This window comes from Chamaea fasciata, unplaced genomic scaffold (genome assembly GCF_029207755.1).
Source record: "Chamaea fasciata isolate MVZ Bird 193981 ecotype frontalis unplaced genomic scaffold, bChaFas1.0.hap1 SCAF_7, whole genome shotgun sequence".
NCBI lineage: Eukaryota > Metazoa > Chordata > Aves > Passeriformes > Sylviidae > Chamaea > Chamaea fasciata.
This window is the reverse complement of record NW_027094092.1, coordinates 22,702,244-22,846,422: the sequence shown is the minus strand read 5'-3', so window position 1 is coordinate 22,846,422 and position 144,179 is coordinate 22,702,244. Positions and strand designations below refer to the sequence as shown.

The 144,179-nt window shown below is 42.8% G+C and overlaps 3 protein-coding genes and 1 long non-coding RNA gene across 6 annotated transcripts; 1 reads left to right on the top strand and 3 right to left on the bottom strand.

Moving 5' to 3' along the window:
- Window positions 1-41,863: 41,863 nt before the first annotated feature.
- On the bottom strand, window positions 41,864-52,200 carry LOC136292341 (astacin-like metalloendopeptidase). The gene is made up of 13 exons (XM_066187912.1): window positions 52,106-52,200; window positions 51,855-51,879; window positions 49,570-49,586; window positions 49,168-49,192; window positions 48,233-48,304; window positions 47,284-47,418; window positions 46,535-46,652; window positions 45,607-45,785; window positions 45,397-45,481; window positions 44,886-45,013; window positions 43,805-43,920; window positions 43,164-43,389; window positions 41,864-42,141 (listed from the first exon to the last, which is right to left on the bottom strand). The coding sequence occupies exons 1-13, from the start codon at window positions 52,178-52,180 to the stop codon at window positions 42,107-42,109; spliced, it is 1,236 nt and encodes a 411-aa protein (XP_066044009.1). The 5' UTR covers window positions 52,181-52,200; the 3' UTR covers window positions 41,864-42,106.
- An 18,637-nt stretch (window positions 52,201-70,837) lies between these two features.
- On the top strand, window positions 70,838-84,244 carry SYT13 (synaptotagmin 13). 2 transcript variants are annotated; one of them, XM_066187908.1, is made up of 6 exons: window positions 70,838-71,020; window positions 74,918-75,140; window positions 77,039-77,173; window positions 78,757-79,070; window positions 82,916-83,045; window positions 83,768-84,244. In XM_066187908.1, the coding sequence occupies exons 1-6, from the start codon at window positions 70,838-70,840 to the stop codon at window positions 84,070-84,072; spliced, it is 1,290 nt and encodes a 429-aa protein (XP_066044005.1). In that variant the 3' UTR covers window positions 84,073-84,244. The 2 variants fall into 2 exon arrangements, with proteins under 2 accessions (XP_066044005.1, XP_066044008.1); XM_066187911.1 differs by having other exon boundaries at window positions 77,021-77,173.
- On the bottom strand, window positions 80,898-82,961 carry LOC136292342 (uncharacterized). Its single transcript, XR_010721889.1, has 3 exons — window positions 82,893-82,961; window positions 82,708-82,789; window positions 80,898-82,505 (listed from the first exon to the last, which is right to left on the bottom strand). It is a non-coding gene; the product is annotated as an uncharacterized lncRNA (long non-coding RNA).
- Window positions 84,245-97,715: 13,471 nt separating the features above from the next.
- Window positions 97,716-142,071, bottom strand: PRDM11 (PR/SET domain 11). 2 transcript variants are annotated; one of them, XM_066187906.1, is made up of 8 exons: window positions 141,771-142,071; window positions 124,476-124,594; window positions 123,995-124,098; window positions 122,866-123,128; window positions 121,986-122,053; window positions 107,493-107,680; window positions 103,735-104,385; window positions 97,716-102,901 (listed from the first exon to the last, which is right to left on the bottom strand). In XM_066187906.1, the coding sequence occupies exons 1-8, from the start codon at window positions 141,993-141,995 to the stop codon at window positions 100,737-100,739; spliced, it is 3,783 nt and encodes a 1,260-aa protein (XP_066044003.1). In that variant the 5' UTR covers window positions 141,996-142,071; the 3' UTR covers window positions 97,716-100,736. The 2 variants fall into 2 exon arrangements, with proteins under 2 accessions (XP_066044003.1, XP_066044004.1); XM_066187907.1 differs by lacking the exon at window positions 141,771-142,071 and adding an exon at window positions 141,093-141,363.
- Window positions 142,072-144,179: the final 2,108 nt, after the last annotated feature.

The following is a 144,179-nucleotide window of genomic DNA, read 5'->3' as shown; positions in this document are numbered from 1 at the left end:
CACAGGGAGTTTGGGATATGGACACCCAGGCTACATAAATTGTCACAGAGCATGTAGAAAGCATGAAAAGGCTGAACTAGTGTCTTTCTTCTCCTTGATCATTTAATATGTTGTAGTTAACAGCATTAAATTCTGTCCTAGTCCTTAAACTCACGCCGTTCTACTTCATTTAAGCACAACCATTACACTTCCGTTATTCCAGTTTCACCCAAATGTCTCAGATGGAAGGCCTTCCATATCCTATTTCACAGAGCACACAATACCTATTTATTCCAATCCAAGGTCAGAAACTGGAACTGCAAAACTAGAGGATAAGGGTTCAGAAGATTTCCTCTTGATTGGAGGAATCACTACCAGCAGAATGAGCTAGAAAAACATTTTACTGTAAGCTGCCAGAAGAATAGGGTTTCAGAAAACGAAACCTTATTCCATGCATGTTCTGTGCATGGCACCTGCATGGAACATAAATCACATCAATTACTACAAAAGATTTGAAGCTGTAGTCTTCATCTTCCCTGTAATTAACCTAGCCTCTATATTCTAGCAGCAGGCCATTAGATTACTATGAGCTAGAGAATATTTAACTGTGTGCATAAACCAAAAGAGTTTTAAGAGAAATACTTGATAAAAAGAAATTGACTTTTTTAACTAACTGCTTTTTCCAGTGGAAAAAAAAGAAATCACACACAAAACCCCAGCACCTGGTAACCTTCAACTAGCATTTGAATTCCAGAATAAGACTGAGCATTTTACAGAGCACAGTTACTCGCTACTGATCTCTTCCAAACTAAATATGATCAGTAACAACAGTTCCATTTAGCATTAACAAGAATTATTATGCAGATGTGGTATAAGCATTTCTAGTGTACCATGGCATTTGGCTAAAAGCCTGATAATATTTTTTGTATTTATAGGGCAGAATGTGAACATTTTTTTTTCTATCTTTCACACTTTAAATTATTTAAGCTTTATTTCTTGGCCCTGGAAAATAGTGCTATCCTGGGCTGCCATCCAAGAAGGGCTTCTTAAAGGACTAACAAGTTTGGATTGACTCTGTAAGATATGAAGTCACTTGATGTTATTCCAGAAAGAGAAATGAAACAGAATTCATATCACTCTAGTTTCTCAATAAACATTTCTGTGGGTGGAAGTGCTTGGTGGTCAGTCTAGGAGAATTGAATTCTCACAACAAGTGCATCACATGCACCTGCAGAGATGCATGTCCCTGCTTAGATTGGATTCTTTCAGGAGGAATAGGAAGTGTAAAAGGCACAAAGAACCTTTCCTCAGTATACTGCTCCACTTCTTTTGATCCATCCTGACACTTTGTTATAGGTGCTGCCACCACAAGCTTATGATTTCTGTGCTAAACTCATTAAAGATACAGGAATATAAAGATAAATATAAAAAGCCAAGGCAAGAAGGATGGACAAGAGTGTTACTATGGGTAAAAAATGTTTGTTACCATTGGAACCTGTAACACTTCTTAGAAATTTTTATGAGATAAATTACAAAAATCAAAGACATAAAACCCTCACTATTTTATTTCAGATTTTAGCAAGTTTTAGAGTCATAGACTCATAGAATATTTGTGTTTGAAGAGGCCTGAAAGGTGATCCAGTTCCAACATCCCTTCTACAGGCAGGGGCACCTTCCACTAGACCAGGCTGCTCAGAGCTTCATCGAGCCTGGCCTTGAACACTGCTAGGAATGTGGTATCCCCAACTTTTCTGGGCAACCTGTTCCAGTGCCTCACCATCCCCACAGTAAAGAATTTCTTCCTTATGTCTCATCTCAATCTGCCCTCTTTTTTCTTTAAAAATCAATCTTTTGTCACATCGAAACAGCCCCTGCTTAAAAGTGTTTCTTAAAATCCATCTTTAGGTACTGGAAGGATGCAATAAAGGTCTCTCCAGAGCCTTCTCTTTTCTGGACTGCACTACACCAACTCTCTTAGCCTGACTTCATAGCAGAGGTGTTCCACCCCTCTGATCATCTCTGTGGCCCTCTTCTGCACCTGCTCCAAGATGTCCATGTCTCTGTTATGTTGGAGGCTGCAGGACTGGATGCAGCATTCCAGGTGTGGTCTCATAAGAGCAGAGTGTAGTGGGGGAGAATCAACTCCCTCCACCTGCTGGCCACACTGCTTTTGATGCAGCCCAGGATATGGTTGGCTTTCTGGGGTGCAAATGCATATTTGAGTGCACTTAGGAAAGAATCCCTATCTAAATTCTATGCAAATGTCACCATAAACACTACTTTTTCTTAGGCATCTTCATCATCTGCTTGTTCTAGAGCAGCTCATTTCAACAGCAAGTGAAATTGTTTCTGCCTGCAGCAAGTGGGATCATGTGCTGTGGTGCTTCTGAGTAGAACTGATCTCTGCTGATGTGTACCAGCTGGGGTTCTGGGGACAGCTCCAGCCGAGGACTTTGGTGCCTGAGGCAAGACTTGACACAGAAGCAAGCTCCTAAATCGAAAGCCACAATCCAGAATACACAGAGAGAGCTGCATTTCAAGCTTAGAGGCATTAAACTAACCAGCTATCTCCTTGTTTAACCTTAAAGTTTCCCAAGTACTTAGAAATCTGTGTGTCTGCATGTGTCCTGGAGTGCCCCAGCAAGAGCAGCTGGTCAAGCATTTTTTATCCCTCTGTCTTTCAGTATCTTACTGTGGTAGCAGATCCAGAGGACATCAACATGCAGGAACACTTCCTTTCACAAAACACAGTTTCTTTTTTAAAATATAAACAAAAAAGAGGTCATGCCTGTCTTCTATACAGCATCAGTGTCGTTAGAGTACTTGTGCAGATATTGGGAGATTTTGATTGACTTCCCAGTGTGGGGGAGGGTTTGCCAGTTACCATGCTGGGCAAGAGCCCCCTCTGCTATTCCTCTCAGAGCTGTGATGGTACAAATAGTAATTAAGTATTCATACAGTCAAAAGAGAAAACTACAAGGTTAAGAATTATGATTTGTCTTTATGATCCGTGTGTGTTTCTCTTCTTTTTTTCACAAGAGACAGATCTTTGATTATGTCTTTCCTTGGGTCAAGCCATTGTCCTACCTCTACTAACATGACAAAGGCTCCCCTAGGATGACAAGTACTATGCAAGTGTAAATATCCTTTTGTTATTCATGTAATATGAGTTGCATTCTAAAACTAAGAGCCAATTAGGTCCCAGATGGGTAACCATTAGAAATCTCCCTCTGAACCCTGGTAAGGGAATTATTCAGAAAGGCAATGGAACTGCTGAACAACAGCAAGATCTTTGAATTGAATTCTTCGAAGAACACAGTGAAAGACATGGTGTTCCCTTGCTGAGAAAAGCAGATATTGCAGAAAAAGCTCTGTGTAAAATAAACCAAACCAGATTAAAAGTGACAGACTCAGTTTTGCAGACTAGACACAACCAAATACAGCCAACAGCAGCAAGTTACATCTTTATCTCCCCCAGTGACGTGTTCAATTACTGAGACAAGGTTCATGCAAAATGAACAGCACAGTAAGTAATTAATTGTAGTGCAGATACTTTGAACTCCAAGAGATGTGTTATGTTCTGGCTGTCACCACTCATTCTGCAAAAATCAGAAGATTTCACATGTCAACTTTTTTGAAGACAGTTTCTTTATACTTTCCAAATGAAACTCAGAAAGAAGCAAGATGTACTACAAATCTCAGAAGTAATTTACTCAACATTTTATACCAGCTTTATAGGTGTTTTAGACAACTCTGTACAAACATTAGGTAATTCATCAGCTGGGTTTTGGTGGCAGCTGTATCTAGGCTGTCTGTCAGGGGTAGATGGCATAAAGGCATAGTGGATGGGGAAGGAATTACACGTGGGAAGTTTCCAAAGCAAAGTGGGATGGTAGCTTTTGACAAGAACTTACGGGTATAACACTGCAGTCAGACATGCCTTTCTGAATCTTTGTTTCAAGGCTATGAACCTCACCTCCTGATCAGTGCCTACCTGAGAGAGCCTTCTGCTGTTCAAATCATAGTTAACTGGTCCTCATCACCGCCTCTTTTCCCAAATTATCGTCTCAGTTGACAATTAGCTCAGAGCTGCTGTTCGACTACACAGTAATAAGTATGTCATTGCACACCTTCCATATACCCTCTACGTAAGCAAACCAAATATGCAGCAGACACTAAAAATCAACAAATACAGACTAAAGTTCTTGCTGAGTCCCATTGCAAACTGTACTTAAGACCCTCGCCTTAGTCTTCTTTTTGGAACATAAAAGTCTTGTTCAGTTTATGTCCAAGTATAGATTTCCTCCTTTTCCAGCAGCACCTGTCTAAAAATTTCAACCATGGCAGTGCAGTTCTAAGCAGGATTTCACTGGTCTTTATTAAGAGCAAAAGATGTATATATAAAATGAAGTCATAAGATGAATAATTTACAATTATAGGATAATTCACATTGAAAGGGAATTCAGGAGGTGAATGCTGTTTCACTGAGAAATCCTGCACAGAATATCTCCAAGAAAATGTCTAAAAAATTCGCTAACCATGTTTTGGAGTGGGTTTAATCAGTTTCTCCCCAAAAATGGCCCAAATTATATCCCAGTGCCTATATGAACTAAGCTTATATTGTGAATTTCTAATCAGTTCTCATAAGAGAAATATCTATCTTTCAACAGAATGAAAAGCTCCATTTCAAAGTAATTCAAAACTTCATTTGTTTTGACAAAGCTGCAGATGCTGAGAAGTTTTCTTTTGGTGTCAAGAAATAAAAAAAGGGAAATTCTTACTGTAATTTGTTGGAAACTAATGGAGCACATGGATAAATTATTTTTGTTGAATCACCTGAGCACCAGAAAGCAGAATATTTAGCAACACGTTTATGCATGATGGAGAAAGTAATTTATCAGCCTTACATTCTTTATTCTCCATGCCCAATGTTTGTTTTGCTCTGTGCAGCATGGAAGACCTGGATTGTGTGCTCATAGAAATTGTTCATTTTGAAAACTTTCTATCACATTTCAGCTTCCCTTATAGTTAAAAAGTAACAAGACTGCTGGTAAATGGCCACGGTTATAGGTATGTTCTTTGTGGGATCTCAACTAAAAATCTTTATCTGTGTTTCTTTATTTGTAGCTTATGGCACTTCAGCACTGTTTTTCTTTAGTAACAGTTCTACTTATTACTTTATTTATCAGTTTCAAAAGATCTTTGTCTAGATAGATAACTATACCCTCTTAGTTGTGTAGAGTGTTAGGAACAAGCAACCTCCTGTGTGGTGCTAAGTTCCTGGCTGGGGTCAAATCATCATAACAATTCTACATGCTGAAATTTTTATACCTTATTCAGCACCTTAAATTCTGAAGGTAAACCAATATTTTAGAATCCAAATTTTGATATTAAAAGAAGAAACAATAAAAGAAAAGAAAACATGCTTGACCATGATGTTGCAGGGAAAAAAAATTCTTGAAAGTTTGTTCTGTTTTTAAGAACTAATGAATGAAGGTCTACTTAAGTTATTTTAATGTTTGGAGTTAGCAGCATTACCCTCTTCATGTGAACATCTGTGCCCATTTGCAGTCTCCCTACCTGAAACACAGCTATTAAGTCCCACGCATGCTGACATATGTTTATGTAGAATTAAAGGGTGAAGCTGCTCAGCCTGCAACGTATGACTCTACTTTTGGAGATCCCTGGTGTCTTTACAAAAGCAGCACTGGAGATGGCTGGAAGCAGTTTTAATCCTTTTCCTTGTGCTGCTGCTGTTGCTAATGGTTTCTGGCTGCTACTGCAAGGAACTGTGCCTCCTTCAGGGGTTTGTTCAAAATGGATGAGGACTCCACTGGAGTTTTGTGGGAGGGCCAGTAGATCAGAAATGGGAAATAGGCTTCTGATCTTTTAATTAGAGCACGGAGGCGTTCACATATAGCTACTCTATTCCTTGCGCATCTGTAACATATAGTGAACTCAGGAAAGTAGATCTGCTGAAACTTTGTTTATATTCTGTCAGACAGATGATAAAAAGAAATCTGAAACCCATTTGAGGGAAGTACACTGCTGTCTGGTCTCTGGCAAATTAGTTCAAATCACACTGTTTCAGACCTAGACAGGGAAAAGGCAGATGGGTGTAGGTCACATTTGACTAGGTGCCTTCTGTGCTGGTTTTGGTTGGGGTAATTTTCTTCACAGTATCTGGCCTGTATGGGCTAGAAACATTGCTGACAACACAGGGATGTGCTTTGCTACTGCTGCTGAGCATTGCTGACACAGAGTAAAGGGCTTTTCTGCCTCTCACCCCGCTCACCAGCGAGCAGGCTCGGGGTACACAAAGAGTTGGGAGGGGAAACAGCTGGGACTGCTGATCCCAACTTACCAAAGGAATCCTGACCACAGACCATGTGACAATATGCTCAGCAGATAAAGCCGGGAGAAGAAGAGGGAAGTTGAAGGTTGTTTTGAGTGATGGCATTTGTTTTCCCCAGTAACCACTGCACCTGATGGAGCCCTGCTCTCCTAGGCATGGCAGAACGCCTGCCTGCCCACAGGAAACAGTGAATTAACTCATCAGTTTCCTTTGCTTGCATGTGCTGCTCTTGCTTTACCTCTTAAACTGTCTTTACTTCAACCCACCAGTTTTCTCACTTTTACTTTTCTGGTTCTCACCCCCACCCCACCAGGAGGGAGTGACGGAGTGGCAGTGTGGGGCTTAGTGGCCACCAGGGGTTAAACCATGACATAAAAGTCTAAATCATGTGGTTCAGACTGGTGAGGTTTGGGAATCCAAAGAACAAAGATTATTCAAGATATTTTTTTATATATTGTTTGATATTCAAGACACTTGCCTTTACCAAGACATTGTCCCACCATGGTCCTCTACTTCTAGCAGAGAAATCCTCTGCTAGAAGTGCTGCACATGTAAAAACTGTTTCTGACTACTCATAGTAATGAAAAATCAGGAAAGACATCATGTCAGCTTCAGGAGTTTCCTATCCTTTGCAACCCAGAAATACATTTCTGTAATTTTAAGTGTTTACACTGCTATCTACACTGCTCTTTACTAAGAACTGCAATTTAGGGATACTCTCTTACCAATCTTTCCCAGTCTAGTACAAATGCAGTTCATTTTCATTACAGATACAGAAATATCTGCAATGTCGTGCAGTTCCAAAGCTCTTTAGTCCTTTTGGATGAATATTTATGGGGTGCAAGTTCTGCTTCTAACAATCTCAAATTACACAGATCCCGTGGAAAAGAAAGAGAAATTTTACAGCATTTTGTAAGCTCACATTCTCCCAATTTTTCATCTAATTACCTAATTATTCTCTCACTGATATAAGCTTTGCACAAAGAGTACTGAACAGGGCTACAGAAAGGTGATAGCAATTAATTACTAACAGTAATTGTCATTTCATAATCACATTAAGTTTTAATTTGCTGCAGCCAGCTTGTTAAACTGCCAATTACACATCTCTTTCTTTTATGTATTAAGAAAAATAGTAATCATGCACTTACTGCTTTTATAATTCCTAAGTTAATTTTGCATCAGCTTGAGGTATGTCTTCAGTACTCTGCAGCCATGCTGAGCTCTTTGAAGAGTCCAGTGAATAGGAAATTAACATTCTGAAGCAGCCTCATTAGAACTAAATAAAATGCTCATTTGGAACACTTCAGTCTCAACCATTGAGAAATATTCACTGAAAGGAGACACTAAATGACACCACAGCTTCAGAGTGCACACCAGTAATCAACATGATGTGATTTTTTTTTTTTTTTGCGGTATATCTTCCCTTTGTGGAAGGGGAGAGGAGACAGACAGCTTTGTATTCTCCCTATTTGGTTATGGCATGAAGGTTCCTCTGCAGGCACTGAGCTGGGGATGACAGTGCCAGCAGAGGGGCATGCAGACAGTGTATAAGCTTGCAAGCCGCAATTTCATCCTGCAAAACTCCAGGTAGAAGCACTTGTCCTGAACATTTCCCCTGATACGGACAACACTACAAGCAATCACTGCAAATTGGATGTCAGTCCAATTTCCAGTACCATAACCATAGGATTATTCACAGTTCTTTATGGTTGAAATCCTCAAAAAACAAGAGTCATACAATTCCAAGAGATAAGGACTCTCTTTCATATTAACTAGAACAGACTTCTGATATTGAATATCAGGATTCTTTTTATTCCTACTGTTCCTTGATATCATTACAAAGGTTACATACAAACACACACTAGCATTTTCAGATTTTGTTTGTTGGGTGAACTAACCCCTATGTCTCTCAGCAGTTTCCAGGTCAGATGGATCTGGCTTCTCTAAAAGAAAGGGAAGGTATGGGAAGGGAGGGGAAAAGATAAATATTTCCCTTCAGTCTTTCTAGAGCCCAGCAGCCTGGCAGAAACTTGATTTCAATACAATATTGCAAAGAGTAAAAGCCACTGGCAAAACCTTCTTGAAAAGAGTATAAGAGCAGTTGAGGTTTAATGAAGGTAGGAGAAATGCTCAAAGGAAAATTTTGTTATGAAGAAAAATGAATAAGATTTTATTGAATAGAAAAGACATTGGGGAAAGAAACCCACTGAGGTACTTAGCAATTGTGACATAGCTGCAAATCTCTCCGATCTCTTCATTTTACCTCTTTCTTTTTCTCAATGCAATGCAGAAGAAAATAAGGCTCAGCTAATTGCTCCATGTATGTCCCATCTTATATTTGATGATTCTTTTATTTTCTCTCTTATTCTGCTGATGTTTTGTAAATTCTATTATTTTTTTACACAGTCCAAAATAACAAGTTCTATCAAAATGAGCCAAAAGAAATACATCTCTGCATATTTCAGTTTCTTGGTTTTTTTCTCTCTCTCTGTTTTTTTTTCTTTTTTTGTTTGTTTGTTTGGTTGGTTGGTTAGTTTATTTTTGCATTTTGCATATTTTGATGCAGGTAAAGCAAAACACCCAGACTATTTAGGTTGAATATCACTAAAGAATTTTGGCAGGGATATTTACTGACTTGTGAAATATTGTCCCATGAAAGTGTCAGAGCCTTCACTTTAAACCATTCTTACAGCACTCTAGGGAGCAAGGCAGCACCAGCCTCCAGAAGGCAAGTTCACAATATACTCAGTCTTTCCTGCTCATAGTCCAGAGAGAAACACCATCTTGCCCTGCTTTAGCATTTTGGTAAATTCAGTTCTTCCACATTTAGGAATTACAGAGCTAACCACATAAAAATACTTAGAATATTTTTACCAGAATTTCTCTGAGTGTGTGCAAATTTCGGGGTTTTAGTTCTAGTTTGAGTAGGAAGAAATATTCGGGTCAGTTCTATTTAGTCTAAGAAAATTCTCCCATTCTCAATAAAAATTGTTTTCCCTACATGAAATTATTGCAGAATTACAGTTATTTCCAAAGTATGCTTTATCTCTGTGGCTAAAGTTATTAGAGACTACTGACTGATAGTACTGGTGCCTTTTACCAAAACATTGTGGACCATATCTTTTACACAAGTAAATCAATATTTATTGAAACATACTGAAAAACGAGATGGAACCTTTAGAACTGTATCATAAAGCCTACTTTTTAAAAACTTGATTATTAATTAAAACTTGCTAATTAATTTAAAAAATTACTATTAAAATTACCACTTTCTGTACGCATCAGTTTCAAAAATCTTCAGGATGTCTATTCAGTATAATCCATTTCACTTCATTTGGAAAGTTTAGACATTCACATTCAAGACTTTTAAACTGTATCATTATTATTACTATTTGTCATTAGTATCACAAAGATAACAATATTTAGGTCACCAAGAAGTGGAACTTTATGAAGACACAGCAATGTATTCACTAGGTGCTACAACATTCAACCTGATTCCTTGGACTCATCAGGGAAAACAGTAATAACAGACCCTATATTGATCATTTCCACCAATGCAATCTGACTCTGTGACAAAACACATAGCTAAATATTTCTTCTACAATACTTCTCGACAATTTGCCTGGGATTTTCACTAACAGTAATTTTCCTGTTTTTCTGTGGTTATGAAATCCAGCAATCATCAGCAGGAATTGTTATTTCCATGGTGCTCAGAGGCTGCACTAGGCCTCTGTGAGCAGTGGGCCACTGATGTTTACTGTGTGAGGCTGATCCTCTCTGGGTTACTGTGCACTCATAACTGCCAAGATCAGGGGCAACAAACCATCAGGGACAGCAGTACTAACATATTCTCAAGTGAAATTGCAATGGAGAATAGGCTTCTGAAGTAAAATGACTGACATGGGTCTTTTTTAAAGAAGAGGTCTGTCTAAGATAAAACACTGGATGTGCTACAGTTCTACTTAAGTGCTCTCCAAGATATTCAAACACCAAAGTAGTTTGAAAGAGCAGATCATTTATTCACCAAAGTCTACCATGAGAAGCCATCACTTATCAATACATAACAATTTCCTCAAGCAGAAATTGTGACAAGTTCCTGCAAATCTCAGTTCAAGACTCTTACCTGCTCCAATTGCAAGTGAAATTTTTAATGGTACCCGTGCACTTGAATAATACTCAAAAAAATACAATATGAAGAGAGACAAAACTATTTACAAAATTAATTCTTTTTTTTTAAGTCCTTAACTTGGGTAAAATAGTTTACTAACAGTTTGTTGCGTTTGTTTTACAATCTTAAATAATTTCCCTTTGTTCAGGCTTCATGATCTAGCCAGTAGCTTTTTTCAATATAACAGGAATTTCTTGGGTGTCAGTAGGGGCCATGCCATTTTAACAGTGAGTATATGATACAAAAATCAGCCTGCAAAGATAAATAAGACAGTAAAATATTAAGGAGCTCTTACCTGTAGTCAACACGGCAGTGAAGTGATGATGCTCTCCCTTTGATCTTAAGCAAGTTGTCTGGAGCACTGGTGGCAGTCTACTTCTGATATTACACATCTAAGAGGGGACTATAAAAAACAACAACAACAACAAAAGGATACTTTGAAATATATTCTAGCATTTAGAACCATTTTGGACCCTATGTTAACACCAGCACTTTGGCATCAGAGCTGCAACTACTAAAACTGCACAGACTTACACATCTACCACAGTAAATGCAACTTTAGGAGAGTGCAGATGCAAAATTAAATACTTTCAGTGCTGCTAACAGGGTCACACTTGTTCTGTTCAGATATTTTTAGGTTATATGGCCCACTAAAATCATTTTTTTTTAAAATCTATCACTGAGTGGCAATAAAAATACATTGGATAAAACTTCACCAGGTTTTTAAGCCAGGCATCAATTCAATTATTGTACAATATGCTTTGTCTAGAGCCAAACTTGAATGAAATAAGCAATGAGGTGTGCTTTATTACTGTTGATATTTGTGTCATGAGACTCTCTAGTTCAATTTTAGAAAACAAAATATTTAGCCTTTGATTTTGCTGTGGCCCCTGTTTGATGAGAATACATTACAGAAACTCTGTTTCTCCTGAACATCTAGTACCCAGCGCTTTTGTACTTTTCCTTTTGTGAAAGGACACTTTCTTGGCTTAATCTGTAGGAAGATCTGTTATTATTTTAATAATGAACATATTACACTCTCATACCAAAGCAATGCAGATGTTTGTGCTTTAATATCACTATAGTTGACATCAACAGGAGTTACAGTTTTGCAATCAAAGCAGATCATATACTATAACATACGGAAAAAAAGAAAACAAGCCCAAAAACCTCATGATAATATTACTAAAATCTATGCTTGGCAAGTGTATATTATGCCATCTATATTATAATTTATGCACTCATGATAAATCAAGCCTTCCTATAGAACTTGGCCGAACAAGCTTCCTAAAATTTGAGGAATTGACTTTGAAATTGTAGGTTAGTTTAACATTATTTTAAAAAATTTAATACTGAAGAAAGATACATAGAGGAAGATAGATGTATATAAAAATAGAGAGAGACACAATGAATTAGTCAAAATAAGGAAGAGTCGCAGTTTTCAATGAGCCTGTTGCAGGCTCAGAAAGCAAAATTTGTGCCACTTCACAACAAATTTATACCCAAAACGTTACCCCTTTCAATCACCTCAGCTCAAAATCTCTCCTTTAGTGAGCAGACACATACTCCATGTGCCCTGTGAGCTACTTAAACACTCCAAGTACACAATATCCAGACTATGAACCCAACTATGACATGTCTAATTTGGACCTTAATTTTGGGACCATGCATGAGTATCAAAAATTGCATTGTTCTGCTTTTAACTGAGGTTTCTTTGAGCTATTGCTCTCTAAACATTTAGAAACAAAGAGAAGTTTCCTGTCTGTGCAGTTTGCCCTACATCCTTTGTCGCACTGTGCTTAGTTCTTTAGGAAAATTCTTGTAAGGACTGCTCACCTGCCTTCTGAATCTGAAAAACAGCATTTTGGATTCTGTTCCCTGTATGTAACTTTCTTTAAAGGCAGAGCCTTTGTCCAGGGAGCTACTCTGGACAATCCTTTCATTGGTTACACAAAGGAATTTCAGGTTTCTCAGCCAGCACTCTGAATGGTCACTTAGAAAGAAGCCTTTGCTTTGCTACAATCCAAGTCATCCTATGCTCAGATGAAAGAAAGCTGTCAAAAGCCTGTTACCCTTCTAACAGACAATAGCTGAAGAAAGGTCAGTGACTTAAAAACGTAAGGTATTTCTTGTTACATCCAGGAACCCAAAGCATGCCTTCCCTGCCAGTCAGTGGCATCATTAAAACTCTTGACAGTTTTAATGATTAGTCCAACAGTTTCTTACCTCCTTTGCAAGCAAAATGCCAGAGGAGACAGTTTCAGCCATTTGCATAGTTGTACTGCATACTGTTTTCCCCAATGAAGCAGTCAGTCACAGTCCTGAGTCTCTACACATTTTCATTGCAAAAGGCTTCCCATAACCCAGTGATGGTGATGCCATGGTAATCTCTACATGAAGTCTTTTAAGGTCCATTATAATATTTCATTATTATCTCAAACTTAGTGTTAGATCCCCAGCTACAGGAATAGATACGACACTTTACAAAGGCACAGCAAGACAGAAACTAGATCAAAACATCTTACTAGATAAAATAAACCTTTGAAAGTGTTATATTTCTATGAGTTCTTAGAAGATTTTCTGAATGGTTTCAAATGATGTAGGATGGGAGTGTAATTTCCCTAGGGAGAATTTCTGAAAATAGTGTGATACAACATTCCTTTTCAGATATTTAGTAATGCAGTAATCGTAATTCCAAGGACTAAAGTTGTATCAGGTAATAAAATCTATAGAATCTAGCACCCAATAGATTCTCATGTTTCCTACTCATCATACAACTCACATGGAAGGATCAGTGAGACTGGCAGAATATGATTAGATGTGAGCTCAGTAGTGTAAACAATATCAGAAGAAAAAAGTGGATAAGTCCTAGCTCTTTCTATAAAGTCTAGCCAGCAGGGAATGAATAAATTTTAAAAGGAATTCAAATTTTCTAAACTAATTATTATGCCACAGCTTATCCCATTTAACACAGCTAAAGAACAGCTACCTCAAAGGCAGCTGCTGTTCACACCATGATTCCAAGCAGTGAGCAAAGACAGGTTGGGCTACAAACTGCAGTTAATTCCACCGTGATTACCAAGGGACACACAGCGTGATTCAAGTGAAGATTTCAAAGACCTGCAACATTTTAGCAAAGAAGAGCCCTTTGTTGTTAAAGTCTTAACAAGAAAAATCAACACAGCTCATTGTACAATATTCTCACTTCTTTTCTAACAGTCGAATTTCTTTGAACCACAAATAAGTTAAGAACAAACAGATGAAACAGGTCATAAGTAAGTCTGTTCATTCCCCACCAAACCATCAACAAATAGTTACTGTACATGCACCAACATGCCTTTTTTTTGTGTACACAGATGGCTTTTGAAAAATCCAAATAATCTGATAAAATATAGGCAACAAGCAACCCATTTTTTTCTCACATGTCAGAACTAAAGCGCATACATATGGAGACCAGTTTTTTTTCTTTGAGCTATTTTGTGTTTCTGTTGCAGACTGTCACCCAGACCAGAGAAAACTGTGTGTGAAAAACAGTCAGTGGTAGAAAAAAGTTTTCATAAATTTCCATCCTTCAAGTTTTGCATTCATTTCTTAACCTCCTCATCCTTGAAATTTGATGCAGCAAAAGCATCCAACAGAAAATAAGGATTTTATGGAGATATCTCAAAAATAGTGGTCATGACTAAGCAGTTGAAAATAAGACCTCAGGGTCCAGATTCCTAGATTTTCTGGGTCAGGAATTGTGCTGGAACAGGCCACTTTCAGGCCTCCATGACAGGACTGGTGCATGGCTCTCCCAGAGCTCTGACTGCACCAAAGGCCATCATGGCCCTGAGCAGCCACCCCTCGTTGGCTTGGGAGCTGAGTCTGAGCCCTGGTCTGTGACAGAAAGAATTATGAGCATTTTCCCCTTTTGGTGCGCAGTCTCTTTGCTGAAAAAAAGCCTGTTACATGTTAATGTCTGACAGTAAATGGATGAATTTTAATGTTTTACAAAGAGTAAAAATTGGGCATTTAAGTCTCAGTGATCCTTAAGAGCAGGGAAAGAGGGGAAGCTACAAAAGACAGAACACAATGACACATTTAGTAAACAGCATTTTCAAACCAGAATGAACTGGAGAAAGAAGGTATCTTACATGTATGCCTATAAAAGGTGAGGGTTATTAAGAGTATCTGGGACCAAGGAAGATTTAATGGTGTCTGGGAGCCACATATGTTCTGCTTTATCTGTCACTACACAGGAAACAAAATGCACTGCAATAATTTTACAATTATACACCTAACAATGTTAGGTGTAACCTAACACTCTTAGGTTACAAAAAGCATTTTTGTTTTAAACCATGATGAAACCAGAAAAGTGACTTGTAAAGATATATCTTACTATTCTCCTGATAAAGGTTGGTCACTAACCTAGAGTTAAAAGCCTCTAATTTTTTTGTTTTTCTTATCATGTTATGATGGTATCTCCTTATGTGAATAACTAAGAAAAAGAATTGCCTTTTCTTAAACATATTCAGTTGAATCTACCCTTTCAACCTTTGTTTTTGCATTGTATTTCTTATTCCTCCACTGATACTGCAAGCATTTTTCATTTTTGAAACAATGGTTAGTTAATTCAAAAGTAGAAAGCATCACGTATTCATTGAAATATACGTGCAAAACTAAATTTCAGAAGTAGTTTTGTTGTTTTACTAATACACAGCAAGAAAACTGACATAAGATTTTCAGTCCTAATGATTAATTTTTAAAACACTGAACACAATACATAATTCTACAGACTTTTGTCTGATACAATTGAATTCCATTTCAATAATCTTTCTCCATTTACGTATCTCCACTGCAGGAAGTTAAATAGGAACAAGAAGCGATACTTCTGCTTGTTTCAACTTTACTTTATCAGAAGCTTACTACTTTTTTTCCATTATTGAGACAGAAGTTGTCTTCTACTGTAATGAAAAGCACATGCGCTTTACAAAAGAATAAATCTGAAATCTCTGCCAAAACTCAATGAATGAAGCTATATTAAGAATTATTTTCCTTAGTAAGCTTTCTTTACTGGTGTAATGTGATAAATATATATATCATATTGCTGTAAGAAAAAAACAGTACTCATATTCAGATAACTTTCTCCAGTGCTAAAGTATCCTGTATGTATCCTGCATGTACCTCCCCTGAACAATTTGTATTAGAAGCCAGACTACAATAAAGGCACATCTTTTCTTGACTGAAAGTGAAAGCAAGCATTGTGTAAACACAAATTCAATCAGCATATTTGGTTTTGTTTCTGAGACGATCGCGAATAACTTGTCTGTCTTACACAGTGCATGACAGCAAATAAAATCCATGTAACTGTGTCATTCAGAATTCCTCACACAAGCATGGATTTACTGTGGCTCAGTAGATAAAATCCCCCAAGAAGTACTGTAGCTTTTCAGGCCAGAAGACTCTTTGAGTAATCTTGCCAAACTTTGCCTCTCAGAAACCACTGAATTTTATCAACTAAATCCTTTAAAAAAGATACGTCCTCCAGCAGAGCTGGATGTACATTCTATGTGAAGATCTCGTCTATTTTTAAAGGCCTCAGGGAGATGAATTTAGCACATTCATGAAGAAGTTTTTCCAGCAGTTAATAAACTTTGGTAGAAGTTTTAGTCTAATTGCTGTCTACAGTATAGCTTTCTCTGTTGGATTGCAGAGCTCTCTTATTCTAAGATCATACTTATATAAGGCAGACAAGCCACCCAAAAAGTTCATTTTCTTTTGTTGCTTTTTGTCATACTAACAACACTCTATTTATGTTGGTTATTCCGCTGTAGATATGTTACAAATTGGATTTTTGCCTCCTTTGGGTTACACTGCATAGTTCTGAATCATGTTCTTCACTGCTTTCCGAAACAGAACTTTTCATTCTGGTAGTCTCTTCTACATTCTTGACTCCAAGATTTACTGTCTGCAATTCTGGTGTATTAAATTCTGAGCTCAAGGGGACTCTGTTTATCAGGATATTCAGAAAACTGTAGAGCTGCCGTGTGTCTATAATTTAGTATGTCACCATATATTTCTGTCATGGGTAACTTTCTGAAGCTTTCTGACTTGTATTTACACTTTTATTTTAGGACCTTCAGAGCTAAGACGCAAAGAATCAATAAATTTTTAAAATAAAAGTAGATAGAAATTAGTCTTATTAAATAAATCCTCCTCTGCCACAGTGCAACACATCGTACTTAGGCACTGTGATTTAACATGGGCATGATTCCTTTAAGTTCTATTCCTTCTCATTCTTTTGCAGTACTTCCTTTCCTTTATGACATCCAACTCAGTCTCAGTGAAAAAAAACCAAATACTACACTGTTCTGTGTATATTTTTTTTTAGGTTGCCACCCTCTGAGAGGTGCTGTATTCCTGCTTCCCTGACCTACTTCCGTTATGATGGTCCAGGCTAGAGTAAACATGTTTAACTTTGGATGGATGTCTCAGACTGAACTCGGTGAGGGGGAAAACACACATGGTTTTGTCACAGATGTGAAGGGAGAGTAGGTTCCTGCAGCACAGGGAAGGGGACCTGCAGGCAGCAGCGGGCAGCACACATCTCAGCTGGTGACTCCCACCTCAGTTCACTGCAGGTGGTTACACCATTCACTCTGCAGCATGAGGGTTGCCTGTACTTCAGCCCATAATTTATGTGGTACTAGGAGTGTTTTCTGCTCAGCTGCGAATATTCCAGCTTTACAATCTGTTTCAATAGAGCTAGTTCATATTGCTCACTGAACTTTTTGTGACATTAAGTAGGAATACAAGACATTCCTAAGTGAAGATGCATTGCATTTATCACCCATGTAAATGTGGGCAATAATGAATTTATTTATTACACAAACTCTCTTGGTGCAAGTGTATAGTTCCGTCCTTGAATTTACTTCAGCTGTAACCAGAAAAACGTGAGTCTGTAGAAATTAGCAATGAATTCTGCAGTTATCTGGTCCTATGTTCTAGAATTTTTGACTACTATTTCTGTATACTGAGAGGTACTGAAATAGAACTTACAGCAGAAAAAGATTGGGTTTTCTCTTTGGAGAAATGTCTTTTGGTTTTACTTGGTGAAAATGGAATTCAGAAATAGAGAGTATTTTTGAAATCATTCAAAATGCATGAGACAAAAAAAAAAAAAAAAAAAAGAAGGTGGAAATTGTGACAGGAATAATCCTTAATTAATCAGAGGCAGAACTCAGTAATTGGCTTGGTCTCACTTTTCCCTAATTTGTTCGATAAAGATTGCACTTTCTACTGAACTTTAGACATATCCTGGAGCAGAATATCACAACAAAGTATCATCTGAGGAGCTTGCCTAGAGACTGGACTTAGGGACTTTGCATTCTTCATCCTCTGGAGTTTTTTAGAAGAAATTTTGCTTCTTCTCCTCTAGCTGTCCCTGGGATATCTCTCAGTAAGATTTCCAGTGGTACAGAACAGACTGTTGTACAGTGATTGTCTTTCTCCTTGAACATAGGACAGGGACCATCACAGTCTTTCCCTAGCTTGTTCTTTCCTTTTCACTGTCTTTTGTCTCCCTCTCCCTTTCTCTCCTGTTCTCCATGTTAGCCCATAGAATTAGGAGATCTGGAAAACACAGTGAGTGTTTCACTGGCGCACTCTGGACTAGCTACTGAGCAAAGAACAGCACAGTGGGCTCCTGCAGCAGTTCCTCCAACAGCTGTTTCTGCATCCCACTTGTCTGCAGAAACAGAACAAACCCCAGGAATTAAATGGATAATCCTCTTGTGGGGAGCGGTAAATAAAAAAATGTCAGGGGAAAAAAAAAAAACCAACCCTGCATGGGGATAAATTACTTCGAGTCATACAATCTCTCATTACAGCAGATTGTCCAACTACTGGGCTATGTGCTGGATGTTTCTAAAGGGTAGAATATTGATACAAGTTGCTAAGAAGGCTGACAACCTTGAGTGGGATAGAAATGTGAGACAGAGGTCTGAGCAAGCAATTAGCATCCTTATTGCTTCTGTCTTCCTCAATAACCTTAACATCATTAAAGGGCAATGAAAAGCAGATAAGTGTTATCCTTTGAAGAAGCTTAAAATACAGGAAGAATAAAACAGAGTGGAGGAGTGACTACTTTAGTTTGCTTTGCACAGAAGTTTGTTTACACTGAATAATTCACATTTGGTGCAGTCACAACCTTTTCATCTCTCAGAAAGCTTGCACAGCCTGCAAACAAGCCCATTACATTAGAAATTCTTGACACCTTGAAACTGAAAAGAAATCAATGCACTTGGGCAACGCATTACATTACAAAGTACAAGTCATATATTTCATAAGCTCATTATTGGCACAAGACCCATTAAAACATTTGGTAAACTTATCATGAGTACAGACTTTGCAACTGACATTATTTCAAGTAACAGGCTATTTTTTAGGCAAGGACTAATTTCTCTTGACAAATTTGTCCTATTGTTACTTAGCAGTGAAGGATTTAGGGGAGTAAGCTTCACCACAAAGTTCCTTGTGTACACAAAATAACACAGTCAGTTTGTCTTGTTCCTTAGGCCTTTTAATGGCTTTCCTGCTGTATCAGAATGCAATTCCGAAATGCTTCCACAGGACAAATTCTTCTAGTAAATCCTTGAGTTTGCTTAATGGACCTTTCAAGAATGACAACTTTCCATCCTATTTCTAAGTTTTTATTATGCTTCCACCCTTATGAATACCAAAAAATGCTCCTCTTTAATTCCTACTCTCTTAAGTTTACTTTAAGCAATCTATTCAAAGCCTAACTTTAATTCAGAGGTTTAGAAATTAACTACTTGTTCATTCTAATTTTGATCTAGATAGACTTGGACTGTGATCTTGACAAGAATCATTCTCTGCAGTGTATATCATTACAGCACAGTGTTAACCTTGACAGTCCTGTGGGGAATGTTGAGCAATGTCCAGTATGAGGACCAGGGCAAAGTTAGGCATGTAAAGACAGAAAAAAAATTCATCTGGACTGCAACTTAATCTGTGATTGGGGGAAATTATGGGATTCTCGGTGGTTACCTCTTGATTATCAAAACCCTTTAAAACTCCATATGTATCATAACTTGTTCCATTGTCAAGTGGCATAAACAGTTCAGACATCTTAAGGGACTCAGTGACAGACAATTGTCCCTTGAGTCTACGTTTGATGGACTGAGGAGTTCAGGGAGATGGGAGGGTAAAGTGACAAGGTTTCAAAGAAATCATAGAATTTCATCTTCAGGCTAAGATGCACACTCCTAAGAAGGCTGAAAATCTCTTGGCAGAAAGCAATCAGGCTAGAAAGAGGGCAAACCTGACAGAAATGCCCAGTGAAGCTGTCCTCTCGCATTAACCACAGCCTTCCAAAGGCTGAGATCTCTGATAAAGGTCTGTTGGAGTCTGTGTCACTTGGAGACACAGCACTCAAGGAAAACAGACAGCACTTTTGTGATGCCAGAAACAAATGTGTGGCACTGCTCCTGCCAAATTCTACACAGTAGTCTGGGGGTAGATTCAGCACTTAGGGAATATGGGAATATATATAAGAGAGGGAAGGGCACGTCAGGTTCTAGACTCAGAATGAAAGCTGTTAGGAAGTTTTGAATATTTCCAAGGAAGGAGACTTCACAACCTCCCCAGGAAACATCTTCCAACGCTCAGCTACAGCAGAAAAGTGCCATATTTTACTGTCTCATGGTTTGTGCTTATTGCTTCTTGTCACTAGGCACTAAGAAGAGTCTGGGTACATCTTTTTAACACCATCCTTTCAGATATTTATATATTTTGATAAAAATTTCCTTGAGTCTTCCCTTCTCCAGGCTAAACACTCCTAGCACCCTTCCGCATACAAGGATGCCCTTGATCATTCTTGTGGCCCTGGATGAATAGTCCCAGGATGGCCTTTTTCTGGCTGGTTGGATAATTCAGCTCATCAAACCTGTGTCGTCTTTACCTTTCCTGAAGCACTAACAATTATAAAGTGATGTCCCTACTAATAGTAATTTCTCTGATGTTTAGCTCACAAACTTGAGATTTAACTCTTCCTCATTCTGATGATTAGAAAGAAATTTTATCACAGGTCAGAGTGATCAGAAGATATTTATGGGGATATCAGTTGAACCAAATATTTACATTGAAAATATCTCATAGACAGACTGTACTCAGAGAATTGTTGTCTTTCTTTTTAAAGAGAAGTTCATGTTACATGGTAACACTGAATTTTAGTTCTTGTTACTCTGTAGAAACCTGACTGCCAAACTACTGTATTTTCATGGAAGTAGGAGGTATTACTGTAATTCCTTTAAACTGTTTTACTTTTGTCTCTAATGATAATTTTAAAGTAAAGTTTAAATAAATTTAAATAAAGTTGATGCGAACAGCAGCTAATCTCAAAGAAGAGAGCATGACTGTAAGCACTGCTGCAGGCAGTAAATCACATTTAAAGCAAATTAGTTGAAAGTGGGGCTAAGTGACCCTCCTCCATGTAAAACATCAGCAACTGTCAGAACTCTGTTTATTCTAACATTTTCTTCTCTGATGTTTCTAGCTGAGCTCCTATATTGGCTTGCCTATACTTAAAATTATTAAAATGGGAATTAAAAACAATTGCTAATAATAATTGTTAGTATAAGCTAAGAGCTATTACAAGCCCAGGTTCTCACCAGGAATTATTCCAGAACATGTGTGTGGTAAGATGAAGCTTGTAGACAAGATTAGAAAAATTTAGCAAACCATTCTTAAGAGACACACTCTATCTAGTGTTTTCATTTCCTGGAATATTCTTGCAGAGGAAGATTTTGTTAAATAAGAAAAATTAGCATTGCCAATTTACCTATGAAGAACATAAAATAAAATTAACCCCAAAACCACTGCATATGTGTCAACCATATATTTCATATATTCTGCTGTAAAACAGAGCTGCATGTGGCTACAAAGGTATGTCTGGTTTTCAGCAAATGACTCATTCCTGCACTACTGTAAAAGAGGAGTTAACTTAATTTTTTAAAAAATTAGCTTATCACATCTTAATTACTGTGATACCCCAGAAACTGTAGTTAGAGGGAAGAAAAGTCTGAAGTGGAAGCATAGTTTTGAACTTATTATTTAGAGACTGAACTGTAAGAAACTGAATGTTTAATGATCAGTTTTGTGGTTTTGTTACATTTTCACCTTTTTGGTTAGAACCTGCTAAGGTAAAAAAATCACGAAACCAAGAACTCAGTTTTAGAAATGTTCCTTCTCAATTGCGTAACTGCTTGTCTTATCTTGTCAGTTTTCTTGTCAGATTCAATTTCTTTGCACTAACAAGTCCCCATCTGAAAGCTGCAATGAAAAAAGCATCAAGTAACTGAGATGTGCATATCAAATGGAGAATTGTGTAAACCTGGACAACAGTTCCACAATATTGCATCTTGGAAATATTTGAAGGACCAAAGAAAGACAAATTTACTTGAGACTAAGACAAAAAGACAGAACTAGAACAATATGAAGGGCTGGTCTAATGCATCTGGGCAGTAAAAAGGCCATAAAATCTTTGCCAACTGGTAAGGAAGAAGACAAAAAAGGATAGTGGCAAACAAGAGGAACAGTCTAGTTTTAATTGAGACAGATCATCTCAAAAACTGACCAACCAAATAAAAACAAACAAAACCACCCCAAATATCAAAGATGGAAAATTTCTATAATAAGGAAAAGAATTCCATAGTGCCTGTATGTATCAGTATTTGGTGCCAATTTGTCTGGCACAACCTTGAATAAAATTAATCACTAAGGTTCATTATTGAGTTAAATCTGGTAAGTTCAAGCCATTCTGGGAACTTTCCTAGACTGACTAAAATTCTGAACATTTTGTCTAGGCTTGCACCACATACATTGTAAAACCTGAAATTAATTCTTCAAGAGTCTGCCTACTGCCATTGTTCTAAAGCCATGTTTAACAAAGGGGGAAAAAATGTACGTGTTCCTAAGGATAGTTAAATCCCTAATAATTATGTAAAAGGATGAGATGTATGAGAGAGGGAGGGAAGTATGCAATTAGCTGTTCTCTGAATTATCCTAAGCAGAATGATTGGAACTGGAAGACCATTGTGCAGCACTTCACAGTTCTCCTCAGTAGGCACAGGGCAGTGTTGCGCTATGTTCCACTGACAGTCTGGCCTTAAGGACGGTGTCATGCTGTGCATGTCCCTGTGCCACAGAAAAACTCATCCAGCTAATGGTAACAGGGGCCTGTGGGCAGACCCAGCTCAGCAGCAGCTACTGCACCACCTGCCTGTCCTTGCCTTTATCTGAAAAGTGAAGCAACAAGTTCTCATGAGAATGATGAATAGAGTTGTTCTCTTTTGAGAAAACCCTGCAAGAGCTCAAAGGCCAAAATGCTACATGATGTTTCCATGGATGGGATCTGCACAGTGTGCAGTGTTCTGATCGGAGTTCTATTGATGCTGTGCAGCTCAGGGTTCCCAGCATCTAAGGGGATGTAAAATTATCTGTACCATCCTCTTTTTCTTGTGCTAGTGCAAATAAAAAGAGTTGTAAGAGAAACATTGCAGAGTCTGACTCCTTTTCCTACTGGGATCATATTGAAAACCAGCACCTCCTGGGGAAAAACCGTAAGAATACATCAGTGAGAAGTGATAGGTCAGCAAGGATAACAGGTTTGTTTAAGGATTCATTGTAATATTTATCATAATGCAATATTACATTTTAATTAAAATTTATATCTGCCTTCAGGATAGCTAAAATCACTTCAGGGAGGTGACAAGATACCAACATTTCTCAGTTCCATGTGGAAGTACTCATGGTTTCATCAAACCTAATTCTCAAGTTTTGCTTTGTTTAAGAAAAACTTTATTTGAAACTCTTCACTAAAGTGAACTCTTCACTAGACGATTGATATTAGCTCAATCAGGAAAACTACAATGCATATTCTCAAGAGAGAAGGAAGGAGGCAGACAGCCTTTGTCTCTGCTGCTTGTGAATGATCAGCTCAATGTACTAGACTCCACTGAGGATGGCACTTCAGGAATTAAAAGATACCATGTTTAACAACTGGTTGCCTACAGGACTGTGTTCCATGCTTCTTTCTCAGTGGCTCTGTAATTTCCTGCCTGTGCCTTTTCTGCCCCAGGCCATATTATCCATTTTTCTTTTTTTGCAAAGTGATGATATAAGACTCTGTCTTTTGATACTTGGAAACCTTCTGTACATGCCTGCAGCAGCAAACCTGAATATGTCTGCCAGAAGATACAAGGCAAAAGTGCATCTGTTCCTCAGTTATAAAGTGGCTTCTTTCAGAGGGATTCCCAATACCAGCTCATTTCTGTGTCAGGTTTCACATCCCAAAACCTGCAGCAGTTTTCTTCCCACCAGATATATTTTAAATAATTTTCAATTTAAACTGGTGTCACTTTAGCATGATGAATACTTTCTTTTCTGCTCACAGTCATTCATTTTATTTTAAATGTTTTTCAGCCCGTCCACTTTTATGCCAGCACGTTTTTTCATCAAAAGGTTCCATCAAATATTTAAGTATCCTAATGATGCTAATGCAAGTCTAGGAAGATGTAGGTAATGCAATTGCTCAGTGCTGTACCAGAGCAGCATTTCAACTATGTGGTTCAGACAAATCTTGCGCCCCTTCCACTTGACAGCAGCTTTCAGAACAGAAGTCTGGGTCTACATCAGTTTTCTAAGTGTGAACATCACCAAACTTGGCTAGCATTTGGATACAGGATCTTCTTTGGATCCAGCAGTTTCTATCTTAGTACTGAATTTGTCAGAGCTCTGAAAACAGAGACTCATGAGCTTTGAGAAATGCACATCAGACTAACAGTCCTGTAATTTGTTTGTAATTCTGTATTTAGTGAGAAGCGACATGCCCTTAGTGAGTAACCATATGCCCTTTCAGAAAGTGGAACCATCCACTGGACATAGCCCTCCTTTTAATAATATTTACATTACAGCTTTTGTAGCTTTCCATATGGCCACCATCAGGGTCACCTGTGTCTCTTGGGTTGGAAATGTACACCAAGAACTGCTTCCTCAATGGATTTTCTTTCTCATTATTTAAACAGCCTACCTCTTGTCTGTGAAATCAGCTCCTTGACTACCTCACCAAAAAAAGAAGCTTTTCACACACTTCCCCCAAAATAAATTCTAGATATTCTCAGTCATTTAAAAGAATCACCAGATCACTAAGTTAACAACAGTGTTGTTTCTTTGCCCAGCAATAATTTTCACAATATCTGTTGCTGTGCACACTAAGTTGTGCTTCTGAGCTGGTGCACCTGTTGGAGCCAGTCACCATTGTAATCCAGGAGGCTTCACCCATAATTTTTAAAATCACAGATAAAAAATATGCACTTTGATATTATACTCTTGTTCTTCATTTCTCGATCTCAGCTTTGAATGTGATGCCCTTTGAGGCTGCTCCCAGTTATTTTACAAAATAGCCAGTGACAGCAAAGTCTCTCTCTATGTGTAAGTATACACAAAATCACATCTACATATATATACATACTATATGAATATATAAAAGCATATTTTTACATATAAAAGCATACCTTTTTACACAAATATCTAGATGCAAAATTTGACTGTGGAGGCTTTTCAGAGACTGTCTCAGATCTTTGTGTATTTAAATACTCTTTCCCACACTGACAGGTGGTTTCGAATTAACATCTTCAGACCTTGCATTACTACTGGGTATACTTGCAAGGTGTTTCATTTCCTCAGGATTAGATTAAACACTTTGTTTGGAGACAGTAGAAGCAAGTTGTGCTTCCCCTTGAAAGACTTCTGTTGTTGCCTTGCTGCATCATGAATTTTTTGTTGCTCTGTACTGGTCTACTCAACTCCCCAGTGTAAAACTAACCAATCTATCTAAACTCCTTGTCTGCTCCTTCCACCTTTTCACTTGAAACAGGTTTTTACTTCTGCTATAAACTGTGACCAGTTTTCAGTTCAGGCAGCTGTTGTATGATATCTTGATCACAGCATGTTTTTTATTTGCAGGGGTCTCAAATTCTACAGTTTTTCTAATTTTGTATTAATTGACTGATTAATGGGTGAGTATTCAGATTTGCCCAAAGGTTAGCTGTTGCTCAGAGGTGGTACTGATGCCTTCTTTTGAGTCACAGTACTGGTCCTATGCAGATTTTCAACCACAGTGAGTATGGTTCTGGTTTTTGTTTCTTTCTCCCTGCTAAATTTGGGACAAAGTGGCTATGATGTAGTGCAGTGTTATGTTCTCTCTGCCCTTCACTGTCTCTCACTGAACAGAAACAAACTGGAAACAATTTTTCTATGAGTCTGGATTACAGGATTCCAGAAAAAGTAAGAAGCTGTGATACTTTTTAAATTATTATTATTACTATTAATAGTAATAGTGTCCTATTTACTCAGTAGTTTTGTCATATAGTGGTATATTTCTTTTAGCAGCTTCTCTCTTCCCCTTTATCCTGTCCCCTTATGCTCTTCCTGAAGTTAAAAAAAAAATAAATAAACGAACTGGGAATGCCCAAGAGAGTCATGGCACCAATCCACCACTATGGGAGAAGAGATTTGCTGTAGGGGAAACAGACCTGTGGTAGGAATGAATCCACGTGCTCCCGTGATGATAACTGAAGTTATTTTCAGCAGAGCTGTTTCTCACATTACTTCTTTGCTGTTTTGCCATTGAGGGCAGCCAGCCACGCAGAGGCATGGCATCTTCTCTGGGTTGTTATGAAAACAGCAGATGCCACCACTGGTTTTCCACTGGGACTGAATGAAGTGTTCAGTAAACAGAATGGTCCTACCTAAGGCAAGTTATATAGTATATTGAGAGGTAACTGCCACTCCTTTCCTGTCTTTCATCAGTTCACACTGTGTGAAATGGTAAAACTGCCAACATTTTACATAACATCTTTCATCTAGAAGCATCCCAAAGTCTTTACAGAGATCAGCTTTCCCTACTGTTAAAACACGATAATCTTTAGCATCCAGTAACATTGTATAAAATTCCAGGACAGGAAATGGAACACTAATAAAAATCCCATACCCAGACTAGGCAAAAGTTTACTGTTTTGGAGAAATAAACCTTCTGAACAACCCAAGAGAACTGTCCCATCCATATGATTCAAAATTCTATTGAGACATCTACGGTTTGGAAACAAAAACAAGTTCAAGCATCATAGCCTATGCTTACTTAGCCTGCCAGAAAACTCTTTCATACTTTGTCTTTTTGATGAGCCAGCCAGGAAACTCTGTCAAAATAGACAGCCATTTGCTAACAATCCATCATTCAGTCAAGGATGATATTCAGGCACTTTGGACATAAAGTAAGAAGACACTGTCATTGCCCTGAAAAAATTATAATATAAGCACGGAGATAAAGCCATGCCAGTGGAAACAGAGGAGGAATGGCCAAAATATTTAAATGCGGCAAAAATGTAATAGGTACCAAACTATTCCCTAAAATTTAGAGGGACAACCACAAAGTAAAGACATTATAAATACACGTTTATCTGCACTAGGCTCTATTTAATCATTACTCTTGTGGATTGTTTCTATCTTATTAAAACTGAATGTTAGAACTTGAAAGGAGATGATGAACATGTAAAGATGATTGACACAAAACTACAAGATGGATTAGCATTGATGAGAAATTAGGAAAATAAAAAAAAAAAGGTAAAGACATTTGAGCAAGGAAGAAATAGCCCATGCATCATGACAGGCTCAAGAAATCACCTTAGGACCACAGAGCTAGTAAAGGGAAACAATATCTCATATCCAAGTAGGTTAGCAGGGATACCTTTCCATCTGTTTGAACTTGTCTGTTTATTCTGTTTCTGGGGCAGTGTCTTTAGAACTAGGTATTTGCCACCTGAAAGGTATTTTTAGCAGTCACTTAAATTTTGCTAAGACTAAACTGGCTTTTATAGAAGTATTAGTGTGCTATGCTATTCCAATTCAGCTAGGTCATACTTTTGCTCTAAACCTAAAGGATGAAAAATATCTTGGGAAAAAAAACCACAAAACCAAAAAACCACCACAACAACAAAAACCAAAAACAAACCAAAAAACAAACAAACAAAACAACCAACAAAAAAAACCAAACCCAAAACCACACAAAACCCCTCCACCTCCAATATAAGAAACAGAGTAATAGGAGATGTCTGCATTGGGAAATTGGAGTGAATCCAAAAGGCTTAAAAAACATCCCTCTGCTATTTGATAATTATGAAAACTTTAAAACAAAGAGGCATCAATAACATGCTGACGACTGACAAAACGTATCGCTGTAATAGTCCGCGGAAATCGACGCCCCCATTAGGGGATTGTGTCTCGGGCTGAGCCTCGCACTGTGCCTGTGGTGCTGAAGTTTAAAGCTCTGCTGCCATCTGCAGGGGTCTGTCCTTCCCGTCACTGCAAACTCTGAGTGTCCTCTGGAAACGTCCCCGCCGGGATCGCTCCGCAATCGGTGTGTCAGACTGCATCACCACTGCTCTTTTGTTTATACCACCCTCACTTGGACCCGAAAAGGCCAAAAAAATTCAAGGTTAAACTGTAAAGAAGTCTAAGATAAATTGGGTCTATGCTTAGCAATTTATTACAATTGCCTTTTTCTAGATTATGTCATTTCGGTAATCTTATTTCTAGTATGGCAAAATATGTCATTACCATTTATGAAAAGTCTGCAAACTGATCAAACAATTAAATTATTTGAACCTCTGCTTTATAGAGAGAGGTGTGATTTCTTCTTAACATGGTACAATCCTGCTTTCGGCCAGGTGACCATCTTCAACAAGTATCAGCCCAGTGTTTTCTTTAGACCCCTCCTCTTGCTATTGGCATACTTTAAAAAGCCCTTCATATCTGACACAACACTGACCAGTTTCAACTCTTATTGACCTTTGGCTTTTTAAGTTTTCACCCTGCCTATACAAACCACAGCTCTGAACCACATATTCTACAGATGTCTGGAAAGAAAAATAAAGAGTTCAAATATAGAGATGAGGATGATTTTCAGATTTGATCCCTCTGCATGTCAATTTTAAGAGCAAAATAAACGAGATAGAGTGAGCACACTCCTGCATTTGCAGAGACTAAGCAAATTTCTACTTTTCTTTTTACTTGAAAATGCTGGCTCCTGAGGTACTCTTTTACCAAGCCTGAGCAACAGTACTGGAGACAAATAGATTTATTGCTGATTCCATCAAAGTTCTGACTCACCTGTGGCATCTAACAGATTGACCTGTTTCTAATTTGGAGGGTTCAGTTCCAGGTCAATTCCTGATTCCTCTTGATTTTATTTATTTATTTATTTATTTATTTTTAGCAGGGTTCTCTGTACTACATTCAGAATGAGATCACTTTGGTAACAGAAATAGTTAAATATTTAGGATAGACAAGATGTGGACCTTTAAATTTGTTTTGTTTGGAAACTGCTTTGCTTCTAAAAATTTCTGATTCCATGAACAGTCTTGTGCCTGACAAATGTCAACCTTGAAAGTATTTGAGGCTAAAAAGACTTAGAAACTAGCACTGCTGTTTTATTTCCAGATTTGTTTTTTGTGATAAAATCATTAGATGCTACAGCCTTGAACCTGCTGCCAAAAAAAAAGAGACTAGAATCATAGTAAACCTCATAATGTTTCCACTGTATTGGTAACATGAGCTGTAGAGCTCCTAAGTGACTGACATAAGTCTAAAAGTGTCATTGTTTGGCTCTGAAGCCCTCAGCCTGAAGAATGCGCAAGTTTCTCTATAAACTGTTACCTGGCACTGTAGTTAAAAGTGAGCATGTGCTCTGATGTGACCTCCACATCCTGCAGTTCCTTCAGGAACATCCATCTGCTCTGCTGTGGGTCCTCCATGGACAACAGTGACTGTTCTTCATAAAGCATCTCCTCTGCTCTTGGTGTCCCCTGTCTTGTTCCTCACTCCTTCTGTTTCATTCTTCTCTCTCCATTTAACATTTTATACTCTTTCTAAAGTACATTTCCACAGAGGTGCCATCAGCTTGGCTCAGCTGTGTCCTGGTGTGAGTCTGTGCTGCAGCTCCCTCCACAGAGGCCACCCCTGCAGCCTCTCTCTGTCTTGCCACCAAAAACCTTGCCACCCACGGGCAGCACAAAGTGACATTATAAATGACATAAAATTAGCTTCAACTCATGTGCTTTTTGTTCCTCGTCCCTCCCCTCTAGAGACGGGCTAAGGTTATAGAATGAAGGAACAACTGCAAGTGAGGCATTTCATGATACTTGTTAGAGAAACTGGCAAGCAGATAGCGCTGGAAATGGGCTGAGGAAAAAGGGACCTATGATTTGAGCAGTTGTCATAAATGAGTGGTTTAGGTTGTTCAAAGAATCACCAGCAAAGGTGTCAGCAAAAGCAGGTTTAATATTAAAGTGAAAGCACAACAAAGTTTGTTGGCAAAACCCACTCTATTGCTTACTAGATAGTTAAAGGACATAGAGAAAATCTGGACTGAAATCTAAAAAATCAGTAAATCTAAACCTAAAATCAACAAACAGTTATCTATGCAGACCCTGGGCATGGAAAAGGGTAAGGATAGAAATGCTGAAGGATGAAAAGGAGCAAGGAGACCCTCCAACTGAGTCACAAGGTTCAGGGTAGATCCCTTTGCTGAACTTTGCCCTGAACTTCACCAGTGGTTTAGGCATAAAGGTTTTAACAGCACTTCAATCTAACACCACTCAATTGACACCTCAATTTAAACAGTTTAGCAAAATATTCATATAAAATTTACTATAGCACAACAGTAACTCACTGTTATGAGTGAGTTATAGGTCTAAGTTACTTACATATCTAAAGTTCTAAAGAAGGTTAGAAAGCAACATTCACAGCACGTTCGCTGCAGCATATTCACACCTGCACACAGGCAGAGACCTAAAGAAGTATGCACAAGGTATGTACCTGTGAAAATTCGCCTTGAGTTCAGGAAAACACATCAGATGTCTTTGCACCTTCTCCATGGGCAAAGGGTTGAGCCTCTGGGAGTGGGGGTTCCTGCCCAGGCTCCGTCATAGGCGCTCAGTGGCAGCACTCTAGGTATAGCAAATTTGAGAGTTTGCTGGTTCTAAGGGTTGTCCCACTGTGGAGAAGGTTGCTGGTTGCAGCCCACTTCAGTCTAGGACAGCACAAAGGTTCTCACTCTCAGGACCACTGCTTATAGGGTTCCATGACAAATGGCTTTAGACACAGTGATTTTCCATCCTGACCACAATTCACACTGGTAACATTCTCTGAAGGCTTGACAACAAAAATGTTATTCCACTAAGGCTGTTATTCAGGCAAGAAAAATAAGTTTCCAAGGCTGTTTGTCAAGAAACAGAAGCTCTGTAGCTCCCAAGTTCCTGTGAGCAGATGGTGTTTCTGATAAGCTCAGAGGAGTTCAGCACAGGTGCTTCTCATCAAGGCCAGACCTAGAGCATTTCTGAGATCATGGTGTGGCCTGAGGAGAAGGTTGGGGTGTGTTGCACCACCACAACAGTAAAACTGCACTCTAGAGAAAGAGATTTAATCCCAATCTTTGCCATAAAATTTCTAAACAGTACTTAGCAGTTCTTTAAACAACGACCAAGTTCTCTAAGGCAGGGAAGTATTTTTCCTCCAACACTGTTACTCACAACTAACAAATTAACTGAATGAGCAATCAGATCTTTAGCCCCAGAGGCAGATACCTAGAACAAGCCAGGTATTCTAAGTATGACAGGAGATAACAAGGAACATGGCATAATCCTGAGAGGATTTACAGAGGGTGAGACCAGGCAATTGCTAGCTGAGGTCTACCTGGAGTTTTAACCACAGGCTAAAAATGCACACACTGCTGAGCTGGCCCCTCCACAGCTCTGCACTACGCTGCATCAAAGCTGACAGACTCCGTAGACCTGAGCTGACTCTTCACAACTTCTGAACTAATGTCTCTGCATCCTCAGCATCATTAATGTGAGACCCAGATAAACCATCCATATATCAATAACAACTGCACAACCAAGGAGGCTCAATTGATTTCCATATCCAGGTTGCTGTTTCCAGAACCTTCATTTTTCTACACTCTCTCTCTGCTGCACAAAATACACACACTCCCCTCCATGTCCCAACGTGAGACTACATTTTCTACTACCATACATAAATTTGCAACTAAAAGGTACTTGTCCAACCTCATGCACACCTTCTCTTGGACAAGACTGAGAATTTAAATTTTGGGATCAGGTAGCTCACTCTTGCTCTGGAGAATTTGCTTAAAGTTTCCATTACGTCCTTTAAAAGCTGTAATGCAATTAAAGCATTTTCCATTTTGCAAGTCAGCAGCCAGGACATCTTCAAAACATTAAATGGTTAGTTTAAATTAAAGCACTTGTTCTATGCTTGAGTTTAATGCTTTATACCAAAATCAATATGAGCACAATTCAAATCAGGTCAGAGAATTTAAACAGCTGGAGAAACTTAGTTCTGCTTTTCAAGACTACAGACTATTTAGTAATAATTTTCTTCTAAGGAGTAAGTCGTATTTTTCCAGTAATTCAAGGGAAAATAGATCACTCTCCAATCTCTGCAACTGGAACAGGCCCTGTCTATTTTAAGCAGGAGTAGCTTGAGGATATTAGATGGAATTCCCAAATTTTCAATTACTGAAATAATATCACCTATTGGCTCATAAAGTGCAGTGTTATTTACATTACTTTCAAATGCAAATGACAATGCCTCTTGCTGAAAATTCGTTCCAAATCTGAGATCACTTACCATTTTCCAGTCAACTTAAACAAGCATGCTTTTCAGGAAACTCAGTTGTTTATTCAAATCTAGGTCTGGATTAATGATTTCAGGACAGTTTCCCACACCCAGATAAAAACATTCAGATACTCATACCTGATACAAATTTTCTGTAATTTTTCAGCAAGTGTCAAGCCAATTCCACCCACCTCATTCACAGCAAAACCAAAATGAATACTTGGCAGCACTTTATTAATCTCTCCCTGCTGCCTATTTTTTCCCCACCAGGGTGGCCCCGCTTCACATCACTGTTAGCTTAACTTGCTGTACATGTAAGATATCCATTATTTTTTCTACATGCCAAGATTACTGTAAATGTGCTGCAGTAAATTCATAAAGAAACTCAATTTGTACTACTTTTTGTGTTGCAGGCGTGGTAACTCAGCAACAGTCATGCCTGCTCTTTCCTCTGCAGATGCTTTGCTGATTCACCTACTCATTGATACAGCAGCTTCATTTGGCTGTGCAGCACCAGTGCATACATAAATATAGCATTTACTTCTCCTTCTGTGGAGCACTGGACTATGCAACTTCCAGAGGATGAAATATGGGTGGGTTTGCCTTTTGCTGGGCATGTGCTGCTCTGGGCCCGGGAGGTAGAATTACGTTACAGCAAGCCAATGAGTGCAAGCTGTCAAGTCAATAACCTATGAAGAAATTTTTTGGTTTTGTTTCACTTCTGGCAGCTGATGTTCTATACTTTTCTCCATAAACAAGCAAAATTCCCATGAATTCTTTACAGATCATGTTATGCCAAGCACCAATAACCATATAAGCTGTTATTTGAAAAAGAGTTACTGGCAGTAAAACACTGTAAAATGACCTACATGGATTTTAGTAAAAATGTATATATTTTAAGCTGTAAGTTGGGAAAATAAGAGCTGTCTCAAGCTTTTAAAAATAGTACTTTTTTTTGGAATGCCTTTCTAAAATTACATCAGTCACTAAAAGAGAAGATACAGCTCTGCCAGATAGGCCACACAAAAACACAAGAACAGTGAAAGTTATACAATACAAATGCAAAAGAGTAAGTAGCATGCATATCCTATTTTAATTTTCACTTTTCTTTTAGGTTTCTTCCACTTTTCAATGTTTCTATTGCTTCTGCTACTTGCAATTCTTCATTGCTTCTGGTAATCTCAATAACTCTCTTTGTGTCTTAATAGTCTGTTCAGTCAATGGAAAAATTAAAAAAAAAAACCAAAAAAACCCAAAAAAACCCCACCAAAAACAACAACAACATCAACAACAACAACAACAAACCAAAGCAAGAATCCCAACCAATTGAATCAACTGCAGAACTTTTTTCGGATCACACTGAACTGAAAAAAGAAATAGCAGATTTAAGAGGTTAAATATAACTAATTAAATACCTCCTTATCTTTCAGTTATGTTAATTTGTAAATTTGGCTTATTAGATATAGTGTCTTTATTCATCAGATGGCACTTGCCAATTCCCATACCATAACCATTAATACGACACATTCTAGTACAGCTGTCAGCTTCTCTCTCTCTGACCTCAACTTTTCTCTCATATGAAGGATGATGAAAATGTCTGCAATATCTTTTCATCCCCTGAAGAAATGTAAGGACTGCTCTCCCGAACAGCAAACTAAACTGCCCAGTGACATCACTATTTGGATGAGATTGCCCTAGACAACCATACCCAGGAAACTGCTGGAGTTCTCATTTTTGTCTTTGTGGATTTTGCACATAGAGAAACAAAAAGGCAGGAGAAGTATGATATGCATAAAAAAGAAATGAAATTCCAAAAAGGAAACCACAAGAGTACAACAACAACAGCAACAAACCTCAAATACTGCAAAGTACTACTTTGTGGAACTCTTAAAAATAGTGAGGTGCATTGAATTGTGGAGTGCAAAACCAGATTTGAGCCAGTGCTGGAAAACAGCTATCTGGGGCCAATATTGGACCAACTATGGTACAAAGAGGTATATGTAGTGCTGAATAAACGAGTAACCGATGTGTTGAATGTATTGGATTAATCTCTAGAACCAGGAGAATGAGTTCTTGTATGTCAGTTCTTCATATACAACTGTTATAACTTCCTTATAATATTCCTGTAAAGAGCACAAGACTTAAGGATTTCAACAGATATTTGAGGAGTTGTGTGCAAATGATTGTTTGAAAATCCTACCCCTCAAAAATGGCAGTAAAAAATTGTGTCATATCATTCTGTAAAGAAAGCTAAATAATTTCCTAAAAAGGCTGTGGAGATCATCACCAAAAAAAAAAAAAAAAAAAAAAACAAAACCAAAACACAACCTTTCTCTCTATGAGCATACAATTTTCTGTGGTGGCTTACATATTTACAGTTCTGGGTACAGATGGCACACCTATGATGAATTTTGGAAAACAGCCAATATCCCAGTATTCTGCCCTTTAAAATTGGCTGTTGTGTGAGACAATTCACAGAGGCTAGGCTTTTAGACCAAGAGAAAAAGAAAGTGCTCCCTGGAGAAAATGGGTATTGGATAGTGCCACTTCAGTTTTGCCCAAATGCAGTTTGAGATAGCTGCTCTTCCTCCAAGAATTGATCCTTTTCAGACATTGTAGAATCTCTGCAGTAAGATTGGCTCTGTCCCTGGAATAAGAAGGTGGATCTCATCAACAAAAATCAGTGTATTTCTACATGTTCGGGAGAAGAATATACAACTTCTGTACTTACAGAAAATGTTACAGTGAGAAATTTCTCCCACAGTCATGGAATAAATAATTAGTCAATTAAAAGAAGTGAAATTATGTATTTGTGCGGAGCTTGGCAACATGCCCAGCTCTGCTGTATAAATGTGAGATTCATAAACAGCTATTTGATCAAACTGACATTACCCCCCCAATGACAAGAAGAGACAGTAAATACGTCAATTGATATGTCAGAAGAAGAGATTTTGATCAAGGATTGAAAAACCCCATTCATCTAGCCTACAACAGGTCTGATAGTACTCTCTGATGTTTTTTCTGCCATAATATCCAAAGTGAAGTAATCAATAACTAAATCAAATAATCAATCTCTCCAAATCATATTATACAGGAAGAAAACATATTTTTAGTTACTGGACGCTACAGAAGTCGAGAAAAAAATGAAGTGAAGGGAAAAGGCTGTACTCAACTGAAACTGCTGAAACTACAGGGGAAATCTAGGTCAGCACAATTCAATTACAAGAGCTGTGTAAGCAATTGAAAAAAACACGCTAATATTCATTATAGGAAAAAAGGGCTTACTTTAACTTTCAAAAATAAATTTAAATTTGAAAGCTTAAATAGTGACAAAATAGATGTTTGAATGGGATTATTCACACTTTAAACCCTAAATGGGAAATGTGCGGGTAAGCTGCACAAGTGACAATTACAATGCAGAAAGCACACTACTTAGGCACAGAATTAATGCTATAATTTGAATCATGAATATCCACAACAAATTGTTCATAAAATATTCACGGGAAAACGTTTACCAAATAAATTTACAAACTCAGGCAATAAAGTTATTGTGAGGATTTTTCTGAGCGTTTTGTCAACAGAAGAAAGAAACTAATGTACTGAATAAATTATCCTCCAGAAATAGCCTCTTATTTTGTGATTACAGAGTAGATTGGCAAAAGTAACAAAAACTTTATTGGAACTGAGTATTAACATTTCATTGAACAATTTATTTTAATGGGAGAATTTAAGGATTTTTAAATTGCTGTAACTTGCAAGTCTATCTCATTTCAACTGCAGTTTATTTAGATGTAGTATTACCACACTGGGATAGCCTTGTCCTAAATAATGCTCTAAGGAGAGAATTGAGAAGAATTGAGATAAGAGGAAGGGGATATTTTTTCTGTTTTGAAAACCACTTGAATGCTATTATCTCTATTGGAATAGATTTTCTCACGTGTCAGTTAAGATATTGTGAAATCCAAATGTCAGTCACTCTATGAAAAACTGGCAGAAATAGAACCAGATAACAGACTTCAGACCAAAGCAAACTAATGCATTTAATTTTGCAAAGATATTTACTGGCAGTTCCATTTTATTATGCGGAGCACAACTTAAAAGATTTTGGGGTAATACCAAAAGATTTGGGGGCTGAGTTTAAGTAGACTGTTAGTTTTCTTTCATTTACATTATTTTATAAATATTTGTTCTCAAACAAAACAATGTTAGGTATCATTTCCCATGTATCTGGTGTATCATGCACATATCCAACACCCACAGATGCTAAAAATGAACATTACTAGCTGATAGACTCTGGGACACTTTAAACTGGAGTGTTGTCCATCAGCTGAGATCTTAGGTATAAAACACAACTCTAGATAGCTGTTAGAAATGGCACATATTTGGCTAAAAATAATGTCTTCTGGAACCAATGCAAAGAGGAGTCTGAATCCTATTGTATCAAACATACTTTGAGTTATAGCTGTAGAAATATCTTGCTACATACCATGGAAGGAGGTAGGATCAAAACCGCAGCAGATTTAATGGGCTATTTATTCTGTTTGTAGAAAGACCAGTGATTTTACTGCCTGTAAAAATTACAACTAAGTTTCATTCAGAAAGGCATATTTTAAGCTCTCTTGCACAGCTTCATTCCAGTGAACAGCTGTTTTAATTCCAAGAGATTAAAAGGATTACATTTGGGAGTTTAAGTGTAACCACAGCGTCCATTTTTTCTCCCTTTGGGCATTCAGTGTTGCACTCCTGCGAATGAGCCATGTGACAGGTTCTAATAATATATCTCAAGCCTGACCTGTAACACCTTACTTGAATCAGGTTTTGGGGTTTCATACAGCTTTTCACGTTCCTGTAAACAGCTTCTACTTTTATTCCTCTCACATAATATAACCCTGAGCTTGCAGTCAAAATGTAGTGTTGATGGTGGGTTTCCACAAGCCAGGTCTATCAGTTACCTCTAACTTAATACTTCTACTCCAGAGCCCTATGCCCTCATGCTATTTTACTTCAAGTGATAATTTACAAATGCGATAAATTACATCTAAATGTATTAGGAAATCTAATTACCAACACTCATATGTGCATTTGAGAGGTGGAGCTATACAAGCTAGTGAAGGCAAAGTATAGGACAAGGAAGAACCATTGATATTTAGAAGTTGAGGGCTTTGAGCTTCTTTTGGCTTACAGCTAAAAAAAGATAATTTTGAACCTGTATATTAAGACGACCATGAATCTTCCTAAAACACATAAGATTCTTAACTCCTTTTGGCTAAACCCAACTGAAAATTTTCTCCAAGTTTGCCATGTACAAGATGAAAAATAAAGTATATAGCAAATGGAATCTCAAAAGTCAACTGAAAATGTAAACACATATCTCCTTGTGTGAATATTCTCTCTGAGTTTACTTCTTTCAATTTAAATTGATTATGGAGAGACAAAACAACTGAATCCAATCATTACAATCCCATAACACAATGAAGTAAAAGGTAATGGCTATAGATTAAAGCATCCAAAAACATGTTCTAGAAGACAACTATGTAATGGAAATACACATCCTGCACCAAGACAGAGGACTGGAAAGAAAAGCAAAAGATTCTGCCATCGAGTGGCTTGAGATAAGAGTCAAAACAAATAAGATTGATTTGGACACAAACTGCAAGCAAGACAAGGCAGCAGCAAGATCATGGAAGAAACAGACATGGCCTATCGATGTACACATATTAACTCTCACATGGAGAGGTAAAAAATACTCATATAACTCCTATCATATAGTTACTGACTAAGACCAGGCCACAAAGCTCTGGTCTGTAATTCAGACTGAGGCTTGAGAAGAATGGAAAGCATTATAATGAATCAAACAGTTACCTAAGCATCCCCTAAGATTAAAGCACTTTCATTGTGCAGATGGTCTGACAGTTCTATGTTCATGAGTCTCTGTGGTACTTGCTCTCTGGTTACCTTGGTACCCACTGCAGAACCATCCTAAGCCTGTCCTAAACCACTGGCTACCTAAAGAACAACAACATTTTCTGACATCATTTTATTTCCTGCTCGCAGATCCCTGAGTGCAGGGAGACCTTAATTGCCCTGATCAGCTTCACCCGGGACCTCCTTCCAAGCCTTCTGTTCATGGGCCTGGGAGCCTCACTGCAGCTCAGACCAACACCTTCAGTCTCTGGGTAAGCTCTATGGGAGGTGTGTCCCTCTCCAGTGTTGTCACAGCTGTGCCTCCACTTGGCTATGAACCCTATTCATTCTGGCCTGTGGAGCAGTTTCACTGTTTGACCTAGGATGTCCCTTGTCACTGTGAACTTCCCTGGTGGTCACTGGGCTGCACCTACCGATTCCTTCTGATAGTGGCTGTACAATTTTCCTAAAAGAGATATAAAACAGGCAAATTCAGGCAACACCTATTTTGCCCATTAATGCTAAATAAAAATGCTTTCTTTTCATTTCCATTGTTTGGTCTCTCACTCTTATATCCATCACTTCATGTAGAAGGACAAGCATTCATTGAAGATGTAGAATGATATTACCATTTAATAAACTTCTGATGGTGCTTTGAGTTGTAACTATTTTCCTGGATTCTCCTGGTCAAGGATGATGTCAATTGTTTTAAAGCTTGAATGAGATTCAGAATACTTGTTATGAATGACTGTGTGCACTACAACCGAAGGGTAAAAGAGAAAGTTGTGGGTTTTGGTACTTTTATTATTTTTAACTATTCAAACTGACTAGTTTGAAAACTGACTAGCAGAAAAAGGCAGACTAAAAGTTACTACCTTTCTCTGAAGCAAAAAACCCCATTATTACTCATGTAATTGCCCAAGTCTGTGGAGTGCCTAGTGAAGAAGAATTCAGATTGTGAGGGGGAAACATATTGAAATAAGAATTGGAATAAGAGCCTTCTGCCTCCACATAGAAAAGCCTCTCATGTTCAAACAACCTGTTTGTCATTGCTGAAAGGATGCGTCTTTTTTCTTGATGTGGTAATGGGAAAAAAAGGAAGGCACGGTCAGGAGCTGAAAACTTGCTGGCACATGAGTGCAGCATTTTGCACTGACAGGTTTTCTGTGCTGTTGCTGAATGGGGTATAAACCCTGTGGTCATGCCATAAACACTGCATTCCTCCGGGATCCTCCTGGGTGCTGTGTCATGGGAATTATGTCGTTTGTTATCTAAACAGGCTGTTCTTGTAACCCTCGTTTGGCTGCTTCTTCCAATGATTTCCTACACATGCACATTTCCATCTCCACAGCATTCCTGGAAATCTTTGTATTTCATTCCACAAAGGCTGGCCCAGCTGGATTGCCGTGGATGTAGTCTGGGGAAAGAGACAGTGTCCTAAAAGAGGAGTTCTGCTGCATCCCTGGGAGGCTTTGCATACATGAAGTTCTCCACATTCCCAAAGTGGTTTTGGTTCAAAAGTCTCATCTTCACACCTCTTGGGTAGCACCCCAGAAATACAAACTTGCAGGGGAGCCTCAAAATGTGCCTGGGGCTCTGTCCTGCCACTGCAGCTTCCAGAATAGAACTGCCTGAGGGAGAAGCCCACTACTGTCCCAGAGAAGATTGAGCACTTATCTGCATATGGGTTCAGGACCATTCCCATCATGATTTGTGATGCTGGTCTCCCTGCTGAAATATTCTCTTGCTCAGCAGGTATTTCTTCAGTAGAAGATGGTGCCTCTGAAGATGATGGTGCTGCATTATCTGATATCTCTTCTGGAGATAGTCAAGGATGAGGAAGAGGATGCAGGCATATCTGTATGTTTGTGTGTGTGCGTGACAATGAGTGAAGAGAACTGGGCCTGTTCAGTGGTAGCCTTGTGAAACCACACCTAGACTGACACTCAGGTAAGTCCTGCAGCCCTGTCTGTGAGGCTGTGCATGTCCCTAGAGCTGGAGAGAAACCCCCACTTGCATGGGGAAAATGTTACACTTTGCTATAGGGCAGTAAGTAGAGATGTGGTCCCACTGAACAGGGTGGCTTCTACCCTCAGGTTGAGACTGGGACAAGGGGCATTTATGGTCACAGCAAGGGGATGTTAAAGTCCTCAGGATAGAAATGGTTTTCAGACACAGACAGGCTGCCGGGTACTGCTGTCCCTGTACCTTCCAGCTGATGGCTGGACACCAGGTCAGGTGGAATCAGTGACTGCCTGGGCTGCTCACCACATCCTGAGCTGCTGGTATCTCATGAGAGTGGTCCAGGGGCAACAGTGGTCACATCTTTGGGCTGAACCTTGGCTCTGTTTCTGTGACCAGCTTTAGGCTTGTTCTGTGAAATAAGGATCAGATCAACTCCACACAGACCTGGACTTGACTGCATCTTGGCAGGGAAGTGGCTTCTGTTCCAGTGGAATTGAAAGGAGAAACTGCAGGCTCTTAACATCAACTGGGTCTAATTTTTTCTTGGCACAGAATGCTTGGTTTTCCTAAAAAGAAAACTTCTTAACTATTGTAGCAATTTCAGCAATACACAGATGATCTCAGCCTTATTAATTTCTCAGCCATTGCCAACAATATTTCAGAACTCTTACTGAAATAATCATTCCTCCTTCAAGGGTAAGTATCTGAATCACCTGAGACCACCTTTTCATCATCGTGTGGAACACCGTAATCACGCCTGAAATTCCTTTCTAAAAATAATGCCAGGATGTTACTCCTCACCCACTGGCTTTGCAGCGTTATTTCTCCATTTTGTTTGGCAGGGGCTTAGGAATCAAAAGTGGCAATTTTTTTTCTATACCTGCATTTTTAACAGCATTTTAGAAGGACTACTCCTTTTATGATGTGTTGATAACAACACTTGATTGCTCAGAGTAACTCAAACAACACACCAGAAGCTGAACCCGCCCTGCAATGTCTGAAGAAATGCCTCTTCTAAAGCAGACTCAAGATCGCTGTGTTCAGAGGCATCTGCACAGCCTCATATATTTAACTATCTCTCTATTCTACAAATTAAAACAGCAGCCTATTTTGTTCTCAGATCTCTTACAGGCTTTTCTTGGTCAAGAGAATATAATTTTTGAAGTGTGATCGCAGGCAAGGCTATAAAATGAACACTCAGCAGCTCTCTTATGAGATCAGAAGAGAAAAGCTTAGATACTTTCTTGCCAAAAAGTTCATCTTTGAACATGTGCGTGAACTCTGGTAGCATTATCTGGTCCACCTCTTGCCCTGTGATTGGCTTAATCATCTCTGTGGAACAAAAAATGGCTTGTGGCTAAACAAACACCCTCAGCTGTCCCTTGCCTGCAAAAACTGTACAAGGAAAACTGCAATAGGAAGTACCAGTCCTTTCCTGGAAGTAGATTTTTCTTGGCCATCTTTCTTGTGATGAAGTCATTTTTGGAGGCTGAAGTGTTAGGCTGGAGTAGGACTCTATCCAAGACCTCTTCGTGCTCAAGACTGTGAAGATCATAAAATGACTTTTTAAAGTTTGGAGCTGGTCTCTTTAGCCAACTAACTAAACCCATGTTGATGTCAGTGGTATGCTTAAGAGACATTCCTATGACTGAATGAAGGGGCTAAGAAATCAGACCACACTGATAGTGTGTTTGGCTGGAAGTGAGTACTGGAAATGCGAAACAGAAACTCTTTTTTAAATGAAGCTTTTTATTCAATTGTTAAATTAAAAGAAGCAATAACTTAACTGTGCAGACAAAAGAAGGAGCACACCAGATGTATAGAATTTGTACATTTATATGGCTTGGGGAATAAACTTTTTCAGGAACATGAAAACTTTGATTCTTAATAGAATTAAATTTTGTACTGATCCAAGCCGAGATAGGAATGAAGTAGGAAACACATAATTTCAATATTCACAGAATAAGTTCTTCTTCATTAAGTCACTTGTGGATGCTAGCTCTTCTTTGGGTCCTCACTGTAAATGAAAAGAGAGAATAATTAGCTTTTGGAGGTCTCTGAACAAACTGTAGCAAAATATGCTCTATAATACGTACATAGAGTTAAAATATGTACATGCTAAATCACATTTTATCTGGTAGCTAAGATTGCTTTATATTTGTGGACACATCAAAGTGGCACAGGGAGTTGGTTTTGGGGGTTTGTTTGTTTGTTTGTTTGTTTCCCCTTCCATAGCAACAGTAGACAGAAATAGGTACTACAAAGAGACAATGCAAAACTGCTGGTTTGGTTTGGGTATATGGTGAAGTTAGTGCATTTCAGTGGATTCATGTAAACTCTTGTGTATTTGTTCTTATCCCATGGCAGACACATGGCAGGTACGAGGCTGCTGAGCTTCCTTTCCCACCAACACAAGTTTCACAATTGTGCAGTTGCTGTAGGCTGCAGTCACATGCACAGGAATTCCTTTATTCCAGCTGCTACACACTAACTCAGAAGCCTGTGGTCACTTGATTGTTTAGTTGTGGCCTTAGTTCTTAATTAAATGGGACTGAAGAAAATGTGCTCTAGCTGGAAAGATTCCAGGAATCCTGACCATGGAAATGGTCATGGAGCTGGGTGACCTCATTCACTGAAGATCTGTCTCACCCTCTGAACTATGTGATTAAAAGCTGCACTTTTTCCAGGGGAATGACATATTCAAATGCTGCATTATGATTTATTGCCTTTCTACCGAGCTAGTAACAGTAGCAGTGTCATTAAATTGATTGCCCTTATTGGCACATGCTTTGGAATGGCACATATCTGAGAGGGAAGGTGAACAGTGAAGCACCTGGCTAACACCACTTATCCTGAGTGTGGCCCCATCTGCATGAATGAATAAATGGGGTCAGTGTAGAACTGATCCCTTATGTCAAAAGCAAGGAAGGAAGTGATGACCCTCATGGAGAGCAGTTTTTCAGTGTTTTTCTGAGTGAATAGAAATGTTGATTTGATAGGGATTGTTTTCCTTGCCATTCTCCTTGTTCTCAGACTTACCAGCAGTAAAAGTGGCTTGAAAACCAGAAGCTGTATAGGCACTGTCTGTGATGAACTCTACAAGCATAAGATTACCAGAAGCAACTATGCCACTGGGTATCTTTGATCCACAGGTCTTGTCCATTAGAACTGGAGAAGACTTGCTGGATCCATCATAAACTTTAATGTAGTCACCCTGACAGCCTTTAGTTTCCTGCAGATGAAAGGCTTGAAAGTGCAGGGAAACCTGGAAAGGAAGAGAAAAATCAGCTTTTGATATATAAGTATACTTCTTTCATGGAATGTCCTTTAAAACAGACAGAATCTAAACTGTAGCCAAGTGTGGACTCACAGACTAGAACTGCTTACCCAGCTTTGCCTCTCTTCCCCTGAAGTTGTGGGGTTCAGATTTAATCACTGAATGTTCCCATGCTCAGGGAGCTTTGTCTTGATTTTGCAAACCTGAAGCCCAACATTTTTCAAAATCACAACTCTGCATTGTCTTTGCCTATACCTGGCATAAGCACATAAGAAGTAGAGACTAGTCTGAAATTTTTCTCATGAAGAAGATCTTATCTGGCAACTGCTGTACAAAGCACAAGACACTGAATGTAGAAAAAAAGTTCAGTCATATTTCAAGACCACTATGAAGCTGTGGTTACCTTTCTGGATCGGGTTCGGAGGAGCCAGACACAGTTGGTGTTATCTAAGTAATTCCTTGGGTAGTTGGCAGATCTCAGGGACCCAGAAGGTCCATCAAGAATAGTGCTGCAGCGACCTGAGGAAAAAATGCTTGCTTCAGGATCGCAGAAATTTTCAGTCATTCACAACTACCATCTCTTCAAAATGGACTGATCTCTGTTTCCTGAATGATCTGTCAGCATTCATTTCAGAGTACTGGTACATCTTGATTAAAAGAAGGAATATTGTCCCAATTTTCACATAATGCATCAAAGAGGAAAGTAAAGGAGTGCTCTGAAAAGCATTCAATTTTTATTGATTAGCCCTGTCTTTAGCAAAAGAGATCTCTTTCTGCAACTCTTTATAGAGTGTGAGAGGTTTCAATTCCCTGCAGTTGGTGCTACTGTTTTCCATTGAGAAGGGGAAGTTAAGTGATGTCAAAAGAGCCGAGCACAAATATGATGCCTCTGCAATGCTTAAATTCTAAGCTTAGGAGGTGCAACTGGAGTGCAAGAGGTAATACTTTCATCAGTTTTTTCCCTCTGATTGAATAAATTTCTGTGATTTAAAAATTTCTTCTAGCAGAGGTTACATATAAAGAGTTTAAACATACAAACTTAAAATGACAAACTTGAAAACTGGACAAGGCAACGTGAAACTGTTCAACTTCAAAGGAGCATACAACTGTTTTGTTTTGGCTCAGGTCTTAAATACCAGCTGCCATGAGGAGCGGTGAGGTCTGGCTCTTTTGGGATTTATAGTTGTCTGCTGAACTGTAAGAAACCAAATTACTCCATTGAAGTTTAAAATGTGATATTCAGTTAGTCCAGTTGCACAGCAGACACTTATGCTAATAGCAAATGTGTTTTAATTAAGAGACAGCTTCCATTTTCTCGCTAATCACAATGTGCCTCCAGCTTCATTTTTGCATTCCCTCCCAGAGTAACCCGAGTGGGTACCAGGAATTCATGACAAATGTCTCACAGTGTGATGAAAAACTGCTGTCTATGCAATGTGCCCAAATCTGAGTTGAAGATAACAGGGCGGCTTTGAGATACTCACTGCAGTTGTAAAGTTTGTTGATTTTGGCCACATCCAAGTTGCTCATCCCTTGTCTCTGTCCAATATGTACTGATTTGTCAGGAATTGGTACAATAGTTGCTTTCCCAGTGGTATTGCTGAATGTGTATCTGAAAAGACCCATGAGAAACAATGTTCTCTAAGCATCATACCATCTTTCAGGATTCAGTAGAATGTTTCAGAGGGAGAACAAGAATTGCATATAAGCTGTTGCTGTGACCAATAATGTTGTTTAAACAGGTCTGATTGAGATGTCCACCAGTAAGCAGAGTCAAGGTCCAGATGCCCTCCTTTGCTCCCAAGCCCAGCAGTGGAGGGCTCCCTAACAGAAAGCTAAGGAACAGTGTATCCCAGTCCTAGGGAGCAGCTTGTCTGAACTGACCCACGGTGTTTTTTTCAGAAGGGGAACTGGGGAAACTGGTAGTTAAGAGTTATGATAGAAACTAATTCTAATGTAAGATTTGAGCTCCTAAAATACCATGCTGCTACTTACGGGCCATAGTGCATTACTGAGGAATAGTCATATGGAAGACCCAGGTTATTGGAGTTTTCAAATTTCCTGAAGTCTGGTCTGTCAGCTGTAATATATGATATTGTACTTAGAGTATGCTTCCTACCTACTCCCTTCAGGGGAGAAAGGAGAGCTGGGAGCAGTAGGATGTGTCTGCACCACTTTCTACATTGAGGAGTTCAAAGTACTCACCAGGACTGATGTACTCCCACATGATCTTTACGTGTTTATCTCTGTCACTTCGAGAGTGTTCATGCAAAAAGCCCAGAGCATGCTCCAGTTCATGTTGAATTACTCCTTTCCACATGCAGCCTCCTTTCATCACAGAGACAGTCTGTCCACCTCCTACTCTTCCATAGTTGGACCAGCAGCTGTGAGAGGTATTGAACAACAGCAGAAGACCTATGGGATTTTTATTGGCAGGCAGGAAAAGAGGCAGAACAGAGAACCTCGCTTCACATAGCTCTGGTGGGAGTGGAAGGATTCCTTTCTCTCCACTGTGATAGTCAGTGTGTACAGAGGCAAAAGTGACCATATAAAAGAACAAAGCATATGATCATTGCTACATCTTTCTGGAAGACTTTTGTTAGCACAGAGCCTCCTGAATTCTGACTTTACTGTTGTTTTAATTCCCTTGAAGTAACAATTAGTTTTTTTTTCAAAATGCTAAAGACAGTATCAGAGCTGGAGATTAGATGGAGATAAAAATTTCAAGCTAAGTGTTGAACGAACAATTTTCTCATAAGCTCTAATTCTGAGCTTGATGGCCAAGAGTGTGATTCAGAGAACTGTTTATTTCATAAATTGAAATTGGTTTACTTCTGTAATTAGGACCTACAGTATTCAATATATATTGTGCTGAAGTGTGCACTATACCACACAGAAAATGTGAGCTTAGACATTCTTTCCCCTTAATGGTGTTTTTCCATGACTTGTATTTTTTCAGCGTCTGCAGTGAGTTCATGATGTACCTGATGAGCCCTTGCACTACTAAAGTATCCAAGGAAGATACCTTGGAACTGTGATAAAACAAAAGCCTCCCTGAGGTCACACAGAGCCAGTGTAGGCAAGGATTGAAAAATAAAGTAGAAATGATTTGTTAATTTATCATTCAACTCACCCATCAGCAGATCTAATACTGAGGTAGTCACGTTCTGCCTTGCGCTCCACAAAACTAATACAAGTCAGTGCTTCAAATTCTGCCATAGCATCGTGAATCCCTTTTACATGGCTCTCCTCTGGGGAAGAAAGGGTTAATTTCAGAGGTCACAAGCAGACATTAGCAGGTGTCAGCAGAATCTCACATATTCCCAAAAGCAGGGTAAATGAGGGACAGAAACATCAGCCTAAGTTCTTTCTTTTTTTTTTTTTTGCTCAGTACTGAATTTTGCTTAAGATTTTAACAGCCTGGCACAAGATCCTCTTTATCCAGATATTTGTCCAAACGCATTCAGGCACCTTTTTTTTCAACAACTTGTCTTAATTATAGTGGCGATTTTTGATGTATCTTATTGGACCCTTGGAGACAATTATGGGAAGCGGTTTTGCTGATGAAAAGCAGACCACTGAAGCTTCACTGTTATAGTCATGAAGTTTATAAAGGCAGGTATTCTGGAAGAAAACATTGGAGGGAATGGTTATTGTTGTCTCCAAGAGACTGTCGCAAAACATTTTGTAGGTGAAATGTCTCAATGAATTTTGATCTATTTCTGGTTCAGATTCTTGAAACTTAAAATTTATCTGTGCTTGCACAGCATAAGAAAATCCTTAGAACTTATTTATTCAACTGTTTGTGTGCTCACTCAGTGTTTCTCTCTGAAAAATATTGGATAAAATTCATTTAAAAAAATAATTGAAATTTAAACCCACCATAAGTTGGATCCAATACATAGGGAATACGAACAATCCCATCACTGGACGGGGGCCAGTTGCAATGGCGACAGTTGATGGCACTGCGACTCCTTCGTGGAACTATGTCACCTTCCTGCAAGAACTGAGAGCTGTCTGGTGAGAGAAAAAGGGTGGAAACCTTTCAGTCATAAATTGCTGGACACTTGCCAAACACACTTGGAAAAACAAGCAGTAACAATAATAAGAGTGATGTTTTACTCTGATACTATTTAATCATCCATCACGTAACACTGAATGAATGGCATCAAATATCTCCCCGGGAAGGTGCTGAGCAAAAGCAGGAGATGCCAATAAGGAAACCCAAGAAAGTGGGCAAACCAGAAAGAGGAGCATTTTCAACAGAAAACTGTAGGAACATTTGGTGTCTCTTTCTACAGACTACTTTATTTCAAGTAAAGTCACTTGAATGACTCTTGGAGGAGAAAATGTGAGAAAGACAAGCTGATAGATCAGGGAATGTTTGGGATGACCCGGGAAGAGGAAGTCTGGAGCAGCAAGCATGGAACTTGACTGCAGCTTATCTAGGAGTCTGTACTGCAAAGCTGTATGCAAGTGATGCTTCATTCAAAGAAAAAAAAGTCAATTAAACAACAAAGCATAGAAATACCCACATTTTCTCTTTATGCCCAAAGAATGACAAAGATGTTGAAAGCTAAAGGTGAAGAAACTGTCTGAATAGTTTCAGTTGCCTCCACACCTGGGAGCATCTTCAGTACTAACACAATAGTTTTGAGATGCTATAGGGCCTCAGCAGACTGCACCACAATCCCAGAGGTAACTCTTACACGGTGGTGGGTAAAATGGGAAAAGCATTTGCTCAGATTGTGGTAAGACATCATACCTCCCACATCACCCTAAAAAATCAACAAACACAGACCCCTTTTGGACGGGAATTTGGTGGCATTACCTTTGTTAACTTTCAGAATTTTGTTAAAAATATCGTCATCCTCCTCATCAGTTTCTGTAGGCAAAGGAGATTCTGTGCAGAAACACAAGAGTATCACTTTCTCATTCCCAGGAAAAACATGAGTCCTAGGTTTTTAATCTGTTGATGTGTGATTTTTCCAGTGACGCATGTAAAACTTACAGAGACTGTATGGATGTTATTTAGGGACTGGAGGGATGTTCAGTCAAGGCGAAGTTTGTTCACTGACACAATCTTGAGAACCTCCCAGCTGTGGTCATTTTGGCTAATTAATCTAGTCCCAAGAGCCATTCTCCTTCAAATTTTTCATTCTCTCCTTATTTTTCCTAGCTATCATAGTTTTAGGCCTGAGATGGCAGTTTTATTTCTTTATGAACAACTGACACTCAAAATCCCAACATAAGATACTGGAAACAAAAATGGATGGAGAGCAGTCCTACTACTTCTTGCTGGACATGATGCCCTCTTCAAAAACCCTCAAAATCAATGAAATTGGAACTGCATTCCTGTTCCATGGGTCGGACTGATATCCCTAGCTAAGCCCAGCATCAGGGACTCATAGGCCTTGCTACCAAAATCAGCCAACTCTGTGCATTATGCAACAAGTCTTGACATCGATAAAAAACAGAAACATGTGACCTTTGTGCTTCTTCTAACCTTTAGAAGTGACTTAATTCAGGACATTACTTAAGCAGAGCTATTCTTAGCAAAAGTAACAGCTGAGGTTTTTAGCAAGGCCAAGCAATTAACCAAAACCAAGAGACTTTGCTTTGTATGAAACATTGTGGTGAGGGCATTCATTTAAAATTCCTCGTAAAGGTTAATTTGTGTTAAGCATGCTATTTTCTGGAGTAAATGAGTAGGTAAAAATCAGTGTGTCCCCTCAAATATGTACCTGTAGATGGAGTAATACATACCATATATATCCTCTTGCGTAGTAACCTGCAAGATTGATACATTAGTATTTTCTCACAATTCATAATATAACATTAGATTAAATAATGTAGCATATAAATTATCAACAGTGTCTAGGCTACCACTGGAAGTATCTTTCACCAAGGGAGCTTTTATATACTGTGCCATGTGTAAAGAAGAACCATGACATGGTAGATACTTTTCTTTGGTACCTTGGCAAATAGGGATATCATAAAGGCAATGCAATATGAAGTGTGGAATAAGTTTCAGATACACTGTGATGCATGGTTGAGCAGAGAAGACTTTGCTGCACAGAGATACAAGTGGAATACAAGAGTCCTAAGCTTACTTTCCACTGTGTTGAACCCCAAAGTAATCAGAAGAGCTGAATTAACTTTCCTTACCTCAGTAGGTTCTGTTGCTGCAAAAAGAAAAAAAAAAGAAAAAAAGGAAGAAAAAAAAGCAAAAAAAAAAAAAAAGCATTAGATTCTGAATGCAACTTCACAGTGTTCAACAGCATGGACCTCAGCCATGGGAATGACTTTGGCAGATCCCTTTGAGTGGAGGGGTATGGTGTGCACTAGCTGATGCACAGGCACAGAAATTGAAAAGATATTTAATCAAACAATTATGAAAATTCCTAGTGGATTTTGCTGAGGAACAGAATCCTGATCATTTATCATCTAAGAATCAGCAAAGCATTTTATCAGTTTCAGTGTGGAAAATTACAAAAGAAACCAGTGACAAAAAAGTGCTTTCTCCCCAGATTTCTCTGCTACTGGTGCAGGCTAACCAGCTCAAAAATATCCACTGGTTTGACAGTGTCAAATAATAACGTTATAACATGTGGTGGAGACTATAGCATGGGGAAAATAATCTCAGCTTCAGTATGTACCTGACAGCAGCTTGGTACCATTCTGAGTCCTAAAGTGCCTTTCTACTGTGATGTCTTTTGATTTTTACCAAATATGAGATTCTAGATACAAACCAGAAGTGAAAATCTGACCTGATGTATACATTTCTATCTTCATTGTTATAATATCAAAAAAGTTTAAAAGTTGGAAGGACCTTCAGAGGTCATCAGTTTGTCTGCTCTCCCTAAGGCAGAAACAGGTTTATCTGTATTATTCCTGACCATAGTTTGTTTGACCTGTTCTTAAGTATGATGGATATGTTGCAAGCCTATCTGGCAATCTCTTCCAGTTTCCTAATAATTGCAGTCTTTCTTGTCAAAGTATGAAACAATTTTGGCTTTCCTATTTAACACTGAAACAGAACAGTCATGTAAACAGTTATAATTTCCAGGCCCATCTGTGCCCTAAATTTTACTATATTTTTTTTTCAGTAAAAGATACACCAAGCTCTATCACACCTTGCAGCACCATTCACTTTTCATAATTATTGCTCAAACGTAATGAGGACATGTCTTCCTTTTCAGACTCTATCTAGCACTCGCAACAGAATTGCTTTTACAGAGCCAAAAAGACTTCAGTCTGTTTTTTCACACTGTTACTTCAGTTATATGGCACTGGGAGTCCACTGAAATGATGGTGGTTTATTACAGAAAAATTCAGTCAGCTCCCCCCAGGTGCATCAGAGAGATCCATGGCACCTAAAAATATTCTGCAGGGAAGAACATTTTAGAGATGAGTTGACCGGATCCAGAATTTATGCACCCAAGAGGCACTAGATTAATTGAGTAGTCAAAGTCAGTGGAAATTAGGCTCCAGATTCCTAGCCACATAAAACCTGCAACTTCTTTTTAAAACCCAAATGAGATACCACAGAAGGCATCTGCCATCTCCTTGATGAAATGAACATCTGGTGTGATAGGGCTTTCAAAATTATACAGCTCACATTTTCCCTACACTCTAAATACTGAAAGATGTCTCAAAAGGCACAAAAAGCAGTAACAATGATAAATTAAAACTCATTGTAAGCATTTGTCCCAATAAACCTGCAACTTTGGGTCTGAGCAACTGACTACCTTGAACTTGAGCAAGCGTGTCCCTTGGTCCCTTCTAAATATACTGAACAGTAATTTTACAACATCCCTTTTTTCCCATAAATTACAGTTCAAAACCAGAATTTGTCAATTTTCTTTTGTGACTGACTTGCTCTGACTATGTCAAGCATATTTTTCCAAGGTGTCTTCTTTTTACACATATTACATCTGGCCTGTGAGTTTCTTGCTGTAGTTAAAATCTGCCTACAGTTTTCTTTCCATTGACCTTTGAAAGTCTGCAATTATCTCCTTGTGTTTTGCAAGTTAACAAAAGCTGTTCAGCTAAGCCTGTTCCAAACCAGAACCAAGCAAAGCTTTCTTTGATGCCTGACATCTCTTTCTCATACAGCTGCACTGAGGTAGGCAAAGAGGCAAATGATTAGCAGTCTTATTATAACATTCAACTTAATGAAAAGGTATCAAGATGTCTAATTAAAATTTTATTTTCAAGGCAGTGAAAGCACATCTAAATTAACCTAACAAACCATACCCCAAAAGTCTGTGTAAAGCACATCTTTGTAAAAACACATCTGCACTCAGGTCAATAACAAGTTATGAAACATAGCCTTATTCAAAATGCCTGTCAGTGCTTTCACATGCTCTAAAAAAAAGTCAAAACCAAGTATGCAATAAACAGTCAAGAAATAACAGTTGTTTTTAAAATACACTATAAATCCTACTTACTTGTTGTGCTGTTTTCATAGTTCTCCTGCAAAACCAACAGGTAAAAGGCATTATTCTTCCATAGCTGACAACTGCAGCAACAACAGTATCAAAATCAGGATGAGCGGAGGAACTAAATCATTATATTGCCTTTATTTATTTATTATATTACTAACATTTTTCTTGCAGAAAATTTATCAAAGTGGGCCTTCACAGCCTGACTGCAGGAAGAACAGATAAGACGGAGCAGAATTGCACGGAGGTGCTCTCACCTGAATAGGGAAGGCCAGGGCAGCGTGAAGCAGAAGTGCGGTGAGGACGAGGACCAGGGACCCCTTCAGCTCCATCGTGCCGCGGGGACAGCGCACCGGGGCGAACCCTCACCTCTGCCCGCCTCGCAGCGCTACATATACCAGCACACCCTGCCCTGCCCGGCCGGGAAATCCTGCCCCGGCCAATGGGAATCTCAGCAGGAAGCAAACTTCTTTTGCTGCCTCAACAGCCAGTTTAGCCCCTGGGCATCTCCCGGCGCTGCGCTATCGCTGTCACCGCGATCTGGAGCATCCCTAGGCCACCCACGGTCATTCGTGCTGCTCTCTAGAGCTGGTTCAGCCTCATGCTTGTGCTGCCATGCACTTCCTCTGCTTCTTGGAGGATCTTTCCTGAAATGTTCAGTCTGACTGTTAACACATAGGAAGCCTTTGTTCCTGGATAACTCTCCAGAGAACTGGATTGTTAGGATTTCAGAGAGTGAGTGACTTTTTTCTTTTTGTCACTGAGATTACATTGTGCTGCCTTGAAACACAGAACACATGGCTACCCAGTGAGCTTATGACTGTGTCTTCCCCAAGACAGCCTATGGATCTATAAGCACAGATTTTTGTTTTTCCCTGTGTGTTTCTTGATGCATCACCACATCAGGAGCATCTCCTGTGTTCCATTACTTCTGGCAGTCTGACAGTTATAGGTGCCCTTATGAGTTTTGTGACCAGCAATCAGAGAGGGGGGAAAGAGAGCAGCAGCATAAGCAGCACTTACTCATTTTGAGAATGATTAACAGATTTGCTTTGCTGAAGTGCACTTGTCCAGAAGTGGAGTGCACTTGTCCAGAAGAAGCAGACCTAGCAAGAAATGCTTGTAGGAGACAAACCAGCAACAGCTGAGCCTCTTATCACAGCAACCTCTTCTCACAACAATGCTCTGCTAAAGTGAACAATTTGCTGAAGCTGCTGAAGCTGCTGTAGCTGGGAAAGTGTCTGGTCTCTGATAAACTTTTGGTTTGTGTCAGAGTACATCTTCCATGCATGGAAAAGAAAACTGAATTATAAAATGCATTGATTCTGTCTCTAGACCATGCTAGTGCGCAGATACCTTCAGACTAAGTTTTAAACCCACTTATTCCCTATTTCTGTATCGAATAAGATATTCTAGAAATTCTCCATGTTGGTGAATGAATCAAGAAGCAGCAGAAGGCTTTTTCATCTATTCATCTCCAAATCATACCCAGTCAAGAAGTAGAAATCAGATGGAAATGAAATCTGAATTGTGTTGAAGGGGATTACTCTTTATTTTAGTGATGGAAAGTTCACAGTGCACACTGCTGACTATTTTAAGAAAGTCTGGATTGACAAAGTCCAGGGATAAACTTTTATCACCCCCACAGGGAGGCAGCATAGGGGGATATTATTTTTCCTTCTGTGTCTCTGCACACTGGCTGAAGGTCTGCCCTAGGTTAGTAAACAGCAGGGTGGCACATGGTCATTGTGACCATGAAAGATCATCAAGCAGCCATTGTCACCATGTTAATCCTATTGTGTGTCCTTTATGCACATAAATGTTCTCAATAAGCAGTGCTAAGTGTCTTTAATATTTGTCTTTCAGAAGGATGAAAATCTTACTTGTGCTGAAGCAAGGCTGTGCAACTCTGCAGTGGGAGGATGGTTCTCCATGTTTCTCACTCACCACAAGGACAAAACAGAAGTCCACGATGCCAGATACCTTGCTTGACATGCCAAAACCATACTAAAACACACTGCAACATGGGGGTTGTGCATAATCTGCTTTTATTAGAGTTTAGGAGGGAAAAAGGAAAAATCTGACCACTTTCAGAGAAAACCAGTCTAGGAGCAAAAGGAAGGATCAGAGGTAGTTAGGGCATAAAAAGAACTTAAAATGCAAGATAGGAAGGTTGGTAACCTCAGCATCTTTGTAGCATGTTATTGGGAAAATACTACTCCTGAATGACTGATATGCTGCCTGTGCTCAGGAAAGAGTGAGGCAAAAAGGACGTTTTATCCTGGACATGTTACTATGCAGACATACTGAACAGTTCATGAAATGGATTGCTGCATGCCACAATTTCCATAAGCTAACAAATAGTGCTGGTCGGGGAGGTGGCTTTTTGGGATCAAGGATGTGGTAGTAACTGTTGCAGCTGGCAAAGCACACACAACAGAGCAAGGGGGAGTGCTGGTACTCATGGTTCCTGCAAGTTCTGAAGATCTTATCACTTTGTGCCTGATATTATATTCAATATTTGGTTATTTTCCACAGTGTGGTACTCATGGGGGAGGTCATTGTCAGCAGACCTCTTTTCACTAATAAAAAAACACTCTAATTTTTTGATATATTACAAAAACAGGACATAATTTTATTAGATACAACAAATCTGGTACCTCTAGTAGAGAAAATTCCACAGAAATTGTTTTGAACCTTTAGGAACCAAAAAAGGACTTCACAAAGAGAAGCTGTCTTTGCATGCATACAAGAAAAGCATGGTGGAAGTTTTGTCAGACCCGAGTTCTCCTGTCAGTATATCCCAGTTTCTGGTGGACAGTAGGGATTCCACATATTTTGAAGATGTGAACAATTATTAGCAGATGTCCAAAACCAACAACAAAATGTCAAGAACTATTTGAACAGTGTCATAGTCCACAAGCACTCTCAGCAAAAAATAGCACTGCTCCTAAATGACAACTTCAAAACTTGGAGTTATGCCTGAGGACATAGACTTGTTTGCAGAAATCTCTAGGCATAACCAAGAAAATAATATGCAGACATACCACTTAAAAAAAAATATTTTCCCTTCTGTTGATGTGGGAATTCACTGCAAGTATATATAGTCAAAATCAAAACAGCAGATGCATGAAAGGTACAACAATTCTGCAGAAATCTTTCAGATTTTGCTCAGTCATATGTCATTTAGTCATACGTGTTATTCTCTTTGGAGTTTTTCACTGTAAACAGCTCCCAAAATATAATGTAAACCATCAAGATTTAATTATGGAAAGAAAATGCACTAATCGCTACTAATTGCTGTACCATGAAATGCAGGAAAAAATAATTCCAGGAACTAATAGAAACCTTTATGTTGAACAACTTGTGGAAGTTATGTGGTAGCTACTGTAACTGATTCATGGTAAGATACTAACTAATCTTGAAAGTTTAAAATCATCTCTTTACCAAAATCAACCATTGAAACGATGGTATGGACCACAACACATAACTGAAATTGCTGTGGATTGGAATCACATGGATAAAAACCACACAGTTACAAATGCAGTCTGGGGTTAATGACAAATCTAAACCAGAACTATATTATTTTAGGTAGAATTGTTCAGTATAATTTCCCAGGAATGTCTGCTTTGTGTAGCATTTCAGTATTTTGGCTCACTTTCATTAGGAAAAGGAATTCTGTTTTCCACTGAGCTCTGGATTCATGAATTCTGAGCCCCCATTGTCTGGCCAGTAAATCTGCTCCTGTGCAGTGCTTTCAGCTCAGTGCTTTCTGTCTCCCTCTCACTAATTCCAAGTGCCCTAATCACACAGAAATTGCTTCCTTTTCTGTGGTGTCTTTATGATCAGACACTTTTCAGATTTAAATCAGTCCTCACACAAGCTTTTTCTGTGCTGGCTTAAAAGACTTTCAGCCCTTATAGTCTAATAATTCCACTCTTCTTGATTCTACAATTATATTTTCATTCCTTCAAAGTTGCCTGTACCTTTTTGGTAGTGCTGTGATTAGGAGTGGACAATTTCAGTGGAATTCATGCCAGCCAGTACTGCACTTTGCTGCTTAAGAGTATGATTGAAGTGCTGGCAGCTCCTGAAGGTTTCACAAGTAACCAGCATAGATTTCAAGTCCCTATATTGAAGACTGATGTGCGTTATGAAAGACAGCTCTAGACAAGTCAAAGTGGAGTTAGAAGCTGTTTCCCAGTTTCTACGACCATACTTGTTGCATTCATAGATTTACTTGTCCTTCATGTCCCTCTCCACATTTCTTCTCTGGATCCTACCTCCCAGAGAAGACCTGGAGTTGTTCAGGTTCCTGTTCCACTTTCTGTTTTGCTTTCCATTTTTGCCACTGCTAACACCATCTGAAGCAATGAATCCACATGATTTGCAGGTTCTTTAGTAGAACACAGACATATCCTCCATGATATTAATGACTAGCTCCAGCTGCAGTCCTAGCCCTGACTGTTTATTCAAAGAACTCAAACCTAAAATGATGAACATTGCCTTGCTATTGGTTAGTCACTTTTTTATTCAAAGAGCCAAACCTAGAAACTTTGAACTTTGGTCTGTCAGAAGAAGAAGAAGGACAACGAAGAAAAATATTGTTTTGTGATGTATTCTTCTTTACAAAAGAAAAATATGGAGTTAGGAAAAAAACAGAAAAAAAACAAGCTGGAATAGTAAAAATGTTGTAACTTCTCAAATAAAAGTTGAAAACACGTTGATTTTATTTTCAAAATCAGATTTCAAGGCCAAATTTAGCAAAGCATAATTTAGCGATTAAACAAGCATTTGTAATGATGTGTGAACCAATGGCTATTTGGGTTGAGGGAAGGAGAATGGAAGTGATGAAACTGGAACTTTAATTTGGATAATTCTAGTAATGAACTTCTGATTGCCTTGAAAAAAACCAACAAATTCCTTTCTTTTATCAGGAGAAGCCATCTGATTTGTCTGCTGCCCTTAGGTGAAGAAAGGACGGATCAAAGGGTTTACACGATGTTTCCAGCCTGCAGAGCAATGTTATGCTGATTGCAAAGGAATCCATGTGATGGGGTAAGGTGCAAGCTGTTTGAGCAGTGCCTGGGGTCACTTTTGGTCTCTCTGCCCTCTGAAGGGAGACACCCAGTGCTGCCCCAGCTGGGAAGATCTCCTTGTGACAGATTATGCAATGCCAGCCAGCTTCCCTGCTTGGTTTGATCTCCTGTGAGCAGAAGTGTCCTTTTGCCTACAGGGAACTTTTGCTTACAGTAATCATGCCATGAAAGTTACCCTTGTGAGTGCTTGCTTCGCAATTTAACTAAGGCAGAGGAAATGTCTCATGTCTGCCTCTCAGATGAGTGCATGGGAGCTGCCTGTGTGTGCTGTAAGTGGAAAGCACATCTCTGCCTCTATGGGACACAGATCTGCCTGATAAAGACTCCACTGGTGACTGGACATTGTCCCTCGCTCAAGTATCACTGCACTGACTTCTTTTTCCTTTGTCCCTCAGCAGAAAAGCTGTCTGTGTTCTCTGACTGTGCTGCTAGTCTCAGTACTTGTCTCATTACCTTAGTTTGTTATTCACATATTTGCTTCCCAGTGTCCTCTAGGCAGAATTTCTTAGTATTTCCGTGGGAGACTCAGGAAGGCTGTTTCACTCCTACTCTTTTCTAATACCAGTTCCCTGCACAATGTGAATTGCACTCATTCACCAGGTTAGCTTATGGATTTGCTTCCTCTTCTGGGAGGATAATTTGTAGCTCCTCTCATGTCTCCTGAGCAGGTGAGTTTGGACACTCTGCTACTTCTGGCCTTATCTGGATCCACAGAAAAGTGCTTTAGGAAAAGTTAAAGCTCAGCTCTTACAGCCCCTGTCTTGTTTTAAGCGAGCTGCTATCCAGGCAAATACTAGTGATTAAACATTAATACTGGAAAGATTACCTAATAATAAACTTCAAAGTTATTAAAACAAAGAATCTGCTTGCTTGTTCCAGGTGTCTTTTGCCACCAAAAAAATCATTTGTCCCCAGAGAGGCATCTAGTGGTCTCTGAAGCTTTGGACACAATTGATGTAGCGTGGGTTCCCGGGCACACAGGACAGCCAGCAGTGTGTTCTGCTTGGTGTCTGTTGTGAGCAGGTAACCAAAGCTTGGTGGGGCTCAGAGAGCCACACTGAGGGGCACGGTCTGGCCTGGGGGCTGAGGGTCCAGGCTGGAGCAGCAGGGTCTGCCACCCCACCAGGCGGGACACAGCAGAGCTGGGGATAGCAGGGTGATGCCTTGGGAAGGCTGACCTGAAAGAGAGTCAGCTAGAGAATAGCTAAAGAGAATTAGCTTTAGCTAATGTCTTAGAATGAGAACGTCTGAGAATGTCTTTAGCTATAGAATTCTCTAGCTAAAGACAGAGCTAGAGAATAAAGCAGGTATTTACTGAAAGGCCTTTAGGGTATACCTTGGGCAGGACAAGAGCCTGACCAGGGCTACACTCAAGGTGGACTTAGAATAGTCACAAAAATGGCTGACCAGCCACGAGGTCTTACACTTTTATAAGTTTTGGTCCATTTGCATATTGGGGTTTAATTGTCCAATTACATCTTCAGGTTGAGGTCTCATCCTTCCCTCTTGTTTCTCTCTTCAGTCCACTGTTTATACTTTTGGGCCTGAAACTTGTACTTGTTGTCCTTGGTCTTCAGCAGGAAAAGGATTTGTTTTGTGTCCCTACTCTGTGAAGAGACCTTAACCAGCACTTAATACGAGGCTCAGAACTACACCCCTAGGCAGCATGGAATCTGAAAAACAAGAAAGCTTAAACTTAAGGCATCAAGGGAGAGTGACTGGATAAGCAGGTTTGATGCAAGGGATGCTGGAGCAGCACCAGCAGAGCTGCAGTGTTTAGGGGAGGAAGAGTGGGAGGCCGAAGGCTTTCCTGCTTTATGTTCTCAAACAGTGGCCGGGGTGGCTTGCACAGCACAGCCTCAGCCTGGGCTAACCACCCTGCCACCTCACATGCTGTGGTTTAGTTTTTACAAGGAAATAATTCAGGTTTTAAAATCTACCACTGAGTCTCATGATTTAACCACTTAACAAAAAAGACACCTTTAATCCCCTCTTTGTTTCTGAGGGATACCCATTCCTGCCTCTTTCTTTGTGTCATGCTAGGGCTCCTGTTTAAAGCTCATACGAAAAAATGCACCATCACGGATTTACCCTTCCAGCAATTCCATCTGGAAAGGAAATTTTTTCCCCTATTTTGCAGCAGGAGGAGCTGAATGTGTACATTTATGTCTGCACCTCTCTCCCCCTTTCACTACTGATTTCATTTGGGTCACCAGGAATTTCAGGATTTTTACCATAGGGTCTGGAAGGAACCTGGAGCATGAGAGTGCCAGTCTGTAGCTTTCACCATTCCTTTGGGGAAGAATGGAACTAACAGACAACAGGGGGTGGCTACTACCCAACCCATGAATTATCTATCCATGGTGCTTCCCCAGAGAGCTGTGGCTACATTAACCTTGGCTTACAGCTGTGATTACATTAAAGGAAAAGCTTCCACAGGGGCCTTTCTTCTTCACTCATCTGCAGTGACTATTCCATTAGTTACTGAACACATTAAAGGCACACTGACACATTACTTACAATTACAATTTCTGAAGTCCTTACCAGGATTCCCTCTGTTGCTCAGTGAACACATCCTCTCCTCAGAGTAGGTGCAGTTGAAATAAATTAGAACGGCTGCCTTGAGATCTTCTGCTAAAGAGAAAAGCCTATCTATGCTTTCATATATAATTTATTCTAGATTTATCCAACTAGCTGATAGAAATATGCATAGCCAAAATTTAATGTTAGGGCCTTTGAGTCTAGCCTTTTGGCTTTAGATTCATCTTTGTCAATAGTTTCAGTTCTCCTCAGTGGACTCAGATTCAGCTCTCAGTTCACAAGTTTGTATACAGGAAAACCATTTATTTGTACTGGGAGATTTGAACTGCAGCTCTTTTTTTTAACAGCGATGGTTCTCTTGTAAATCTGCACATGATGCAATAAGAGTTCAGCAAAAAATCAAGGTCAAGGCACTATGAGAAATCTTCTATTTAGAGGTCTGCTTCCATCCTTTGCACGTGTATTTGCCTTCTATCGCTGATAAGAATGTCATAAACAGGTTCTGTGTGGACATCTGTATTCCTCCTTTAAATAAGTAAGTTCTTTTTGTAGGAAATTGATGCAGTGTATGATGTGAAATATTCTAAGTGGTTAGTCTCTGCAAATGAGAGAAAGGTGGAGTATTTATTACTATCTTTATTCTGATAATCTCTTCTGATCTTGAGGAGAGAGTGGGCCATGTGATACTCATTTTGGACCGTCATAAAATGGAGAAGAGAATGTAGAGCTCGTCTCTCCAAGAATTTATGAGGGTCATAGAGGCATTCTCTGTGGCCTGCCATTAAATGAATTATGGCTGTAGCCTCAGACCATTGCAATTCCGATATCTTAAGATCTGTTGAAAGAACAAGGACTAAGGCACTGGTTGGTGTGATGACATAACTGTAACAGTACTGTAAAAGAACAGTAAAATGCAAATAGAAAAAGAAATACATATATCAAATGGTCAAATCAACCTTTTTACCCAATAAACCAGAAAAACACTCATTTTTTGCCCAGTCATTAAACTAAGTGGGCAGCAGACTTGCTGACCTACTGGTCTTCACAGGAGCAGGACCACATGCATCTCTGATCATGAGTGTACTTGATTAAAGCACTCACAGAGTGAAATGAATGGGGATGCTCTTTGCTGTCACTGAAGATACCTGACCCAATTGATGAGCTGTTAGGAGACAATGATATTTTTTCCATAATCTAGTGGTTACTGCAGCACATGGTTATCCTCGGGTGATTTAAAGAAGCCTTTCATTAAGCAGTATTTCCTAAAATGCAATGTGTGTGTATATGTGGCACCACATTTGGCAGGGACTGGGGTCTTGTGCCTTGTCTTTTCTCTGGCTGTGACATTACACAAAGCGGGTTTGGGAGCTTTCTTATGTATGGGTCATTAGTATGACCCAGTAGGCACTGTGCATTCCACTGTGTCTGGAACAAAGTTACCTAGATTTTCAGGATGTTTAGACCATCTACATGGTTGTTATAAAAAAAGTGAAGTATGAATCACAGTGTGGCTTCCATGCCCCCATCATTTCCTGATCTGTGCAGAGAAAACCAGACTGGGTAAGATGTTGTAGGCAGTCATTTCTCCTACACACCTGCCATGCAACCACTGAAGATTACACAACTGTCCCTGTTCCACAGACAGGAGCCGACCTTTCCCTCCTACTGTCTGGTACCAAGCGTGTCACAACTTTGAACAGAAATTTTGACACAAGATTCATGTATTTTGCCACAATTCAGGTGAAATGCAAAATTTAAACTTTATTGGAACAAAACCTCTTTCTCTTCTAAAGCTTCTAAAGCACAGCTTCAGTATGATTTAAACTTTATCACACATTTTTGTCTGATAATGCCAAGAAACACCTTCAGTGGAACTGGAATTTCAGAGGAGTTAGGCTGTACAGGCAAGAAGAGCCTGACAGTGATGAAGAAAGTGCAAACCGCTCCTGATGTGATATGTGTAGGCCATGCTGGGGACATCCAAGGTGTACAGGCTTGAGTGATGAGGGTTTTTCATAAATAGTGGTGTGAGAGAATATGTTGGACAGTAAAGGCAACTTGCACAGGAAAATTGCGAGTTTTATTATGACCGTGTTAGGCTTAAGTTCATTTGAAGTCTCTTAGGAGAAGACATCCATGTCAGCCTGAGATTTCACATTGTAAGAAAATAAATGCTGGTATGGAATCTGTAATCTATTTATGAAATATGACAGTGGGAATGGATCAGGAAAAGACTAAGTGGAGATAAGGTACAGCAAAAGAAGAGTCATCTATCCCCTTAATAGACAGTGGCTTCTCACAAGGTGAGGGAAAGGGAAGACCTAGAAAATGAACAGATAAAAGGAAAAAGAGGAGGAGTGAAAGGTTTACAAAAGCAGAGGGAGGATACAACTGAGTTTGAAAGTCACAGTTGTGTCCAGGAAAAAAAGACAGAGTGAGCTGGCCAGTGTAAGCATAGCAGTGAAGTAGAGACTGTGGAAAATAGTGTGGAAACAACTGAGTCAAGTAAGGGAATCTGCACTAAGTGTTTTACTCTTCATCACTACTGTGTCAGGTTTCCTACACTGTACCCAGGGAAGAGCCTCTGACCCACTTTGCAGATTTGCAGCTTGAAGATTATTTGCTCTGCAGTTTTGACAGCAGCTAGGGAACAGCTGAGGACACAGGGCTTCAACTTAGTGAGCCCACTGGGGAGAGGACAGTCTTCTGAAGTGTAATTTGGGCAGTCGTGAAAATTAAGGAAATAATTCCCGAGAGCTACTGAAAGGAGCACACGTGGGAGGGCTCCTTTCAAATTTGGATGTAACTTTTTCAGTCTTATGTTAGGGGAAGAATTTGCCCCTATGACTTTGAAGATTGAAAGCCGTGCACTAAGCAAGTACAGCCCTCTGGGGCGACCATAAGCAATGCCCCTGTGATTTCCACCACAGAAGTGCCTAAATCCTGAAGGTGGTGGCTATCTCAAGATCCTTTAGATTAGGGCTGACTGCAAGCTGTCAATAACTGTGCTGGCAGTAGTGTGAAATGTGGAGGACTTACTGCTCTATTTCTCACTGGACAACATCAATCCTGAGCAGCAATCACCTATCAAACTTGACCAGGACAAGGACAGATCTCACTGCAATCACAGTCTAAAAAGCTAAACATAGCAAATATTTCTACAAAAATCAAAACCAATTCCTTGGAAAGGAAGGCATGGAGGCCAGAGAGATCACAGCAGTAGAGGAGTAAGGATACAGTAAGCACAGATCCATGCCACTCTTGCACTTAACTCAGTAAACTCAGAGAAAGGCATCTATCCTAATAGCTGGAGGCTGTTTTCTGAAAAGGCTGCTTTTGTAGAGGGTGTTTTTCTCTTGACTGGAAGGTCTGGCTTCACGGTCTTATGTGCCAGCTCATTTTATCAGAGTGCTGGCTGAAATTTGCATAATAGCAGTGTCATGAAAAATATTCCAAAGCCTGACAAAATCTTGTGGACCACAAGGAATGGCTAGAGGTGAACGTGAACAGAATATAATTTCTTGAGTTTGGAACTAGAAGATGTGAATCTTTCTTACCTTCACTTATTTCCTCATCTTTGGTCTCTGTGTCAAGGAACAGGATAAAACAATATCATCTTAGGGGAAAATGTTCCTGTACTGTTCTTGATATTATAAGGGCTAAAAGTGATTCACCATTAGACATCAAGAATTACCACTGCTGAGGTACTTGCAGCTTCTACTGATTGAGGTAGCTCCAATAAACAAAGTGAGTGACTACATGGAGCAGATCAGTTCTGCACAGTCTGTTCATTGTGCCTTCCTGCCTGTGTCTCTTTGACAGATGGAGGGTATACATGAAAACTTTCACTAAGACTCAAAGGAAACCTGGAAGGAAACAATAAGAGAAACAATAAGACCGACAGCTGCTGACAAACTGCAACCTTACGTGAGTTAGTGACTCAACATTTCCAAAAACCAAGCTGATTCTCAGGGTTTTACCTAAAAGTTGTGGAAATTAAATTTGTATGGCATGTGATGTCTGCTAGAATAACCACAGGCTTCTGTGACCCTGTGGCCTCTCTCTGGCATGGGCCAAAAGTGGCTGCCTAGAAAAGCAGGGCAAACATAGAGGGTACTTCTCCCTTGTTTTGAATATGAGTACTGCTTGAATTTTTCCATGTAGTTCTTATACTGGAATTGGGAAGCTGATCCCTAGGCAGTTTCTCCCATACACTCAAGATTTTAGAGACCTCTTTCTTCTTCCCTTGCAGTATCTCTTTTCTGGGCTGAGGAGTTGTAATTTGCTCTTTCATTCCTTTACAGAATAGAACCAGTTCCACACCTTGAGTCTTCTGTTCTGATCCATCCATGAACTTGATTTTGACATCTTATTTTAGAATGGAAAGGCAAGAGCTGCATGTAAGACTTAAGGGAAAAGCAATCTGCTACAAAACCGGAATTAACTGACACTAAAGCAGATGCTGCTTTGGCCATTTTGTTGCTAGTTTGATTCTTGAAGTGCAGTGAAAAATACAACAGCCTTTTTTGGTGGGTCTTCCCTATCTTTCTCTGGAAGTTTTTCTGCAGCGACAGTGATATCTGCAGTCTGAGAGGCAGTGGGATGAGGAGCCAGATGTGGAAGACAGAGCCTCCAGGCTCTGCTGCAAGTCTAGAAGGGCTGCTTGCCTGCTTGGGCTTTTTCACACAGTGGTACCTCTTAAAGAACAGTTGGAGGTTACTTTTTTTTTGCTTAATATCACACAGTGCTGCTCATATTCCAACACAACTTCCATGGAATTTTGCTACGGAAATGATCACACAGATCTTGCATAAGTCAGGTGACAAGTGCCACATTGGGTGTAAATCAAATGAGAAAAACTCCATGTAATTATGGTGTATATTTCTAGCTGCTTCAACTGTAATATCAGCCAGTAATTTGGAAAAACATTTTTCTTTATCTACTTCTTTGGAGGGAGACATATAAAACCCAGATGTGTTCAGTATATAACCCTGATTCATTATCAGAGTGCATCTTATCAGCAAACTATTCACAGCTCATTTTGCAAATAAAATGGTGTTATCCTGTACTTAAAGGTTTAAAGACAAGGCTCACATGAAAGTGGATAGAGCTAAGGCTTTAAAGGCAACCATAATTCTTGAATTTCCTGGCTTTGCAGCCTTAACATAGCTGGAGGTATAATTTTAACTAAAAGTACGAGATCAAAAGGTTTTTCTCTGCAAAGTATCCTTTACAGCAGTGGTGTTGCAAAAGGTTGAAATTCTGGCATGTCATAAGCTCCAAACAGAAACTGTAAGAAAAATATTGTCACCTCTAGGAGGCAGCCGTTTATTGCAAATACACAACGTGCACTCTGGTGTCTGGCACTACGGAAGGCTTCTCAAATCTCCTGTGGTAATTAAAAAAATCCAGTGGAAATAAACGTACACTTGCTGTGGAACTACCTGTCCAGAAATAAGCTCTGCTTCTCCAGTCAATCAAGAGCCAGTTCTCACATTAAAATGAGCTAGGCACAAAACAAGCTCTATTTTCCTGGATTTTCAATAGCAAATTAGCAGAGTTCAATGGAGAAGCAGGATATCTATCTGCGTTATCTGCTCTCAGCAAGATACCCTCCCCCATATAGGAAAGCATTTACTCATTTGCTTAACTTCACCTGCTAATTGGGCTCACATTTAATCTTTTGTCTGCCACTTTACCCAACAACACTCTACTTCCAGTTGCATTTTCAGTGATACATTGTTCTTTCTTTCTCCTGAGTCTGTCCTGAGCTAGAACTGACATTTTCTTTCTGAATCTGCATTGCTGAGGTGTTGAGACACCACACTAATGCAATTCACCTGGTAATGCACAGATACTGTTTTTCTGCTGGACTATGTGCTATGATGTGACCTTCTAAATTCGTTTTTCTCTTTGCAGCTGGCCCTTTGGTGCTCTCAGAGGAACTGTGATTTTTTGAAAACTTGCCTCATACAAGAATACTCTCTTCACATCCCACGTGGTCCTCATGTACATATGGAACAACACAGCACAGCACATCAGTTGTGTCATTGGTGATTCAACATCAGTATAGACCACAACTGGAAAAAAATAGTCCCATAAAAACAATCTGCACAACACTAGTCTTGATTTCAAAACTACCCATGATGGATGACCCTCTGCAATTCCTCAGAGATAGCTCCCACAGAAATTATGCCTGTTGTTGGAAATCTGCAACGTTTCCAGTTTATCTGGCATCATCTTCTGGCCATTAGCTCCTGGTAACACATTGTTAGCTCAACAGGAGAAAACCTCTGTCATCAAAGGTTTATTCCACAACTGGGTCCTTCAGGATTTCAGCCAAGACATCCCTTAGCGTTTTCATCGATAAAGAGACTGACCTTCTTGAGGTTCATTCTGATCCACTGCCTCACACCCCTTAATTCATTCATGTGGCGCTTTCCTGAACTCCCTCTAATTTTCCTAATTGTCTAATAGTGTACCATCTAGCTACAGCAGTCACACCAATGCCCAATTCTCATGTTACAGACTCTTCCTATTCCTCTGCCATGTTTTCTTTTACCCTCATGTAAAGCACACTATCCTTCCTGACCATTTTTGCTCTTTGGTCCCTTCTCTTTACTTTCTGGTGTTGAGTCTTCCACCCTCCGGCAGTATTCATCCAATGTTGCTGCAAGGGATGCAAGAGATGTACAACAGTCAGGCTTACAGTGGTTGCTGGTGGCGGGGTACATGGCAGCCTCCTTATAGAGGTAGACAACCATATTTTTTCCATAGATCTCCTGAATTCCACAGAGTTTCATCTCAGGACAGTGTAGTGTCCCGGTACAGAATCATTAACCACAAACCCTACACTACATACATGCAACTAGCTGGACCCTCCACAGTGCTAAATCCTTATCATCATCCTGAGGGCAGAAATGTGGCAAAAGATTGCACAAACAGCTGGCAGGTGCTCCTGTAAGTCTGGAGGTTCCAGGAGTTCTAAATCCATTACCATCAGATGAAGCACCACACCCTGAAGCTCATTTTGTTGAGGTTGATCATTGTATAGCTTTCTTTCAAAAACTGATTCTTTGTTCTTCCTTTAATTACTTAATTTACTTGATTTAAATCTATAGGTCTGTTTCAGTAACAGTGATGGAGGGACCAAGCCCACATTCCTCTCACAGATCTTCCTTCTTTATTTTCTTTTTCCAAATGAATATGTAGAGACAACTGCTTTGTCTTAATAGCGCTGCAAAGGATTATTTCAGTGGTTTGTTAATACTTCACCATCTGGTGGAGGAATATTTCACCACTTGGAGGAAGACAGAATGCCTTTCTTAAAGCTTTTACATCTTGAGGCAACAGCACACAAAAGCATAAAGAGTTATATGCAGTCATTGCAAGCACAAGCCCTTTACCTTCACTTTTGTTTTCACAATGTTTCATTTACTGATTAAACAAAATGCATGACAGCCTTATGTGGTCCTCTGTTACTAACTGACTATTTCAGTGCCCGAAGTGAATGATATAAACACCTTGCTATGATCTGGAGAGTTATTTTAGACCACTAAATACAGTTCTGTCCAAACTGTTCTATTTCCATAGCACAGAATCACATAACAAGTCAATACAAGTGAAAACACGAGCTTACACCTTTAGGCTAAATCTGACTGTCAAAAGGATTTCCCTGGGAGAGAAAAAGAAAAAGAAAAAAAAAAAAAAAAAAAAGCGCCTGAACAACTTAACAACTTTCTTTCCCATTTCCATCTGTTAACTCACACTTCTGCCTGGTGAAACGCCTCAGTGAGAAACAGAGTATCTCTGACACCAGCCCTTGATGGAGTGGAGTAGGCTGAGTCAGGGAAAGTAGTGTGCAAACATCTTTCATTCAGATGTATGTCAGCTTTTCTGTCTGGATTCTGGAACTTTAATTTGTATCTTCAATTGTCAAAATAAAGGTTGAAAATCCCACCTGCTTATTCAAGTAGTTGGCAATTATATTAAAGGGCTTTTTTTTTTTCCTGTTAAAGTATGAACTATAGGTAGGCAATGCAAAAACTCTTGTAATTCTCCATGTGATCTGTACTACCAAGTTTTCATTCAGAGTCAGCCTCTTTTATACAGCCAATGAACAGAAAGGCCCAAAATGTCAGCAGAGGAGCTCACAGCAGGAACAAAGAATCTATAGGCACTGAAGGTTTATTGGTACCTTGTATTTTGTCATCACAGAGTATTTCTGTCTGAAATACCAGAAGCTGAAAACCATGTATATGCTTTTGCTATTCTCATACATGCCTTCCATCAGAATCTAGAGAAAATATGTGGAAAGGATGACTGTGAAATATGTTGTCAGGCCTGAACCTGCCCCTAAAGTCTGGATTGCGAAAACAGGCTTTCATCTTTCTACCTTGGCAAGTCTCTTTCTAATGACAGATGTGACAGATAAAAAAGCTATGCGATTCTGGACAGTATCAGTGTGAATGGCCAGTGAGAAAGGTCATTACCTGACCTCATTTTATCCTACTACTGCTTTAAAGGAAAAGAAGCGATTTAATTATTGGGTGTTGAAACATGCAAGATGACTTTGAAACACATTTATGGCCCATTTTTTTTTAGAACAGAATGTACTAAAAATAAACAACCATGCAGTGGCAGTATATGCCAAAGCTACAGTTAAATTATGAATCTGTGCATGCATCAGTACACACACAAAAATCTGAAATCTTTGGCCTGTCACTTGTAGAAGCTTGCATACTGATAATATTCAATGTCTGAGGGGAGCTTCTTTGTTTTCCTAGCAATAGCAGCAAAAGGCTTTTGCCTGGCTGTTACTATTCACAAATGATATTCGACAATGGTTCTGTACTTATTACATTTCACATCAAATACAATTTCTGGCAAGGAAAACTTAATCTTCCTATATAAGCAGGCAGAAAATATCTCACAGATTATGCTATTAAATTATTGTCGTGCAGAGAAACTTTGGTGTGACCTTACTTCTACAGCATGTTGTAAGCAGTCTTTGTATAACTCTCAGAACAGCTTGTGGGAAACACGCTAAGATTGCATCTCATGAATTAACTGAATGCCTTCCCCACTCCAAATCCCTCTCACTGTATTCTACCCTTAACAGAACCTTCTTCCTTTTCATGTGGTTTCCAAATCTCTGGGGTCTCTGACCTAGCTGTGTTAGATTTCACTAGCACTTCTAGGAAGAACCCGTCCTGTAAAGGAACGCAAAGGCATCTAAAGAGTGTGTCCATCTTTTTTGTCATCTTTCAGACTCTTCCCACTTCTGCTCCTCTTGAGCGACGGTAGAAGTCCATAACAATATGGTTCGTTCTTCAAACTCGAGACTTCATGGCACCATGATTACAGTGTCACCTGTTGAACTCTGGGCTGAACAAAAGAGATGTTGAATAAGAGAGCAAATGGTTGGAACAGTCTACTTGTGGCAGAGAAAGTTCACGTCAGAAGAGGTAAGCACAAGGATGCTGCTCAAGGCTTTAGAATCTCCTGAGACACAAAAAGCAAGAAGCAAAGGGATTATTTAGTCAGATTTCTCAACCTCCTCTGTGTGATGTTCTTCCCACTGCGGAGCACAGGGAGAGAGGTGTGCCAGTGGTCCAGCCTGGTGTGCCCAACTTTTGTTCTTGTACACAGAAGACAAAGTTCAAGGTTTTCATTCGGTGGGCTGAGTTAAAAAACCAGTTTCCATGGGCTCAGCAGATTAGGAAATTGCTTCTGCTTAAGGAGTCCATTGGGATTTGACTCTTGATGAGGAGTCAGGAGGCTTGGAAGTGAGGGGTGAGACATCTGACAAGCCAGATAGGGTGAGGAGAAGGGGAGTTAGGATGCTGCAGTGCTACAGAGGAATCAAACAATTAAAGTGAGACTCAGATGTGTGAGGGAAGTTTTGTACCAGGGAGGTGAACGTGTCATCAAGGAACAAAGGCTGAGTGAGTTGTCACGAGTAAGATGCGAAACATCAAAGAAAAAAAAAAGTCAAGAAAAATCTATGCAAAACTTGAGCTGCAGAAGGATCAAAACCCCTGAATTTCTAAACATTTTTCTGTACATAGTTAATTTGTTTTACTGATGCATGGGTATCAACTATATTCCAAAATAGAATGACAAACTCCCAGTAGAATCAGTAGAACTGGGTATTTTTTGGAATATTTTGCATTTTGCTTACTATTTGCACTCTGTCTGAGAGACATAGTGACCAGAATTACAATCACCTTCTGGCCACTAGATTCTCCTTGTGAAGTACCCAGGAAAGAGTTGTCACATGCCGTGAGAAACATATCAAATGATGGCATTTATTATCCTCTTCCCCAAGCTGGGCATTCTGAGAAATAAGGCAAAAATAAATGAGTCAGAGAAAGATAATCACTCCATCGGCTCAAGAGAAAACTGGGATGGACATCTAGCTCTTCAAGTCTATTCATGCAGGTTCTTCTCTTGTGCTCAGCAGCCCACTGCCTGACACCAGTGTGGTAAGCAGTATGACTAATATCTAGCATATGTTGTTTGCTTTCTCATTTTCTCCAGAGGAAGCAGCATATGCTCTAGTGTGTCTTGTTTGGTAGGCTTTTCTGCTCTCTTTTTAAATAGAGGTGCTGCTCTGAATTTATCCTGCAGAAAGCAGCTCCAAAAGCTTCAGACCCTGTGCTTTGAAGGGCAGGTGGTGAGGCATGGGACAGTGCTTAATTCTTGCTTGTGTTTGTTCTGTAGCCTCTGAAGTATGAGAAAGTTTTGCCTGACTTATACAGAGACTTTACTCTGACTACAGAGTTATTGTGCAGCGCTATCATAACAGGGCTTCTCAGGCCAGCAGCTTTTGGCAGTCACTATCTTTGCCTTAAGACAAAAAAATGCAACCTCTTGAGCATATCAGCAAGCCAACCCCGAGAAATATTGCTAGAGAGATGATCAAACATTTTGATGCACTTTCTGTGAGTTAGCTAACAAGGCCAGCCCCTTCTGCTGACGTCTTTCCTCTCTATCACACATCAGAGTTTTCCCAGTGGAGCTGGAGAACAGGCTTCAATGAAAACTGCCTGTTTGCAGCTATATGGAGATTGCAGGCACCACAATTACTATTTCCTCTCCCTGACCTGGAGCAGCAACTCCATCAGCAGGATAGAAAGGTAGCCTTGTTGCCTAGCAAAGGTGGGATGATTTATCTGTGTGTCTAGATTGGTCCCTTTGCTTTGCTGCACAAGAGAACTGCTTTCAGACTTCCAAGGAGAATGAAGCCAGGCTAGAAATCGGAGTGGATGTGGGAGAGCTGCTCTCCCAGGGAGTAGAAAGAGCCACAGGGTCTCTGTGCTTTCTGTTCCTGTGCAGCGCAGGACAATGGTTTTGTCTGCTCCAGTTATAGCCCTGGGGGCTACCTTAGGGACTGCAACTAGCATCCTTGCCCTCTGCGGTCTCACCTGCTTCTGCAAATGCAAGCAACCTGGGAAAGGACTCTCAGAAAAGGACCAAGAGGAGGAGACGGAAAACACTAAGCCCAGTGTGCTTCAGCCAGTCCAGCAAGTAAGACACAGTCTCTAATTTACTCTGTGATTTTTCTTTAAATGCAGAGGGTGGGAATGCAACTTCCCTGTTAGGCTACTCAGCATGTGATTTATGCTGCCTGTTTATCTGCTTGCTGTGCTCAGGATATAACAACATGCCAGTGGGAGGAGGAGTGAGGGAAAAACAGAGATGAGCTGGGTACCATAGAATTACCGGAGCAGGAGACAGCTGCCACGGAGCCAAAGAGAAAGCTGCTAATGGCAGAAACAGGGGAGGAGGACTGGAAATGCTGCTTAGTTGTTAAGATAGATCAAAAGAGAAATCATTTTCTAAGAAAAGAAGACTGGACTGTACCAGGTGGCACGCAGCATTGTGAAGAGGAGATGGCTCCTGCTGAGATCTCATATAGCAGCTATTTAATTCTATTCACAATATCTCATAGTTCCTACAGGATAGTTCCCTGTCAACAGCTGGTTTCTTGTGAAAACCTTCCCTCCTCCTCCCTCTGTCCCTCTAACTGAGGGGATTAATTATGTGTGAAGTTAAAACAAGGCATTGAAATCATAACAAAAAGCAAGTGAGAATCTAGATTGTGATGACTGAACAATCTCATCACACTGTGAATTTCTTTTTCACTGACCATAAAAGCAATGTGGAGTATGGATAGCATCAGGCATCCCTGTGTGCTCTTTCATTTTGTTAGAATCCAAACAGTCTGATTTACTCTTGAGCTCAGTGCAAGAGGGAGCTAGGGGAATAATAGAACACTTCTAATATACTTTATAATGGGAATCTCTTCTTCAAAGGGAAGTGCTTGATGATTTCCTCAGTTGAATGTGGTCTTTAGCATAAGCTATAGCTCTGAAAGTCAGTCTCTGAAAATATTACCTATTGGCTGTTGCTCCCGATATTTGCCTGTGTCTTTTTCACTTTCACCTAGCCATTCAGCCAAGTGTTATGCCATAGTAGCCAATTCCAAAGGCCAGTGCTCCACTGTATAACTTTGTTTGCCTTTTAATTATTTGAGCTGACTACTATTTTTGTATTCTTAAAGAGTGTAGCAGAAGTCTTAATTTAACTCCTCTGTAATGTTTGTAATTAAATATTCAGCCTTTCTCTGGCTTCCACTCTTATGCTCTTAGTAGAAAAGAACCTTGACATCCCCATGTTCCTGTTGCAGTTTATGCTGAGGAAAGATGACCAAATCTACAAACAGCATTGTAAGAACAAGTGCAGATACAGAGAATGGCATTAGCAGACCTCGTGGTTGCTGGAGTAGGGAGGAGAGGTGAGGGACGATGGCTCCACTGACCATGGATTAAATTCTGCATGGAGTTTAGGACTTCTCAAGAGATTGCTGCTAATTCTGAGCCTCCCTCCACGAGCATGGTGAATAACGCCTAGTACCTGTTTGTATTTCCCTAGGATGAATTTCACCTGCTATTCTGTTTGATACCTTAGTCATGTCCCTTTCAGGCTTCTTTCTTGTCTTTCCTACAAGAAGGGGGATTTGCTAACACCTGTAATATAAGAATGTACAATGATGTGGAGATTTTTCCAAGTTTACTGTTAATGTGAATGAAAAATGTGTAACTTTGACAGCCATATCACTTTGCATAGCATTTTTTTCTAGCTGTTGTCTGCAGCAACACAATCCACAGACAACTTTAGCATCAGGCTCTTTCTATGAGAGTTTGATGTTGTAATCTCCAAGCCCAGAAACATCTAAAATCTTCATTTTAACTCCATCCTTGGACTGGGCTTTTTTTTTTTTTTTTTTTTTTTTTTTTTAATACAGCCTTTTGGGAAACATCTTGGGAAAGTGTTAATCTATCCTGCATCTTGTCCACGGAGGTGCTATGCTGTTTGCAGGACTGAAATAAGCACTAAGTCTCCATATTGTTCAGTTAAGCCTTCAGTACCCAACAGCTATTCAGTTATGGTCCTCACAATACGTCTACATTCATCAAGTTTTGCCATGACTTAATCCAGTATTTGACCAACAGGGGATAAAATTATTCAACCTGCCCTAAATGTATCATTATCACCTGAGTGATTGCATTCTTGCAGCATTGTAGACTTTTTAATTTGAAGTATTATTTCCAGTATGCTTTATGGGTTTTTTTTAAAGAAGTCTGGACATATTATAGCAGCCGAGTGAACATTCTGTCACAGAAATGTGCAAAATGTTCTTAGTTTGCATATTCCATATGTTTAGCAATTCTTTCCAATTAAAATAATTTTCTTGCCAGGAAGATGAATTCTCCTATGCTGTCACTGGTTCAGAATCAGTCTCTATACCTTCAAGAAATGAATCTCAATTTGAGTTCTGAGCTTGTGAAATTTTATTATCTCTGTGTTTATAAATTGTTGTGTTGGGACTTTTTTTTCTGACTACATTAGTACGCAGTATGTCCTAGTCACTGTTGGACACATTTAATTATTGAAATCTGTCGAGGCCACTGATTCTGATAAACACAGATGACAAAAGAAAGATGTAGCAAGTCTGCATTTTATTCACTTGGCATGTCTCCCATGACAGTGATGCTTGTATTTGCTACAGAGAGAGGCTCCCCACGGACAGGCCCTGCATACATGAGGAGGAAGAGTTCAAACACAAACATACATCTACAAAACAGTGAGAAACTGCTGTAAATTTGCAAAGTCTCAGCAAAGCCTACAGAAGATTCCTAAACACATCCAGCAGTGGCAACAATCTGGTGCTTTGAGTGACACTGGGCGGGGACACAGAAGCATCATTTGCAGCCTCCTTGCTCCTTTTGGTTTACTTGCTTTCATGCATTTTTGCAGAACTATATGAACTCATGTCTTTATTTAGGACACAACTGCTGAGTTGCAAAGGGAACTTCCATGGGGCACTGCTATGTAAGTGGATTAGCACACAGCACTTGGGAAAAAGCTGGCAGCAAAATAATAAACAGAGGCAGATGCAGTTGGAAGAGGGGGTGGGCTAGTCCCACTGTGCTTGCATATGTCTCTCGTCTCTGATTCTGCAGAGCAGACACACAAGAGGAATATTTAGGCCCAATGGGGTTCTTAGATGCTGTGTGCTGATGGATTTCCTGACTAAATACCTGGCTTCTAGCAAGAGGAAGAAAAGATTGTGCAAACCAAACTTCAAATTTGTGTGGTGAATTTCATCCCAAAGGATCTGGAAGTGCTTTGCGTGCTGGCAGGAGGCTCTGGTGTGTGGCCAGTGAGTGGTAGGACATCAGCCTGACACAGAAGCTCCAGGATACAGTACACCAGAGGCTTACTACCACATCAGGCACTGTGTGTTTTCTGGATGTAATGCCACTGCACAGCAAAAGCAACCTGCCTTTTCTAGCTGCTGTCCAGTGATTCCTCATGTATTCTGCTTGGTTGATTTGCTTTAATTTTAGAAGAACGGAAAACTGCATTTAAAGTTTGGATGAGTAACTTCACATTTCCTAGGTATTTCAGGACTGATGAGGCTCACATCTCTTTAAGAGGGATCTCACTTACAGCTCCACATCGTGTAATTTACATAATATCTAAACTCAACTGAATGCTAGGTGAGGATGGCACATAATGACATCTTTCTTTCTCAGCCCACTTCTCTTTCAAAGTCCAAAAAATTAGACAGGACAAAATGCTATGTTGCATAGTGGACTTCCTAAACACTGGTGCACTGGCTGCCTTGAGAAGATGGAGTCACTGACCTAATTAGTTCCCTACCATTGCCTAGAAGGTATCAGTGTTGACAAGAAAGTCTCCAGATATACAGGCAGTGACTTCTACAAGACAAGGGAAAATGATGGTAGGACCGACCAGAGGCCCTGCTTTTTTCCTGTCCCAGGTCATCTAATGTTAAGACAATCAGAGGAATTAGTGTAATTAGTGCAAAGTAATAAACAAGGTTTTAATTTTCAGTTCAACGTTAAGAAAACTGCAGAGCCAGTCCAGCCTCGAGCACTTCTGAAGTTTCCCAACATTTATGGCCCCAAACCAGAAGTAACTTCACCTGAAATTGTTAACTACACACAGTACTCTCTGAAGACAACAGAAGAACCAGCTACTGGAAAACTTACTGCTTTGGATGAGAATAGGATGAAGATACAAGTCAATGAAGAGTTGTTTGTTCTCCCTCAAAACGGTAGGAGATTTTGGTCTTCAAACTAACAGTCGCTTTAGTGGGTATAGATCTGTAATACTTCTAAGCATAATGTGATTGTTGTTGGATAAATTATTATGGAAGTGAAGACACAGGAGGCTTTTCACTTCCTTATCATGAGCACTCTGACTTTTGTTTTCAATACATTTGTTTAGCAGAAGGTAGTCATGGAGCTCATAAGGACATTCTGATAACAAAGCTATAGTTGTATCTGGTTGCAATTTTTTTTTTAACCTAAACATTTTTTCTTTTGAAGAATCTGTCTCCCTGGTAGCAGATATTTTGTAGAAAAGCACATTTAGTGAAGTTGTGCTGAGAGCAGTAGCAAGAGTATGTGTGAAATATCTGGCCAAAATTAGGCAGAATATCTCCTCCAGGTCAAATGCTAGCTGTCCAGCAACTGTCCTTGTCAGGACCAGTGGGTGTCAAGGCTTCTAATTTTTTCTGCTCCTTTATTGCCGTGGTTTGGTGAGATGTTCTTCGCTTATTGTAATGTGCAGTGAAACTGAAGGCTGACACCTCAAAGATTTTTGCCAAACAGAATTCCTGTTTCCCAGCCAGCCCAAATGGTAACACTCCAAATCCTGAAACATAACATTTCTGGAGCATGAGAGAAAATGTAATCTTAATTATATGCATCTGGCAGCATGTCTGGATTTTTTCCATCCTGATTTTTAACTTCACAGCCATCTTTTAACAGGATAATTTACTCTTATGGTTACCATTTTATAAAACCTTCCCGAATATTTGCCAGAGAGACAATGCCATCTGCTGTTATTTTTGTTGAGCACTCTTCTTAGTTTTTTTTAAATTTTTGAAATTATATTTTTGCCCTTCTGGAAGGACAATTGCTCCCTTCACCCTTCCAGACTGAGGCTTGTGAGTATGGAAAAGAAAGTACCATGGGAAGCAGATGTTTTGGAGGAAGAGACTGTCTGAGCCACATCCTTAGGTGTCAGGGAAAAGATTATAGGGTGGAAAGGATGAAAGATGATGGCTGCATTTAGGCTAAAGCTTTACATAAGTGTTGGTTGTGAGAGCCTCTATGTACTGCTAATGGCACAAACAAGTTTCCTTCCTGCTCTGCCTGATTTTATAGCTCAAGTGTTGCTAAAATTAAGCAAGAATTGTTGCGTTCTCCTTTTGATGCCACAGTGAACTGGTCTGAACTGTGGCTGAGATTTTTAGGAGGAAATGTGCTGGTTCCACTATTGTTTTCTGTGAACTGACCTTGCAGATAACAGCTTTGGATGACAAAAATCTATAGCTTCTCTTTTAGTCTTGCAACTTGCTTTATTTCAGTACGAAATACATACTCGGCTCCGAAATTACGCATGGAGAAACTGCCTTACGGATTCCAAAGTTCATTGCCTTCAACCTGGTCAGGTGCTATAGAAATTGATGTCTTTTTCATGACAAAGACTTCATTGTTAATATTAAAAAAAAACCCAAAATGTTTAGAGATGTCTGACCTAATGCAGAGTTGCACAGCAGTTCAAGGTCAGACTCACATTCTCATTGCAGAGAACATAAGATTTAATTTAATAATGCCAGTTAAAAGAATATAAAACAATATAACAAGTAATGAGTGTCATTTAGACACCTTGGCCTAGTCATAAGGTAAAAGAGCAAGTGTGTGAACCATCATAGACCACAAGGTGGTGGAGAGCAGAAGGCTTGCCCAAATGCTGTAGAAAGCTGAAAGTGCAAGTAAACAGCAAAAAGGACGTATGATGATGGAGGAAGAGGAAACTAAATTATAGTCCTGCATACAAAGTGCAGAAATGGTGAGACATTTGGAAAATAAAGTCAAGGGAAGGTGGATTTGTTGTCTCAGGAAGGGGAAGAGCTGCTTGCTAAAGGGGTTATGCCATTTCCAGGTGTGGTAAAGGACGTGTGTGTCACAGAGCACCTGAAGCCCGAGCGGGCAGCCAGCGGTGGCCAGGCCCCCGAGCTGCACTTCTCCCTGGTGTACGACCCGCAGCAGGCAGAGCTGCGCGTGGCCCTGCTGGAAGGTAAGGACACGTCTCCCGGCCTGAATGGGGCAGCACACCTGCTGATTATGCTTAGAGACAGCTCCCCTCCTGTCTTAAGACCAACAGGTGCCCTCAGGACCACTGGACATTCCTGTCTTCTAAAATGTATCAATACTCTGACTTTCAGCCCTGGTTCTGGGCTTGAAGAACAGGAATACCTGTCAATGTCACTGCTTGAAGAGAGGGCATAGCTTGGGAATAGCTTTGTCAGAAGCCACGATAGGCTACTCCATTCCCAGACATGGTACAAAGCAACCTCTTCTTTCTATTTTTTCCTTTGGGGGCAAGAGGAAAGGGGTTACTATCTCCTTCTTCTCTATACCTTTCATACCTGATCCACTGCCTACTGCCTTTTTCTCAAGTCAAGTCAAAGCCAGAGCTGGAGATACAGACTTATTTTGAGAAAAGTCCCTCTGGCAGTGCCTGGCCAGGCAGCCAGGCTCTGTGTCACTCTCTGACAATTGTAACAGCTTCTTCATTCAGGGCTGGAGCATCATCAGTTCCTTTGGGAGCATAAAATAAGCTGACTGAATAATTCATGCACAGTGTAGATCTCTGTGGAAACCTAATCGAATCACACCCTCTGAGGCAAAAATTGAAAGGGTGCTGAATGGCAGCCACTGCTGTGGGCCTCCTGCCAGCAGCAAGCCCACAGCCCCCCTTCAGGATGGACACCCACGCTGGCTGGCTGCCACCCTGGCACTCCTGTGCCCACAACCTGGCTCTGGTACCCAGTTCCACTCCCTGAGAAGCCAGGAGAACCCTGTGACTCACAGGTCCTGGCAGTCCAGGGGCAGCTGTCCTTGGGCTGGCTGTAGCAAGGACAACAGTTTTTCCCTCAAAGTCATGATAATCAATGACCCCTTGGAGGTGGGTATGTTCCTCTTGCTGCCAGAGAAGGTACTGCAATTCTGTTGCTGCAGCTGAAGAGGAGTGTGAAATACCATTCTCACTCTGGGCTTTTCAATATAAAATGGATATAAAATTAGGGATTAATGTCTCTTGACATTCTTGAGCTCTTGACAAGTCTTTTGGGCTGGGAGATTGCTTCTGATGGATTCATTTACCAGAGGTCGGACCAGGAGAATGCAATAACCCTTAGACACATCCCACATTGGCCTGGAGGGATGGATGTGTGCCAAGGGGAGCTCTATCCCATCTCTGATGTCTGTGACTGACCTTCCTGCTTTTAAAGTCATTGTAAGAAGCATTTTTTTGTGTGCCAAGGTAAAAGTAAACGAGAACTGCCAATTCCTGTTTCATGCTGCCTCATTTCAGTGCTGTTCTGAATCTTTCAACAGAATGAGTTTCCTTGAACTCAGCTGTTGCTCTCCCAAACACTGGCAGCACCTTCTGCAGTGGCACAAGGACAGGGACATTGTGCAGCCTGAGGAAAACACCACAGCATGGGCTCACAGCTTAAACTGCCCCCATGCAGGCAGGAACAGGGGTCAATGTCTATGCAGCTGTTTTATTTTATGGCTCTCATGAAACAAGTGATTTAGCCACAGATATTTCAGGGCTGTCTTTTGTGAGAGGTCCTTACCATCCATCTTTTCCAGCTATGCATGGCGGAATGAGTGGGGACCAAGAGGCTGGCTGCCATTGCTACATACTGGGCACACTGGAGAGCAAGTCTGGTATTGCTGAGGCCCAGACAGAGTTGAAGAAGAAGGTACTTCACACCCTTTGGGAAGACGTGCTGCGATTCCCATTAACAGAGGAGGAGATGCCAGGCGGGACACTGACTCTCACCCTGAGGAACTGTGACAAGTTCTCCAGGCACAGCATTGTGGGGGAACTCAAATTGAACCTTGCTGAAATGGAGGAATCCTTTGGGAAGGCCCAATGGGAAAGGCTAAAGAGCCCAGAGAAGGTATGGACTCAGTCTGTGTCAGTAGCTCAGAAACCCTAATGATTCAGAGTCTGGACAAGAGAAGCCCTTTTCCTGGAGAGCTGCATGCGGGTGGGTGGCTTTATTTGTTTGGAGCAGGTTTAGAGGGGTGATGTGTGACTGCAGAGATCACTCAGCACAGCTCTGTGCTGGTCTGTAGCTCATCCTATCAGAAGCCCTTCTGTCTGTTTCTCCCAGCCCTTAATGTGTCACAACTCCCTCAACTCCTCCCCAATCACATGACAATCTGACACTGTAATTCAAATGCTATATCTAGAAAAAGGTGTGTGAGCTTCTGAGAATTAGTGATATAGGACCAGAGTGGCAAGAGCAGATCTATCAGAGAGCCTACAGAGCCTGATGGAGTGACTCTGCAAAGCTGGGTGTGGTAGGGCATATGGTGGCACCCCAGGGAGCCTTAAGCTAGGAGCAAAATACATTGTTGGGACTGGAATGCTGGACTGAAGGACACTTATACTTACTGGAATCAATCCAGTGCTATTTGTTCTGGGAGATGTCAAAATATCATTCATTGCACTATGTTGGTTTCCTTAAGCATCAAAATCTTCCTTTCCTTCCTTATCCACATCTTGCCAGCTGCACAGACAGGAAAAATGGAGAGAAGAATTCCAACAGCTTTGAAGTGGGTACAGGGGATGCTTCATGCGCACTAATTTCTTACACATTTCCTCAAGAGCCTTTTCCCTACCCTGAGCTCAGTTGTTCTTCTAGCAGCAGCAATTCACTTAACATGGCAGCAGGATGCTGCTACTGCTGCTGCTCGTTCATCACAGCAAGTGGTACCTCTCGTTGTCTGCTGTGGTATGGCTGAGCAATGCAAAACAACACCAGCACTGTCACTAAGCATGATGAAACAAATTATTGCCTGTCACCATCAGGAGTGAGGGCTCTCCACTGAGCTGGCCACAGACACAGAGTACAGAGTTGGCATTTCTGATTTTCAGTGTGCTGTCTATCTGATAACCACTTGAATACTAGCAGGACTGCCCATGCTAAAAAAAACACATTTGTCAGGTACAGAGACAGCAGAAACAAATGAGTGATCTGAATGAGTTTAAGAAACTTCAAGCACAAGACTCAGTATTTGTCTAATACCTGTAACTCTCTGCCTCTCTTCCCATACTGAAGCATCTGCTTTTTTAGCAATGCCCAAGGAACAGCCTGTTCACAGCAATGATAAGTTGTTACTCCAATGTACCTGAGGAGTCCTGATACAAAGGGAATTCTGCCTTGGTCCAGCTTCACAGCCACACACAGAAACAGGACAGCATTCATTTCTTCTCCAGGCTGACAGCACAAGGTTAACACCAGCAGCACTGCTGAACAGTGCCCCAGTTTGAGCAGAGGATGTGCAGTGAAAGCTGAATTTGCGTCATCTGGGACCTGAGAGAGCCAACCATTGCACAGATAGCTTATGTATACAGATCCTGAATCATTCATTGAGAACCAGAGAGGGAGGGAGTGAGGAAGAGCTGATCCAAAAAGAGGAGCTATTTTTGACAGCATTCATCCAGGAACAAAGTTACAGAGCTTTGCTGAGAAAGTGTGACATTTCCTTGAAATGCCAGGAAGGGCAGAAATTTCGTCCTTACCTTCCCAGTAACTCTCCCACACACAAGGGAAGGAGCCTGGAGCCGAGCTTACAGCTAGGCAGGTAAAGCAATTAGCATTCAGGAATTCATTGAGCCCTGTGAGCAATGCAAAGCGTAGATACTGTAGACTGATATCTTTATCTTGTCTTCCTTCCCTCCCACTGCTTTGTTAATGACAGTGATGATAGTGGGCTGATGATAGTGTGTCCTTGCATAGCAACTTCCCTTTTGTGATTTCGTGGTGCCCTGCACGTAATTCATTGATGACCCCTTGTTGCTTTTTACTCATATTGCATAGAAAGAATGACTGAAGCTCTGATGGTTGTATGAATTTGCAGGATTTCAGCACAAAATGTAGGTTATGGATTTAATAGGAAAAAAGAAACAAAGAAAACACAGTCCAGAAGGGGAAGGAAAAGTACCTCTGGTTTGGTCTGTTCACCCAAAACTCCTGCAGAGACCAATCATTGTAGGTTTTGTTTTCATGTGGATACACGCTGGCCAAAAACTTCATCAGCCCACTAGGAACTAGAAAGTCCTAAGTACAAAATGTGATCCGAGTACAATGTGTGTTTTTGTGCGTATGTGCACGTCTACAGCCCCACCCCCTCCCGATCTCCACTGCATCCGTCTGTGCCCGGAGCTACAGGAACCGATTCTAGCCAAGAGCTATAGAATGGGACCTGCTGAGAGGTAGCGGGGGTAAATAAACAAAAGCAGCTTATGACATGCCTAAACTCTGGGTTTGCATTGAGGTGGTGTTTGGGTTTGTCCCTCAGTGTACAATTCTTTTGTAGTGGGCATACAGGCATTTGAAGCTGCCTCTTTTTATGTGTGGGCTTTTCTAAGGTCCACTTCAATTTAAGAGAGGATTCATAGGAGTGAAATGCATACAAGCCCTGCATTGCTACCTGAGTGCATGATTAAAAAAAAGATTTACTTGGACTGACTCGAGATTGAATTTCAGGCTTCCTTGCTAATGGCCTTCCACCTGATTTGTGCAGGACAAATTAGTCATTCGAACCAGACAGCGATGACAGCCATGTTTTCTGGAGAGTCAATCAGCTCACGGAGAGCATACAGGGGCCTGTCCTTGCCTGTTTTGAGTAACTGGTTGAAAACTTAATTTGAAATATTTATGGCTCACTTAGTAGCGACACTGCAGAGCTCAGAAATAGCCTGGAGAAGGGCTGTCTAACCTCGAGGACGTAGAACATGCTAAGGAGCCCAGAATGAGTCTGTTGAACAGGCATTGGCTTTCTGGGACTCTTCTAGGTCATTAACCTCACACTAAACCAGATTTCTGTCACAAGCTCCCACTCACTGAGAGAATAACTACTCCGCTTTTGTTCCTTGCCATGGGCTGTCAGCTCTGCACACAATGGAGTGAGATTTCTCTCCTTCCCTGCTGGCTCCCAAGAAGAAAACGGCATTTCTCTCTTACAGGAAGCAGTGGTGGTGTGACTGTCCCTAGGCTTTTCCCCCAAGGGCTGCTTGTCAGGCAAATGGAAGTAAGGGGAAAGGGAAGGAAAAAGGGAAAAGGAGTCTCCCACAGGGGAAGCAGGGAGAGCTGCTCACAGTCCTGATGGAAGGCAGGTAGGAAGGAAGAGTAATGTACTGTGCCTAGCTCATGGAGGATTTCCACTTGGCTGGGTTTTTTCTCATATGAGATAGGGTGTCAGGGAAGGTATGGCTCCAGGTCAGACTCAGCCCCACCTCTGCTTTCCCGGGGAGCTCTACATTCCTGCTGGGCAATGCAGGCTGGAGGCTGAGTCCAGTCAGAGCCTTCTGGGACATGGAGCACCTGAAACCAAAAGTTAATCATGAAAAGCAGTAACGGGGGTAGTGGACATAAATACAGGGCAGTTAGGTGATCTCTCAAAATAGGAATTTCTGACTATTTGCATTGTATGTCAGCCCCAAATGTTATTCTGACTAAATATTCCACTAAAATTTGATGTCAGGAAGCAGTTACTTTCCAGTGACGTAAGGATTCAGTAACTCACATTATTGGAGCCTTATGAGTGGAGGAGCCTCTCAGGCATCTTTGCCAGGTTTATTCTCATCCAGCGTAACTGGAAAGATCTCCTGTACAAAGACAGAGACACAACTTACTTGGTCCATGACCTTCCACCCATCAGTCTTCTACTGTTGTTTTCCTAATGTTCTAGCCAAGATATAAAAAATTAACCCTTTCTGTGTCTCCATTTCCAGGAGCCATCCACGGGCCATGGGGAGGTTCTGCTCTCTATTAGCTACCTGCCAGCAGCTAATCGCCTGCTGGTGGTGATTATTAAGGCTAAAAACCTCCATTCCAAGCAGCTGAAAGATCTACTTGGCAGTGGTGAGTGTCATAGCAAGGAAATTGATACCGTTGTTTCTACTATTATGTAAATCTAGAAAGAAAGTGGGAAGGGTGAAGTTTGGCAGGCAAAAATAAAATAGATGTCTGGCTTAGTAAGCCAAAGAGATTTGAATAATTTCTAAAATGTGAAAACCAAATGCCCCCATATCGATATTTCTTCTATGCTCTCTCAGTTTGATGTCACCAGTGTAAATTCTCTTGCATTTTTGGGTGCAGATTCAGGCATCACAATTTAAAAAAAAACATTAAGATATTAGAGAGTGTCCAAAGGAGGGCCATGGGGATGGCAAAGGGCCTGGAGGGGAAGCCTTATGAAGAGTGTCTGAGGTCACTTGCTCTGTTCAGCCTGGAGAAGACACTGAGGGGAAACCTCATTCTGGCCTTCAACATCCTCACAAGGGGAAGCAAAAGGGCAGGCACTGATCTCTTCTCTCTTGTGGGCAGGGACAGGACCTGAGGACATAGCATGAAGCTGAGTCAAAGGAAATATAGGTTGGTCACAGCATGAGCCTGATGGAGTTTGAAAAGTGTTTGGACAACCCTCTTGGGCACATGGTGAAATTTTTGGGGTGTCCTGTGCAGGGCCAGGAGTTGGACTCCATGGTCCTGATGGCTCCCTTCCAACTCAGCCTATTCTAGTCTAGTCAAACCTATTTGTTCCATGCTCATTAACATGGTGTCTCTCTCCCCTCCCTAAACAGATGTTTCTGTCAAGGTGACACTGAGGCATCAGTCACTGAAGCTGAAGAAGAAGCAGACCAAACGTGCAAAACACAAGATCAACCCTGTGTGGAATGAGATGATAATGTTTGAGGTGCCTCATGAGCTCCTGCGTGCCTCCAGTGTGGAGCTGGAAATGCTGAGCCAGGATGGAGCTGGCCAGAGCCATGTGCTTGGCAAGTGTAGTCTGGGCTTACACGTCACAGGCACAGAGAGGAACCACTGGGAAGAAATGCTGAGGAACCCCAGGAAACAGATAGCCATGTGGCACCAGCTCCACATGTAGGCTCATCATGATTACTGACAAGATTCCCATCAGGCCTCAGATCCTAGGGGAATAAGCTGGATTTCACCTTCCACCTTCACCTCCATGAAATTGCTCAGCACAGCACTCTGACTGCACCACCCTTCTCTGATCTTCCTGCCCATTCTAGCCCAGGAAACTGTCTGGAAAATGTATTTAAAGGACAATCTCTCACCTAATCTCGTGGTTGTCTCGAACAAGGAGTTGGCTGCCTGGATGGTTTGAATTGATTTTATTTGCCTGCCCACTGTCTCTTCTGAGAGGTCCCTGCTTCTGTAGAGAAGCAGAGGGGAGCAAGAAGAGCAAAGTTATTATGGAAATGTAAGCCCTTCATTGGCATCTAGTGCTGTCACCCAAGTCCCTTGATGAGTGTTTGCTCCACAATCACAAACATACAACTCTTTTATCAATCACAGCTTTTCATAATACTCTACAAGAATGAGAAATGAAGATCAGAGAACTGACTGTCATGACAGGCAAAAAGAATCAGTGTGAAAAAGAAAGTGAAGCCAAAGTGCAGTAAATGGATACCTAGGAAAAGATACAGAAGGAAGGGAGAAAACAGAGGAAGAAGAAAGCGAGAGACAGTCAACACCCTCCTCCTGTGCAGCCTTTGAAGCAAACACTGCCTAGCAAGAAGTCAAATACCTTACTTTACTGTTGTTTCCTGGAGAGTTTAATAGCTTGTATTTAAGATTCATGAAAACTGCTGAAAATATTAATGTTTTAGGACCCTTTAGCAGAATACTTGTATCATTTATCTTTCCATGGTGTCATCCAGGATGATCCCAAATATGGACAAAAATTTATTGTTGATGTTACCTCTAAAAACTTGGACCAAATCTTTCTGTTAACTGCCATCTTTTTCTGTTTGGGTTTTTCCCAAGTTTCAAATATGCTAATTATATTCCAGGCAACATCTAAAATTAGGCAAAAGAAGTGGGATCATTTCATACCTCAGCTGATAGATGGTTTTGGTTTGACAGTTAGCTATTGCACTCAAATCCTCATACCAGCATTACTCAAAGACAACCCTTATTAACTGCCATGTATTTCATCACTTCCAGACAGAAGGAATTCACCAACCAGACAGACTCTCTGGGGCTTGTTTTTCATGTGCACTTTCAAGACTTGATGTGGCTTGAACATTACTTTTGACTGTCCTTTTTTGTGCCTCTAGATGGACTGAAAGTCTGGCATTGGCAGTGATGACCCTATAAGCACACTGCCTGTCCTACTACTTTTTTTGCAAGTAGTAGACACAACTTTAAGGGACTTCCATGGGGACAAGGCATCCAAAAATCTGGAAACTGAACCATGTAATTTGTAGCCCTGAAAATCTCAGAGGTCTTCATATTTGCAGGGTCAGATTGCCCCTTGTTTAAATCAAAATATTGAGCTAAGCTTTAACTAGTATCCATCCAATTCTGATGGTGCAGTCAAATAAGCCTAGCAGCTTGTCAAGGGAAGGCTGCCATCCTGTTAGCAAAGGGAAAACACCACAACCAGTGTCTGAAAACTGTCTGAAGCACCAGGCACAATGGGTTATGAAGAGGGAAATAAAGTTCAGCTGGAAGTCAGTAACTAGTGGTGACTGGAGCTGGTGGTGAGACTGACAGAGTTTAGCACCTTCATAAATGACCTAGACAATGGTGCAGAGCATGGCCTAGGCAGGTTTGTAGATGATGCAAAACTAGGAGTAGTGATTGATACCCAAGACAGCTGTGCTGACATTCAGAGGGATGCTGAGAAATATGCTGGAGAAATGGGCTAACAGGAACCTCCCTAAATTCAACAAGGAGAAGTGGAAAGTGCTGCACCTGAGGAAGACTAACCCCTTGCAGTGCAGGGGTGAAGGCTGACCATCTGTAAAGGAGCTTTCCAGAGAAGGACCTGGTGGATACCAAGATAATCATGAGCCAGCAGTGGGATCTTGCAGCAGAGAAGGACAACAGTGCCTTGTGCTGCGTTAAGCAATGCCAGCAGGTCAAAAGAAGGTGATCCTTCCTTTCAACTCAGCACCAGTGAGGGCAGTTCTGGAGTGCTGTGTCTTTTGCTGGACTCCTCAGTGCAAGAAAGATATGGAGTTTCTGGAAAGAGTGCAGCAAATGGCCGTGAAGACATTTAAGGGACTGGAGCATCTTCTGTAAGAGGAGAGGCTGAGAGAGCTGGAACTTTTTAGGTCAATGTGTACAAATACCTGACCTGGGAGAGGACAAAAGAAGATGGAGAGAGACTCTTCACTGGTGTCCAGTGGCAGGACAAGAGTCAAGGTCACAAGTTGCAATGTAGGAAATTCCATTTGAACACATGAAAAACAGTAAGAATAACCCCCCTTTTTACTATATTTTGAGTATAATCAAATAGTGGAACAATTTGGCAGGAGCGGTTGTTGGGGGTGCCCATGCTTGAAGACAGTGAAAATTTGATGTGATACAGCATGAACAACCTGCTATAGTTTATCCCACTTTGAGCAAGGGTGAGTTTGGACAATACGATCTCCAGAGGCCCTTTATATCCTCAGCAATGCTATGATTCTGTGAAGAAACTGACAAGGTTGATGCACACTGAAAACTGTTATCTTTACTATCTCTTTTGTGGGTGTGTAGCCAGGAATTACAGGATCATTTTGAAGACAGCAATAAAGCTCTGAGCAACTAGACAGACAGAAAAGCTAAGTATGCCCATGAATCTTACACTCAATATTTTAATCTCTGATACTGACCTATTGGCTAGAGGGCATGTAAACAAAAAGAAAATTGGTTTTTTGTTTTGCTCTATGGGGTTTTGTTTACTAACAAAAAGCTGTAGGTTACTGTGAGTAAACCAGACACAGAGGTCTAGTTGATAGTGAATTCTTAATGCTTACTGTGATCCTGATTTGCCTATAGATATACCTATAGGTTTGGAATGATAATTTCCATATCAGTGCAGAATTTATTGGAATGGTGGCCTAATCCACATGTAGGTACCAGGCAGCACTCTGATTTTTGGGGGATAATGATAAGAAGGATAACTTCACAGTATGATGCTATTTGGCTTGCACTGGAAAGCTTGAAGGGCCAAATATTTGCCTTGCTGCCAACTCCTCCAGTTCTGCATCCTGCTTGTTTCACTGAGCCTTTTATAACATCTTGATGACTGATTGTAAACAGCATTATCTGCCTATGCCCTGGTGATTCTGGCACACCCTGTAATAGATATCAGTCCTATGGCATTTAAAAGCATAGATCCTCAGAATCTGACTTAGCTCTGGCAAAACAATGTCCTCTTTTACAGCAGACAAATATGTGGACACACACTACTTAACCACAAATCTGCCTTAGGAGCAAAGTGGGGCCATCAGTGTTAATGAACGGCATTGTTTCCTCCTTTGCTGCAGTGGGATTTAATGGGAAAGAGAGAAAGAGTGAAAATGCATACATCTTACCCGGATGGATCATTCCTCCTGTCTGGCATTTTAGCCTGCAAAGAATGCACCTCGCCATCCGCACAAAGGCTGAACAAAGGCTGCCAGGTGTCCCTGGGAGGAGGCAGCCCCTCGCCGGGGCTGACAGCGGGCACGTAACGGGGACCAGGAATGCTGTGTACGTGTGGTACCCGAGGGGCAGGGACGCCCAGCCCGGCCTTTTGAACTCCGCTAACAGGAGCTGCGTGTCATCGTGTTCCAGCGTCTGCCCAAGCCCTGCCCTCATCCCTCCGAACAGCCCGTGCAGCAAAACCTGTGTGTCCCTGAGCCTCAGCACCCAAGGGCCGAGGTGCTAAACTGTCCCAGGAGACAAACAGCTGGGAGTGGTTGTGGTAGTGACAACGTCACGAAGATAAATCCGAAGTATTTGGAAATGCCCTTGTATCAAGCAGCTTCAACAACTTCATCTGTCAAAGTATGGCTGAAGTGCAATAAGGACGGAGCCAGACAGAGCCTCGGTTTCCAGCTCCTGAAGCTGAAAACGCAGGAGCGTCAGCAAGCACCACTGTGTATGAAATTAAAGAATGCTGCTTACAAATTGAATCATAAGAGAAGAAGCAAAAAAACCCAGTTATGGCAGTTAATGTTCCTAAGATATATGTGTGACCAAAAGCAGCCACAAGAGTCCCCAGTGGCTAGTTAGTGGCTGGACTGATTATTTTGCGTGTTATAAGCATGAACAGGAAGAGGCTGGAAGCCAAGAGACTGTAAGGAATAAGGAAGGAGGAAAAAAAAAAAATAAATGGTGTCAGGCAGTCTACCTTGTCAGAATTAATGATCCTTTTCACTAATGGCCAGAACTGTGAGTTTAAGGACAGAGATTCACAGTCCCTCATCCAGTGACAAATCCCAAACAAGCAGATTACTGTAAAACAACCTGAGAAATGCAGGTCCCCTATATTACCCAGCTTTGCCTGGGAAAGGTGGTCTCCTGAGGTGGCCTCTTCTCAGAGAAAGGGGCTGAGAAGCCAGAGGAAATGGCCTATGACTACATTGAGTTCCTTTGCTAAAATATAGAGTGTAGCAATCTGTTGTTTTGCCTCTACCTGCCCTCAGAGCTAGATCTTCCTCCCCAAAAATTATCTGGTTTGATTTTAAGCAATTTGTCCTACAGTAGAGGGATTAGTAAGCACAAATCATCAATAGTCACTAAAATATCTGGGATGTTTTAGACTCATTACTTCCCCAGTTGTAAGGGGAGTGGTTACAGCTGATGCCCTGTAAGGGTAACATTTTTTTCAGTGCAGGGTTTCCCCCTCAATTGTACCAAATATCCTGGCATGGTAATAAGAAATGTGTTTGCTTTGCAAAGAGGTAATACATCAAGAAGTAATGGAAAATTCCCTTCAACAGGACTGGGAAAATTTTCAGGCTCAACTGTTCTCCCAGGTACTGATGGGATTTCAACACCTTGAACAGCTGTACCTTGTATTTTGCTAGCATTTGTCATCAGTATTATCAGGCAGTAGCGTTCAAAACCATTCTTTTTTTTTTTCCCCAAAATGAAGTAGGTTGTCATTTGGGCTCTAGAATTACAGCCAAAATTTTTGGCTTGGTTTGCCCAAATTTTCCTGCTATTGAAGATGAGTTGACTACAATGACATTTAATAAGAAGTGGAAGCTAAAGTGGCTTGGACCATGCTTCTTGCACTGTTTGAAGTCTGATTGAAATGAAGGACCGAGCTTTGACAGCATTTTTATGTGTTTCAGAATTTAACTAGATATTAAAATGTACTTGGTAAATTTTTTGAAAGATAAGCATGATGAGTAAATAGTAACACTCAATAATATTTCTTCTGTTTTCAATATGCACAAGAAAAGTAGCAAAGTGACATAGTGATTTGTGGCCTTCCAGCATGAGGGGGCTTTTCTGCTTACTTGGTCCTATAGTGTCCCAGTGTGTTTATTGTACAGAGCCAGATATTGTTTGTCAAGACCCTATATTGTTCTCACAATCCATTGCACAAAAACAGAGCATGATGCTCAGACAGTGTGTCTAATATTAGAGCACAACATGTAAAACACTGCAAGTAAATAATTCCAAGCTGTACCAATGCTGTGTCTGCATTGTTTACTTTACAATTAGTGCCCTCTGCTTGCAGCTCATGTCAGGGGCACAGAGTGCTGGCATGAGTCAACAGAAGACGCTCATCAAAGGGTGTCATCAAAGGATGGGTGTACAATGAGAAGGGGAGCAGTCAGCAATAAGAGTCCTGTCCTAGGCAAGCACAAGAAATCTATTGGATTTTTCAGCAAGGTGACAGGTAAACAAAGCTCTATAGGCTTTCCAGCAGCTACAAGGAGATTAGAGAATGGGATCTGGGAACCAGGTTCTTCCCAGATACTGGCTCCATCTCTGAAACAAAACTAAGAAGTGAATTTAGGGTTTTTAAAATTATTATTTTGTTTTTTGCCAATCTCAGTATTTTCAAGATGGTGTTGATGATACTCTGTAAACCATGCATTTGTAAAGAGGAAAACATGCTTGGCTGACCTAATACCATCACCAGAATTAGCTGATTCCTAACAAGATAAACAGATCAAAACCTGCACATGAAAGTAAAATAAAAGAGATTCTTGGAGCAGGAGTGGGAAGTTTTCACCTCACTGACAGTTTGGGGGCACTCTCACCCATCACAGTCAGTGTTAAAGCACCCGGAGAGAAAACAAAGCCAGTCCTGCAGAGCCCCAGGCTGTTGCTGGCTTCACAAAGAGGGGTGCCTGTCAGCTGCACAGGGAGGCTGATGGGACTGAAGAATTTGTTGCAGAGATAAAGGAAAGGGAAAAAAAAAGAAAAAAACTGTATTTTTGCTGCACAGTGAGCTGAAGACGGGTGGTGCATCTGCCAGGGGCAATCCTTCCCACCCAGGGGATTCGCATAGGGTTACTCATAGGTAATTTTCAGCTCAGCACATTGAAAAGCAGCAATAGCTGCCACAGAACCATTCTTCTCTTAACCCTGCTGCTCGTTGTCCCTTCGGAGTTATTAGAAGCATTTTTCCCCCTACGGTATTTAAAAATGAAACTGGGACTGTCCTGTAATCCTCTGCCTGCCAAGAGAGAGTAGCACCTAATCTAGCAGTTTTATCACAGTCATTGCCACTGCTAGGCCTGAAGGTCTGCAGCTGGTTCCTCCACTTCCCTGAACCCTTAGTGATCACTGAATGTGGAATAAACCCAGCAAGGACAGGGCTCCAAGATGCTCCTGAGAAAACAGGTCACACCTAAAAACCAACACACTACTCAGCTCCAGACAGCTCTCCTGAACACCACAAAGTGCAGAGGTGGCCTGGAGTGCAGCTCTGCCACTCCTGACCCTCTGTTGCACATGGCTTCCCATCCCAGCCCTGGCACCTCTGCGAGGCTCTCCCACCTCCATGTGCCTCCAGAGGTACCACCAGTGTCCCCAGAAACAGAGTGTCTGGCAGCCATGCAGACAGCACGCTTGTTTTTCTCATAGATCAAAACAACTTCAAACAGGAGACTTCAGAGAGTCAAAAAGTCTAGCTAGCACATATGCTGTGCTGTGGGAGCCTTTGATTATCCAGCAGATATTTTTAGAGCCCTTTATAAATGAGCTGTGGCTCCATTTGTGTGGCGTGTGGTGACAGTTCTGCCAGAAACAGCCTCTGTGCCACTGCAGAGCTGGACCTGGCATTGCCCAGACACCTGCCTCTGCCCTCTTGGGGGGCACCTGTTTAAACCCACCCATGTGCTCAGCTGCCTGTGCTTTTCCTTCTGCCTCAGGAGAGTAAGACAGGGAAGACAGACCCCAGGAAGTGCTGCAAACCCCCTCTGGTCATGGCTGCGAGCTCTTGGCATCATAGGCTCCACACCTCCTGCTCCCAGGAAGAAACATGTTCAGGTTTTTTGCTAAATAAAGTTTCTAGCACCAGCTGCTATGGAGCATATCCAGGACACCAGCAGAGGCAGAGCTGGGGAAGTACATGTCAGGCTTTAATGCTATGACAACCATTGCCGAGGAATTTTTCAATTTCCTTTTCACTCATATTGACGAGAGAATCACTGGTCCTAAAAGTGAAGGGCACCTTTAGCCCCAAATCAGATGAATTTTGTGCAAGCTTCCATTCCTGATAAAAGCTCAGATAGTGCACTTTGCATGAAGGGATCTTGCTTTTAAGTCCTTGGTTTGAAGTTACCAGCAAGGAGGCCGATCACTGCCAAGGGTGACTAACTAGAGTCCACAACACAAAATTGCCTGTAGGAAATGAATTACAATGCAGCAATGTATTTCACAAGCAGTTCTGTCTCTTTACACATGGTTGAGCTGCTGAAAGTGAAGCACTGTCCTGCCTTCATCCTGACAATTGACTAGCAAAGGTAAAAACCCCAGGGATGAGGTTTTCACTGCTGACTGACAGGTGCCCAGGAAACTCAGCTGGAGCTAAGCCCTGACAACCACCAGGATTTTGCTGGGCATGCTTACTGCTCAAAAATAAGCAATTTTAAATCACTACAGTGAAACCTGCCAGAAAATGACAAACTGTGTGTAATATGTGGTCTGCTCAATGAAGTGGACTTCGAGGAAGTCACAAACAAACCCTTTCCTATTGGGCCTACTGGATGACTAATTTGGAGCTACTTTCACTTCTCAGCCTAGAAAGTGCCACTCACTTCCAGCCCCTGTGGCTACTCTCCATTAAAATTTGCAGGCATTCACTCTGAACCCAAAGTTTTTGCACAGCCCTTTACCTGTGAGGATTGATGGGTCTTACATGCATGCTTCCCCTGGGCCAATTGGAAAACCAGGATTCCTTCACACCTGATTAGGGAGCCAGTGCTGTTGATGTTTCCATCCCTACATACTGAAGCTCAGCAATGTCCACACTCACAGTATGCAGTGCCACACCCAGAATCCACACCCTCAGCTGCACAGCTTGCTCCTTGTTTTCTGCTTCCCTCCACTGCCACATGGACACATTTACAGCTGAACGAGCAACTGTTTGTGCTGGAAGAGCTTTGTTTTCTGCTCAGGTTTCTCCCTAGCTGTAGCTGTCACCCAGGGATGGACTAAACCTTTTCAAGGTTGTCCCTGCTTGCACTGCCATGCAAACCTGAGCCTCAGTGAAGGAAGGATGATCCGCAGTTCCTGTAGTGCCTTTGCTGTGAGGTGTATCTGGCAGCAGCCAGCCTCAGCCCATGGAGGCAATGTTTTCAGCTGTTTGGTCAGCAAACACAACCCAGCCCAGGGCTAATCCATGAACACAGGTACTTATTTTAGAGGTTGGCTCTCTTGCCCATAATGATTTAGCAGAGGTAAGACCCTCCACGTACAAAAATACTCTTAATATATTGAACTGTTTTTAAAGTTCCACCTTTAGTTAATCATCTGCAATCAAAAAAGAAGAATCCAAAGTTAAGTCAGCCCTCTCCCTTAAGGACAGCAAAAGCCCAGCTTCCCCTGGATTTAGAGCATTTAGAGCTCAGGAAAAATCTCTTCATCCTTCAAACCAAACCAGGCACATATATAAAGTTTTGTCGATACACATTACAAGCCCAGCCCACCACATCAAAGCTAATGATAATGCCACTGTACCTGACTAGAAGGGGAGCATAGAGCCTCAAGGGCACCCACTCTGCATCCCTACCCAAAAATAGTACATGCTGACATCACTGCCAGTGCTGACCCAGAGCAGCCCTGGGCTGCTGGGAGGTGCCAGCTCCTGGTCTGCCTGCTGCAGGCCTTGGCACAGCACCAGGATAACCCAGCTCATGGGGAAAAAAAAGCAGATCCATCATAGGACATCCTAGACCTGCTCACCAAGGTGAGGACTTCAAGGGGCTGCAGTGACACTCAGCATGTCAGGGAACCAGTCACTCAGGAGGAAGAACTACCTCCACCTCAAAGGCTGCAACTGACCATTCTGGATTAATCAGCACTGAATCTGCTCTTTGTAGTTCTTGGCTGAGGGAAAAGGCAGTGCATCAGCTTGGATGTCCTTTGTCTCGCAAAATGACATTAACCTCCAAGAATAATTTAAAGAATTAGCAACCAGCTCGATAAATTTAAAATTTTTTTTATTAACAATCATTTTACATTACAAGGATAATATGACAAAAGGAAAGTTCTCGTGTACATACTATGATATATCAACATAGCTCTATTCGTATCCAGTGTCCTAGGTCCTTTCACACAGGTACTATAAAGCATAGTCTGTAAAGTAATAACATTTTAATGTCTCCAAAAGAGTGATATTAACATATTAATACATATATAGTAATAGACGTCTAGATATTTTTCTCTCATTTCATACGTGTGTGTGGTGGGTGAGTGGGTAGGTGAGAGATCGCTTGAAACAGTTCAGCAGGGCTGTGCTTGGATGCAGATACAGAGAGGTTTGAGACAAAACCTCATTTTCTGGAAGTAGAAATGCATTTTTGCTAACTGTCAGGTGAGTCTATGAGGATGCCATGACTGGCAGAAAACTCCATAAGCCCTCCTGTAGCATTTGGGACATTACAGCATATGAGACATGGTTCCCCCGCGTAGCCCAGCGAGCTTATTCGACATGAGGTGCAGTGCATGGGAGCCCCTCGCCGGCCGGCAGCACCACCAGCAGGGCGGGTGGGAGGCGAGGCCGCGGGCCGAGCTAACGCGGGTGTCAGTGGCATCGGAAGGAGGGGGCTGGAGTGAGAAAACTGTCTCTGAGGTTTGTGAGGAACAGGTGCTGAGAGCTCCCCGCCGGTGCGGCGCGGCTGAGGGGCTGCGGCAGGGCGGGGAGCCGCCGCCGGGCAGGGGCGGCTGAGGTGGATTACCAGTTGTGTGGAGGAGAGAGGCCTGGGAGAGGGCACTGAGGTGTGTGACGGGGCTTGGGGACAGCTTGCACAGCGTCTGCTCATGCAATACCAGTGTAACGAGCCATTCGGATGTCGGAATTACAACTCGCCCTCCTCCCGACCGAAGCCAACAAATAAAACAAACGGCAAGGAGTGCAGTGGTTGCCAGTCCTGGTGTGGAGCTGCAAAGGCAAACGTCCATGCTTTCCTTCCAACCCTTGTGAGGAAGCAGCTTGCTGACTGACCACCTGCTGCCAGACCGGCCAGAGGCACCTCTCAGGTCCTCTAAGGTGTCAGCCAAAGGCTTCAGGATGCAGCAGGGCCAGTGTCCTATGAGTGGGTGTGTGAAGGGAGGGATAGAGGGATGAGACAGCTGTCCATCCCATTGGCATCAGCAGATACTCAGGGAGGGCTGACTCCCTGCTCAGATCCACCCCCATCCCAGCACAGAAATGCTGGTCATGGGAAAGCAGGTGTCTCTTTGCATGAGCAGAGTAAGAGGGCTGCACCCTTTGGTGCTTCAGCCTGACAAGGTCTGAACACTGCGTGCTGGGGCCCAAAGGCACACATGCGACACCGACCAGGTCTTCCATACAATCATATCATTCTCTTTCCTTCTGAAAGCCTCCCTGGGCCCCTGGCCAGGCAGGCTGCTCCCAGGTTGAGCAGCAGCTGTGAGACCTGAGGGAGAGGAGTGGCTCCTGCAGCAGAACAGCGGCCAGCCTGACCCAACAGAGCTGAACATGCCTTCCCAATTGGGATTGTGCACTCTCATCCTTATCCCTCCGACTTCAAGGTTCCTTCTCGACTGCACTGTTCCAGCTCCATACACTATCCCTGCCACCTCCAACTGCGTGGCCGTAACCCTTCCTCCACTCAAAACTGCCTTGGCTCTCCTGCTGCTGCCTTTATCCCAGAGCCACGGCTGTGTCCCTGACCGATACCCACAAGGGCTCTCACGCTCTCGCTGGCGCCGTGTGAGCGCTGGCCAGTGCAGGGTCCCCCTGGCAGCGTGCTGGTGACTGCTGAGCAGTGCCAGGTGGAACAGCAAAAAGCCATGTTTCCACAGCACCAGTGCCCGCAGTTGCCAGCCGCATCCATGCAGAGAGACAAAAGTGCATATGAGGGTGGGATATGTGTCTGTCCAAGCGTGAACACACAGGACCTCAGCAAGAGTCTTGGGAGGACACTCAAGCATTTTCCCCTACTAAGACATTCGACTATTAAACAAACCTTATTTATCACTTGATTAACATGCCAGCAAGGAAACCCCTTGCCCTAAACACAGCCAAGCCCCTCTCCATAGAGTGCTATCCATGTAAATGTAGGCCTCAGTGTATGGCTAAAACCATCCCAAAGTCCAAAGTCTTCAGTGTTACATGCCTTGTGCTAGAACACAGGGCCAGCCTTACACAAGGGTGGTTGAGTCTATCTCTATATTATATCTTTATATCTATTGAAAACATAGAAATATATAAATATATAGGATTTCATTTATAGATATATAAGCACGTGATTTTAATCTTTTGTACTGTGTGTATATGTACTGGGATGTGCGTATATACAATATATAGACCATATGCATATGTACTGTATACATACACTAGCTTACATGCACACACATCATACATGTCTCCAAGGGAGACAGGAATTGCATAGGCATTACTGCATTGGATACAATGGCTGGGGGATTAACGTACCATTTCTCTGCTTTTAAGACCTCTTTTGACAGAGCTGAGAGGAGAATCCGCAAAAGCAGAGGCCGTTGCTGCTTATTTGCAAGCCAGCTGTCCAGGCACTGGTCAAACAAACAGCAATCCTCATGAGATAAGAAAGGAGGGGGGACTCCAAAGACCCCGCGGGCCATCTGGTTGAGTTTGTGCTGTGAGAAAGAGATGGACCGAGCCTGAACAGTCACACCAGCAAAAGCGTGACCAGCACGGGGGATATTGCTGCAGTTGGCTCAAGACCCAAGGCAGACACCACACGAGGACTCTGCCCACCCTGTCCCCTCGCAGCCCCCGTAACTTCTGCGTGCTTTTGCTGGTATGATGGGAAGAGCTTTGGTCTCTTGTGAGGATTATCCCTGCTGAGGTCAGTCTCGTGGCTGGAGGGCCCAGACCCCTGTGGACACGGGTGAGCCCTGCAGAAGAACATGTCTAAATGTGCTTCACAGATTTCTGCTTCACAGCAGGGTAAAAGAGGCAAGGAGCCTGAGCAAAAAGTGGAAAAGGGACATTGGCAACCAAAAATCCCACGGGCTAGAAATACAAACCCGAGGGTGTGGAGAAGTGTGCATTATTCACAGTCAGATGTCATAGCTAAGATGCAGGGGAAGGAGACAATAAAGAGCTCATTCAAGAAAAACTGAACCCTGTGTCTTTGCAGCCTAACCAGTTCAAGATTCTGTGAGCAACACGTTCAAAACAACTCCTCTCGCTCTCACAGCACAGCAGGAAAGGCATTGATTAAACTCGATGAACGGAAATCTTGGAGCCATGGAGGCCTCCCTCAGCACCCCACTAAGCCCTCCCCATGCCTGCTGCTGCCTCCTGGCCTCACTGCCACCAGGCTGGGCACAAACAGGGCACAGAAATGCACCTGCTTCTGGGAAAGGCTCAGGAGTCCTGGGAAGCCAGAGGTGCATTGATATTCCTTCCTCCTCCCTATCTTGTCTTGCTGGTAGTCATGTTTCTATCCATAGACTACCCATGAAAGTAAGAGCTACAGATCTGATATAGGCAGGTTAACCTAGAGGGAAAGCTTGTAAAGCACTTGCACTACCCTAGGACAAAGGCCAGGTTTATTTTCTGATGTGCGGGTAACAGGGAATTGTGCTGAAGGAGCTGGGCTGGGCTGGGCTGGGCTGGGCTGGGCTGGGCCGGGCCAGCTGCTCTGCTAAGCTCTTGTCTATCTCAGTCACCAATATAAGGGGTCTCTGACCTTTCCCATCACGGGTATTCACAACATCCAGTGGCAGGGAATCACTGTTTGCAAGCAAAGTTATTTGCTAAAGGAACAAGTGCTCTGCCTGTGTCAGATGGCTGCCAGAGAAAATCACCACACGCCACACATTTCACTGCACCATTAGAAATAAGAGCTGCCGGTGAAAAGGTGTCACTGATGAAAGCAAGATTTGCAAGTGAACCAAAGGGAAGGAGTGACAAATTGGAAGAATAATTTCTGAACAGGCCTCTGGCAACTCTTACCTTACCACTTCCTCCCCAGCCGCAGAACTTAGGAGGCTTGGATCAGGAGTTGTAAACAGACCTTCTGGGCTGCTCAGCACAAGCCCTGGAGGAGCCTTCCTCTCTCCAAAGGTGTTTGGAGACTGTCCCCAAACGTTCCTTCCCTCCATGTGGGCCAGGCACTTTGATGGGCCTCTGTGTCAAGGAGCTTTTGCTGCTGCAAACAGAAAGGCAGGTGATTTTTCCTCTCCATGAAGAGCTATGGAGTTCTATGAATTCTGTGATCTATGTTCACCTTACCATCTCCAGTCAGAAACAAATGGAGCAGCAGTTTTTCTAACTTTTCTATCTTTTTACATCTCCTCAGGTTTTAAAAAGTCAGGGAGCCTGCCACCTCCCTGGGAGGCAGCAGCTCCAGGGCTTTGTGGCAGCATCCTGAGCAGAGCCAATTCACCACACCTGGAGAGCTACGAGCACCTCGTGTAGAGGTCCCTACTTTATGGTCAGGCAAACAACCACTCAAAGCTGGCAGAGGGCTTCCAGTTTAATTTTTACTCCTCTGGATGAATGGATCAATTTGATCACATCATTTATAAGAAAATACAGGAAAACATGAAAACAAAGCCATTTTTCATGCTTGCTAGGTGTGTTATATCAATGTCCCTGCATTGCAACTATGTGATGCCCTGGCCTAACTTGTGACATTTCCATGAGGACCACAAGGAAGAGCACCCAGCGCCTGCACCCCTTGTGGCAGTTTGGCAGCAGGTGGGTGGCCCTGGCACAGGTGCCCTCTCCTGCCCGAGCCAGCCTCAGGCTGCACGTGCTGTCAGAGGTAAGGCGAGGGGTAAGTGCTACAGAAGGTGCTGGCCAGCCCTCGCTGGCCGGCTGGACCAGCCCTCACTGCTACATTCACTGGGTCCATTCTGCTCCCCTCGGACCATCTGACGGAAAGGCCCCGTTCTACAGTGAAGGGGCAGTGTCAGGACACAAGGACAGGCCACCAGTCGTGCTTTGGGTAGGCTCAGTCCCTCCTCAGTCCCACAGGGACAGAGGCAAACACTTCCAAAACCCTGACCAACACCAGCCTAGCTGTTCCTGTAGGATCTGAAAGCTCAACCAGTCCATGGTGGCTTGGCTGCACACCTCTGCCAGTGCTGGCTGCGAAGTTCTGCTGAAGGCAAAGGGGTTAGCAGGAGGTGAGTGAGACCTAGGTAGAAGTGTGTGTTTTCCTGGGGAAGACAGTGTGTGAACCCTGGCAGTGAAAGTGACTCAGAGAGAGATCGGTTCCAAACATGCTACATCTCCATTGAAAACAAACAAAAAAGTTTAAAAAATAAAATAATATTATATATATATATATATATATTTATATAAATGAAAAGCTATCAACTAGCAGCAACGGTTCTAGAGATATCTTAGCACCAAGACCAAGGGCAGAGGGGTAACAGGAGAAAGGAAAGGTTCAGTGTTGCTGATACCACCATCATGTTTCCAAACAACACAGCTTGGCACAAAGCTCATACCTCTGAGAAGTGAGAACGTGTTGGCTTGGACACCTTTTGGACAACACGTCTCACTCCCACGATGGTCTGGTCAGGTTGGTGCTGTCCATGCCACATCAGCAGGGCAAGGCACTAGCATCTGTGGAGTTTTTGCACCTTTTTAGTTTGTGTGGTGTTCTTTTTTGGTTGGTTGGTTGGGGATTTTTTTTTTTTTTTGGTGGGTTTTTTTTTTTCCTCTTTTCTAACCTGAAGTGATATTGTGTGGACGCCTGGAGCTTGTTTACTTTAAAAGAATAAAACAAAAAAGAGCCCCAAGACCACAAAACAATCTCTTTGTGATGGAAGGTGCAAGTCCCCCATTCACATTTCAGCTGGGCTCTGCATTCCTTCAAGAAAGGAAGAAATATTTCACAGGAAGAAGCAGAGCATCCCTTCTTCCTGATGTCATCAGTCTGCTGTACTGTGGAACATGTTACCTTGGTCACAAGAGAGTAAGTGAACCTTTGTAGGACATCACACATGAATATAATCCAAGATAATCTTGCATTGATAGCTCCTGCCACCAAACTGCAGCAGGTTTTTCTTTCAGTCATTCCAAACAAAACAAAACAAAACAAAAACCCCACAACAATCTAGGATTATAAAGACATAGTATAAATAATGTAAATTAGAATATAATTTTTTAAGCCTTTGAATCTCTGCCCAGAGGTGGCTCTCGACTCATTGGCTGTCTAGCTTCCACAGCAGCCCTGGTTTTGAATGAATAGTTGTATATATATATATATATTTATCTCATACAATATAAAAATATAAATGCAAAAATTTCCCCCTGCCTTCTCTATTTTGCTATTTTATAGTCTGCACATGACATCATGTAATAACATACGTATGATAGACTGGTACTATGGTTATCATAAAAGGAGCTGAAAGCCAAGTATTACTCTACAACCCAAAGGTAGGGAGAACTGAGAAAGGGGCATCACAGTTTAGTGGAGGCATTTGTTTCTAAATCAGAATAAAACCCCAAAATCATGCCCTCAGCCTTCTCTCCAGTCAGTAATCTTTTCAGTGAAGAAAGCTTCCACTCATCTGAAGAGAACTGTGTGGAGCTGGGGGCAACATAAACACATGGGATGCTCTGTCGGAAATCAGAAATCTGATGATTGCCAACAAAAGGCTCAAATGGCTCAATAACTGGGCTGAATAATGGAAAGAGAGGCAGAGATTGAAACCGAGAGGAAAACAAACAAACAAACAAACAAACAAACAAACATACAAACAAACAAACCTCAAAACTAAATGAAACTAAACAAAACAAAAAACAACCCAGCAAACCGACAACACACATAGAAAGGAAACCGCTGGGAGGATGAGGCTGACAAAGACCCGTTGTCTAGCTTATAGGTTGTTAGGTTTTAACATGTAGAGTATGGCCCCAGCACATGCTTCTAAAGAATGAAATGTTGCCACCTACATTGCAGCTGCCATGGTTGGAAACACCAGTAAATGTCTAAACATTGTCTCAATATTTAAAATTCTGCTTAGCTTCTATCAGACGCACATCGTCTTAACTTTTAAATTTTCAGTGTGGGTTTTTCCTTAATATAGATAATATATATATTTTATATAATATATCAAAGTTTAGAGTATAGATTTAAAAAATTATCTGATCTGAGGCATTCCTTCCTAAATATCAGGGTAAAACTCAGAGCCATGGTCCATGCTCTGCAACATTGGCTTCTGGTCAAGAGATGACATCCTGCTCAGCATCTCGGCCGAGAGCGCGTAGCTATTGCCTGACTTCTCCTCGAACCAGCTGTCGAGTGCCCTTTTGCAGTCGAAGTTGGCAATGGGCGGCCCGTTAACAGCAATCGTCAACAGGTCACTGAGCTGCTCCAGCGTCAGCCGAGAGCGGTTGTTCTTGCGCACTCTCTGCAGCGCGGTGCGCCCCTTCTCACAGCAGGCTGAAGAGGTGGGAAGGACTTTGAGGATCTGAACTATTTTATTTAGGAGGGGAAATCTCTGCTTGTATTTACAAATGTGACTGAGCAAGTCTTTAAAACCATTTTTGGTATAATAATCCACCTTGAGCTCTCGCCACTCCATCAGCAGACTCCCTTGGGTGTCCATCCCCTCTCTGCAAACCTCTCTGGAAAATGATGGGACTGTCTCCAGGTGTTCAAATATTTGTACCATATCCTCCTTCCCATAGCTCATGAGCTCATCAGTGCTTCTGGGCCAAGCTGCAAGGTCAAATACCTGACAGGCCTTCACAAATGTCCGGCTGCGGGAATCGAACCTTTGGGCTAGGATCACCTGGGTCTTCTGGCAGATCTTTTCTCTGATCGACTGGAATTTGGCTTCAGCCACCCGTAGATTTTTCACAGCAATGCCATTAAAGCTTTCACGGAAGTTTTCCTCAAACTCCTGCAAATACTCCCCAGGGGAGTCTGCTAGCCGGCTGATCTCCTGGATGGCCTCCTCTATTTTATCATCCACCTGCGACACAAGAAGGTACTCCCCTTGGAAGACGTAGGCAAGGCGTGAAAGCACAGCAATCACATCCAGAAGGAAGTAGATGAGTTTAATCGACTGGTAGTCCATCAGGAACTGCAGGAGGGCCAAGGCAATGGCAGAAGCATCTGCCCTTTGGGTTTGGCCACTGACATCTTTGAGATGGGCCACAACCTCAAGGTAATCCTTGATGAGAGCGTTGAGCACGTTCTGCTCCCCAATGATCCACTTCACTGCTCGAATGTCCCCCAGGAACTCGGTCTCCTCACACAGAGTGGCAGCAGTGACCCTTAACTCACACATGAGTCGGGGAGAATAACGATAGAAACTGAGCAGCTGCTTCAAATTGTTTTCTAGCTCCTCCAGACATGGTAGTTCCTTCCCACTAATGGCATCCAAAATTTCCAAGTGGGGCCTATGCACCATAAAGGGAAGGCAGAGAAGCCAGGGCAAGGTCTTTCTGATTGTCATAAACAAATTGGCTCTCAGGCTGGCGGTAATGTTAGCACCATCAACTCCCAGGCCAATAGTTGGCTTCTCATCCTGCAATCGTATTCCCAGGCTGGAAAAAGCCCGGTCTAATGCTTGGAGGTAACTGTCTGTTGTAGAAAAGCCGAGTTCCTGAAGAGACAGGAATTCAGTTGCTGGAGGCCCATCGCTGCTCGTGTACTGCACGTAGACCGCAACTGTATCTGCAAGCAAGTCGTCACTCTGCCCATCCAGAATGATGCTAAGAAAGGGCGACTGCCGGATGCGCTCAACCAGGTCCTCTCGGAGAGCTCGGGCGATATGGTGAATTAAGATCTGGCAGTCTCCTTCATTCATGTACTGATCCACCACCTTGAGTTCACACTTTCTCAATAGTTCTGCCAGAGGCCGAAAGTCGTAGTAGGGCCTGCCCTCCAGGGCCAGGTGGTAGGCTGTATTGAAGAGCAGGGTCATATTTCGGCACATCTCTTCTGTCTTCTCTGGGTGCATCCTGAGCTTGTAAAGCTGCAGGCACTTCTTGTGGAGGTTGCTCTGGCTGTGAAGCTTTATTGTGTGTATCTTGAACTGCTTAGAGCCAATGATGAAGGCTGAAGTCCGAGAAGATTGCACTGTGTACTGCCTACAGACATGGCACCACATCTCATTCAGTGTTGGGGAGTACCGCAGGAACCAAAACTTTTTAAGCCACTCTTGCTTGAACCGCCGTATCCTCCGGCCCGTTGCAGAAGACATCTTGGAAGGCTCATCTGTAGCAGCAATCATGTCATTGGAAACTGACTCATCAGCAGAATCCACCTCTTGGTCATCATCCTCCATGATGGTAGGAACTGAGATGATGCTTTCTGAAGCTGTAACAAAAAATAAAAAGAAGGAAAAAAAAATATGGTATTTACAAAGTTGCTGAGCTAGAGAAGCATCCTGCTGGTGACAGTAGAGCATTGCCCAAAGAGTTGGCCACAACCTCTCTTCTCCTGCCCACAATACATTATGGATAGAATTTTAATCATTACTTTGAAAGGAAAAGAAATCAGTATTTCTGCTTAAGAACTTTGTCTCCGACATGCCACAATGAACAGCAAAAAAGGACACTACATCCTGGCCACTTGAACAATACACTGTGTGACCCAAATATTCCTTTTATTGAAGGCTCCTGGCTGCTTCACAGCATGTTCCTGAAGGAAGTTAAATGTGTCTTCTGAGAGGGACACATGGTTGTGTTAAGGCAGTGGAGGAAACAGAGAAAGATTGCCAACAAGGGACACAGCAGGACATAATTTCATACACAAAGAGGGCACATTTCAGTGTTACCAGAGTCATTCATACTTAGTAGCATGTGAGGAATTGTGGAGGGGCTTCTGCTGAAAGAGAATGCATCAAAAATACAGCAAACAAACTGTCTGCAATGGAATGTCTTTTTTATTGGCAGTGCATTATCAATTACAATGGCAACAAATAGAGCAAATTGTCATACAGAGTCTTTCCCAGACAGTGTTTTCCACTGTACCGACAGCATCAGCTCCTGGCCCACCCAGTCACAAAACCTGACAAAGAACCTTCCATGGAGCCACAGGTTTATCTGAATACTCAGAGCAAAATGCTTTAGATGGGTACACAGCACACAGGCATCTCACTACTCTCCTTAGGCAGGGTGTGGAGAATGCTCTAACTCGGCAAGGCTTACCTGTGGGGTCTGAGAACTCTTGGAGCTCGGGTACCTGGGGCGGTAACACAGGTGCCTCGGATAACTTCCCAGATCTCAGCATGTCTAACTCAGCCTGCAGCTCCCGGATTTTCTTCTTCAGCCGGATGCAGTTGGGGCAGAAGGATGTGGTGGGGATTTCATGGGAGTTGCCTTGTGCAGAGGCCAGTGACAGCTCGGTTGGGCTGTCTGCTTGAAGAGACAGAGGCTCTTCTTCCTCGTCTTCAAGGATGCTCATCTCCTTGGCTGAGATGAAAGAGGAACTGTGAGGGACCTTCCATTCCCTCTCACTCTGGTTTCTGCTGAGGCTCAGGGAGCTGTGCTGCATGGCACTGCCACACTGCTCAAAGATGTCTTCAGCCTGGTATTTAGATGCTCTTCTGAGGGAAAGTGGTGTACTTGTTGCCAACTGGTTCTCTTCAAACTTGGCAGACTCCAAAGAAGCCTCCAGGACATCTTTGAAGATGAGGTCAATTTTTTTTTTCTTTGTTTGGGGGTGGGATTCCCCCTCGTCATAGCTGCGCTTGTAGGGGCTCTTCCCCTGCTTTAAGGTAGTGAACTGGAGTGCTCCCCTTGCATCATCTTGATTTTCTACATTCTTTTCTGACTTTTCGTTCTGTAACATTTTGTCTCCTAGAATGGAAAATGAGGGGTGGGGATTATCACTGGGAACCGAGCAACATCCCTCAATCTAAAACTCAAACAAAAAAGAACAAAAAGGCAGACTGAATCCCTGCAGGTCTGCATGTTATGTTACAAGCCAGAAAACTGACACAATTCAGTGGAAACTGAGGCTTGCAAGAGGAGAAGCCCTGCTAATGGGCATGTCTGCAAAATCAGAGACAGTCCTGGGTAACCACAGCAGAGTAGAACCCACACATTTCAAAGAGAAGAGAAACTACAGGCAGCTTGTTTAACCTAAAGGTATAACCAACCTGAGTTGGAAGAGGACTATGAGGTGAACCACTGATCATGGTGGAAACTATACCCAGAGCCTAAGTGCCATTTTGGCTGGCTGGAAGTCCTGTGCCTGTTTTGACTTGGTAAAAGGTATCAAGTGTACAGCAGTGCAGTGAGAGATTTATACCACTTCATGACAACCCCAGTGTCTGTGCACACCATGGCACAAAGTCTGCAAGCCCCTTTACTCTCGTTCAGTTTGGAGGCTGCTCTAGAAATGCAAAGGTAAAGGAGTAAAAACAACTTGCACGCTTAAAACCTAAGGTACATATTGTCAACTGAGCTACAATGGGTGAATGCCCTCCAAAGATGGGACATCTAGCTTGTCCTGGTGGAGTCTGAGAGCATGACCATTCAATAATCGAAAAAAAAATATTAAAAGCAACCTCATACAAATTATTAATTGCTTAAAATAAAGGGAATAGCCAGATTTCCTTACCTGGAAATTCAAAAGACGATAGGTTTGGCTCAATTTCCATCACTCTTCTATCTTGTAAATAACTTCAAGCATTGATGGCTTCCCAAACAAGACGCTGCTTTATGCTGATTTTTGGTTTTGTTTGCTTAAAGTGTATTCATGCTTTCATAAGAGTTATGGAGCAAAAGCTATCATTCCCTCTCTAAGGAGAGCAATGCTAAGAATGCAGAAAAGATGCAAGACTCGAAACAGTTAGAGTAAGGCACTGTAAAAAGGGGTGGTCTGAATGGATGGGATTTTGCACTGGATTTGGATGCTGGCTGGGAAACACAGCCACTTCTTTAGTGAATCCATAACACCAGATCTCATTTTCAATACACTGATGAGAATTTCTATGGACAAAACTTTCAGTCTCTCTCTTAGTATTTCCCCTGTTATGGACCACAGCAACTACTGTGAGAGGTAGGGATTTAGAGAACCAGTTCTTCTTTCTCGGTGATTTTTCCCTCAATCAGCCAAGTGCTTCAGCCCTATGGAAAAGCTAAAAATCACAAGACGATCCCTCATATTATTGGTCTCAACTCCAATGATGAGGCGGGTCAGAAACTATCAACAGAAACAAAACCCAGGAACCATGTTATTTTTCTGTGAATTTGTCAAGTGTGCCACTTCACTTCATTTGACAAGACTCATCTGCAGGGCTTTGCAATCTTTTAAATAGAAAGTGACTCAACAGATTTTTTTGCTGCTTCCTGACCACCTCCCAGTGCCCTCCCAGCAGAGGCTTCGATGTCTCTCACAAGTCTAGCAATGACCAGGTGATGTTCCATTTTAACAACATCTCTGCACCCCTTCTGTGAAGGCAGACTGAGCCCAGCTTGCAGCAGGATGAGCTCACCAAGACGTCAGGGGGTTTCTGGAATGGTCTCCATAGCCACATGAGTTTCTACCTGACGGTGCATTAGGCTGTGGCAGGTTCTGGAGAGTCCTGAGGTAGATGTTCACCACACTTGTAGCACAGAGCAGGCTGTGAGCTACCGTTTCAGCTCTCACAAACCATGACACCATGACAAACCAGGACTAAAGGCATGTCTGCATGGCAGGGCAATAGCTTGTAGCCTTGGTGCCCCTGAAGAGCAGCTGCTCCAAGGGCACAGACTGTCTCTTATTGTACTTTCAGAAAGCACTAAGCCATCTGGATGACTAATGTGTGCATGTTATTGCAGCAAAATCACTGCAGCCTCTACCTAATCACTCACTGGTGTTCGTTAACATAAAAAAGCAAATTCATACCAATGTTAATTCAGAAGTGGGAATTGCCCAAGTACAGCCACCAGGATGTAACACTGCAAGTGCATAACAACCCTAAGGTGATAGATAACCAGCTTTTTCAGGACATCTTGTCCACCCCATCACTGAAGAGGAGACACCTTTTACCAAGTCAAGGCAGCAACAGCAGCTGTGTAATAATATACTCAGGAATCATAATTACAAAGTTATATTTAGTGTGGCTGCCCCTCTGAGGCCCTGTCATTCTGCATCTAGCCTGGAAAGAAATGCTCCTAATTAACTTCAGGTATCAGCATTGTACAGATGAACAGATTCATTAAGAATTTTTGCTTTCCTCTAAAGCTTCCTATATTACTGACAATACATGGGCCCAAAGGACTGCTGGGTTTGTTTCAACCTTGCTACTCTTTAGACAAGATAACAATTTTTATCCAAGGAAGAATCAGTCTGACAAGTACAAAGCCTCCTGTACGTTGTATACACATTCTAAGGTTGTGAGACTAAGGAGCTGATGTCGCGCTGATCCCAAATTATCTTTCTAAAGAAAGAGGAGATAAATTAAACGAGGAAAATGGACATACAAACACACCAAGGAAATCTCATTCATATGGACACAAAACCAGCCAGAGTTCCCTCAAACAGGCTGCTCACAGGAGCCAGAGAGAGCAGCATGTTCAGAGGAAAAACCTAATGCTGTCTTGTAGGATCATCAGCTTGGCAATCTTCAGGCCAGAAAGTCTTGTGACAGGAGTGCTCTGTGATCCCTGGGCATTGCATCGGGCCTTTGCAGCACACACACACAACATGGCACAACACAACACATGACACGACACATCACAGCACAAATCTTTCTTTCATGATCTCCATGACTGTGGGTTTCTTATTCTCCTTGTACACCCATCCATCTATGCCAGGCAGAGCTGGGGGCTCTCAGCACTGGAGGTGCTCTGCTTCTAGAAATGCAGCTCTCCTCACACAGCCTGTGCAAAACCTACTTCACCCACCACACCTGGCCCAACCGTGGGGCAGCCCAAGGGGATCAGGAGAGAGGAGGGAAAGGGAAGGGACTCACCACTTGTGAAATTTCTGTTGATGGTTTCCTGGGACATACTATGTAACCGGTTCATGTAATCCTCACTGTACCAGACCCGCAGCTTCTCCCCAGGGTGGATGTCACGGCAGGCACGGAAGTAAATCCTCTCGCTGTGCTGAAAGGCCATCAGGTTCTGCTCCCTCTCCTCCCGGGAGATGATGACGTACCTGAGGGCAAGGGGACAAGTCAGGTGTGAAGCACAAACTTCTCTCCTGTGCCTCCCCTTGCATCAGAATGACAACCATGAAGAAGCCAGAATGACCTTCAGAGAGAGCCATCAACACAGCCAGGCTGGAAAGCATGGAGTTATAAGCAATGGTGTGCAAACGAGCATGGACACCCAGGGAACACTAAGCCAGGGGGGCTGTTTCTTGCTGGGGAAGGGATGACACAAATGCACATCCAGTCTGAAGGGATGGATGTCTGCCAGCAAAGGTGACAGACTCCCCCAGTCACAAATATCTTTGCCTAGTGATGGAAACAAGGACTTCTGGACTCCCCACTATCACTTCACACCCCAGGGCTCCCTCCCTTGTTCTCAGGAATATCTGGAATACATGGCAGGGTTCTTCTGCCTGTCTGTTTCCCCAAAACACTGCCTTCCTTTTTCAGTTGGTAACAGATTTGCTTGCTTCTCTCCTCTCAGGCAAGCAGAATTGAGATTCTAAGGACAGAAACATGGATACCTAATGGGCATGGGAGTATTTGCTGGTTGTCCAAGGACATGCCAGTATTGGAAGGTTTTGCACTTTGGAGTCCAGCAGGGTGTGACATAAAAAAACAATTCAGCTCTGCAAGTGGAAACCCCAGCACCACATTGCAGGGATCTCCTGGCAGTGCTGACAAAAAGATCACTTTCAGGGCATGGGATTTACTTTCCTGATTTAAAACAGCTACATTTCAGGGCAGCCAAAATGTACTTATTCCCACTCCAAGCAACTGGCCCTCTGTGCAACTTGCTAAGACAGAGATCTATCTCTAGGGTCATATTATTTGCTCTCACACTCCTCGTGTTCCTCCTAGAGGACATGAAAAAGGCTTGGTAATACTGGTTCCAGCTGCCACCAGCATGAGCTTACAACACCTACCCAGGAAGGAGGCCCCATCACAGCACATGCAGACCCCAAAGCAGACCTGAACAGCTCCAAGCCAAACCTTATTTTTCTCTTATGCCATTTGCCTCTGTTCAGCACTCCCTGCAGCAGCAACCGCAGCAAAGGCAAGGAGGCTGTAGGGGAGCATGCGGCTCCTCTGACATCTGCTGCTATTAATCCTTGCCCAAGTTCCTGAATGTATATACAGGTATTTCTTTGGCTTAAGAAATCTGCCAGATTTTTTGAATATTCTACCTTCTCTAGCCATGTGAATGCACAGATAAAGACATAAGCCCACCTGCACGTGATCCCACTAACCCACACTAATAAGGTCACAAACTTGGTGAAACTTCCCACAAAACACAGAAAACAAGTCTGCAGTGGCAGTGTCTCAGACTGCCTGAGGCTCAAGCAATTCTGGTTTTAATGTTAAGCAACTGTGCATGTGCCTGCAAGCAGTTGTATTTTTCCTGATGTGTGCTACTGGGAATCTCTGCCACCTTCAGTAATTATTTAAAGAGCAGACTGGTACTGGCAAAATTAGCTTTTTTTAACCCTTATTTACTTCTGATCACAAAGCAAAGGAACATTTAAAGTACCAGTTTGTGTATTTGAGAAGGGAGAGAGACCCAGGCCAGTGTGGTGGGAAGAAGGTCCTGCAACAGCACACAGCTGTCAGGCTGTTGCTTTTGGGTGTTAGTGATCACTCCTCAAAAGGTGTATCAGGCCTTCAGCCAGCCATGAGATACACAACCCTTGAGACAGACCAGTGTGCCTTGCAGGACAGGAGATCCTAGAGGATGCTCTCTCCAGTTCAAGCAAAACGTCAGGATGCTTCCCAGCACCAGCTAAGGAGATCCTGCTCTGCATCCCACTGTCCACAACAGAGCAGGCTGCCCCTGTGAAGATTTACTAACCTGAAGTAATTCAGAGATCCTTAATACAACATACATGACCTGTACATCCACAGCCAGTGGCACCAAGGAATTTATGCAGCAGTGGCAGGATGGCCTAATGCATTTTCAGCAAACTGCATTTGATAATGAGATGCAGAAAACATATCTTTGAATGGGAAGTTAACTATTCCCACCAGGGCTCACTTTTATTATGAAGTATTTTGTTAAGCATGAGCTTTTTCTGTTCACTGCTTTCCTTTTGCATCTACACTCCTGCACAATTCTGCCTGAGTATCCTTCAGCTCTGCTGCCCACATCCCATGGCTGTGGCCACCTCCTGGAGCAGCAGGGAGCTGGGAGGAGGGTGCAGGCTGGAGGGCATGAGCTGCAGCACTGCTGCAACACTGTAGCAAATGCTGCCTGGCTGCACAGCCAGTCTCATCAGGTGCCCCCAATAGAGTTCTGGGATAATCCAGTCACAACATGTTACTTCACAGCTGTGCCCAGCTAGCAAGTGGTTTCTGCCCTAGTGAGGAAGCTTTCCATCTGTGATACTTCACTGAGGTAAGGTAAATGGGAGGAGATCATCCACACAAAAGAACCCAATTCTGAACAAGTGCTGCCCAGCTCCAGGCTCCAGTTTCCCCATAGGCACAAAACACACAGGTTACAAAGGACTGCATAAACCCCACATCCCAACTGTTGGTCTGAGACACTTAGTGTCCCTGCACACCACAGCTGAGAGGCAGATGCCTTCCAAGGATGGAGAAAGTCATTCCAAAAAAGGGAAGCCAGCTTGGTGAACCAGGGGCACAAAATACCCGAGGAGAGACTGCATGATCTGCCTTCGCTGACATATATCCCAAGGCCAAAGTGCTCGCATCCCGAACAACGCAACCCTTCCTGCAAAGGCTGCATAGAGTCCAGTCCCCTTCCCAATGCCAAATACTCCATTCGGATTGAAGCAAGGAGGCTACTTTGGTTTGGACACTCAGGACAGGCATGGTTAGGCTGACCCAAGCACTGCACACTGATGGGCAAGGCCCTGCTTGCAGAGCAGGCTTCCCAAGGGACTGTGATCCCCAGAGGAGGAGCACAGTCATACTGTTCCTGCCGCAGACCCAGACACCCTCAGCTGCACCTGGTCCTGCAGAGAGGCATTGCCACCAGCCAGAAATCCATCATTTCATGTCCTGTCTAGTCCTTGGGACAGGCCAGCCTCCAGAACACCACAGATCCTGACCTGGCTACTCAGGACCAGACATCACACCAATGGAGACCACTTCTGACCCATCTGCAGTTATTGGGGCTGGGACCAACCCCACAGCTGCTAGAGGCACAGTTCTTTGCTCTGCAGGACCACCTTTCCCAAAGACTCTCCAGCTAGCAGCAAATAATTTCATTTTCCTAAGCCCCAGCCCACTCAGGACACCAAGTTCCCAAGTTTTGGGATGGCCAAGTGAGCATACCCAGAAAAATGTCAAGGTATTTTTCTGCGCTGGGATCATTCCTCCCTAGGAGGGGAACAGAGCCTCTAGTGAGGATCCAGAAGAGACAGTGAAGAGGGAGGAGACCTCTGCAGCTGGACGGAGGCTCAGGCTTCTTTCCCCTTCTCCTCTCCACTATCATCCTGGACTTGCCTCATGGCTCTCTGTTGCCCACTCCATAGCTCACCCTCCAGCTGGCCTCGGAGGTGCTCCAGTGACATCCTGCCAGGGCGGAGCACTGCAGGGAAAATGCCTTTCCCAAACCAACTTCAGGCACAGAGCCAGGGCAGGAGATCCCATGCAAGAGAGCAGCCACCAGCCCAGCCTGCTGCCATGGGATGCCATACCCATAAACCCTGCCCTAGTGCTCTGATGCCAAGTGCCTTCAGGAGACCCACATCTGTGACAGGCTTGTTACCAGCTCAGGCAAAAAATTGTAGAGAGAAAAAAACGACTCAACAGCATCTGTGTTAAAAGTGTTATATATTTATTGCATTCTTAACAAAAATACTTTTAAAGAGAGAATTTTTTCAGCATGTACAAGACATGGAGATACTGGGGTTGAGCACAGCAGTTTGCTTTGACACAGACACTTCAACAGCCAGTTAACATGATAGGTGCAGGAAGAAGTATCCTTTGTGAGCCAATACAGAAAAGCCACTCAACCGAGGGGTCTACACAGGGCAGGAGATACGCCCCCAGATCTGGGCCAGTCTGTAATAGTCCACAGAGGAAGCTAGGGGAGACATCAGGCATTTATAGTAAAAGGTCCTTTCTTCTGACCAGGGCCCAGCCTTTGCTTTGAGAGCTGTGCATCCTGCACCAGGATTCTCTCTCTAAATAAATCTGCGTGGGCAAACTGATGGCAGCAGTGATGCTAACTGCCTCCAGTGCCCAGCACCTGCAGGAGTCTTCTCCTTTGCAGACCTGACAGTTCCCAGAAGGGATCCCCCTGGACAACATCAAAGGAGCTAATCTTACCACTGTATCCATAGGAGGACATCAGTAGAGACCATATATTATAAAAATATAAAATATGAATATTATAATATAGCAGCAGCACTATATTGACTCAGAAAGCCTTCAACACATATCACCCATTTTTCAGCTCTCTCTGATTCATAAATTAGATCCACTTCTGCCACATTTCCCAATCTCCTCTTCATTTGAAGAGAGACTGTGACTTCTGCAGAATACAAATGTTTCAACAGAAGTGAAAGGACATCCTCAGTGGAAGGTGAGCAAGTTCTGCCCTGGCCTGGCACCAGCACTAAAAGGAATGTCCTCTGCATGAAACCAGTTGGGTCATTCCTCAAAAATGAGGCTTTTCTCCTCACCAGACCACTACTTCCTTGAGCAATCTTTTATTGCACCACTAAAAATAAATTAATTTATTTAAAATTACAGAACACCTTAAAAAAGTAAAAGAAAGAAAGGAAAAAAAAAAGCATGTCATGAATGCCTGACACAGTAGATATACAATGAACTTTTCAAGGAAGAAGCTAGTGCACTATACTTTTAAAGGAGAGGCCAGACAGGTTAAAGATGATCCTTGAAGACCACACAAAACAAGCCATCCTTCTGCTACACTGTGCTGCCTATGTTCAATGCCATGGAAGTTTCTGTAACTTTTTTGCCAAGTCTGTAGCCCAGACATGGCATGATGATGCACACTCATATAACTCTAATAATTTCCTGCAACCAACCTCCAAATACAATAGGACAGCTGGAGGGCACAGTGTGCTGTGTGGTTAACACCTTGACCCTTTTCCCTGCTGAAGCTTATCAGGATAATGGCCTGGGTTTTTCCAGAGATGGGGGCAGCATGCTAGATGCAGAGGTGCAAATTAAGGAGAAAACAGACATATTATGAAAGAGCTACCACATCTGTTATCACCACCTGAAGTGACAATATTAAAGCCTTGTTCCAGAATCAGTGTTGTACATGGGAACCTCACACAGCTTTAGAGGAACTCAAATGTTGTAACACAGCTCTTTCTTGCATCTATATGGGGAAAGAAAGCACTATAAAACCAATGTGTCTAAGATTTTAACCTATGTAGCTGCGAATTTAGACTGTAAACTCCTCATGACAGGAGAACATAGTACAGATCCCACCCTAAATAAAACTAAGTGCAAAGGAACTGTACTGAAGTTAACAGAATTACAGGAAAACAAAACTAAACTGGCTTGAGGTCAGAAGCAGATCCTACATCTTTTCTGGTTTCTGTTCAGTCTCCCACATTCTGAAGGGGTGAGGTGGTTCAGAACTGAAGATTTGACAACATGCAAGAAAATAATATGATACCATAATCTTTAAATGCTGTCATACGATGAAACAATTGTATTTTAACTGCAAGTGTGAAAGGTAGGGGTTTCAGACTGGAGCAAACAAAAGTTGAACTCTTTAACACAAGTGCATGTGGCACTGCAGGATCCAGGCCTATGCCTTTGCAACCCTTTTCAGCAGTCTAAAACCCCATGGTGTTCACACCTATCCTCAGAATTGTGCCTTCTTCCCTTCCCTATACAAGCTCTGCTTTTACGCTCCTCTCCCCAAAGCTGTATGTAAGTCACAGTAAGCCCCGGATAGCCCACTATTGCTGAATGAAAGATAAAAGCAATGATCAGTAAGAGTTTTTAGAGTCATAAGGCTGTATTTCTGCACATACTGCATATACTAATATTCAGGAAGATGATGGGAACACAGTAGTAGAATAAATTTGTGAGTTGATTGCAAAGGGATCTCTGTAGCATGCTGTTTCAGTAAATAGTATTTCACAGGCATGGGAAGAGATCCAGATAATAATTTCTATTGCATCTCTTAGTTTATACAGCATGTAAAGCATGGGGAAGCCAGTGAAAACTCTTAATCATTATGAACCCAAAGATGACCTACATTCCAAACCCTACAGTATTTGAGATTCCTCTTTGCCATTGCAGAGGGCCAGTTCTAGAATTAGCTGCCATATTTATACTGCTCTGTTAGCCAGCAGGGGGATGGATGGGTTGGGTCAGCTGTTGACCTTCCCCACAGAATACTGATACACATGGAGAAGCCATATGAACATGCAGCAGCTCAGGAAGGGCTGAAATCCTTCTTTACTTTATATGATACGGACTGAAAATGATGTTTTCTTTTTCGTGACCTGGTGGCCCGAGCAGGAGTTGTCCATTTTAGAGAGTTTTGGTTAGGCTCTGCACTGGGCTCGGGGGGCTGTTTAGAGCAAGCTGCTTGCAGACAAGACCCTGGTATGATACTGGAATCTTGTATCCTATGTAAAGCCCAGACCCCATCACGTATTTCTGTCAGTGTCTGGCACATCTGGCTGACCTGGCTGGTGAGGTCAGCCACGCTCTGGCTGACGGCATGCATGCTATTGGCCATGTCCCTGTGAATGGCCACCAGCTCCTGGCAGAACTGCCTGAACAGGTCTGTCTGCTGTGCATGGGAATGGAGAAGCTGGCGGTCGAAGCTGGAGAGGGGTGGGCTCCTTGAGCGGGGGTGCGGGGGTCTGCAGGCCGAGCTGGTGCGTGGGGATGGACAGCGCAGTTCCTGCCTTTGCCTGCCAGCTTCCGGGGGCTCTGCTGAGGAAGATGCACGAAGGAAGGAGGGCCCGGAGAACGGATTGACACCTGCACCAGCCCTCTGCAGCGAAGCGAAGTGGTGCTCCTGAGAAGTGCCTGGCATCTCTTCATCTTCATCAGCTTAAACAGAAGAGGAAGCATGAATTATTAATGTGAAATCCCTCTCAATACTGGCTTCAGTTTCAGGATATCTCAAAGAACATGGAAAAATGGTTTTCCCCTCCCCCTAGTCTGTCAGTTCACACAAGCCTGTAGCTTCTGATGCTCAACTCAACATGCAAGTGCTGCAATATTAGCATCTAGGTGACAAGCTTAGCCATGAGAAAAATGAGAGTGGGTGAATCCAAATTATTGTGGTATCCGGTACAGAGCACTGTTCATTACCAGAATATGAATCCATTTCAGACAGCAGCAGTGACTTCTGTTCCCCAAACCCATAGGTGGCTAGCACAAGTATTATGGAGGGACACAGACTTCTCAGGGAAAAATCCTGCTCCCCTGTCATTTCTTATACCCTCTGCACTGAGAAGAGCATAGATGTTGTATTTGCTGCTCTCAAAGTGTGTTCTGCAAAGCCACTACGTGGCTTGGCATCACTAAGACAGCCAGGCAGCCAGACATAGCAGCAACAGGACCCTATGTTAATTAGGCAAATACACTTGATTCAAAATCAAAACTAAAGCAAAATGCTATGGGAAAATTCTCATTAGTCTGATAAATATCTAGTGATGTGCCAGTTCACAGGTACAGGCACATGAAGAGCAAGAAGAGAGAAGGTTCCACCTGGTGCAGCTGCCCACTATTTCCTTGCATAACCTGTATTCTTTTGCCTCTGAAATAGTGCAACTGGCTTCCAAGATAGATGCAAAGAATGACCAAGTCCCACCTTGTCAGTTCTGGAAGATTTTGTCCTTGCTTTCCCACTAACAACTTCAGATATGAGATCAGACCTAGTGTGGTAGGACAGCACCACCCATGAGGTGATAGTTGACCCACTTCCCAAGAAGTTATTGCCTCCTTCTCTCCTTTGTATCCCTAAAAGCTCACAAACAACAAGCTGAACCTCCACAAAAGAAAACTGTGTGTAAAAAACTATGGAAAGAACCTGCACAAAGCTGCTTGTGGTTTAGCACTGGAAGGTGTCTGAGAACTGTGGTGCAAGAGGATTAACTACAGAAGCAGGGCCAGCAGTTTCTTTAAAATCAGTGAAGAAGGAGTCATTACTGTCTACCTTTTTCACAGCATTCATGCTGAACCTTCAGACCACTACTGAGAAATCATTAGTGGCCCAACCTCAGCAATGAACACCAGTGATCACTGAGACCCCCAAAGCTCTCTTGGAAGTGATCCACTGGTGACAGATAGATGCTCCTCAGTTTGGTAGCATTGCTGTTTTATCAGGTTGAAGATCTCCTAATCCTTTACAAGCACTTTTTCCACAGACTGGAGGCAGTCACACTTCAACTACAGATGCTCCCTCACCTGTAGGATTAATTTATACTTCTAATCCATTATCTAGCCTCAGACAACAGTACAGAAAAGAACCAGATAAACAGATAAGGATGATCTTAACTTGGAAATAATCCATCTCAACAGTTCACAACCACCAGAGCAGAAACCAACCACAGCAGAAGGACCTGTCTTGACAGGCAGCCCAGCCATCTCACACAACACACAACGCTCTTCTGGTGTCAAACTGAGATATGCAAGCATAAGACCAAGAGGTGCTAAGGCAGTGATACTCACAGCTCGTTGATGGGCTGTCAACCACGTCCAGATCTGCTCTCGGGCAGCCGTGCCTCCGGTGTGACGAATGCAGTGCCGACTCGATGGCTCTCTCACGGGCCGTCAGGACCATGGCCGAGGGCCGCCCCGTGCTGCCGAGGCTGGACAGGGACCTCTGCATGAACGCCAGTTTGTCCTTGGTCCTTCTCTTCATGTCGTCCCATCTGTGTTTAATGTCTTTTACAGACCTGGGCACCTGGCTGACTGATGTGATCTGCCTGGCTATGCCTTCCCAGATCTTGTCCCTGTCAGCATGGGATAGACGCACTGTCTCCCTCCCAAACAGCATGGCTTCATTTCGGGTCACCTCAGTGACCAGAATGTCCAGTTCTTCCTTGGAAAACTTGGGCTTCCTCTTTCGTTCAGCCATGTTCCTTGGGTTGAACATCCCGCAAAGCATAATTGGGTAAAAGGAAATCAGCGCAAAGCAACCCCCTGCACCCAACCACTTGGCCAGTGCAGTACTGGGGCAGAGGAGTTTGGTGGGATCCAGCTCCCCTGACCCACAACAACCTCTCACCAGGAAAAGGCAGCTGTTTTGTTTTTAGAAGGCAATTTTCAAGCTTAAGAAAAAAAACAACCAAGCAACACTAGTATGAAGGAGCCTTCTCAGCTTTAAAGTTAAAATTAAATTTTAGCATCATCTGATGCCCTGACTTACATATGAGATTTTCAGTTCAGCCTCACATCACTTGCCACAGTTTGTGCACAGAAAAAAACGTGAGAACTCACAGTCACAGCGGTGAATTAGCTTCTAATGTGACACTGCTCAAAACACAGAGGAAATTTAGAAGTCTGAAACATTTCTTATTGCTCTACCTGGCACAACACGCAACAGAAACTTTTACACCACCCTTTCTGTTACAACTTGCAGGATGTCATGAAAAGGCTACATCAAATTGGATTTTCTAGTGTAGGTAGGTTTTGACTAGACTGGTGGGCAATTTCTGCAACTCACTTTCCCTAAGGAAAAATCTCTTTTTTCAGCATTGGGGTATTCTACATCCAGCATTTGCCTGCTTCACAGCAAGCTCTTGTTTCACCAAGAAATGACTGGCATTTCCCATTGTTCTCAAAAGGAATGAGGCCACCCACTCGGTTTTCCTGGCTAAGCTTTCCATCACTGCCACTGACATGAGCCTGCACTCAGTTTCTGGTGCTTCAAATGAACAACTTGTAGCCTCAGCCCATTGAGAAAAAGAGGCAGTCATCCTGAGAACAAGCAGTTTTGTCCAAAGGGGGTGCGTGTTAATTTCTCCAGTCACAGTCAAAGAAAACTACAAAAATAAACAAAACATTAGTCCTAACTGTGTTTTGTTATTGGGAAAAAAAAAAAAAGAAAAAAAAAAAAGAAAAAAAAAGGCAGCAGATCTATTCAATAAGGAAGGAGAAAACAGACTGCCTGAACCCACACAAAGGCACTGACCCATGTCATTCCAGTTCCTTCCTAGTGCCGTTAACACTGTTTAATCAATCTCACTGACACTGTTGCCTGCCATCAGGGCAAGTGTCAGTTTGGTTAAAGCTGGAAAACCAGTAGGAGAAGCTGCTCAAATCCCGGCCACATGAGGGAGAGCTGGGACCTAAGTGCACAGATGCATTTCATGGGAACGAACATAAATGAATGCTTGAGATACTGTCTTGGCCGAGCTTCACTTACAGAGAGAAAGAAGGAGCATTTACAGGAGATGGTAATGAAATGATGGAGAGACAGCAAAGCACCTGTTACCCTGAATCTCAAAAAGAACCCAACAAAGAAACCTCACCAAACTTAAAAGGAAAAAGGAATTCTCCCTGCTGAACACGAGAAGAAGGGAAAAGGCTACACAAAACATTGAGCAAGGGAACATTTACAGTTTGACTTTTATCGCATTCAGCAGAACTGGGTTTGGTCTATCTCCTCATCAGGCAGGACTGCACACTATCATTAGTATATCCATGAGGTGGCAACAAACCACCACTGACAAGCCACTCTGGTGAAAAAGAGTAACAGTATCCTGCAAAGCGCTCTGGGTAGGGGTGAACTTGCAGAACTGAACAGCGCTCTCTGGAGCCAGGGCATCACAAAACCTGCTGCCCCCTCTTCTCTGCTGAACTCACAGCTGCTGTCACCAGCAAAGCTGCACCATGGAGGAATCAGAACCCTGTTTGCTCTTCCCAGACAGGATATCCCATCAAGTGCACTTAGGACAGCTAATGGTAGGCCTGGATATTCAGATTTCAGTGTTTCCACTCATATGCTCCAGCACAACTTGGGTGAAAACAACCTAACTTACATATTCCAAGAGCAAACCTGCCACACACTGAGTAATGAGCTCTGGCCAGTTTTAATCACAGATTCAATTAACATTACGTTCCTAGCAGGCACATCAACCTCCTCCTAATAAAAATGCAGACAGTATTACTAACAGAGGGACCTTTTTCTCCTCTAGCATGCCGTATGTCCCTAGAGGCAGTCACTGATATTTACAAGTACCTCTGGTGATGCCATGAGGGTTTTAGCAAGCAGCAGTGCAGCCCCAGCTGAGAGGCTGCGAATTCACACCTCAGCCCAGGTCAATCTGAAAGTGCAAGACACATTGAACAGTGGGGGCTTAATGACTACCCCACAAAAATATCAATGAACTCCATTTGGCCTCTAAGAAACAAGCATGTAATTCTTCCCAGGGCTTTGCAGTAGTTTTTGCTTTGGCTTTTTTTGCAAGGAACACAGTCCCATAGTAACTTTGGATCCCTTTGCTCTGCATAAATTTGACTCTGTAGCTCTATCATTGTATGAAAATCAAATCAGAGATGCCTGCATTATAAGGAGATACAGGAAGATTCACAGGACAGTCTGGCTCTACATGATCTCTGTTACTATGGAGAGGAAGAGGGCAGAAAGGAAAGCAAAGGAAAAAGCAGTGAGAAAATCTTGCTTCAGCCTTTTCGCATTGGCTAAGGCAAAGGATGAATTTACACTATGCCAAAAGCCTAAGAATTCAGGTACTCATATGTAAGAAGGGCTACAGACTATAAATGCTCAAAATATCCTGGAAACCCCCAAAATGAGGCACTAGACTTCAATAGTTCAGTCAGGCACCACCAGTTTTGATCCTACATCTCGTTCTGGGCCAAGTGATATGAACACAGAAGGATGGACTTTGTGAATTACTTTCAGTTTTTTGTCAGATCCATTATTTTTAGAGGACAAAAACAACTGAGTAAGAGAATCTCCTCAGAAGCTACCAGGAAAATGGATGGTCCTCTGCAAACCTTCAGAAGCCCCAAGAATTGCCATCAGCAGCAATTTACAGTTTGTGTCCAAGAAAGCATTAATTTTGCTTGCTGCAATCCATGGTAATCAGCCCTCAGAAAAATAAAAACAGAATAAGATGTTTGTATATGTTGAAGTCATGGAGTTTCATGAAGTACTGCAAACAGCAGGGCTTTACTCTGGACAGAGATTAAGAGTGCATTAGCCATGTGCCAGCAGCCAGCTTAGGAGAACACACTCCCAGCATCAGGAGTTTGTCTTGACAGACTAACTGATGGGGGAAAGGGCAAGAGGATGTTGCCATTGCCATGCCATCTGCTGCTCTTGTTACTCCTTCCTCCCCGTCATCCACTGCCTTGGGTAAACAGGCACTTGAAATTAAATTAAAGTGCTGCAGTGTACATGTTGTCCTCGGGCAACATGAAAATGGACTCAGATGTGGTATTCAAACAACAAAAACAACAGCCAGATCTACAAGAAGAGAGAGGAGTCAGCCCAAGCTGCCTGACCCATGCCATACCCACCTACCCAGAAGGTGAGTTGATCTGCTTTGCAACGCACTCCATCTGTGAGTGAGAGCAAAGAGCACCATCTGAAAAATAAAAAGAGCGCTGCCCACAGCGTCCTGGAAGTCAAGTGCAGTTTCTGTGTGTGATCTCAGTGTCAGGTGATGTTCTAGCACAGAATATTGAGAACACCTTACTCTAAAAGGTGCTAACAAACAAAATCAAGGCTTTTTGACACTTCTATTACCGCTTGAACTGACAGCCAGGCTCTACATAATACTACTGGTTATAAGCACTTTCCAAGACTAAAGACAGAAAGTCAGTAAGATTGGTATAGCCTGCAGAGATCCTTTGATACACCCTTCCCATGAGGGGTCACAAACATCGCCTTTCCACAAAGGCATAACCTCCATGCCTTTCAAGGCTGTACACAATGGCCCAGACCACACTCATACTGAGATTGAATCATGGTAAATACAAGTTTAGGCAAGAATATTCTGCTCTTGGGTGTTAGGACCATCAGCAGTGCCCGTTTAAATCCAGTCATCAAGCTCATGTTCACAGCAGTAGGAAGAAGAGGTCATAACAGAATTTTTGCTTTCCAAGACTGTGTTTTGCCCCACTGCTTCACTGTCATGCAGATCACAAAGATCCAGATCTATGTAGATTTTTTTGAACTTTGCATTCTTTACTTCCAGATATATATGTCTGCCTACCTACCTCTTCACTGTACCATTGCTTCTTTTTGAAGTGATGACTCCAGCCTCAGCCCTGGTCTAGTATTTTATCTCATCCAGAAGTGAACAACTGTAATAGCTGGAATAGTTACAGAAAAATGAAATCCTTTGCTGAACTTTATGAACATAAATGTCAGAACAGCTGCTATCCATGTGAAGGCGAAATAGCCAAAAGTGGTGAAACCAGACATGACCAGTTAGGTCAATCTTACATTTACCTGTACTTCATGCTTTTTATTCCCTTAATGAGGGACAACTGAAAATCCTAGACATCCAGGCCAACGAACCAGGTAATCTCACGCTGCTTCGCTCTTGTAGGAAATTCCATCTTGTTAACCACTTCCAAAGTTCCCCGTAGAAGCAGGACTGGTCTGATGGGCCTCACAGTGCAGCAATGTCCCGTGCTGGTGACTGCCACACATACGAGGCCTCAGTGACACGTTTTGCAGGTATATGCCAACACTTGAAAGGCTGTCCCACGGTCACGCACGGTCCCTTCCTGCTGCAGCTCCCGCAGCAGAGCCAGCCGTGCGGGGCCAGCAGAGGGAGCGCAAGCACAGCGCCAGCTCTGCCATCAGTCACCCAGCTTGCCCTTCTCACCCCTCGCACAGGACAGCCGACACTGCCAACAGCCAGCCAGCACCCACAGCTGGCTCAAATGAAGCCCAGAAAGAAAGCAACACAAAGCACCTCTTCTAGTATCTGTCAAATGAGTAGGGACAAAAAAACCCCCAAATAGAATCAAATGCTACCTTGGGGGGTAGTGCAAAACATTTTGCAAATACTGGAACGTAACATAAAAGAAATGAGCAAAAAAAATGGAGTGAGACCTGTCAGTGCTTGTAAGAGTGGATGAATAGGATCATCTTTAACATTTATCCTCTTTCCAGAAAATAACGATCCTCCAAAAGACATCCTTGTCTTTTTTTAGACCCTTTCTTTGACTCTGATGCCGAAGATACTCATTACAATAAATACTGAAAGAGTACAAGCACACCATTTGCAAAATGGGTGGTGACATTTTGGTTTAGTTTTCCAACACACAAAACAATAAGGAGTATTTGATGGCCTCTCTCTGGAAGACAGAGTCCCAAAAGGGAAGGCAGAAGAGAACTGGACTCACCTCATCCAGTTTGCTTTGGTTTCATCTGTCCCATCAATGGATTTGTAGCGGTTGTTCTTATCAACGATCTGTGGAACAAGAGAATGGATGCAGCACATCAAACAGCTGGTCCAGGCAGGAGAAGGTCTATGAATCTCAAATCACTCTTCAGTTCTAGCCTTAAGTCATGGTATGAAACTCTATGCTGTGAATCACAGCTCTCCCAGTACTACAGGCTGCTGACCTGAAGTGCATAGAGGTTACTCTAAACTGACTGAGAGGCATTTTTCTATGTACAAATATCTGTAACTATGGATGCAGCTGACAAAATCATTAACAATCCTGGGATATAAAAGATTAACTTCCCTTTCAGGACAGGGATGAGACACACATTTATTTAACAGACAGGAAAGTGTGAGGAGCATTTCATATTGGCAGCTCTCATTTTTTTCCCTAATAATAACTCAAGTCCCACATTGCAATTCTCATAATAATTAACGTGTTGATCCAGTGATCTCTCTAACCCATATGATAACCAAGTCCTGTAGTATGAGGAGAAGTCATGGAGTCTGGAGTCTTTGGTGCTGGAATCTGCATGTAGATCAGCTCCTGATGGACTTGATCTTTTTTCTGGCCTCTTGGCCACCTCCTCTGCTCAGGCAGACTGGGAGGGAGTGCTAGAGGCCCATGAGAGAGCTCTGCAATTTCTGCATCATCTATCTATACCCATAAGCTGCTAATATTTGTGGCAGGTTGATGCTGATGTAGTGCCCAAGTGACCAGCAGAAGACCTTCAGAGAAGGGGGAAGATGGCTAAGGTTTGGCTCGACAAGCCCATGACTTCCCCAGCTCTGAGCTGCGTGGCTGAGGTGTCACTTAGTTGAGGAAACTTGTCACTCACCAGCCACGAGAAGAATCCTGCAGACCTGTCCTGGCTAGAGATCTGCCCCTCATACGGCCCAAAGATGTGACCTTTGGGGATCACCTCGTTCATACAGCGCACGTCATTCTCCCCACTGGGCTCTTTCACCACCTCCATTCCAGGCGGGATGGTCAGCGCTGCCCGGTCGGGAATGCCAATGGGCACTGGGGTGTCAGACACGAACACTGGGGGCCCATGGTTTGGACACTCATCCACAAAGTACTCCTGGCAGGACTCACAGACTGCAGATGTGAAGGAAACAGGGGTTAGGTAGGGCAGACATGATGCACAGCACTCAGGACAGCTCCCTGTCCTCTCCCTGGCCCTGCTGAGCCTCTTCCCCGGACTACAGCCTGCACACACACAGATGCTTCATGTGCTGCCATGCCTCTCAACAAGTGCTCTGCCCCAACCCACACCTGCCCTTCCCCTGCACCTGCATGAGCCCTGGTGCCCTGCAGGGATTTGCCACTGATGGCTGAACACACGCAGAAAGGCCCCATCACTGCCTGCAGATACAGAGGCTGAGGAATCCCTGCACATCCCTGGTCAGCAGCAAGTCCTCCAGCCAAAAGGTTTCATTCCCCACACACCGGACGGGAGCTAAAACAAGTAGCCCTGAAAACAAATACCTTCATCATACAGTCTTCATTCAGTGTTTGGGAGAGAGACAGAGACACCTGTCCTGTGTCCAGACAGAGATGCAGATCTACTAGTTGATAATCCGTAGGTATGCCAACATAAATGGAACCAGTTTTTTTCCAGTTTACGAGGGAAAAGCCTGTCATCTGCCCAATGCTCCCTTTGCAGTTTCTGAATTCAAGTGGTTGGGTTTTCCAATGTGCATTTTCACCTTTCCAGCTTGCTTTCATCCTACCTCCCTGCTTCTGCCTAGCCCCTTCATGGACAAGCTGCTTTTGTGCAACAATTTCCCAACCAACCATGCCAAACTTTTCAGGTGAGAATGCAAATTTTTCCCTGGCTTTTTTTTCCCCGGCTTTTTTTTCCCCGGCTTTTTTTTCCCCCTGCTTCCTGCCCCAAACTGACAGGGAAGACCAAAGTCTACACAAGCAGCAGTGCGCTTTTCCCTCCCTCACAAGACACTTACACCAGAAATCCACTTGCTGAAAGCTCTTGGTCATGATTACATCTCGCTTCCCTTTCAGTTTCTTCGGTTCCATCTCCATGGACTGTGGGTCAGGCCTTCCAGAGCTGAGGAGGGAACAACAGACGGATGATGTTAACCTAGCAAGATGCTGAGACTGCACACAGAGAGAAGCTGAAGCAATGGGGCCTGACCAACTCCTTCAGTCCCACAACTGTAGCAGTGAAATAACTTGCCACCCTACCTGCCAAAAGCTGGTATATCAGATCCTTAAGGCTAAAACCCACAGCATATAATGACTTCAGCTAGAGTAGGTGCACGTGAGTAGGTGACCACCCCTTTCAAACACCCCAAGGCAGACCCCACAAGGAAGAGCTTTAATAACTTCAAGCAGCTCAACTATATTCCTCAAAACCACCTTTAAGCTAGCAGGTAGGTGAAGAGAAGGGGTTAAAGTACATCAGACCAAAGCTCAGCCACATACCAAGGCTGTCCATACTCCTGGTCCCGGTGTGGAGAGCAGGTCTCTGTTTTTATCGTCACCATCTCCCCTAAGGAAGCCTGGGTCTGGATCAAACAGTCCTTCAAGTTCTCACTCATGTTCTGAAAAAGAATGAAGGGAGTAGAAATACAAATAGCTGAGAAATGACAACCTTGCTCCCCCAGGGACCACAGCCTTTTCCCCCAGGCCGGGAGGCAGCCAGCAGATCAGGCTCCCTTCTGGCACCAGGAGTCCCCATCCCACATCAGAGCACCCACATGTTCATGTGGAAACCTCTTCCTGCACTGGGGAGGGAAGAGCAGTTTAGCTGCAGGTCAGGTGAAGAGCATGAGACACCACAAAGCAACCTGAGGCATCGAGAATCTGAAGTATGCTTCACAGAGCCCGTTAAAAACACACATGGGATTTCCATCTGCACATGGAATTTAAGAGCGATGGATGTGATACATTCTGGGAACACGGTGCACTACTACCTCAGAGCAGCTCTTTGGGGGCAGAAGGACAAGAGGAATGCAGACTGGGGCATTGAACCAGGATCTGCCTACAAACCTTACATATGCCAATCTCCATCTGGGAAGAGAGTACAGTTCTGTACTACGCCCCTGCAGATAGAGATTTCCGTGTGCTCTGGACACCTCTGACCAACAAGTAAGTGCCTAAAGAGCCCTCTGGGACTCTTTGGAGTCCAAGATTGCACAAATCATGCTCGTGATCTTCCTTCGCAGCAGCCAGAGCTGAGCCACCACCACCCTTCTGGCACACAAGGCTGCCATAGTGAAAATGCCTCTCCCTCTGCTCAACACAAGAGCCGGGAGCCGCTTCACAGAATCATCAATCACTTAATGATGTTTAAGGACAGCAAGCTCCAAAACAATAACACTTCCCTCCCTCTCACATCACGGGGTGGTGCTGAAGAGCAAATATAGATATGTCAAGTGATAATAATTTGAAATGGATTTAATTTAAATTTTTGGAAGGGCCAGCTAAGCGTAAAAGCATCTCAGAAAAAGAATAAATTAAAGTGCTGCTCATCTCTTCATTTGCATTCATCTTAAGACTTCCTCTAAGGCACACAAACCGCCTGCTCTCAGGTACCACACCAGATCAGACAGATTTCACAGCTGCTCCCCCCAAATCCCCTGTGCTGGCCCCTTCCATGTCCACTGCCCAATGACATGCTCTGTTATGCTGCATACTTGCAGTGCTGACAGAGGGGCCTCTGCAGGTCATCAGACCACTTCTGTCAGGCAAACTGGTGAAGAGCCCATCCCCATCGCGACTTGGCTCAGGGTATTTTTAAATTCACGTTCTAATGTCGTAAACCCCTGAAGACAGGAATTTTCTTATTCCACACATGCTTGTATGGGCCTGAACACCATGGAAGTCTGGTCTGCATTTCTGCCCTATTTACTGCAAGAAGGAATGCCATTCTCAACCCCTCTGGCTCCTCTTTGTGCCAGGGGACAAATGATTCATTTTTCCAATCGAACTTCTCACATGCCAACGTGCAGCCTGAAAGACATTTATCAAGCCCTTATCAAGGAGTGTTACTCCATACTCATACAGTGGTCTGAAAGCAAAGCCTCAGCGTAAGTACAACTAGACTCATGCAAACACATGCACTTTTAAGCCTTTACAGGATGTCCAAAACACGACACATTTTTTTGCTCAGAATTACCACAGCCATTCAGAAGGAAAGCAATAGTAATGCCAAAGAAGGGCTCATTATTTTGGCAGGCTGAGTCCCTTGTCTGCGCTCTCTGGAGCAAGAGGAAAGCTCTGCAGTCCTGTACCCATGCACCAGCCACTGCTGCCACCAGGGCCCACCTGCCCTTCTCAGAGAAGAAAAAGTGTTTTCTGTAAAGTCTGCAGTAAAACAGCTGAAGAGGGAAAAAGCTTGGGGAGCAGGAAAATATTCAAAGACAAGAAGAGATAGGTGCTGCCCCAGAGCTGGTTAGCTGTGGGGCCTGCACCTTTCCTATCACAGAAAAGGTGGATGCTGGCTGTGGGGCAGATGCTCTCAGTCAGAACAAGCATCTGCTTTGGAAGCCTGGCAGACAGGACACCTGTCTGAGTTAAAACACCCATATCCCCCAAACATTCAGTAGGAAGAGATACATTCATTTGTTTCTGAAGATTAAATTACTTTTCCTTTCCCACTCTTGCCCCATGAAGTCTTAGAGAGTGAGAAAAACCCTGTGATGACACAGTCTGACCTCCTGCCAAGGAAGGTCACTGTGCTTCCTTCAGTTCTGGTTAAACTATCGCTTAGCTCCAAACAACGGGGGGGAAAAAGAAGAAAGAAACACTCCATTTATTTTACACATGAAGCTCTGTGTAATACTGTATAGCACATTATGCAGCCCTTCCCTCTCCTGGTCCTCCCTGAACTCCCTCCAACTTATCAGCAACATTCCTGTGCAGCACACTGGCGGGAGCAGCACCTTGCACCGAGATAATGCCCGGCCCACCCCTGCTCAGGATTGCCGTGTTTGTGTCCAAGTGCTGCATTTACTTTCTGGTCACCCTGCCCAGCTGGGGTCCTGTTTCCAGTGAACCACTGTGCTGCTGTAAAAGCCCTTGCTCCTGCAGCAGCTCCCAGGCCACCACACATCCTGCCAACCCTCCCACCTGCTCTGAGAGTTTGTGAGTGCTTTAAGATCGTCACACAACTCCTTCTTGTCTCACCCAGCACACATGCAACCCCAAGTCCACCACTAACTCACCTCTTTTCACAACTTGCAACTTGCCCAGATTTTATGTTGCCCACAGACATAATCCAAATTAACTTTGTGCTTTTTTTCCCAGGACACCAACAATCATAGAATCAAGAGAATAATTTAGGCTGCAAATGACCTCTAAGATCATCGTGTCCAATGTAAATCAAGTTCTGCCAAGTCCACCACCAAATCATAGAATCATTTAGGCTGGAAATGACCTTTAAAATAATCAAGTCCAACCATAAACTTGGCATTGCCAAGCCCACCACTAAACCATATCCTTAAGTGCCATAGCTACATGTCTTTTAAATACCTCCCAAGGCTGGGGACTCAACTATTTCCCTGGGCAATTTGTTCTAATGCTCAATAACTCTTTCGTAATATCCAATCTAAACTTACCCTGGTGCAACCTGAAGGCATTTCCTCTCATCCTATCATTTGTTAATAGGGAGAAGAGACTAATTTCTGCCTCTTGATTAGCATTGAGCTAAAAAAACAAAAATTCCCAGCCAAGACTACTACATTACCAGCAGTGGGGCTCTTTTTGTTGTCACACTGTGACTCTTTACTTAGTCAGGTTTCCTTTTATGCATTGAATCATTGAATGGCTTGGGTTGGAAGAGACCTTAAAGATCATCTAGCTCCACTCCCACTGCAGAGACACCTTCCACTAGACCAAGCTGCTCAAAGTGCCATCCAATTTGGCCTTGAACATTTCCAGGGATGGGGCAGTCACAGCCTCTCTGTGTTCCAGTGCCACACCACCCTCACAGCAAAGATTTTTTTTTCTAATATCTAATCTAAATCTACCTTCTTTCAGTTTAAAGCCGTTCCTCCTTGTCCTATTGTAATAGGCCCACCTAAAAAGTCTGTCCCCAGCTTTCTTAAAAGATCCCTTCAAGTACTGAAAGGCAGCAATAAGGTCTCCCTGGAGCATTCTCTTCTCCAGGCTGAACAATCCCAAGTCTCTCAGCCTGTCTTCACAGGAGAGGTGTGCTCTAGCCCTCTGATCATCTTCATGGCCCTGCCTCCTCTGGACTCTCTCCAACAGTGCATGTGTGACACACTGAATCATTCCACCTATTTATTCCCATGATTTGTTGCACAACTTCAGTTCATTAAACATGCTAGACTTACCAACAATTTTACCTTTATCAAGTAAAACTACAGGAACACCAGAAAATCACACTATGTTAGAAAAGAACTATTAAAAAAAAACCCCTGTACAGACTATTAAAATTAATATCCCCTTAAATGATGACCAATCTGATCCATATCAGCCATTATGTTATTTTACTGGAAGCAAACATCAGACTGTGGGCAGCCTAGTTTAATTTGCCCAGTTAAATTTGAAATTGGCCTACTCTCTTATGAGTAAGACAACACTTTTTAAAGTCTAACTCATTATGCATGCTTTTTTTTTTTTTTTTAAATTATTTTTAAATTAGCATTTATGGCCCAGAGAGCGCTGCTCAGCCAGGCCTTTTAAAATCCCTGGACGCAAGTAAATCAGAATAGCAAACTTTAAAATGTACTGCTGTAGTAGCTGCTATTTGCTAATTTCCCAAGCTACTGCTACAACAGAGAGCATTACCACCTTCTAGTTTTTCTTCCAGGAAAGAAACATGTAACATTTCTCCAATTCCAGACCTCAGCAGATGACTGTGCTTTCAGGACTCTTTTAGCTTCTGATGTATTAAAAGTGGTGTTTAATTTTTTGTAATTTCACTGCTCATTAGTTTCCTTCTTGCCATTTCTCTGCCTCCTTTAGCTTTCCACAGCTAAAAGAGTCTAGTTTACATTCTGCAGTTTCCACTCCCTCCATTTCATTGTTTTGGGGTTTTCTTGGCAGTTTTTATAATTGTGTTTGTTCTAGCATCTAAATATGAAGACCCTCTGAAGATTTCAGATGCTGTGGAGAAGCACCTTGCTAGCATAAGCACAGCGGGCTCCTTGGTTACTGCTAAGGGCATTCCCAGGGGGTACTTGGCCTCACCTGTGCATGTCCCTGTGCCCACCATTCAGCCCTCTCAGTGTTCACTGGGCACACAGCCTACTGCAATGTCCCAGCAGCATGTCAGCAAGGCCGATCCCCTAGTGAGAGGGATGCTGTGATGACCCAGGTGCTGTTTGCACACAACATAAAGTGCTTTGGACAGCAAAGGCAGTTGTGCACAGTGGTCCTCAGCAAACCCAGGACGCCAGCGTGACTGCTACAAATCCCAAGAGGCATCCCTGGATCATCCCTGGGTTCACAGGCAGTGCCACATAACCTCTCCTGTCTTCTTTACAAAGTAGGCAAGGACCTGTCACATTTCTGCATGACACATGTTAAGATCTCCAGTGGCTTTGCCATATTGCTCAAAGTCAGGGAAGTAGAAAACACAAGAACATCTGAGCTGTTAATCACTAAGGCAGGAAAAAAACTCCAAATGGGGTTAAGCATGAACAAACCTGTGAATTCCTGTCCTCAAGTATGCAGCCTTTATCACTGCCCCTGATATAGTTATTAGTTAACAGTCACAGGCTCTTATCTGCATGGATCAGCCTCCAAAACAGAGCTTTAATTTTACATTTTACTGGCAGGTTTCCCAGACTGGGACATTCTTTCATGCGAAACAGCCATATAGGAATCCATCCCCTCCTCAGCACACAGCTCCTTCACTCAGTTTCTCACTGCTGGCCTTCTGGAGGTCATCCCCTCTTCTTTTAAGGCAGATCTTGCTTAGCTTGTACCACATTTTGAAGTGCAGGGCCATGGCGAAAGACAGACATGAGTTCGTATGCTTTTGCATATTATTACCAGAAATAGTAATCCAGAACAGTCAGCTACTGACAAGCTGAGAACAGGGAATAAAGCACAGCATTCAAGACTCTGAGCTCCATCCATACAGACATGGAAGACCCAGGCTGACCATTCTCCGAGATGAATGCCCTTGCCAAGGTCCTCGGCCATGCCAACCACTTCAGGTCACTTTCTGAAGTACCAGCTGGCTACACAGCACATGCTTACAGCCAGTGCAAACTCTGAAAGATCAAAGATCCCACAAAGTAAGAGGGAGAACCAGTTTGCTCAGAGGAGGACCACTGTCCACAGACAGATATAAGCCAATGTTCCACTGGGAAAATTGGTTTTGCCTTGACAGTTGCCACAGCACTTTCCCCGGAGAAGTAGAACATTTTTGTGGGTGAGGCTGTCCTCCACCCAGGGGTGTAGCAGAGCAGTGTCCCAGCACAGCAAAGGCTGGTGGCAGCAGGGCAAAACCCCATGACCTGCCTCCCAGCCTGCTGCAAAGCCAGGGCTCTCCTCTGATGGCTAAAGAGCAAGGCTGAATGCAGCCAGCACGCCTGGCAACAAGCTGAAGCAGTCACAAATTCAAATCTAATTAGTGAAAATTATAGGTCATGCATGATGTAGGATTTGAGCAGCCATGGGCTGTGACTAGGACTTGTTTAACTCATTGTCAGTTATGCCACTACACTCAGGAGCCATAAATTCACTAGAAGTATGAAATACTTAGTTTGAGTTTCAAATTCTGAAAACACTTAAGGTCAGGACTACAAGAAAGATACCTGGAAATACCACCAGTTTTTCTGCAGCTTTCTGAAGAAGCTTGGAGAGCAAGCTTCAAAACCACAAGACTTAAACCTGTTTTACAGCAGGGAGGGCTGAGAGTTTCCAGTGGTTTAACTTGCCCAAGACCAGCAACTGACATGACAAACAGTATGGGGTGCCACAACACCAAATTCCCACTGCCATCATCACTGCAGACAATTTGGGAACAGGGAAATTCTAGTTTCCCAACGTGAAACCCCTCCTGTAATCTCAAATGGATGTGAGATGAGTTCACACTGTCATTCTTACATGGTTCATTGGCAAAACATGTTATCAAAACAATCCATGACCTGCTTCGTGACAGACATGTTTCAGAGGGGGAAGAAGACAGAAAACCTCTGAAATAACCCCTGAACCAGTCTTAAGTTTGTTTTATGATGGCTTCTAGTGAAGATTGAACATACTGATAACTTTACTAGATCTGTCACAAAATTCTGTGTTGTGGTCTCAGAGCATTTGCCCTTTGTTGATCTCGGAGAGAGCAGGAAAAGGATCCATGTGCTGGTCCATGCACTGCCATGGAGCAGCACAGCCTGTGCAAAGCAGGTACTACTCGATGCAACTTCTCCATGTTAAGTGTTGAGTAAAGACTCAAATAAGCAGAATGCTGACAATGTAAAGCTCCCATGAAGCTAAAACCCTCTGAAACAGTGCAATATGCCACAGAACCAAGGCAGGTACCTACTGAAGCTGAAAGAATATGTAAGTGACTTGCATCTTTAAAATACACGCAAACTTCTTGGTTTTGCTGTACTCATTTATCTCACAGATTCACAGTTTAAGGGTAGAAATGAGAATCAGGACAATCTGACTGACACCCTGCACATCCCACACCTTTCCTTTTAGCCTACAAACAGGACAAAGCCTCCATCTGAGACTAGCAAGAGAAAGAGAAGCCAACATTTCATGAGTTCATCTCAGTTGTTAATCCCCATCACAGACAAGTCATATGTGATTCTTTTTAGTTCTGGGCACCAGGCAGCAGTTCTTTCAAAGGGCCCTGGAATCTGATGGGAAAGGCTGAAATACCCAGCATGCTAGGACACTGCTTTGAGCCACTGGAAAGAACTGCTTCCCAGGTTAATGGCTGTAATAAACCTCACCATGTTTGGTCAGAACTGCCAGTTGCACTTCTTTGCCTTTGGCTTCAACATAAATATATACCTATGTTTATAACGTTAAAACAAACAGACACAAAATCCCAGCACTAAAACTAGATGTTATTTCACCATTTTTCTCCCTAAGGACAGAATAAGAGTACAACTAAGTAGAACTGTAAGCCTTCTTTCTTAAGGCACTACTGAAAGGTGTTTGGATAGCAATAGTGATAAGCACTGAATAAAACCACATACATAGCAGAGTCCTGGATATGTACCCATACAGTATCTTCTCAGCTTTCCAACAATTTGTATCATTCTTCTGTGTAACTCTTCCAATTTTCTCTATATTACTTCAAGATGCTGGCACTAGAAAGCCATGCTGATGTAAGACTGAATCTGAAGTAAATAAAAGGTTTACAGACACAAAATGACCTCCTCACCCTGATTCATTACCACCCTGTTTATGTCCAAAATCACGGCTGTCTTTTCCAGCTAGGACCTGGCACAGAAACCTCCCCAGAGCTGCCTGCCCATTTTGACCCCCATGTTCCCACATGGGACTGCTCAGCACACAGCCTCCCTTCACAGATCACGTCCAGGACATGCCTTTCCAGGTTCATAAATCTCCACTTGTCTGCATGAAAATGATTCGGTTTCAATAACCTCATTTACCAAACAAACTGCATTACACCATCCCGCTCCTATCAACAGTTACAATTCACCAAACATGTTTCATCTACACATTTTGCCAGTGATGAGTCATATCTTCTTCTGCATCACTGAGTAAGTGTCAAGCAGAACTGGCTTCTCCCTTCCCCTTATCTGAAGAGAAGGGTCATCAAGTCTACTTCTTTGAAAACACAGCCTCTACATATCGTGTTGCAGAGACTCTTCTGTAAAATGATCAAGCTCTAGCTTAAAATAGCTGGATTATTTGCTCCCCTCGTCTAAGGTGGCAATGCCAGAACCATGATCTTTTGATGCTGAAAAGATATTTTCTACATTCATCCTAAAGTTAATCCTCAAACGATTTATTAGTGTGCTAGTACTGTCCTTTAGCTTAGAGGATCCTTCATCCTCCTTACTGTTTATAATGCCACTTCAGTTTATTTATTGGATGCTGATTCTCTATCAATCACTACCTGCACTTGCTAAGTGACATATATTTTATTGATATTCTCTGGCATTGGATATTAATTGGGTTCTCACACACTGAGTTAGCTGCCTTCTATATGTAAATATATATCACATCTGGAGACCTCTCTTTAAACCAACAGTAAGCTTCTCAAAGAACAAAATCAGACCTTTTTAAGAAGTACAGAACACTTTCCATTACACCAATTTTCAGGCATGAATAACTTTATATTTACCCAGGATTGGTACCCAGCTTATATTTTCCTGGGCCATTCAGGAAATGGCAATTTTCAAAACTGTCCCAACACAACCACTCATTCAGTCTCCTGCATTTGCTGTGATCCACCAAGACTGATTAGAAGTGAACATGAGCAAACTAGAGACCTCCTCTCATTCGTCTTGTGCTCACTACACTTCAAGGGAATGTGCTATTTTCCTTAGCACAGCTGCCAGCAAAACTGCTCACCGACAGGACCCTACGCTACGCAACTCCCATGTGGGTCCCTGAATCCCACTCAACTTCTGGATAATGAACTTATCCTTCCCTTGCTGCTGGCCCCGCTGTCAGCCACAATGGCAGTCAAGAGCACACAGCCCAATAAAGGGAAGCAGAGATGTGAATTTACTGCCCAAATGACCTTTTACTCTCATTCATGGACAAAAAGCTGGAGAGACAAGTGTTTGGTAGGCACACGACGGGCTGGGCTACTGTCACACTCCTGCTCCTTTGCTATGTTGGGAGGGAGAAAAGACACTGGAGTGCCTTCAATGTTTTTGAAGTATGTGCAGGAAATTCAAGATGCCCTGGTCAGGTCCTGCCAGCATCACTGTGCACCTGGGACCCTGCCACTTCCTGCCACCCCCACTGCCCACAGTGAGGTCACATGCACCCAGAAGACCCCTGCACCTGTGCAGGCTGGTCAGCCTAAAAATTTTTGTGGGTGAGCAACACTAGTGATTCGTGTATTTCAACAATGATGGAGGTAAAAAGGGAAAGGGAAGGGAAGGCATGGGGGTGGGCAGGAAGCAAACCCCAGACATTAGTTTCTAAATAGCAGATGTGGCTATTCTGGCTAGCAAACTTCCACTTTAATTTCTAACCCACAGAGATGGGAAATGATTCATGAAAATCAACAGGATAAAATTAGCTAGAAGGCAGAGAGATAATTCATCCAAACCAACCGTCACGGGCTGAAGTGCCAGCACTACCAGCATTGCCTGGCATTTCAGCCTCCCGTGCCCTTCAGTCACTGGCACCTGGCCAGCAATCAGCTCTACATATATTTCCTTAGTGTCAAAATTAGCCCCTCTGAAAGCACATCCATCTTCTAACAAGACGGCCTTTCACTCAACACTTTTCCAGAAGTTCCACTTTTCCTTTCCTTAAAAAAGAAAGATTACCTGCAGTAATGCTGTCTTTTTCCTTCTCCTGGTGAATGTTTAGTGCTGTCAGAAGATCAAATGGATGGACAGGCTTGCACACACATCTGTGAGCAATGGCCATGCTATGCACCAAAATCAAACTGCCCCAGCAACTCAGAAAACTCAGTGCATTTTGCCAGAGCTCCCTTTTCCTGCACAAAACCAAAAACACTCAAAAGCGACAACCAAATGCTGGTCTGCCTTTACATATACCAGTGATTTTTTGTAAGATTTCTGCTAAATTCTGTCAGGAATCACAAAACACAATTTCACTCTTGATACAGTCACATGACAGAAAGTTTCTTGAGCAGACTGTATTACTTACAAACCACAACCCAAAGCTCTTTATCCCAAAGGCCGATGAGAAACTTCCATTCCTCCAAGAGACCTCAGGACCTCAAGGAGGCACCTGGTTACTGAACAATGCCTCCTCCCACCATCCAGTTCAAAAGTTCCAGAAATAAAACATAAAATTGTGAAGCCTCTTGAGCACTAATACCTCTCTAGGCAGGTATTACATATGGTTCCAGGTGCAGGGGAAACCCCATTCAATTAGGACCTATGAGTACAGATGTAAAATAAAGCTAAAATCCTGCTTTGGCACCATTTATCTAGTTAGTGTCTGTTTCTGTGGAAAGAAGTTACAGGACAGTTCCTCTATGCTCGTTACAGTGGTTTCACTCTACTTGGCCTTCAGGACACAGCAGGCTGCTCCTTTCTTTTTACTCGTTCAGCAAAAAGGGAAAAAGTATGTGGGAGAAAATGAGAAGGTAGGAGCAGATCTTACTTTCATTTGTTCCCAAAACTCTGACAAACTAGCTCAGTCCTTTAAAAGCACTAACAAACACAGCAGGCAAAATGAGAACACATCAACTGTTCCACAAAATGCAGAGGAAGCAAAAGCAAGAGCAGTATTTATTTCTCCTCATTTGTACCCTCCTGCAGGCCATTAGGAAGATAAGATCTCACAGCACAACAGACATTATTCAGAGCTGGTAAATCTGTCTACAGGTTAGGGACTCATATTACATGGCTTGGATGAGTAGTGGTTGAGCATGGGTCATACCGACTCCCTTTTCCTTGGGGCAGGCAGCAGTCCAGATACTCCCAGTGTCAGATCTGCCAAGAAACCAGATATCCGTGTGCTGAATTCACCACCACCACAATTTGATCTGCACATTCCCTTCCATACACAGAGAGGGGTGTTCAGACCCTGTATATCCTAACACAGCTAACTAGAAAAACATTTCCAGCAGGGGCCAAGCACTTCTGTTCCATATGTGCAACCTTAAGTGCATCTTCTACATAAAGGTACTGGGTTGCACAGAAATACCTGGTCCTTCACATGTGCAAGTCAGTAAGGGACTACAAACACTCACCAACTATCCTAGAAGAATTCAAAAGCAACATCTCAACACCTGACTAGGAATGAGACCTGGTTTTAAAAAGTCACCAGTTAACTCCATTACAGCTAGAGAGGGTATGTTAGCATCTATCTCAGCACATCCAGTGGATCTGCTGTCCTGGAAGTACCACCTTTGCAACAGCAATGCAGGATTAGCTGGTGGGACTTTGCGCTGAGGGTCAGGCACCTCTACACCCACACAGCGGCCCTTCACTACCTGAGGTAGAATTTTCAAGGAAAAAAGTGACTTACAAACATACCACACATAATAATGATCACAAAGGGAAGAGAAAATTAGTAATTTAAAAGCTTCTAGTCTTCAAAAGTTGATTGAACTAATTTGATCTAGGAGAAGATAATCGGCAAGCCTAGGTGTGAAACATGACAACTACAGAACGTATTTTATTGCTCACAGAAGTATGGTTCTGTGTCATCAGTATTGATTTTTCCTTCAGTCATTTTCCAAGTGTTTTCATTAATTTCCCCTGAACTGATAAAAGGACTGGACTCTGCAAACTGCGGCATATTAAGCATTCTCATTAGCATTTCCAAGCAAGGAGACTCCAAGTCAAAGCAAGCAGCAGACCACATGAAGTACTCCAGCAGCATCAGAAGAAAAGAAATTAAAAAACCCAAACAACAGCAAATCTCCTGAATATACACAGACATGAGGAAGGCAAGATTTATACAAATGAAAGGTGTAAAGAGGAGCATACTGGGTCAAACTAAGGATGTCTTTCAAGGAAGATGCTGTGAACACTTAGTTTTGAGTCTGCAGTTGAAGGACCACATTTAACTCCACCCAGCACATTATGATGCAGTTTATAAGATACATTTTCAAAATAAAGCTTCATTGTACTAAAAAAGGAATGTACTGGAAAATATTTCATATTGATTATAAGTCTGCAAATGACTGATGGTCCTGACCAGTATCAGCTCCAATTAGCAGCCTTCAATATCCTGAAACACTCAGAAAGGGTGTTAGTGGGGGACCACTGGAGCTGTGTGCCCCAGACATGCTGATCCATAGTCAGGTGCCTGGAGCTCATGCCCTGCAGCCTACAGAGATGAACTGGCTTGGGGACCAGCACAGGATGCTCAGTGCCTCAGCTCCCCACTGCACAAGGCAGGAGCACTGCTGGCTCTCAGGGAAGCTAATTACAGCAATCCTAGAGTTGTCACGCAACTTAATCCCCCACATCACCTCCCATGAACTTTTACCACTCTGTCCTTATACATCTCCCCCACTACCCACAGCCAGGCTTCCATGGGCAGAAGCCAGCCCCAGCTGACGGCAGCACAGGCAGCAAGGTGAGTGCTGGGAGTGGCAGTCCCAGCAGGGCTTGATGCCAAGACTTTAGAACAGCAGTCCCTCCTCTGGAACAAGTCACTACAGGCGAAGGAAAACTAGCCTTGCTGAAAAGCCAAAGCCTAAGGAAGAGAGAAGAAAGGGGGCAGAGAAAGGAAACCATTTAGGAGAGCATGCTCAAATTGGACAACTTGGCTTATGACAGACCCTTCTGATGGGCCCCTTACTGATGGCTGTCCACGAGCGAGGGACTGCACTGAAACAGTTCTGCAGTATGCATTACTGATTGACTGCTGCAGCCTGCCAGTTTCTGCACCTTAAACCTTAAATCATATCTGTAATGCTTTTACCTTCTGACTGCACAGGAACTGTTCTGTGCCTGAGTACTGCCAGAGTATTGCCTCCCAGTCTTGCAGACTGAAGTGCCCTTTCAGCAACTGCTCTGAAGGATACAAGTTATCCTGCCTCCACAAATAGAGCAATGACCAAGAAACACAACAGCAAAGCTTTAAGTGTCAATATTTTTAATTGTTTGACTGCCTCTGCAGAAACATATGTTCTTGCACTTATGTGAAGACCTCAGGAAGGAAGTTGGAAAAATGCCTGTGCTAGTACCATCTTCAATTATAGCTGAACTTCAAAGCCTGCATGCAGAGGACAGTGACCAGACTTCTAAAAAACCACATGGAAAATGCGATTCTGGTTGCCAAGTCAAAATTTTCCCCTTCATCTCTGCTTTTGTGGTCTCAATTCACCCAGTACTTTCTATGAATATTGTCCCTTGTGTGGTGGGCATTAAAAGGAAAAAAAACCTCCAGCATGGGATACTTGTGTTGCCCTCCTCACCAGGTTTCTTCTCCATCCACCTTGGCTGCTTCTACCTTTTAAAGAGTACAGGACTACTCTGTTTTCCATTGCTCTTTGGCCTCCCGTACCTGCAAAATTCTCCCCTTTCCAAAGCACTTTTCCCTTATCTTCTTTCCGAAGATGCCATCATACAGGATGACACGAACCTCTCCCCTTGTCTTCTGCTTTTCTTAGGGTGGTTGGACTTGCTACTGGAATCCACTTGTGCAGACAAGTTTAACTAGCAGGAATTCCTGAAAAGCCACATTTTACTACGTAGCTTTAGAAGGAACATTTCTCTAGAGGCTTTATTTAAAAACACCTTTGGTAGCAGAGAAGAGGTCACAGGGAGAACAGAAAACCCTGTGAAATTAAAGCCTTCTTTACTCCACTACTTCAGAGGGGTCAGTACAAGAGGAGGCACTAAAACTGTCTGCAGCTGCACAAGAGCTCTGGTCCAAGGAACTTCACCCAGTACAAGAGAGCCTCAGGCAGGAGCGCTGTACAGACGCACTTAAAATGACAAACGCCACAAGCATGACAAGGGGTGAAACGTGAAGCAGCAAAGCCAGCATCCCACAGCAGGGCTGCACAGTTGCAGGCCAGCAGGAATTCTGCCACTTGCTCAATGCCAGCGGATATCGCATCTGCTGACTCCCCTTCACCGGCTACACCTGTGGCTCAAGGAGCTCTCAACCCCAGGGTCTGAAGGGTCTGTGCTCAGGTGAGAGAACAGAGCAGACAACTCAGCACTGACGCAAGAAGGTACATCAAGCAAACCCTGATGCACATCCAGCTAATTCCAGATTTCTTAAAATGCCAGAAAATTGCAATGAAAACTGAGGAGAAGTGATATTTGCTTGTTTTGGCTTTATTTAGGAAAACCACAGTTCTCAGGTGCACATATTCCCAGTACAGAGGAGGCATCAGAAATTCCCACCCGCACTCACTCTGCTGGGAACAACAGTCATTACTTCTCACTGCTACCCAGCCCTGCATCTTCAGATCAAGTTTTAGCAGCTTATATCTTCCTTCTGAAGGTTCCCAAGTTACTCTACAGTATTATTGATTATAAAACAAAAAACAAACCCAAACTATTTTGTCTTTGGGACTACATTTAGTTTCTCCATGCAAATTTTCACATCTATGTAACACCACCGGATTGGCAGTAATGATTTTAAATATGCTACACCAAAATGTCACAAATAATATGCAGCATTTTAAGAGCCCTGGAAATGGTTTAGTAGCACCAATGGACAGGCCCTGCTAACAGCAACTTTAAGAATAAAGAGTTAGGTAAAAGCATATACTACTCTTGCATAAATGGACATGGGAAAAAAAATTAAAACCCCACAACTCCACTTGGGAATTAACCAGCAGGAGAAAGAAGTAAGAAAAAGGAAAAAGAATATTAAAAAAAAACACAGAAGGATAAAGTGTACATGGTACTCTCTATAAAAACATCAAAAACCTCTATTGCCTGGGCTTGTTGTATTTCTCATTAATATACACACTGACTCCTGCCTCAGAGTGGAAGCTTCCACTCACCACAATGCCTGTATCCCCCTGATCGCAAAACCAGCCTGCTGCAGTGCAGGAGCCCTCCTGCTTCAGGCTCCTCGTGCAGTGTTCACAACCTTTACATCGCTCCTACCAATTTCAAGCAGTTCCATCACTTTGCAGCAAGGAATACGAGCAACAAGCTGCCCCCATTCCATCGCAGTAAGATGGACCTTGCATCAGTTCATAAAAAATCAGGTTTCAAAGAAGTCCTTGCTTTTGTCCTCATCATTTAAAATCAAGTATTACCCTCACAATACCTGAGGTACTACTATTACCTTCCCCTTTACTTGCTAAAATTGCAAGTAATTGCTGCTATCAGTGACCAATAAGGCTCACAATGAGAATCCCCCATAAACTGCATGAGAAAGCAGCATGCTTCACGCAGGTCCACAAAGATGCTAGAGAACAAAAGGCCAGTATCCCAAAACCAGAGAGATCCACACCAAAGCCAGCACTGACTCAGGAGCCTCAGGATCTCGTTCATGCTCCACAAACAGCTGGAAGGAACAGCACCCTTTGACACGACTCTCGGGCAGGAGGGAACAATGACTTGCCCTGGTCCTGCTACTCCATGCTGCAGTACGATCGGTCAATTCAGCATTTAGCCAAGAGTCAGGGAAAATTTGGCATCTCCCATGGCTACCTCAAACCCTCCATGGTGAGTGGTTCCAGCAGCCAAACCCTCCTTTGCTAACACAGTCCTTGGCCACACCAACATTTGAACTCTTTGCAGGCTGAATGTATTTCAAGAGTTCCATGCCACTGAGCCCTGTGCTAAACTATTCCTCTAGAGCAGGAGCACCTTTGGTCCAAAAGCTCCCCTTGCAAGAAGCAAACACTCATCGTCTCAATACTTTTGTTTCTGACTGCAGCTTGCACTTGAAAAGCAAAAGCACACCATCCTCATCAGGCATGTCTGTCTGTTGTGAGGTTTATACACAATTCATTAGAAAGTCAGGAGACTCATTTCCCTTTCCACTTTCACTGCTTATAATCTTGGTCATTAGACAAACGGAAATTCAGGGGACGTGAGGCCCAACCCAGAGAGTGAGCTTGTGCTCCGCCAGTCTCACAGGGAGTTAAACCTTGCTGGCAGGACCAGATCCAGGGGGCTGCTGATATTGCATGCTGGGGTTCCTTTGCTGCTCAGTAAACCACTGCACACACCTGCAGACCTGCAGTGCTGGAAAACAATCCTATCTTATGGTTAGGCTGGTATTTTTTAAGCTGGTTCTGCCAGTTCTCCTCCCACTAATGAGAGGCATTAATCACAGGAAAAAGAGGAAGCAACACTGAGCCAACAGTTTTGCCCACAGGCCAGCTTTTTTTTTTTTTTTTCCTCCGGGGATCTGAAAGGGGAGTCTGGAGCCATCTTCCACTTCCCTCTGAAATATCAGCGATATAGGACCATTTACAAAGAAACTTCAAAAATTTTGTAACTTTAAAAAAACAAAAAAAACCCAAAACAAAACAAAAATACCCACAGAGGGAAGAATGCCCAAAAAGGTGCATCTGGAGTTTTTCTGCGCGAATTCAGAGAGCGTCCCGGCTGAGCAGCGCAAGGGCAGCTCTGCCCTGGCGCTGTGCACGGGGCGCGGGCAATGCCGCAGACGGGGTGCCCGTGTCCCGCGTGTGCCCCTTGTCCCGCGGGAGTGCCCGTGTGTCCCGGGGGTGCCCGTGTGTCCCGCGGGGGTGCCCGTGTGTCCCGGGAGTGCCCGTGTGTCCCGGGAGTGCCCGTGTGTCCCGGGGGCCTCCACTGCCCGGGAGCGCCCCGCGCCGCCCCGCCCCCGCGTTCCAATGTGGCGCGCGCCCGCCCGCCCCCGCCGCCCATTGGCCGCCGGCCGCGTCAGTCGCCGGCCCCGCTGGCGGCCGCGGGCGGGGCGGGGGGGCCGGGCGGGCGCAGCCGCGGCGCGGGCGGGAGCGGCGCGGCGGGAGCGGCGGGGACGGGCCGGGCCCCGCGCAGCCCGCCCCGAGGGGGAAAGCGGGGCGGGCGAGGAAGGGGGGGGGGGGGGGGCGATACCTGTGCCCGCGGGTCTTCGCCGCCGCCCCGCCCGCTGCGGGCACCCCTCGGCCGGACCTCCCCCCCGGGGCTGGGACGGGTTCCCCCCCGCGCTCCGCAGCCATTTTCGTGGCCACCTTGGCTACCAGCGAGGCTGACTCACCTCGGCACTGCGGGCGCGGGGAGCCCGCCTCGGCGTCGGGGGGCCCGCTCCGCCCGGGAGGGGCGGGGGGAGCCCGGCTGGCTGCGCCCTCCCACCCCGCCGGCCCCGCTGGCTAGTCCCAGGCGAGGACTGGTCCCGGGGCCGGGCCGGGCTCGGCGGAGGCGGCAGCGGCGGCTCCCTCCCTCCCGGCCGTGACCACCATCTTATTAGCACAGGAAATGACATGGAGAACGGAAGAGAGGGGCGTTCGGGGGCCGAGCCCGGGGACCCCCCGAACCGGGGGGAGGCGCCGCCGGCCCGCCCGGCCCGGCCCGGCCCGGCCCGCCGAGGCTCTCCCGGGGCCGCGGCATTCCCGCTTTCCTTCCAAATACCTGCGGTGGGAAAAGAGGAGGGGAAAAAATAATAAAAAAAAAAAAACCAAAAACCGCATACAGCAAGGGCGAAAAAAAAAACACCAAAAAACAAACGCAGAAGAAGCCGAGCAAGCCCAAACCGCCCGCGGTTCCCACCTCCTGCTCCGGAGCCTGCGAGTTCCGCGCGGAGCCGCCGGCGATCAGCGCCCGCGGCCGGCCGGGGGCTCGGGGGGACTCCGGAGGACAAAACCCGCCCGGACGGCCCGCGGGCACCGAGCGGGGGGAGCCGCCGACCGAGGGGGCCCGTCCCGGCGGAGCCGCCGGGCTGCCCCCCGGGCGCTGCCGCGGCCACCACCTGCCGCCGCCCGGCAGCCGCCGCGGCGCCCCGCGGAGCGGGACCCGGCCGCCCGCCCGCGCCCTCGAGGCCGCCCGCTCCGCGCCACGGCGGCCAGACGTGACCCCCGCCCGCGGCCGGGCCAGGGCCAGGGGCGGAGTTGCCCCGGGCCGGGCGCCTGTCCCCCCGGCAGCACCCCGCGGCTCTGCCCGCCCGTCGGGAACCTCATGCTCTTCCGCGGGAAAAGTGAATGAGAAGACGCGGTGTTTCCCCGGCGCTCCGAGCTCTATCGTATTTCAAACAACCACCCCCCACCTCCCCCCCCCCCCCAAAAAAAAAAAGTAACCCACCCAACAGCAACAGTAACAACAAACCCTACCCTCGAGCTCCGTGCAGAAATTGCGGGTAACATGACGGATGACAAGAAGTAGGCACAATTTAATAAACAGAGGAAGCATGTCTCACCAATAAAACAAATTCTAAATAAAACCATCTGCAAGTATTAAATTTGAAACAATGCAAAATCTTCAGCTGCTTTGCCAAAAGAGGCACAACGGGAGGGGGGTAAAGAGAGGAATGGATAAATAGCCGTAATTTTCCAGTTCCTTCGGTTGACAATGGACTTGTATGCAAACAGGGCTGTGGTGACAATCCAGCTTGGATTCTTGGAACTACTTCCCCTTTTCTGTAACCCTGAGAAACACTGTTTTCTGCAGTCCTGAGAAAGAAATTCTCTCATGATACTCTCCACCCTGGAGTGCCTACTGTACAAAGTGGGTATAAAGAAGAGAAAAAACTGAGGGAGGGCAAAAAGGAAGCAAGTGTATAGCCCAAGCGAACTAAAGGCCTGCTTCTGCCATCCTAGAGCTGCTTCCACTGCTCTCACTGAGCATTGTGGGGTGGCAGAACTTCAGAGTTAGGTCTTGATGTGTCACTTAATTTAAATTGTCTGGCAAAACAACAAAGAAGGTAATCAACTCGGGTTCAAAATAAACTCACTGCAAAAACAGCCAGTGTGGCACAGATGATTATTCGGAAGTTCAAATGAGTATCAACCATCAGATCTCCAGCTGTAGTTTGCTGTTTGTTCCCCATTTCTAACCTCTGGGGACAGGATTCCTTCTCAGAGGAAAAGCGTGCGGTGTCATTTTACCCCTTCCAGTAATTGCAGATAGATGGACTTTGAGGCACTTGCACTTGCCTTGGAAAGACCATAAGCTGTCAGCACCTTCAGACTCCTCAGAAATATTAGAGATCCTAATAGAGCTGCCCTAGTTTGCAGTTTCTGTTTGTGTGCTGAAATGTGTGAGAACACTCAACTGGCAGTAAGTGCAACAATGGGTTTGTAAATATGATTGATGAATAAACCAAGAGGAAATATAATAATTAAAAAAACAATAAAAATCCTGCAAGTAATACAAATGCACACTGAATGCCAGGCTAATTTGGAGTAATAGTTTAGTTGTAGCTATTGTAGTCAATGGCTGCAAAAGGAGGCTCAAAGGGAGGCATAAAGCTTTTATTTGTAAAGAAAATTAAATATGTAAGTGCAATATAAATAACAGCTATTATGTCTTCCTGTAAACACAGGCATGCTAATTTATTGGGAGGGAGTTGCCTTGTTTTAATGTGTGCCAGTTGCCTTTGTGTGTTTAATAGTCAGGTGTGTTGGATTTGTGTGGCAAGATTTGGGTAGTGGGGAGGCTACAGGGGTGTCTTCTC

Bases quoted from the DNA above. Each gene is read 5' to 3' on its own strand.
- LOC136292341 (XM_066187912.1), bottom strand. From the start codon at position 52,180: ATGGAGCTGAAGGGGTCCCTGGTCCTCGTCCTCACCGCACTTCTGCTT. The intron at 45,014-45,396 runs GTAAGTAGCAGC...GGGTCTTTTCAG, and splicing joins TCAGTAATGCACTATGGCCC to ATACACATTCAGCAATACCA. The intron at 42,142-43,163 runs GTAAGTCTGAGA...TTTCATTTACAG, and splicing joins TCAAGCCACTTTTACTGCTG to TGAGGACCCAAAGAAGAGCT.
- SYT13 (XM_066187911.1), top strand. From the start codon at position 70,838: ATGGTTTTGTCTGCTCCAGTTATAGCCCTGGGGGCTACCTTAGGGACT. The intron at 75,141-77,020 runs GTAGGAGATTTT...TGCTTGCTAAAG, and splicing joins GTTTGTTCTCCCTCAAAACG to GGGTTATGCCATTTCCAGGT. The intron at 83,046-83,767 runs GTGAGTGTCATA...CTCCCTAAACAG, and splicing joins GAAAGATCTACTTGGCAGTG to ATGTTTCTGTCAAGGTGACA.
- PRDM11 (XM_066187906.1), bottom strand. From the start codon at position 141,995: ATGTCATTTCCTGTGCTAATAAGATGGTGGTCACGGCCGGGAGGGAGG. The intron at 123,129-123,994 runs GTAAGTGTCTTG...TCACATCTGCAG, and splicing joins TCAGCAAGTGGATTTCTGGT to TCTGTGAGTCCTGCCAGGAG. The intron at 102,902-103,734 runs GTAAGCCTTGCC...TTTTTGTTACAG, and splicing joins AGAGTTCTCAGACCCCACAG to CTTCAGAAAGCATCATCTCA.